This window comes from Schistocerca piceifrons, chromosome 7 (assembly GCF_021461385.2).
Source record: "Schistocerca piceifrons isolate TAMUIC-IGC-003096 chromosome 7, iqSchPice1.1, whole genome shotgun sequence".
Lineage (NCBI taxonomy): Eukaryota > Metazoa > Arthropoda > Insecta > Orthoptera > Acrididae > Schistocerca > Schistocerca piceifrons.
Window position 1 is genome coordinate 505,002,926 of NC_060144.1, and position 144,179 is coordinate 505,147,104.

At 39.3% G+C, this 144,179-nt stretch overlaps 2 protein-coding genes across 11 annotated transcripts; one reads left to right on the forward strand and one right to left on the reverse strand.

The window, feature by feature from the left end:
- Positions 1-12,044: 12,044 nt before the first annotated feature.
- LOC124805348 (phosphomevalonate kinase) lies at positions 12,045-90,850 on the reverse strand. 8 transcript variants are annotated; one of them, XR_007017446.1, is made up of 5 exons: positions 89,125-89,394; positions 57,959-58,164; positions 45,335-45,490; positions 27,800-27,943; positions 12,549-12,678 (listed from the first exon to the last, which is right to left on the reverse strand). XR_007017446.1 is itself a non-coding variant. In XM_047265877.1 (4 exons), the coding sequence occupies exons 2-4, from the start codon at positions 58,032-58,034 to the stop codon at positions 12,239-12,241; spliced, it is 672 nt and encodes a 223-aa protein (XP_047121833.1). In that variant the 5' UTR covers positions 58,035-58,164; positions 90,738-90,850; the 3' UTR covers positions 12,045-12,238. The 8 variants fall into 8 exon arrangements, 7 of the variants coding, with proteins under 7 accessions (XP_047121833.1, XP_047121830.1, XP_047121832.1 ...); XM_047265877.1 differs by lacking the exons at positions 27,800-27,943; positions 89,125-89,394 and adding an exon at positions 90,738-90,850 and having other exon boundaries at positions 12,045-12,678; XM_047265874.1 differs by lacking the exon at positions 27,800-27,943 and having other exon boundaries at positions 12,045-12,678; positions 89,125-89,401.
- Positions 89,180-108,976, forward strand: LOC124805350 (vacuolar protein-sorting-associated protein 25). Of its 3 annotated transcripts, none has more exons than XM_047265883.1 (3): positions 89,180-89,385; positions 100,913-101,035; positions 108,009-108,976. In XM_047265883.1, exons 2-3 carry the CDS (start codon positions 100,926-100,928, stop codon positions 108,439-108,441), a joined length of 543 nt encoding a protein of 180 aa, XP_047121839.1. In that variant the 5' UTR covers positions 89,180-89,385; positions 100,913-100,925; the 3' UTR covers positions 108,442-108,976. The 3 variants fall into 3 exon arrangements, with proteins under 3 accessions (XP_047121839.1, XP_047121840.1, XP_047121837.1); XM_047265884.1 differs by lacking the exon at positions 89,180-89,385 and adding an exon at positions 90,427-90,687; XM_047265881.1 differs by lacking the exon at positions 89,180-89,385 and adding an exon at positions 90,755-91,190.
- The last annotated feature ends 35,203 nt before the right edge of the window (positions 108,977-144,179 follow it).

The following is a 144,179-nucleotide window of genomic DNA, read 5'->3' on the forward strand; positions in this document are numbered from 1 at the left end:
AGCTCCAGAGCGACATGGTGTTTTTCACTCAAGTGCTCAACAAACTTAATGAAAGCTAACCTCTAAATAAACTGAAGACACGATAGTTTGCGATAGCGGTGAAAAAAGTTTTCCTTCAATTGTTGAGTTCAGATACAATGTGGACTACAAGTTCTTTGTGACACAGTAAGCACATCATAGGTAACTTATTGGTAGTGTAATCCACTCATGAATTAACAACAATAATCAGATCGAATAATGAAACTTCCTCAGTTATGCTCCAACAGAAATGTTGCAGACAATATCAGATGTAAACTACAACATAGCTGTCACAAAATGTTATTACAACACGAAAAAGAAAATACTTTTCGATTCCACTTCCTGTCAGGCTGCCTGTCAGACTTTGATGCCATTTGGCAAATGACCAAAGGTTTTTGTGCCAACATAGTTCACACTTTTCTATGCCAAAATCATATTTAACCCAGAATAGAGAAGATCATTACAGGTTATTGGATCACATGTTGACATAAGATTCAAAACCAGAAGGAAGTAAGTAATTCATTATCACATACACATCAATGGAAAGTTTTGTATGTAACTACAACGTGGCGGCAATACAGACAACAGGAATCTGCAGGCAGACACCTTCTGTACTCAGAAATCAGAGTTCCGCAGCCATATTACATTACATTACATTAATACTTTTTCTATAGACCAAGGATTCAACATTTCATAATGATGTGGAACGTGTCAGTTTAACAGAACTTTTCTTTATATGATACACTTTTTTAAATTTTTTTAATCATTACTACTTCATAGCTATTAATTCATCTATCGAGAAGAAGGAGTTGTCATTTAGAAATTCTTTTAATTTGTTTTTAAATGCTGATTGGCTACCTATCAGACTTTTGATGCCATTTGGCAAATGACCAAAGATTTTTGTGGCAGCATAGTTCATGACTTTCTGTGCCAAAGTCAGATTTAACAAAGACTAGAGAAGATCATCCTTTCTTCTAGTGTTACAGTATGGACTTTGCTATTATTTTTGGACTGGGATGGTTTATTAATAATGAAATTCATAAGTGAATATATGTATTTTGAAGGTACTATGAATATCATGAGTTCCTTAAATAAATGTCTCTAAAGTGATCTTGGGTGGGCTCCAGCTATTATTCAGATTACACACTTTTGTGCAATGAATACTTTAACTCTTGGTAATTAATTACGCCAAAATATGATGCTATATGAAAGCAGTGAATGAAAACAGGAATAGTAGACAAATTTTCTGATATATTTATCACCAAAATTTGCAATAATCCTAATACCATAAATAGCTGAACCTAATCGTTTCAGCAGATCATCTACATGTTTCTTCCACTCCAATTTATCATCAATGCATACTTTCAGAAACTTTTAATATTGTATCAGTGTGCTGGTTCCCTATCAAAACAGAGTAAAAAACCTACAATTACACCATATTGAAAGAATCAAGCGACACTTCAGGGCCAAGTTTTCTATCAGACTCTTTCAGAAAATCTACACTAAAATCCCCCAAAACAATAATTTGTTTCCCTATGTCTAACAGATAGCACAACAAAGAATCCATACACTATGAAGATCGCTGGTTCCACCACAACAATCAAAGGTACTACTAATATACACAACTAGGCATCACAAGGATGAAATTGATATAGGGACTTCCAATAACGAATGCTGCAACTATATCAATCCTAGAGAACCTAATCAGTCCTTCATCATCTCCTTTTCTTTATTACTGGATGATTTAAAATCTTCCATATTGGTTTTTGTTTCGTAGTAAAAAGAAACTGATTTCATTGGATCATTGGATGGTTGATTTGGAGGAGGGAACCAAACAGTCAGGTCAACAGTCCCCCAGACTGGGGAAGGGAATTGGCCATTCCCTTTCAAAGGAACCATCCCAACATTTGCCTGAAGCGTTTAAAAGAAATCACAAGAGCACAAATCAAGATGGGCAGATGTGGGTTTGAACCATCATCCTCCCGAATGCGAGTCCAGTGTGTTAACCACTGCACCATCCCTCACAGTCATCATATTGTGTTTCTGATTGTAATGACTTGTTTATAATGATTAGTAAATATGATGTGAGTGTTCAGCTTGCTTTCTGCACTCATCTGTAATATTGTCCAGAGTAAATAATTCCATGTTTGCTCTTGTTTTGTATAAAACTGAAACTGGTTTTGTCATATGTCTTCTGTGGACTTGTGTACATGTGTTACCCATACATCTGTGAACTCTTCGATTTAAATGTATATTCAACTTTATTTTTTGTTTGTGTCCATTTCTGTAGTTTCTCGCATTTAATGGAGAACTTCATGTTAGCAGTTGTTGAAAGAATTGGTAACTATTCAGCTTTATTAGTATGTCTTGACACAGAATGAATATGGTATGAAATTCTGTTTTGATTAGTACTGCTTCTTGCCGCTGGGTGCCAAGCATATCACAGTCATTTCCAGAGTAAGGACAAAGATGTAGGTGAATATGCTTTGTATTTTTAGTGACTAGAGCAGTCTTCCCCACAAATGCGCAAATGTTACACTAGTTAAGCAAATGTGTTCACAAGCTGTTAACATTTACTATATACAACGCATTTTTGGCAAAAATCAATGTACCATAATCATCCTCTTACTCCAATGGAAATTTTGGAAGCCTCAATTAAATGCAATGAGTATAAGAAACAGATGCAAACAAAAATAATGTGGAATACAAGAAATATACTTACAATGCATATAAATCGAGCAGTTCATACACGTAGCTATAAGCAGCAACAAATAGACATGTGCCCACAGAAAACCATACAATGAAACTAAATTCCAATTTAACTATACTGCTATATAAAGACATGTCGTTTTTTAACATTGTTACCAAAAATCCTCGGGAAGTACTTGAGCATTTTACTTCATATTTTTATATGATGCACTAATAAACGTTCAGACAGACGTGTGATAAATATTTTTTAAATACACATTGAACATACACTGAAGGACCAAAGAAACTAGTACACCTGCCTAATATCATGTAGGACTCCCACAAGCACGCATAAGTTCCGCAACACAACATCGCATGGACTCGATTAATATCTGAAGTACTGCTGGAGGGAATTGACACCATGAATCCCGCAGGGCTGTCCATAAATCCGTAAGAGTATGAGGTGGTGGAGACCTCTTCTGAACAGCACGTTGCAAGGCATCCCAGATATGCTCAATAATGTTTGGTGTGGGAAGTTTGGTGGCCAGTGGAAATGTTTAAACTCAGAAGTGTGTTCCCGGAGCTACTCTGTAGCAATTCCGCACGTGTGGGGTGTCGCATTGTCCTGATGGAATTGCCCAAGTGCGTCGAAATGCACGATGAACGTGAACAGATGCAGGTGATCAGACACAATGCTTACGTACATGTCACCTATCACAGTATCATGGGTCACATATCACTTCAGCTGCACATGCCCCACACCATTACAGAGCCTCCACCAGCTAGAACAGCTCAATGCAGACATGCAGGGTCCATGGATTCATGAGGTCGTCTCCATAACTGTACAGGACCATCAGCACAATACAATTTGAAATGAGACTCATTCCATTCATCAACAGTCCATTCTCGGTGCGACCACAGCGTCGTATTCTGCCTGTTTACATATCGCTGTATTTGAATACACATGCTTATACAAGTTTCTTTGGCGCTTCAATGTAGATATATACTTACTGTAGCAATTGGGAAAGTTGTTAACCAAAATCTCGACAAGTTCTTGACGGATTTACGGATTTACTCCAAATATTATACAATGGTCTCTTAAACCTTCGGGAGGACATAGCCCACAGTTTTTTTTTTTTAATATGAGTCGTAGTCAGATACGTATTTAAAATCTGTACCACTATACAAAGACAAGTTAATGTCTAACGATGTTACCAAAAGTCTTGAAACATTCTTTACCAATTTACTCCAGATTTATGCTTGATAACCTAATAAACGTTCAGGCAGACATACATAACATGTTTTTAAATATATATGGTATACAAAGACGTATACAGGGTGTTACAAAAAGGTATGGCCAAACTTTCAGGAAACATTCCTCACACACAAAGAAAGAAAATATGTTATGTGGACATGTGTCCAGAAACGCTTACTTTCCATGTTAGAGCTCATTTTATTACTTCTCTTCAAATCACATTAATCATGGAATGGAAACACACAGCAACAGAACGTACCAGCGTGACTTCAAACACTTTGTTACAGGAAATGTTCAAAATGTCCTCCGTTAGCGAGGATACATGCATCCACCCTCTGTCGCATGGAATCCCTGACGCGCTGATGCAGCCCTGGAGAATGGCGTATTGTATCACAGCCGTCCACAATACGAGCACGAGGAGTCTCTACATTTGGTACCGGGGCTGCGTAGACAAGAGCTTTCAAATGCCCCCATAAATGAAAGCCAAGAGGGTTGAGGTCAGAAGAGCGTGGAGGCCATGGAATTGGTCTGCCTCTACCAATCCATCGGTCACCGAATGTGTTGTTGAGAAGTGTACGAACACTTCGACTGAAATGTGCAGGAGCTCCATTGTGTGTGAACCACATGTTGTGTCGTACTTGTAAAGGCACATGTTCTAGCAGCACAGGTAGAGTATCCCGTATGAAATCATGATAACGTGCTCCATTGAGCGTAGGTGGAAGAACATGGGCCCAACCAAGACATCACCAACAATGCCTGCCCAAACATTCACAGAAAATCTGTGTTGATGACGTGATTGCACAATTGCGTGCGGATTCTCGTCAGCCCACACATGTTGATTGTGAAAATTTACAGTTTGATCACGTTGGAATGAAGCCTCGTCCGTAAAGAGAACATTTGCACTGAAATGAGGATTGACACATTGTTGGATGAACCATTCGCAGAAGTGTACCCGTGGAGGCCAATCAGCTGCTGATAATGCCTGCACACGCTGTACATGGTACGGAAACAACTGGTTCTCCCGTAGCACTCTCCATACAGTGACGTGGTCAACCTTACCTTGTACAGCAGCAACTTCTCTGACGCTGACATTAGGGTTATCGTCAACTGCACGAAGAATTGCCTCGTCCATTGCAGGTGTCCTCGTCGTTCTAGGTCTTCCCCAGTCGCGAGTCATAGGCTGGAATGTTACGTGCTCCCTAAGACGCCGATCTATTGCTTCGAACGTCTTCCTGTCGGGACAACTTCGTTCTGGAAATATGTCTCGATACAAACGTACCCCGCCACGGCTATTGCCTCGTGCTAATCCATACATCAAATGGGCATCTGCCAACTCCGCATTTGTAAACATTGTACTGACTGCAAAACCACGTTCGTGATGAACACTAACCTGTTGATGCTACGTACTGATATGCAGGTGTCCTCGTCGTTCTAGGTCTTCCCCAGTCGCGAGTCATAGGCTGGAATAGAGCAATGAGACGCATGTCAACACAAGCACCGAAGTCAACATTACCTTCCTTCAATTGGGCCAACTGGCGGTGAATCGAGGAAGTACAGTACATACTGACGAAACTAAAATGAGCTCTAACATGGAAATTAAGCGTTTCCGGACACATGTCCACATAACGTATTTTCTTTATTTGTGTTTGAGGAATGTTTCCTGAAAGTTTGGCCGTACCTTTTTGTAACACCCTGTATATAACATATCATGAGGAAACGTTGCCAGCAAATTTCTCGAAAAGTTCTAGGCCGATTTCAATCAAATTTTTACATGGTACTCCAATAAATGTTTGGACGGACATAGGCTACATATTTTAATTTCTGTATTCGGTTCGAGTACATTTTAGAAGTATCCACAAATGTCAAGAATCATTGTATTGAAATATTCTGTAACTGTATGTATAAGGTATGTGTTCTGGCCGGAGGCAGTTCGCTCCGCGCTCTTGTATGTGGAAGTGCTGAATAAACCTTCGTTAAGAGAAGTTAGTGTTGGTTATTCATCTAATTGCACCTTCTTCTACGTGACAATATTCTGGTGGGGACGCTGGGTAACAGAAGTAGTGATAGCACACATTATCGAAAACACAGTGGCTCCCATCAGGGCACGACAGAAGCACCGTTTCAACAGATCGCAATCTATCGGAGACAGAAGAAGAAGAGGACATTTCGGTGACAGTAATCATGTGCCACCACATGAGACATCCTGCCAGGTTCTCTGGTGACGATGGCCACTATCCAAACAAGTGGCTGAAGGTATATGAGCGTATAGCTAAATTTAACAAATGGGATGACACCATGTGTTTGGCTAACGTATTTTTCTACTTGGAAGGCACTGCCAAGCAATGGTATGAGAACAACAAGGAGGAGCTGGGAAGTATTCCAGGTGGAATTGCGCAAGTATTTCGGCGACACTCAACGACAGAAGTACAATGCTGAAGATAAATTAAAGTGCAGGGCACAGAGTCCAGGAGAAACTACAGCATCCTACATTCAAGATGTCTTGGAGCTGTATAAAATAGTGGATCCTAGAATGAAGGAGGAAGATAAGATTGCACATCTCTTGAAGGGTGTTGCTGAGGACATGTATCAACCCCAACTCCTGAAGGAGGTTTCGACAGCAGACGATTTCATAAAATGGTGCCAGTATATCAAGACAATGCATCAGAAAATTATTACAAGCAAGAAGTTCAAACGGCTTCCAAACGTCGTACCGACGTCTGTGATGGAGGAAGGAACTGATTTCACAAGTGTTCTTCGTCAGATAGTGAGAGAGGAAGTTCAGAAGACACTTGGATCACATAGCGAGCAAAAACCCAAGACGCTTCAAGAGGTCATAAGGGAGGAAGTGGGACAGACATTGAACCCAATCTCTCGTCCCTCATTTCCCTTTAAAATGGCGAAAAAGTCGAGACCTAGCCGAAGTTACATTCCTACAATGCCGCATGGGGAACCTGTTTGGGCACCAAGGAAGACTGAAGTCTGGAGGACCCAGGACAACCAACCACTATGGTTCCACTGCGGACGACCGGGACGTGTGGTGCGCTATTGTCGAAAAAGGCGGCGAATACTTGATGACGCCCGTGCCAGAAGACAGCAGACCGATCTTAGCCGACGCCAGCTCCGGGACGACGAAGATGAACAAGAAGATGTGGGTGCAGGACGACGTAGGTCACCATCGCCGCAAGCCATCCGCTGGAGAGGACCCTCCCCAACACGTCAATCGAGGTCTCCATCGCCGTTTAGAAGCTCCAGCCGATCATCTAACCGCCGCAAACTGGAAAACTAAAGGGTGCGACCTTCCTTGGAGGTGAGACCGCCGAAGAGAAAAATCCTCCACCGTCGATCACCACAAAAATGATAGGAAACGACGTCGATATTCTCGTGGATGGCCGACCAGCACAAGCTCTTGTGGACTCTGGAGCATCATATTCAGTCATTTCAGAGAAGTACTGTCGCCAGTTGCAGAAAACAGTATTCGTCGACAGCAAACCATCTCTACTGAAGGTGGCTAATGGGAAATATGTAAAACCTAAAGGAAGATGTGTCATTCGTGTGGGTATAAGTGGCCATACACAGCCCTTAGAATTCATCATCTTACAAGAGTGTAGTCATGATGTCATTCTCGGATGGGACTTTTTGAAAGCTTCTCGGGCTAGACGAGATGAGATACTGTGGACAGGAAGATGCACATCCGAGTGTGTGGGGACTGTGTGCATGGTGAAACGATCAATCCTGCAGTCAGAGCTAGAAAGGTAACTGTCATGTGTCATGCCATGCATCAACCCATGGATCTTGTAGTGGACTGTAAGAGAAGCATACCACTGAAGAATAACTTAGTTATCCCAGCTTCTGTCGTCTCGTTTAAGAACGGATTCAGTGATTTGTGGATAGTTAACTGTCGCCGAGAACCGCAGATCCTTCTCAGACACATGTGAGTAGCAAACGCTGAGCCGTTAATTAAAGAACAGCTGAGCATCACAGAGGCCTTTGTATAACGCTTCTCAAAACACATTCGAAACATTTTACCGCGACCTATTAAAGAAATGTTCTGTGACTGTATATATATCATGTGTGTTCTGGCCGGAGGCAGTTCACTCCGCGCTCTTGTATGTGCAGGTGCTGAATAAAGCTTCGTTAAGTGAAGTTAGTGTTCGTCATTCATCTAATTACGTGACAATATGAATTACGCTAAACGCAGCATGATAGATTCTACAGCCCTGAAATTGAGACTGCCCAGCACAATGCACTTTTGTGAGCCAGTCACAGCCCATGTCACACGATCTTTCCAGCCAATGACAGCAGATATTCAGAGCATAGGACACGTGATGTAGACAGCCAACAGCAACATCGCTGTTCAGCAGTGTGAGCACGCAAATAGGAAAAGTCTTCGGTTTAAATTAATATATATGCAGTATAGCTACAAGAAAAGCTAAGCTTTTACATTTAACACTTGTTGTCAAAATTTTTTTTATTGTTTTTTTCCAAGGGTATGGTTAGGCAGGAGCCAGAGCACAGCTTAAATTGCAGCAGCTGAATATTTCCGACAAGCTCGATCATAAACTTCACTGTTGTACATCGAACATTTCGTATGTCACCTGGCTGAACAAATGTCCCGTCAAGCACTTTGATATTTCAATAGAAAAGCCATTTGCGTGTGGAATTGCTCAAGAAGTCACTTTTTTTTTTGTTAAGCATGATTTTACTTTTTGCCAACTTTATTGAATAATTTGCTATCTATGAAAGAGCTAAAATAAATATGAAAAACGAAACATGAAGCTTGGTCTTCTTTTTTTAGAGCGTGCTATCCTTTAAGATATATCAAACTCAAATGTGCCAATAAAATTTTAAATAATGGCATAATTGGCTGGTCTCCTGGGCGCATAATTTTTCGAAATGGCTGGTCCTCTAAGTGTCAAGTTTTGAATGAAAGTCAATCGCTCCATGATTTCAAAAATTCATCGCAGTTTCTCACACATAATTCGTTTTTGCATAGAAAGAAAGTAACGCTTCTCAAACCACATTCGTAACATTTTCCCGCGACCTGTTGGAAATTTATACAGTATCGACGTCACACTCATGAAACGCAGTTTGTTGTATTGCATAGTCTTCGTCCTTAGACTTCGACACATTTTGCTGTCGGCAGGCGCTTGTGTGTGTATTGTTTTTTTTTAATTGTAAATGGCGCATTTTCTTTGCAATTAAAGTTTTATTTTGGTGTTATTCTCTCGTTTATGTTTTATTACTGCAGTATTATTCTGCAGTAGAGGAGTTACAGTAAAATTCTTTGTTAGAGTACCAGTTCTTACTAATCTAAATTACAAAACTTAATTGAAAACGAAAACAATGAAAAATTCCAAGAATTCTATAAAGTTCGTGGGGTTCTCCCAGATGAAAAGACTCCCGCGTTTTTCCAGTTGTCCCAGGGCATATACACTCAGTTTAAATAACGGCACCCATCTGATGCTCCAAGATGACAACATCTGTGCTGTTCTCCAACAACCTTATTCTGGCCCCCGTAAAGTACTCCAAAATGGAGAACAAACGTTTTCTATCTTTCTACATGGTAAACCGTCAACAATCTCTGACCAGTGCTTCCAGCTAGCTTGGGTGAGGGGGACCAGGAAGAGGTAAACAACCTGCGATCGCTATCTGAGCATCCTTCATCCGTTTCCACTACAAACGACATGGTTCTTCAGTCAGACCATCCTACCCTCAGGGAGGAATTTGACATCTGACTACCATATCCAAGTATCATTCCTGGTGATCCACCCCACTCTCACTGTGGCAGGTCCCTGCACCCTTCTGATTTTCTGAAAGATTACATTCAGGAGATGGATCCCCCTCCTATGCTGTGAGGTACTATCCAAAATTTTCGGAACTGGTGCTGCCACCTGTTGAAAACCATACCTTTAGACTAATGGTTACCATCACCCTCAAAGTAGTTCCCATCCACATGTAAACATCGGTCCCAGTGCTTCTGCCACTGGTCAAACGTTTTCTTTGAGGGTGTTCATAACGACCAGCAATGCTTCTTGAATCCTCTCTAGAGTGTCGAACCAACGGCCTTTCAACTTGAGTTTCAGTTTTGGGAATAGTGAAAAGTCGAAAGGTGCCAAATCGGGTGAGTACGGTGGGTGGGGTACAACCGCCATGTTGTTTTTTTTTGCCAAAAAGGTCCTGGTGAGCAAGGGCGTCTGACAGGGCGCATTGTCGTGATGCCGCAGGCAGTTCCCTTGACGCCAAAGTTCGGCCCGCCGTCGCCGTACGTTTTCACGGAGCTGTCGCAAAATGTCACAGTAGTACACGGAATTCACTGTTTGCTTGGGTGGGACGAATTCTTTGTGCACAATTCCCTTGGTATCAAAGAAAACGATGATCATGCTCTTCACTTTACTCTTCACCTGTCTCGCTTTTTTGGGTCTTGGACAGCCCAGGCTCTTCCCACAGCTCTCGTCACCAATGATAACCAATGACAAGAAGGTTGGATCATCAGATGCGGTCTGACGAAGCTCCATGCACACTTCAACATGCGCTCTTCTGTTCGTAGATCCATTGTAAAATCACCACACACCAAACACGGAGTATTACGGAAATCACTCTGGACATGCAACACGTCCTCCCAGCTGAATGCCTCTCCGCACACTGACTCATCATGGTGCAAAGATCTACTACTCCTACTTTCCAGATGGCAGCACCAGTCCAGAAAATTTTGGATTCCACTTCATGTTCTCTGTACTCGGCACTGGAGGTGCAGATACATACAGAATCAATATGAAGAATTATATGAATTTATGTCTTTGAATATTATAATGTATTTGTTCTTCTCTCTTGTTATTGTCTTGCCATGTCATTGTGTATTAAAGTGAGTGTATCTTATTGTGAACTGATTCATGTGAATAAATTGGTTCAATTCATAGCAACGGTAGCCGCACATTTTTCCACATACTCACCATTATGAAACTCCCACAATAATTTTCCATGCAGCTTGCCACTTATTGGTATAGTTCCCATTACTACTAAGACTGCATGGTTTTTTGGCTTCCACAGTGGCTTTTTTATGCTCATTCTTACATTTAACATAGGTTAGTCTGGCATGGCAAGTCTTCAGAGTATTGTATATACTGAACAACAGCATAATTTGGTTTTTACAATTTGTTATTCGCTTAGCATACCAGGGATCTTGTCTGCATGGAATTTTGGTTGTGAACCCTTCATCAATTATTCTCTATGTCTTTATGGGAACACTGCCTGCATTGTATCTAAAATGCTTTAACAGTGTAGCAGATATTATTTTTGCTGACATATCATTATGTAAAATAGATTGTGTGTCATAACATGAATCAAACCAGTCTCTGTCATCAAGGGACTTACAAAACCTGACAATTTTATCGTCAGTGACAAGTTTGATGATCTCAACTTTTATGGCATGTCAAGTTACATTACTCTTATCAAGAGGGAACCTATTTGTGTTGCAGAATTATAGTCTGAGAATTGAAACACTATCACATCATACGATTTTTCTGTGGTTTTAAAACCGACAAAAATATTGTCAATACATATTTGATTTCTTATGGGCCTATTGTTAATGGAGTGTAAATTGCACTGACTTAATAGATTGTTCAATTCAGTGACACTACATTTATGTGTTGTCATACCAAAATCTACATTAAGATCTCCACCTATTACGATGTCATAATGTATGAATCCAGTTTCTCTAAATATGTCTATCAGAATGCCAAATTTTCCTAAAAATACATTAATGATACTCTTAGGTGATCTACACAATCCAATAAAACAGCCCCTTGGGCATCTTTTGTCACCCTCTAAAGAGACTGCTTTTATTTTATGATCAATTAGTTGTTTAATGTACAATGCTACAGCACACCTATGTTAGTAAATACCCTCTTTAACGCAACTTATGTAAAATCTGAGTTTGCTGTTTTAGTCTGTGGACAGTAACAAGTTTGTGAATATGCTAGGTTTCTCTCATCTCCTTGCCACTGTAGGTTTATACCATAGGAAGCAAGGAGAGGATGCTGTTTGGTGGCCGGTATCCTCATTCTATAACACAACAGCACACATGTATTAACCGAGTTCTTTATTCATAAGACTATTAAACTACTTGCCTTTAACCTAGTTGTTGTGGTACTGGCTCATCTGTAATAGTCCAAGTTAGCCTCACTGCTTGTGAAGTACAAGTCCTGCTGTACATGGTGATCGAGAGGGCATTGGCGGTGGTTGTTTGTGAGTCTGTCATTGCCCTCTCTCCTGATAGTCTCACTTGCTCCGCTGCCTACTATCCATCTTGTCACAGCCTCTTTGCCAACTGGAGTGCTGGCAACAGCCTATGCCGGCAAATCCCCCCCCCCCCCCCCCCCAGAAATGCTGTACCATTGTCATGTAGTGAGGCTGTGAACGACAAAAGGGAGAGAGGCAGGACTCTAGATGTAGAGATGAGCCTGGAGCCGTAGCTGTGGAGGATGGCATTCTCTCAACTATACCCCACCATCTGGCAAAAGGAGCATCCTCCGAAAAACTGCTGCCATGGCAAATGTCCAGGTCTGAGGGCATGTCCTGGGGTGACGGTGGCGATGGAGACGGCATTGATGGGTCCAGATCCATAGGGTCGGCGAATGGGGACGACTGCTCCTCCTGGGGTGCCCTGGTGGCACCATCGGGCGGCGGCAAAGGCCGTGCAGTACCATGAGACCGTGAACCTGGGAGAAGAAAAGCAGCAAAATCACGGGGCAAATGCTGTGTGCGAATTTGGTTCTGGTGGCGTCACTGCAAACCATCGGAACCTGCAACAAAGTACACAAAAGAGCCAATGTGTTCCTGGATCACGCCTCTTTCCCAGTGCCCACAGTTGCCATAAACCCTGAAAATAACAAGATCATGAGTCGGAAAGCGAAATTTGCTAACCATTGGCGGCACTGGATGCTGCAGTGAGTGTAGCAAGTGGAGCAGGGTCCAATGGTGGTGGCCATGCAGAAGTTCCGCCGATGATGGTTCATCTGGAGGGTAGGAGGCGAGTAAGAGTAGCAGCGCTTGTTCCCATGTGTGGGTGGTGCAAAGCTTGGACATCTGTTGTCTGAACGTGTGTACGAAGCATTCTGCTTCTCCGTTGGACTGTGGGTGAAACGGAGTACTTGTTAGATGACGAACGCCATTTCGTTCACAAAACTGTTCAAAATCACCTGAAGTAAACTGTGGTCCCTTGTCCAACACAAGTATTTCTGGCAAATCTTGTATGCAAAATATGGAAGACAAAGCTTGAATGGTGCTGTGTGATATGGTAAAAGCCACAGGCAACACAAATGGGAACTTGCTAAAAGAGTCTATCACTATGAGCCAACGAGTGTTCTAAAATGGTCCTGCAAAGTCAATGTGCACTCGTTGCCATGGGGATCGAGTCTTAGGGCAAGTTGAGAATGTCTGTGGCGGAGCGCGTTGGTTCTCCGCGCATGCGCGACACAGTGACCTAATCTGTCCAATGTGGGCGTCCATGCCCTGCCAAGTATAGTGCCGGCACGCTAACTGTTTAGTGCGAACAATTCCCCAATGTCCTTGGTGGAGCAACGGCAACACATCCTTTTGCAACACTTTTGAAGTAAGCACACGCGATTGTCCACTGTCATTTTGAACTAGAATCACATCTTGCTGTGAAATGAAATGAAATGATCGTATAGCATTGTTCGTCGGGAAGTTCGGCCGCCGTATTGCAAGTCCTTTTTAGTTGACGCCACTTCGGCAACTTGCGAGTCAATGATGATGAAATGATGATGAAAGACACACAACACTCACTCATCACGAAGCAGAGAAAATCCCCGCCGGGAATCGAACCCGGGACCTCATGCGCGGGAAGCGAGAATGCTACCGCAAGACCACAAGCTGCGGACACATCTTGTTGTACCAAAAGGTTATGCTGATGAGCAAAGCGTCAGTGCAAAACTAAGTTCTGGTTTACTGTTCAATGAGCGAGACCAAGACATGCGATCGTAATGCAACAAAATCTTGAGATATGGGTCTACTTCCATGGCCTGTGCAAATTTTCTGTAGGGCAAGGGAAAAGATTCCAGCAATTCACAGACCTGCGCATCGATTTGGCAACAAGATGCGGCAGATGCATCAAAATCCGGGTCTGGGCCGATCGGAAGGCGAGATAGAGCATCTGCATTGCCAAACTTTGCCGTAGGTCTGTAAACAATTTCATACCGATACTGTGAAACCAACAAAGCCCATCGTTGCAATTTTTAATTACTGCGAGTAGGAACCAGATTTGAAGGATGAAACAAGGACTGCAAAGGTTTGTGATCTGTCACTAAATAAAACCTGCGACCATACAAATAGTGATGGAATTTTGTCACACCATTTTCCAATTTGAGAGTAATTACACTGAGTTCGAGTTAACAACTTTGAGCCAAAAGCAATAGGTCTATCTTGTGCACCAATTCTGTGTGATTCTGTAGGAATAAGCGCTGACTTGCAAGACTGACGGCTTGTCAGGGTCAAAATGCACTAAATATCTGCCATCAAGCAAAGAATTTTTGAGTTTCCGAAATGCATCTTGACACTCTCCTGTCCACACAAAATGTACATTTTTGTGACACAAGCGATACAATTGAGCCGCGATCTGAGCGGCATTCGGTATGAACTGAATGTAGTATTTCATCTTGCCAAGTACTGGCTGCAGTTCAGACACATTGCGAGGAACAGGCAGGTCATGGATTGCAAGCAAATGAGATTGGAGGCACTGCACCCCCTAACTGTTTATCACATGACCTAAGTGCTATAGCTTAGTTTGAAAAAAGGCACACTTTTTGGGACGACACTTGAGTCCTGCTTCTGACAACACTCGAAAAAGAGTATGGAGTATGCAAATTGGCAATGTGTCCCTCTGGCGTATGACCTGAGACGACAATATCATCAAGATAGTTTGAAATAAATGGAACTTTTGCAGTCAGCTGTTCCAAGTAAGGTTGAAAAATGGTGGGTGTGGAAGCGCTGCTGAAAAGCAAACGCAAATACTTGAACAGTCCAAAGTGTGTATTTATAACAAACACTTTCTATGATTCTTCATCCAATGGAATTTGCAAGTAGGCATCACACAAACCTATTTTAGAAAAGTAGCGTTCTGCACCAAGTCTGTCCATGGGTTTCTCAGGGTGAGGTAATGTACAAGTGTCAACAACTAGACTTTAAGTTAACACAAATGGCCGGGCAGATTGGCCGCACGTTTAGAGGCGTCATGTCACGGACTGCACGGCCCCTCCCGCCGGAGGTTTGAGTCCATCCCCGGGTATGGGTGTGTGTGTAGTTTTTGGCATAAGTCAGTTTAAGTTAGTTTAAGTAGTGTGTATGTCTAGGGACCGATGATCTGAGCAGTTTCATCCCTAAAGAATTCACACACATTTGAATATTTTTGAACACAAATGCGAATGCGACCAGAAGGCTTAGGCAACAAAATGAGAGGACTTGCCCATTGATTAGCTTGAATGGGAGCAATTAGACCACTATCTTGCAAATCTTTCAATTGAGTGGCCGCTTTGTCTCTTAAAGTATTTGGGACAGGGTGGGTCCCAGAACAACTTAGGCTTTCAATGTGACATGCACTACAAAGTTATTAGCTTTTCCCATTCCTTATGAAAGTAGTTTAGGAAATTCTTTAAGCAAGCTAGCGACACTGTTCTTTTGGTGCAAATGCTGATATGGAAAGTACATTCTCATGGATGATAAGTCCAAACAAATCAAAGGCATCTAAACCGAGAATGTTCCCAGTGTCTCTCGATTTCAACACAGTGAAATTCGCTGTCCTAGTGTGAGATTTGTAAGTGACATGCAAACTACACTGTCCACACACTGGAATTTCCTGTCCGTTGTAAGCAATGAGGTGCTTGCTAGATTTAGCCTAACTGTTCATACGTGGCATCATTAAGCAAAGTTACTGCAGTGCCTGGGTCTAACTGAAAGTTCACATGATGCCCAGCAATTGGTAGTGAGACAAATAGTTTGTTAGAACGTCATTGCGCAGCACTAGGGCGAGAAGGAGGCACAAGTTTAATCTTACTTTTGTCAGAACTTGTTTTCGGTTTGGAAAACACAACGTTCACTGCGGGTGCATGAGCCTCTTTTTTCTGAGAATGGGCAAAATTGGCGTTTTCATACCGTTGCAGTCAAACTGCTGGGACGTGGCCTTTTTTCCCTCACGTGCAACACGCTGCATTACGTGATGGGCAACCCTGTCTTTTATGGCGAACAAAACATTTAGAGCAAGATTTCACTAAGTTCACAGGTCTGCTTATCTGTCTATGTGGCTGTCAGCGGTATATGCTCTAGTTGTTGTGGCTGCTGGGGGCAGTCACAAACAAGGAGCGACTCGATCCGACAAGTCGGGTCCTGATCAAACTTATCGGCCGTTATGGCATGCAAATCATATTGCTCTAAGATTTGCAACTTTTCTGGAAGTGAAGGATCAGAGTACTTCAGAATCTGTTCCTGATTCTACTATCTGGGACACAGAATGTTACTGCATACCTAATCATTAAATAACTGTAGAAATTGCCACAACTACAATTAAATTTACACTTCCTAGCCATGCCAGTTAATTCTGTACATCACTGATGGTACATCTGTTCCGGCTTTTCCTGCAAGCGAAAAAACTGATATCTGGCTGCAGCTACTTGGATTACTTGGTCATAGCTGAGCCTTCAGGAGACGCAGCTGGGAATAATTTTTGTATAAACCTGAACACTGGGGACCCCATGATCGAATGAAAGTATTGTAGCTTTACAGTACCACAAACTCGATTAACTTCACAATATGCTTGGAATTGTGTCAGGCATTCACTCCATTCCTCTTCTATGTCATTAAATTGCCAGAATGTTGGTATGCTGGTCAGCGGCACTTGTTGGGCTGGTCGGTTGGGCGATGCAGCTTGTGCAGTGAGCAGTTGTTGTACTGTTGTCAGCAAGGTAGCAATTTGTTAGTTCTGAAACTGAAAAGCTTGTGATAGATCTATCATATTGACCATCTGCAGCTGTGGCGTGGGGGCAGAGGGTGGAGGGGGTGTGGTAGCCATGGTTTACACAAATATGTTATAGCAAAAAGCAAGCAAAGCCTCTGAAAAGAGAAATTTGATTAGGTCTGCGGACCCACTCCTGGAATACATACAAGAACATAAAATCACATTATCAAATAGAAGCAAGCTAAAACACAAGAGAAGCAAGCAAAATCTGTACTGAATTATACTCATCACCAGTTCTGTCATTTCGTTGTCACTGGAGGCTCGTACCATGGGAAGCAAGGAAAAAATGTTTGGTGGATGGTATCCACATTCTATAAAATAACAGCACACAGGTATCGACAGGGTTCTTTATTCATAAGAATAAGAGATTACATATCTTTGAGCTAGTTGTTGTGGTACAAGTTTTTTGTAATAGTCCACGTTAGCCTCACTGCTGGTGAAGTACAAGTCCTGCTGTACACATAACTCTGGTCGCTATGTGCTGCCTGAGACTGAGACTGTACTTACACCTGCGACTGTCTGCGACTGCAAATGACTGGGCTGTGACTGATGACTTGACACGATGACTCACTGTATAACTGATTGGGCTCTCCGGTCTGCGGCGGCGATCTAAATACTGGCGGTCGAGACGGCGTTGGTGGCGGGTTGTTAATGAGTCTGTTGTTGCCCTCTCTCCTGATAGGCTCACTTGCTATAGCGCCTACTGTCGATCTTGTCACAGCCTCTTTGCCAATCGGAGTGCTGGCGACAGCTTTCGCTAGCACACTAGGAATATTTTGTTTCAAATTATTACTAACTTATTGATCTAAACTTGCAACTACACTGAGTCTGTTAATTGATATTTATCAAAACCCGAATATACCTACATAAACAAAGTGTATCTTGCAGTTTACAAATTTATACTTGGCAAATTGGCCAGCTATTTTTGATAAACACATTAATTGGAATTCATACACATGGTAAGAATACTTTTTGTTCTTTATTTTGACTGTGATTAACTGATATGTAATATATACTATTGTTTTATGGAAATTTGCAAATTACTTCGGAATTCTTAATGAAATTATATCCATGACAACATAAAATTTTAAAGCATTATTTTCGTTATTTTTCTATGTATGTGAGTTAATTTTGTTACAGACTTTTAATTGCTGTTTCTTAAAATTTGTAAATTCTGATTGAAAATGATTTTGCAAATCATATAAATACTACCAGTTTTCATACAACAGAGAGTCAGTTTGTTACCAATTATCAGCAGCACAGCATGTAGAACTTTGCTTGCAAATTTTTCTCTGCCAAATATCTAGCGTGTGACTAAAGCAATTTTGTGGAAAATCTGTACCTGGAATTTATTTTGTAAATTACATGATTAGTTTTGCATACACAGCAACACAGCTCAAGAACTCAGGAGTATTTGCAGGGAAGCTACATCTCAAGAATAAAGATCTACAAGTTATGTATATGTCACAAACATTTTGGTGACAATATTTCATCTCTAAATTAATGAACAGTTCTGCATTTTTCAGTTCAGTCAATTTGTTGAGACAGTTGCATCTCAGCTGGTGGAGGCCCATTCTTTAAATTCTTGTGGTTCACTTTGTCATTGTGGCTGTGAAACTTGATATAACGTTTGGCATAAACTTTCAACTTTTACAAGACTGCAAATATTTCATTTATTAGCAATCCGTATTACACACATCCAAAACCACACTAACTTCCTCATTGTCAGCAGTTCCATTTAAATATTTTAATGTGGTGGAGGAGATCAGATGTGTATAAGTGTGTACACGTGTTAATTCATGTTGAGTTCCGGGTACAATAATTGGTTGCAAAAAGTGCTGTGCCTGACTTTGGATATGGACAGACCCAGCTGGCAAAAAGTGTACACAGAAAAGAGTGAACCATCGCCAGACCATGAATTTTTGTCATGTGAGTACATTTATAAATTGTCTTTCCTTTCTCTGGTTTCAGTGATTAAAGAATTTGATAGTAGGAAGTGATTTCACTGTCCATACCTTATAGTTAGTTAGAGAATACTGCGTGTGACATTTCTGAAGAAATTTATTAGTGAAAGAGTTTTTGCGTGATTTTTTTTTTATAACGAGTTTCGCCAATATGTCTGAAAGTAATTTAGACCAAATACGCGTGATGACCGTATCTGTATGTCAGCTACACACATCGCCTCCAACATTAAATTTTCCAGATCAGAATCAGGGATATACATCCAGCAGTTTACCATCACTATTTCAAAGTTTTCAGCAGATAGGATAGCCAGTTAATCTAATTGAACAGTTGGTTCAAATGGCTCTGAGGACTATGGGACTTAACTTCTGAGGTCATCAGTCTCCTAGAACTTAGAACTACTTAAACCTAACTAACCTAAGGACATCACACACATCCATGCCAGAGATAGGATTCGAACCTGCAACCGTGGCGGTCGCGCGGTTCCAGACTGTAGCGCCTAGAACCGCTCGGCCACCTCGGCCACCAATTGTACAGCTCTCTCAGCTACTAGATATATCAGAATAAAATAGAAAAATGTATAATAATTTTAAAAATGTTTGTAAAAATATGGACCAAAAATTTAAAACAGTAGATGTAATGTGCAAAAAATAAAATAATAGCCTAAAGTGAATTAAGTAGGTTACTGTTGCAGCAAATAAAATATTAGATGCTACTAATGAACTAGTACATGTTGTAGAGTTGGAGTTTGATTGTCTGAAGAAATTCATACATGTTGAATTAAAATTGGTTAATGATCGAAAATACTGTCATTGACGAGTTAAGTAGGAGAAAATCCGATTTCAAAACAATTCAAAACTATACTGTAGTAATTATACTCAGGAAAAATTAAATTCAGTGCTTGTTACAGACAAACTGCTTCCATTAACAATAGAGTTTACACAGTTGCTCAAAATCTTCAAACAGTCAACGCCAGTGTAGGCGGGTTGGAAACAAATATGTTTAGTAGCACTTATGGTAGCGGCAGCATGTTTGTAAGTAATTGTAATAGTGTTACACTGAGTATTTTCTCACGAGATTTTAAATTGCATCCCATGGATTTTATATACCAGTGCAAGAACAGCTTCACATCTAGTATGCCAGAAACGCTTAAAATTAGATCAGTGAAGTGTTTTCTGGATGGAGAAGCTTTCCATTGGGCTAAAAAGCATGTCATCTCAGAAATTACTTTTGCCAATTTTTAAAGATTATTTTTAACAAATTTTGGTCAGTAAATAAACAGGTCAGACTTTAGATACAATTTCTAAATGGTAGGAGATGTCGTGAAAGAAATATGATGATGTGCGAATTTTGTGGAAGACAGCTTAGGACATTAGTGCACCTTGAAAGGCCATTAGATTAGCTCATACATACTGACGCACTGAAATGGAGCTTGCCTTACTGTGTACAATGGGGTCTGGTCTGTGGGCCAGACGATTTGGTAGAAGAATTTCTTAAATATTTTGACAAACTGGATCGTTCCTGGAAAAATGATGACAGATGACAGGTCAAATAACAGCCACAGTCATAGAGTGCACCAATTTCAACGTGTGTGTGTGTGTGTGTGTGTGTGTGTGTGTGTGTGTGTGTGTGTGTGTGTGTGGAGGGGGGGGGTCCTGTCAACATCATAAAAACAATAGGCACAATAATAATAATAATAATAATAATAATAATAGAGGAAATAACAGTTATAATAACTATTACACTCAGAATGGGAATAATGACAATATTAGTAATAAACACAAAAATAACGAGAGTAATAATAGGGAGAGGAGAAATGACAACAGATCAAGCAAGAATAGTAATAACAGTCAGGAAAACAGACAACCACCTCACTGGATGCCTGTCAGTTTGAGGTGAGAAGAACTGCTAGAAACTGGGCTAAGAGGAGAAGAGGTAGATGTAGTTCAGATTACAGATACTGCAGCAGACACAATAGTGATTACTGGGTAAACACAGTCAATTCAGGGAATGAATTTTGGGACTGCACGCTACAAGAGATGAGCAAAGATGACAGAATAGTAGGAAATCAGTTTGAACTGACTAGTCTTCTTGATGATCAGTGTGTCTTTAAAAATGATGTTGTATGTAATGATTTTGATAAATATTGTTTAGCCAGTTTGTTGTGTGATGATGTAGTGTCAGTCTTATCTGAGGTAGATGTGGCAGAAGCTGATAATCTTGTACCTAAAGAGAATGATAACTTGATAACTGATTCTGCCTGTATGTCTGCCGGCACAAACACAAGTGATATTGATGATGATTTAGCTGTAAAGAGTTTCGAAGTAGAATCAGATGTTCATATTGATGATAGTAATAATATTGATTATTTTGATGATGATTTTAGTAGATGTGATAATACTACTTATGTTGTTGCTGATCCATTCCTCTGTGGTGAATTAGACGGTATGATTTTTGTAGGAATGTTGGATGATGAAGTAAATTGAAAGATTATATAACTTGATGATGATACTTTGATGTTAGTAGAGAAGGTGCCTGAGAGTCAACTAATCCCCATTAATGTCAGTGAGACCTTACACAGCTGCAGTAATAAAAATGAGAAAATTAGGCAGACCAGTGACAACATGCTTGAAGTTTTGAACAGATCAAATTATGCTGAAGTTAATTGTAATACTGTTTGTGATACATATTTTAATTTCGCTACTAATGTTAAACACACACAAACATCTTCTAATACTTTAGATACAGGCAGTCAGATTCTTCCACTTAGTCAACTCACATACACATTTGAGAGTGATTTGTCAGTTTTAGAAGATACACAATTAAGTTGTAAGTTGTCACTGAGAGTGATACAACCTACAGCAGCTAGTGAACTACAGCTGAACACTGATTTAAATTTTAAGGAGATTGAAGATGATTTACTAGCAGAAGATGAAAATATTGATAAACATAAGATACCTGGTAGCCCATACATTGAGACTTCTATTGTTACTTGGAAAAGCATTTGTTTAGTAGATACTGGTAGTCCTGTTCGTGTTTTTTTATTTCTGTTAAGTTCAGAGATAGATGGAACAACACTGAATGTTATACAGGCTTTCCTATCACCAATATTAGAATTAAAGGAGCCACAGGAAAATTTAGTAAACTGATTAGTAGACAGGCTTTAATTTCATTCAGTTGATAATTTTACTTTTGAACAAGGTCGTCTAGTGGTAGCTGGTCTGAATGAACACATTTTGTTAGTGAAGGACTGGATAGTTAAAGCCAGTTTCAGTTTTGACTGGGAAAATTATGAATCAATTAAGTGGTGTTGAAGTTTTTGATGATAGAAATTACATTGAGCAGGATGATGAGTTTTATAACAACCATTTGTTTTATGACAGCTTTTCACATTTAGTTCCAGATAAAATAAACACAGCAGATAATTTGAGTATCACAAAAAAGAGATGATTTAGATAAAGATTTGTGGAATTACTGTGAAATCTTTAGTGAGAAGTCAGGTAGAGTGACAGACTATATGTGTAGACTGAAACTGACACAACATGATCCTTTTTTCATCAAATCCTGTGATGTTCCCATTTGAAAAAGAAAAATAGTCAAAGAGAATTACAGAAATGGAGGATAGTAGAAACGCGCTGTGGACAGTGTAACAATCCACTGGTTATAGCTGCAAAAGTCACTACAGAACTGAAAGTCGCACCCATCAACTCTCAGCACCAAATTGTGCAGCAATTTAAGAAAGTCATTGGCTTGGATGAGTCTTGTTTCACACTGTTTCCAACTTCTGGCTCAGTTTACGTCCAAGTAGTGAAACATGGTAGGCGTTCAGTGATGATTTAGGCAGCAACATTGTGGAACTCCATGAGACTCATAGTTACTTTGCAAAGTCGCATAACTGCCAAGGACTGTGTGACCATTTTGATTGATCAGGTCAGTCCCATGGTACATTTGTTTGTCCCCAAACAGTGATGCCATGTACTGAGACGACAGAACCCCTGTTTGATATACAGGATTGGTTTTGTGATCACGAGCAGGAATTGTAGCATCTCCCCTGACTACCATAGTTACCAGGTGTAATTGATATTGAGTCGTCGTGGTCTGCTTTGGAGAGGAGGGTGCGTAATCGCTATCCACCTCCATCATTGTTACCCGAACGTGCAACTATTTTGCAGGTTTGGTATAAGATTCCTTTGAAAACTATACAGCACCCGTGTCTATAGATTCCAAGGTATCTGGAATCTGTTTTGAATGCCAGCTGCTTTCCTACCACCTGTCAGGCATGGTAATATGTTGTGTTTTTATTGTTTTCATATTTTTGTCCTCCCACTGTATATAAGGCCGAATATGGATCGACTGACAGGGTTAGCTTCGCTTTAGATTCACAGAAATGTTAGTGTTAAGACGGACCCTGTAACTGAGAGGTGCGCCATAGTGAGAAATTAATGCGCCGCATTAACATATAAGACAATCTTTCGATCGCTGTTGTTCTTTAATTTAAGTATGATAAATTTCTGAAGTTTATGTTCAGCACTTTGTATTCAGATATTAAAGATAGACTGTTGATGCACTTTTTTCGATTTACACAACAGCCGTAAATTTCATAATCTGGTTATTGGTAACGCAAAGCATCATTAGCAGTTTAGTTAAGTAGTAATATACAACAACTTCAGATCACTGGAAAATTTTTTCACCTCTCTCCACTGGAGTCCGTCCTGGACCAGCCCCTGAACTCACTCAAGGGGCTTCATCAAAATATCAGCTAACTGACTCTTTTCATTTCATGTTGCAACATAATTCCGCAACTCAGAAATCTTTCATGAACTCTACTGTTATTAAATTCTGTGCCTCCATCACATCTAAATTTTTTAACAGACTGTCCTTTGGTTTGAATTTCATTTAAAAATGGTTTACGCACATTGCACACTCTGTTTTTGTGCTTCAGAAAGAAAATTCGAAGAAATTTACTGAAATCATCTTTAAAACATACATAATATCGAACACCAATATTCTGTGCCCTTTGATCCACTGGCATCTGCGTGGATTAATACGCTAGTAGCGATGGAGTGGTTTGCTCGTTGTTTGAATGGCATTCTATGCACCTTTCCTAGTGCACGACCATCACAGAATTCACCCTTACATGGTTCTACATTGATCACGAGTTTCTTCAAGATGTTCTTCACATGTTGGTTCTTTTGAAGTCCATATCTTTCGTGGCACAATGTAATATTTCGTGAAGATGCCACACGATTACTCTTTTCTGGGATAACAACACACATACTCAACACATACAGCTAATTTTGAACACAGCCTGTAATGACGATGTCGTCACTGGTTTTTTCCTAAATCCTAACACTTTTTTGGTCGAACTTCATACACTGAGGTGGTAAAAGTCACGGGTATCTCTGAGCAGCTCGATGGGGTGTGGACTCAATAAGTGGTTGAAAATCCCCTGCAGAAATATTGGGCCAATGCTGACTCTATTGCTATCCCTAATTGTGAAAGTGTTGCTGGTGCAGGATTTTGTGCACGATCTGAGAATGTTCTTCAAATGAGTTGCGAACAGTTGTGTCCCTGTGACATTGCACATTGTAGCACCCAGTTCATTTCGCGTAAACACAGCCTGCATCATTATAGAGCCACCACCAGCTTACACAGTGCCTTGTTGACAACAAGGGTCCATGGCTTCATGGCGTCTGTGCCACATTCGAACCCTACCATCAGCTATTACCAGCTGAAATCGAGACTCATCTTACCAGACCACGGTTTTCCAGTCGTCTAGGGTCCAACCGATATGGTCACGAGACCAGGAGAGGCAAAAAAATGTTCAAATATGTGTGAAATCTTATGGGACTTGACTGCTAAGGTCATCAGTCCCTAAGCTTACACACTACTTAACCTAAATTATCCTAAGGACAAACACACACACACCCATGCCCGAGCGAGGACTCGAACCTCTGCCGGGACCAGCCGCACAGTCCATTACTGCAATGTAACATTTATTTCTTGTGTTGTGTGAATGTATCTCCCCCCTTACTGTGAAGTTACTCTGGTTTTCTTTGATGTCTATCAGACAGTGGTATATGAATATTTCAGAGAGAGTCATTATTTTCAGCTCCCTGAATACTGGTCTGCATGATTCATTGTCGGGTAAGTCATTTATACCCCTAACTGCCATCTTCTGCCACTTAAAAACTGAGCCCCTGAAGAGTTCCCCCAAAGTATTATGCCATAGACCAGGTGCGAGTGGGAAAAAGCATAGTATGCCTGTAACATTTGGCTCTTACTGAGACAAGTCCTAAGTTTGCGCAGTAAAAAAATTACTCTGGACAGTTTCTTGCACAGTTGTTGGGTATGTTCGCCCCAGTTCAAATTCGGCTCTAAATAAATTTCTAGCAGTCTGACAGATGTGTTTACCGTCCCTTCTGGTTTCAACTTACTCAAATGAAAATATATTGCCTCTGTTTTATTGTCATTTAAGAGCAATTTATTGCTTTGCAACCATGTGGTGTTTTCTACCATGTCTGTATTTTTGTCCTGTAAAGTTTCCACATTTCCATCTGATGTTATTAAGGTGATGTCGTCAGCACATAGAATTGATTTGTCTGGCAACTTATGTGGGAGGTCATTGGTATACACTAGAAAGAGAAATGGACGAATTACTGATCCTTGAATAACTCCGGTTTCAATTTTGAGTATGTCTGATAGTTGGTTCTCAATTATGACCATTTGTTGTCTGTTATCAAGGTACGATTCTATTAGTGATAACTGTGAGCCCTTTATTTCGTATAGTTTTAACTTAGGAAATAAGATCTCATGGGAAATAGTGTCGAAAGCCTTACTGAGGTCTAAGAGTGTAATACAAGTAATTAAATGTAGCTCGAAATTGGTAACAATCTTGTTGATGATATTGTCTACGGCTTTAATGGTTGATTTACCTGTCCTAAATCCAAACGGAGCATTGTTAAATAAATTGTTCATTTCAAAGTACTTCAATAGTTGTGTTTTCATGCAATATTCAATGACTTTGATAAAATAGGGGCAATCGAAACTGGTCTGTAGTTACTTGGACAGTTTCTGTCTCCTTTCTTGTGGATTGGAACCGTGACAGTCATTTTTAAACAATCTGGAAACATTCCCTCCTCAAGGATGCAATTTATGAGATAAGTTAACGTTAACAATATTGTGTCTGGGATTTGTTTCAATATAGCATAAGAGAAACCGTAATAATCCTCGGTTTTGGAGTTACTCAATTTTGCAATTATTTTAGACACTTCCCTATGGGTGACTTGTTTCCAACTAAAATTTAATCCCCTAGTTCTATCTGCTATATAGTTGCTCACTCCATGTTTATGTGTTAACTCGAGATTGTCAGTGGGAGTAACGCCAAATCTCACCGCACTGTCCTAACGGACACGTTCATCGTACGTCCTACATTGATTTCTGCGGTTATTTCACGCACTGTTGCTTGTCTGTTCGCACTGACAACTCTACAGAAATACTGCTGCTCTATCATTAAGTGAAGGCAGTTGGCCACTGCGTTGTCCGTAATGATAGGTGAAGCCTGAATTTTGGTATTCTCGGCACACTCTTGACACTCTGCATCGCGGAATATTGAATTCCCAAACGATTTCTGAAACTGAATGTCCCATTTGTCTAGTTCCAAGTTGCGTTCTGCATTCAAAGTCTGTTAATTCCTGTCGTGCAGCTGTAATCACGTCGAAAACCTTTTCACATTCACCTGAGTACAAACAACAGCTCTGCCAAAGCACTACCTTGTACCTTGTGTACACGATACTACTGCCAGCTGTATAAGTCACCTCAGTGTATTGTAGCTGTTCTGGCTGAGGCCAAATTGGCACTTGCATGGGGCCCATATAAAACATTTTCCATTATAGCACTGTACCATTAACTGATCAGTTAAGACGAAACATTTCGTCTATTTCGATGTTCAATGTTCTTTGACTAAATGCATCTCTCTCTCTCACACACACACACACACACACACACATATACAACCTTCCACATAGGTTTAATTAATGTTGAACTCAATGACAACATTCCTAATCGCATAAAATATCGAGATAAATAATTTCTCTACATTAAGTTCTATGTGGTTGAAGACGACAGACTCTGAAAGTAAAACAGCTATAATGAAAACATAAAAAACAGGAAAATCACTGCATGTGGTAACAAGGTATACATGCAAAACTTTATGCTGTTTGTAAAAACTTTTTTAAAAACTCTAATTTATGTAAGTAATAACGAATATTTTTCTTGTTGTATAACAGAATGCTAATGAAAGCCCAGTAATGCTGCTGAAACCTCAACGATACGTCTCTGGGTGATAGCACAAAAACAAACAATTGTGTTTTGCGCAATGAGGACCCCTTCCAAAAGACCAATTTATTTATAAATCAAACACAGACGGAAGAGTCTCAACCTCAATACACACACTATTTTGTCAATCGTGATGTAGCTTCATTCTTTCTTTAAATGATGTCAATGTCTAATGTTCCTGTCTTATGAACTACAACGATTTGTTTCATTAATCAAACAAATTTTTGCATTGCTTACATTAGGCAACCACAGTGATCGAACAATCTAAAGCATTTTCAAGTTTTAGTAATTTGTGACCATAAGGATATCAGATGTGTTACTACAAGCTAATTTTCTTTCATTGTTCAACCTGCTACTGCATTATAGTATGTGTTCTTAACTGAACGAAATACGTCTTATGAAGAAAATGGCATTGTTACGAGGTCAAAGATGAAACTTGAGCCACTAATAATTTTTTTATGTTGCTGCAGGCACAGTCACACATATAGTCATAAGTAGCAGTAACTGGTACTTACATACTTCACAGCAAGAAATCAACACCATCTTCTTTGCTGTCTGGCGTAGATGAATCAGATTCAGCAAGATTTATCATGAATGGTTCCGTAACGGTGTCCCTGTTGAGATGCCGTCTATTGCCTCATGTGTAAGTCTCTCAACATCTGCAATTTTGAATGTATTATTCTTTTCTGCAATATATGCTTTCACCTGAGCTCGATTGGGTTGTACTTTCGCAGCTCAACACAAGTTTAACTGATTTAGGGCACTTGTTACCAAACCTGTAGCGTCTGCATCATTTTTTTGCAATTCTGCATATGCTGCCTTCTATTCACTTAATTCCTAAGGCAAGAGCACAGATTACCAATAATAACAATAATAATGTTTCAAGTTCATATGAACAGCATCAGAGATACGCCATTCCCATTTCCCACAATTATCAGGCCCTTCAAATTTATCAATATTCACTTTATGATTTCCATTTCTAGCCATGTTTTTACTATATAACTCATTTGAGAAATTCTCTAGCATCTTTAGTGATTACCTTGAAATTGCATTCCCTCTTAAAACACAAGTAATAAAAGGCACAACTCGGAAAGCAAAGACATGGATAACAATAGGTATGAAAATATCAACAGCAAGGAAAAGAGAATTACTCTGATAAAGGAGAAAAAAATAACATACCCCCACTTCTGAATAGCTACCTTCAGAAATACATTCACACCTACAAAGAGTGATATGCCAGGCACAAAAGAAGCCAATGATAAGTTCGTAACAGTGTCAGCAAATAAAATCCAAGCAGTATGGAAGTTAATAAAAAGGAAGCAAATAAAGTGTTCCTTAAAATGGAAAATATCACTCTGAACCATGAGGACAAGGGTGTAATTGATCCCAAACACAACCCAAATCTTTTCAGGTGTTACTACGCAGATATCACATATAATTTAATGGTCAGTGGCAAAACAGATACTGGAAAGAAAAAGAAAAACAAAGTGCACTCATGTTCCTCTTTCAACTATGTTTGTGGAACAACTCCAGGTGAAACCATATGTGCTGCATCAACTCTTAAGAAAATGTCATCAGGAAATGATAGTGTTCCTGATTGTGTCGTAAAGCATTGTATTACCAACACTTCACTGCCTCTTGCAGATATAGTCAATTCATCTTTTCTGATGGGCACATTTCCAGACTGTTTAAAAATTGCTAAAGTGGTCCCTATTCATAAAAAAGGAGACAAATCAAATGTAGAAAACTATAGACCACTTTCCTTATTATCAGGTTTTAGTAAAATCATAGAAAAAGTAATGTATATACAGACAAGACATGAACTAAAGAAAAATACTAGGATATGTTTCTCAGATGCAGAAATTTGAAGAAAAAGAGAGAGGCCCTCAGGGATCCAGTCTTGGACCAATCCTCTTTCTCCCGTATATAAAGAATTTGGACCTAAACACTGAGTCACAAACAAATACTTTTTTTGCAGATGACACAAGCATCCTTATTACAGGGAACACCCCAAGTCAGTTACAAGTAGCTTTAAATAAACCTACAGCACAGCTAAACAGATGGTTTGAGGGGAATTAACTACTGATAAACACCCCTAAATTTCTGTTTAAAAGGTGATGCATGTCAATAAACTCCAACCAACTTTCATCTTCTCTGGAAACAAAGCTTTCCAGCATATGGCTTCAAAATAACTTCAAATGGCATACACATACAAACAAAATAAATGAAACACCAAAAAAATATGTTATAGTCTATGATTAATCTCCACTAAAGTGATTTTTAGCACTGTCCAAATCGCCTACTTTGCTCAGTTCCATAGCATCCTACTGTATGAAATTAAATTCTGGGGTAATACACCACCTAGTTCACTTATTTTCCTAATCCAGAAAAAAACTGTAAAAGCAATGCAACATGCTGAACAAACATTCTTGCAAACCCTCTTTCAAAAGTTGTCAATCCTCCCACTTCCAGCCTACATCACTTCCACAATAAACAGTGGTATACAAATTTACAATAGTCTTCCACATAAGATAAAACTCATATCATCATACACATACTTTTGTAAAACCCTAAGGGAATTCATACTAGATCATTGCTATTGCTTCTATTCAGTAGCAGAATTTTTAGAATGTTTGAGATACAAGAGACTTGAAAGAAGAACTTTTGTGGATAAAGCTAAAATTTATGTATCTGCTGGAATAATATTGTATTTTCACTGTGCTGTGTTACTGTTTTGTTTTGTGTTTGTTCTGTGTTCCACAATCTGGAAAAATCCATTACTTTTTTATTTATTTTACATCCTGATATCTTTGAGGTACATACATTACACCATAGAGGTTGGACAAAAGTTCATTAATTTAAACATTGTTATATTTAGTATTATTATTTGCTAGAATCATTTGTATGATATTCATGTAAGCATATTTACAACAGAGAAAATTCTTAAAATATGCATTTTACATAATTTTCTTTTGTTAAGTGTTATATGTTTAACATATAATGCAAAGCAGTTCAATATACCTCATGCAACTTGGCACTTTTGCACTGTCATTTTTCAGTACTTGTATGTACATATTTATCAGGAGACAGCTTCTTGGCATCAGCTGTGCAGTATATTTACAAATTCAGTTTCCAAGATACTGTGATACTGAGTAAAATTAGTTTTCCAGAGAATATAAAGTTACAGATTTTTAAAGATATGGTTTGTTAATGGCCTTGAAGTAACTTGCCACCCTCTTACACAGCTGTGATCATGAGTGACATACATCTTTCTTGTACAGGGTGTTATACCAATGATTGCTATGTTCATCATTATTTTACTTTGTATGGTATTCATGTACAGTTTTATTTTGTATAAATACATTTTCCTTTTTCAGTATGCTCCTTTTTTACATACATGAGAACCTCAAATATATAGAAACATAGTAGGACTAGGATACCAAGTACTTTCAAGAACGGTTTACACGATTTTCAGCTGTTTGCATTTTTCATTATCCTCATAATGATTTTTATTTTGCGGCATACGGAAGTGTGTGGCGACTGTTTTTTGAAGGTTTACCACTAGCTTATTCCTCACAAACTACTCTGAAATCTTTTCCATTTGCGTCTTTGGCATACAGATTACGAGCCCTTTCATTTTCACCTTCAACAAATATACTGGTATCGTCTGCAAATAGGACTGGTTCAGAGTGTTGAACATGTAGGGGCAAGTCATTTATGAAAACTAAGAAGAGAGAGGGACATAAAACTGAGACTTGGGGTACACCAAGGGTTAATGTGGAAGGTTTCCAGTGATAAGCTTGGAGTTTCTTTTTTTCTTTCTTTTTTTTTTTTTTTCCTTCTTCAAATGTTTGACCTCTCTTATCTGAGAGCGATTTTCTAAGTAGGATTTCAGTCACGTGCTTGGAAGATCTCTTATACTAGAACACTCTAACTTTCTCAGAATAATTTCATGATCTATTAGATCAAAGGCTTTGGTTAAATCAAGGAGAACCCCTGAACATTTCTGCGATTATCCCCTGCATATAAAATACAATTTGCGAGGGTGAAAGTGGCTGTTTCAGTACTGCGCTGTGGCCTGAAGCCATGTTGACATCCTGTTGTTAAAAAAGTTGATTGACTGTGACAGAACTAATTTTTCAATGCTTTTTAAAAAGCCTGACGACACAGATCTATAGTTGACCATCTGCTACTGAGGACCGTTTTGTAACTTTTCCAGTTTTTAAGTGCTGCAGGAAGATACCACTTGATAGTGGATAATTGCAGATGTCTAGCAGGGATGCGTGTGTACATTCTGCCGATATTTTTATGATATAGTCTGGCATATTATCAACTCGAGCTGAATATTTATTTTTTAATGACCTAATAGTGTGTAACAGTTCTTCCCTGCTTATTGGTCAAAGGAACACTGGAGTAACGAAATCTTCACAAAAAATTAAAAAAAAAAATTATATTTTGTTCATTTAGATGTGGCCTGTTATTAAGTCTAAAGAAAACAGTTACATTTACAAACAGCATAATTTCTCACAATACAGCTTCATTTAGCAACTAAAAACTAGCTTCGGAGGTACTATATGTGAAACAATCATATTTTTAAAAAAATATCAAGTAATAACACTTTAAAACAATGATTTGTAAGCATCCAAAATTCTCAAAAATACCCTACTTCTCACGTAATCACACAATGAAATTACAGAATGATTGTTTGCAACAATGATAGACCTACTGTGCTCAACAATTTTAAAAGAGCACAAATAAGTTAAAGCCTACAACTGACAATAACATTAAGAGTTTTTCGCGACACTTGCGAATGTTAGAATTTTCGCAATACATCACAATTCAAATGTGTTTTGATACAATCAGTGGAAGATTATGCAGAACTGATGAGAACAGTAAAATATGTATTTCAAATCGTCACACAGATCTTGCACACGCTGTCTCACACAAAAGTAAATTCAGAAGTTGGCTTTTATATATAAATAAATGTGCAAATTGCACAGATTTTTCATTTATTAGTCTCTGTGCCAACGTCCACAATGGCATGCCAAAGTAGAACATTGCAGCTTGAATTTAACAAACTCCCTAAAATGTGCAGCACCAACAAAGCATGTTTCTGCCTGTTGCAGCCAACAATACACAAAAACTATGTATGTACGGGTGATCAAAAAGTCAGTATAAATCTGAAAACTGAATAAATCACAGAATAATGTAGCTAGAGAGGTACAAATCGACACACATGCTTGGAATGACATGGGGTTTTATTAGAACCAAAAAAATACAAAAGTTCAAAAAATTTCTGACAGATGGCACTTCATCTGATCAGAATAGCAATAATTAGCATAACAAAGTAAGACAAAGCAAAGATGATGTTCTTTACAGGAAATGCCCAATATGTCCACCATCATTCCTCAACAATAGCTGTAGTCGAGGAAAATGTTGTGAACAGCACTGTAAAGCATGTCCGGAGTTATGGTGAGGCATTGGCGTCGGATGTTGTCTTTCAGTATCCCTATAGATGTCGGTCGATCACGATACACTTGCGACTTCAGATAATCCCCAAAGCCAATAATCGCACGGACTGAGGTCTGGGGACATGGGAGGCCAAGCATGACGAAAGTGGCGGCTGAGCACACGATCACCACCAAACAACACGTGCAAGAGATCTTTCATGCGTCTAGCAATATGGGGTGGAGCGCCATCCTGCATAAACATCGTACATTCCAGCAGGTGTTTATCAGCCAGGCTCCGGACGATGCGATTCTGTAACATATTGGCGTACCTCTCACCCATCACGGTAGTAGTTACAAAACCAGAATCACGCATTTCCTCGAAGAATAAAGGCCGTATAAGAGTAGATGTGGTAAATCCAACCCATACCGTGACTTTCTCGTCGTGCAATGGACTTTCCACGACAGTTTTAGGATTTTCGGTAGCCCAAATTCTGCAGTTGTGGGCGTTGACAGACCCTTGGAGCGTGAAATGAGCTTCGTTGGTCCACAACACGTTACTCAACCAATCATCATCTTCCGCCATCTTTTGAAATGCCCACACAGCAAATGACCTCCACTTCACTAAATCGCCAGGTAACATTTCATGATGCCGATGGATTTTGTACGAATAGCATCGGAGGGTACACCTCAGTGCCAACAAAACTGTGGTGTATGGAATGCCGGTGTGATGTGCAACTGCACGAGCTCTGACTTCCCCGTGCATAGACGAACCCGCTACAGTCTCCATTTCTTCCTGAACTGTCTCAGCAGCATTACACCTTGTGCTCGGTCAGCCACTATGGGGTCTATCGTCTAAACAACCCGTGACTTCAAACTTCGAAATCATACTCGCCACAGCTGCATTTGTCAACGGACCTTTACCCGTTCGAATCCCCTTCCTATGGCAATAGGATTGTAACGCTGAACTAGCACATTCCCCATTCTGATAATACAGCTTCACTAAAAGCATATTACTTTGTGTCTTGGTGCTCAAAACTAGAACAACCAACTGTCCACCACATAAAATAACATTCAGAATTTTCTAATTATGATAGGACAGACTATTTGACAACCGAAAACATCAAAATCACCAAAAAAAATTTTGAAACATTTTATTAAAATCTTTTTTGCACAGTTCAAACAGTACATTTTAACACTATACACTTTATTACAAAGAGTCTTTTTCCAGTGCCCTGCATAAATACTACCAAGAATTTATGGAATTTCTGCCTAAAAAACCTAAAATTTCAAATGTACTGCAATCTTATACCTGCACAATGCTACCGCTGATGCATCAAATGATCAAACGAATTTACAACCAGTATCTTTAACAATGGTCACACTACATCATTTTAATGCCTGACATGCTCTAATGAATCATCTGATACACTGGACTGATGGAGGTTTTAGGCAAAAGACAAGATGAATGGCTGAACACTTATTCTATAATTTGCGCCAGAAGGTTGTCATCGAGTCACTGAAGTTGCAGAGTTCACCCACTGCACGATGTTCTGTAAAATAGCTTCTATTTCTTCTGTGCCTTTACCATTATTGGAAATTGTCCAGTTCCAATCAGTAATGGAATCAAGGCCACACTCAGACACAGCATCATCAATACCTGTCACATGAAATGAAGCACATCACTTATAGTTAATCTGCATGGATAATGGGATAAAATCTGTAGTATTTAATGATTTTAATCTTTAATGTCATGGGAATTTTACAACAGAACTTTCACATTGTACATATAAAATGAGAACAAACGACCACTCACCTGCACCGGTACTCTGAAAAACGGTAACTTCACTATCTAAACAGGACAAAAGCTTGAAAGATAGTGCAATTATTAGTTATTCAATTGAGTCCATGTGCCATTTATTATTCCACTGGAGGGAACTAGTTGCCTGCCGCTTTTGTATGCTAACAATCACTCATTTATATAAGCACAAACTAGATGTTTTTGTCTAATGGCTTGTAGAGTTATAAACAGAAGATAAGGAGTAAACACTAAAATAAATAAATAAAAAAATAACAATAACTTACAGTTTAAATCCAATGACAAAATAATATATATTACAGAACATTAAAGCAAATTGTTGTATGTTATAAAACAAGAAAGTGGAAAAGGTAGCCAAGTATAACAACATACAAATCAAAGATGGAGGTAGAATAATAGCAAGTCCTCATGAATTAGCAAGTTTTGTACATGATTATTTCTCTGGTATTTCAGAGAAGCTGCAGCAACATCTTCTTAAAACACATGTAGCACCCACAATGATTTACACATCACAATGATTTGTTTCCCTCAAATGAGGAAGACAGTACAATGATCAAAAAAGTTAGGAGTCAGCAGGCATAGATAAGGCTCCCGTCTCTGTTCCGAAGGCATGCGTACTTGTACACAGCATACAAGCACCATCAATTAACACAATGAATGAGTCCCTTAATTCAGGTGTTTTCCCAGAGTACCAAATGCATTCATGATTGGTGCCCTTACTGAAGTAAGGTAACATGGAAAGTACAGAAAACTACAGGCCAATTTCACTGCAGCCTTCATTTTCAAAAGTAACTTAAGCTATCATCAAAGAGAGATTACTAAGGTACATGAGTAAATACAGCCTCTTCAGTGAAGCAAAATTTGATTCCCGAAATGGGAGAGGTACAATATTGGTCATTGCAGAGTTCACAAAAGTGTTACTTGAAGCTTCTGATAGGGATGATTGTGTTACAGGCATTTTCTTAGACTTGTTCGTGACTTCTGACACTGTTGTCCATAAAATATTATCGAGCAAGCCATAGGCACTACGTCCATAAAATATTATCGAGCAAGCCATAGGCACTACGTATAAGAGGAATGCATATGTCTGGTTTCAGTCTTACCTGGAAAACAGGGTGCAAATGGTGGACATAATTCACTTGTCTGATGATGATAAATTTTTAGTAAAACAATTGTTAGACAAATGAAACTATACGGTTCCAGAGGCGTTTTCAAGTCTCAAACATCTATGGTGTACACATGCAGACTGAAGTGAAGAATGAAAATTTCTACCGAGGTCAGGATTTGAACCTGCGTCTCCTGCTCCTTTCAGTTGTGCACAACCAGTGTGCCAGGGTGGCGGAGTGTTAGCACATCTGCATAGTGAGCAGGAGACCTGGGTTCGATTCCTGGCCTTGGTACAAAATTTTATTTGTCGCTTCAGTCTGCATATATGAGATGCCTCTTGTAAGAGTTGTTATGTGCATTTTCTCTGGTGTTTCAGTAGATATTTTCAATTTTGTTTTTGTATTGTGTAGCTGGAGTCAGCACTGGACATTCCATTTCAGAAACTGTTAGGAAATTCCATATTCCTAGATCCACAGTGTCAAGAGTGTGCTGAGAATACCAAATTTCAAGCATTAGCTCTCACCACGGACAACACAGAGGATGACAACAATAATTTAACAACTGAGAGCAGCAGCATTTGTGTAGAGTTGTAAGTGCTAATGGACAAGCAACATTGAGTAAATAAATGCAGATATCAATTTGAGACATACTATGAATGTATGTGCAGTGAAATTTGGCATTAATGGACTATGGCAGCAGACAACCGATGTGAGTGCCTTCGTTCTTGCAGTGCCTCTCCTCGGCTTGTGACCATACTGGCTGAACCTTAGACGACTGGAAGACTGTGGCCTGTTTAAATGTGTTGTGCAGACTCCATGAGCCATGGATCCAAGTTGTCAACAAGGCACTGTGCAAGCTGGTGGTAGATCCATAATGGTGTGGGCTGTGTTTACATGGAATAGATGGATCCTCCAATGGATCCAACTGAACCAATCATTGACTGGAAATGGTTATATTAGACTACTTGGAGACCATTTGAAGCTATTCATGGACTTCATTTTCCTAAACAACAATGTAATTTTTATGTATAACAACGCACCATGTCACCGGGGCACAACTGTTCATGATTGGTTTGAAGAACATTTTAGACAATTCGAGTGAATGATTTCACCACCCAGATCACCCAACAAGAATCCCACTGTACATTTATGGACATTATTGAGAGGTCAGTTCGTGCACAAATTCCTACACTGGCAACATTTTCACAATTATGGACAACTATAGACGCAGGATGGCTCAATATCTCTGCTGGGGATTTCCAACAACTTGTTGAGTCCATGCCATGTCACGTTGCTGGACTACGCTGGGCAAAAGGTGGTCTGACACAATATCTGGAGGTAGCCCAAGACTTTTGTCACCTCTGTGTATACAGGGTGTTACAAAAAGGTATGGCCAAACTTTTAGGAAACATTCCTCACACACAAATAAAGAAAAGATGTTATGTGGACATGTGTCCGGAAACGCTTAATTTCCATGTTAGAGCTCATTTTAGTTTCGTCAGTATGTACTGTACTTCCTCGATTCACCGCGAGTTGGCACCAATTGAAGGAAGGTAATGTTGACTTCGGTGCTTGTGTTGACATGCGACTCATTGCTCTACAGTACTAGCATCAACAGGTTAGTGTTCATCACGAACGTGGTTTTGCAGTCAGTGCAATGTTTACAAATGCGGAGTTGGCAGATGCCCATTAGATGTATGGATTAGCACAGGGCAATAGCCGTGGCGTGGTACGTTTGTATCGAGACATATTTCCAGAACGAAGGTGTCCCGACAGGAAGACATTCGAAGCAATTGATAGGCGTCTTAGGGAGCACAGAACATTCCAGCCTATGACTCGCGACTGGGGAAGACCTAGAACGACGAGGACAACTGCAATGGACGAAGTAATTCTTCATGCAGTTGATGATAACCCTAATGTCAGCGTCAGAGAAGTTGCTGCTGTACAAGGTAAGGTTGACCACGTCGCTGTATGGAGAGTGCTACGGGAGAACCAGTTGTTTCCGTACCGTGCACAGTGTGTGCAGGCACTATCAGCAGCTGATTGGCCCCCACGGGTACACTTCTGCGAATGGTTCATCCAACAATGTGTCAATCCTCATTTCAGTGCAAATGTTCTCTTTACGGATGAGGCTTCATTCCAACGTGATCAAATTGTAAATTTTCACAATCAACATGTGTGGGCTGACGAGAATCTGCACGCAATTGTGTAATCACGTCATCAACACAGATTTTCTATGAACGTTTGGGCAGGCATTGTTGGTGATGTCTTTATTGGACCCCATGTTCTTCCACCTACGCTCAATGGAGCACGTTATCATGATTTCCTATGGGATACTCTACATGTGCCTTTACAAGTATGACACAACATGTGGTTCATGCACGATGGAGCTCCTGCACATTTCAGTCGACGTGTTCGTACGCTTCTCAACAACACATTCGGTGACCGATGGATTGGTAGAGGCGGGCCAATTCCATGGCCTCCACGCTCTCCTGACCTCAACCCTCTTGACTTTCATTTATGGGGGCATTTGAAAGTTCTTGTCTACGCAACCCCGGTACCAAATGTACAGACCCTTCGTGCTCGTATTGTGGACGGCTGTGATACAATACGCCATTCTCCAGGGCTGCATAGCGCATCAGGGATTCCATGCGACGGAGGGTGGATGCATGTATCCTCGCTAACGGAGGACATTTTGAACATTTCCTGTAACAAAGTGTTTGAAGTCACGCTGGTACGTTCTGTTGCTGTGTGTTTCCATTCCATGATTAATGTGATTTGAAGAGAAGTAATAAAATGAGCTCTAACATGGAAAGTAAGCGTTTCTGGACACATGTCCACATAACATATTTTCTTTCTGTGTGTGTGAGGAATGTTTCCTGAAAGTTTGGCCGTACCTTTTTGTAACACCCTGTATAAATGACTTTCCAGGTAAGGTAAGACATGGACCAAAAGTTCTCTTTGTCAATGACACCAGCATCATAGCCACTCATAAAACATCAGAACTTGTATTACAAAGAGCAAATGAAATCCTCAAGTATGTTTATTATTGGGCAGTATGTAATAAATTAGTGTTGAACATATACAAAGCAAACAGTATGTACTTCATCACAAAGAAGGGAAGAAACTCTGTCACTTTAAGCAAAGATGATAAATCTAAATATCGTGTAGCAAACCCGAAGTTTTTAGGAATGAACATACAAAGATATACAAACAATATACAAACATACAAAGGGAATGTCAGCAGATGTTATGGTCTTAGGGTGTTAGCATCAGTTTGTAACAACCACTGTATTGTGGTGACATACTATGCCTGCATACACTCAAGTCTTCTCTTTGGGATTCTTTTCTGGCGATCAAAGGCAGCTACATGGCCTCAGTTTTCAACAGCAGAAAGGGGCCATAAGAATAATAAGTGAAGTAGCAATCTGACTCACTCTAAAGAGCTATTTAAAAAGTTGGGCATCCTTACTGCATGGCCGAACTGTTCTAGGCGCTACAGTCTGGAACCGCGCAACTGCTACGGTCGCAGGTTCGAATCCTGCATTTCCTCTTGCAGCGCCTCTCCTAGGCTTATGACCATACTGGCCGGACCTTAGACGATGTGTGTGATGTCCTTAGGTTAGTTAGGTTTAAGTAGTTCTAAGTTCTAGGGGACTGATGACCTTAGAAGCTAAGTCCCATGGTGCTCAGAGCCATTTGAACCATTTTGTGGCTCATATCAGGGAAAATATTACTCAATACTGCACTAACAGTTTTATACATAATCATGGAACAAGAGCCAGTTTGGAATTACATTTACTGAGAAAAAAAACCTCAAAACAGCATATTATATTGGTGATAAATTGTAAAATAAATTATCAATGGAAATGAAAAAAATTACTAAACTACATCTGTTTAAAAAGATAGCTAAAACATTCTTCATAAGTAATGCATATCAAACAATCGAAGATTACTTAGATGACAGAGTAGTGGATAGTAATGGAAGGGTAAACAACAGCACCTTACTGCATTTCAACACATATCCTGTTGTAGAGCATGCTCTGCAGGTGGGAACTACCACTACATGTCCTTTGTTCTCACCACCCAACTGGCCTTGATCTACGTTAACTCCTTCTGTCTCAGCATTTCTTCACTATAACTACTCTTTGCTTCACTCCATTTTAGTTTTCTACATCTTTAATTGTCTTTCCCATCTATTTTTCATTCCCCCCCCCCCCTCCCACCTCTGTTGCATACAATGCACTTAGCTCTTCAATCTTATTAATTAATGCATGATGTAAGCAGTAATCTCTGTCTGCATATTATCCTGTCTTCTACCTTTAAGCTCTCAGGTTTCCAAATCTCGACCAATGCAGCTGACAATCAGTCTTTCCTTCTCATCCCATACAGTAAGTGTCCCCTGGCCTGCGGTTCTGGGTGACTTTCCTGAAATCTACTCCCTTTCCTAGACCTCTCCAGTCCTTTTCCTTCACCCTTCTTCCTTACCCTTCAACCCTTCTGCCTAAAGAAGGAGCCATTGGCTCTGAAAGTTTGCCAATGTGCGTGTTCTGCCGCCACTTGGTGAGTAGATTTTTTTATCTATCCAATTAAATAATTTATATCTAAAAAGAAAGATGATGAAACTTACCAAACAAAAGCGCTGGCAGGTCGATAGACACACAAACAAACACAAACATACACACAAAATTCTAGCTTTCGCAACCAATGGTTGCCTCGTCAGGAAAGAGGGAAGGAGAAGGAAAGACAAAAGGATATGGGTTTTAAGGGAGAGGGTAAGGAGTCATTCCAATCCCGGGAGCGGAAAGACTTACCTTAGGGGGAAAAAAGGACAGGTATACACTCGTACACACACACATATCCATCCACACATACACAGACACAAGCAGACTCCCGGGATTGGAATGACTCCTTACCCTCTCCCTTAAAACCCATATCCTTTTGTCTTTCCTTCTCCTTCCCTCTTTCCTGACGAGGCAACCATTGGTTGCGAAAGCTAGAATTTTGTGTGTATGTTTGTGTTTGTTTGTGTGTCTATCGACCTGCCAGCGCTTTTGTTTGGTAAGTTTCATCATCTTTCTTTTTAGATATATTTTTCCCACGTGGAATGTTTCCCTCTATTATATTCATACAATTAAATAATTTTATGATTATGGTTTACTGCTTTCACAAGGAAATCATGTGTCAAGATGGAAAATGCATGATAGTAATGTCTGTTGGTTTAGTTTTTCAGGTGGGAAGTGACACATAGTTGGTTACGGACGGAATGGAGTCTGGAATTGATGTAAGAAACACAGCAGGATCTTCACTGAGCTTGTCCGCTATTGATATTCAATGATACCGAGACCGTGTCTAATGGCAACACATTCCCTGGCATCCTGCTAAGAGGCAGTGGGGTCATGCGATGAGGCTTTAAAGTGCTGTACATGGACTGGCTCATTGTCTTGTCGTTTACAGTGCATGCAAGAGATAGCAAGTCTTGTGTGACAGCAGAGGAGCTGTTTCCCTGTGAAACTGATGCCGTGGGTTTGGCACAGTGTTACCATGGACAGAAGTTTGGAGGCAGCATTTATAGCAGATGTTCACAAGATCACCTGCAGGTGGAGTGGAGTTCAAATTATGTCTGGAATTTAATCTGCACACTGACATGAAAGTGTTATGCTTGCTGCAGAAGCTAATTCTCCACCAAGATTATGAGTTGTGTCTGCACTGTTGAATTGATAATTTCATTGGATTTCACTGTATTGCTTATGGATTTTCATCACAGCAAAAGAAAGAAGAATACAAATGAATAAACAGTCACATTTACAGTTTGATATGCAAACGCTTGACGGTTGGTGTTAATGTATGCCACCAATTAATGTTGATTAATAATCTGACGATGTTTGAAAGCACTGTGTTCAAGTCTATTTTGTGAGTCGTATATTGTGTGGTCAGGTATTACCCTGATTCCACTTAACTCTTATGTTTGTATTAAACATATCTTTGATGTTGTCAATATACCGACAGCTGATAATTTGTTATGCAAAGATACATAAATTTTATGTTTGAAGTATAAAAACAGAAGTTGATCTTTTTCACAACAGGAGCAGTTGCCTTTTTAAAGGTAGATGTTTTTCTCCTAACAATCATATATTAAGTGATCTAGAAGCAATTACCACAATTGTCAGTGTGAGTACATTAGTTCCAGTTATAATTTGTTGTTATTACATGTTACAGAAGTAAACTTGTAGTGACTGCTTCTCTTTGTTTATATGTTGACTCAGTCCATACCACTGGATGTTCTCCTTCATGATGGGATTTACAGAACATGATGTGTGAGTGAGTGACTTTTAGAATGCTCTGAATTTCATTCTGAACTGTGAATTACTAAAACAGAATACATTCTTAGGAAAAAAATAAAGAGCAGGTATGGAATCCTGATGAACATCTTTTGGCAAAACGAACTTCACATATAGTCACAACAAGCAGACTTCACCAGAATTGAAAGTAACATATTTGAAGCAGGGAAATGTGCTATGACCATTATTATTCACAAAATATATTAAGGAACCAATAGCTCTATGTTACAGATAATTCAATTCTGTATCATAAAACTACATCATTAGTATCCTGTTCTGAAATGGACAACCTGGATATGAACAAAACTAAAAGGTGACCCTCAAAACAAGGAAATGTAGTGTAATGTGTGAAAAGACTTTATACTGTCTGGTTAAAGAATGTGAAAAGACTTTATACCATCTGATTATAGAATAGTTAAAAATAAGTAATACTAGTCATATCCATCAAACAGTTAGGAGTAATCACCCAGAGCAATTTAAGATGAGTCAATCATACACATATAGTTGTGAAGGCAGGCCCCAGTATAAGATTCACTGGAGAATCCTGTAACATGTCAATAAAAGAAATTGCTTAAAAAATATAAATCTTTGTGAGTCTTGATTATTACTCATTTGTCTAAGTCACTTATCGAGTTGAAGATCCAGAAGACTCAAAGAAGAGCTGTGTATTTTATCACAAGTTTCTTTATCAAGTGAGAGAGCACTGCAGAAATGTGCAAAGTATTGCATTAGGAGATGCTACAAGAATAATGTTACATTACATTACATTAATACTTGTACCACAGATCATGAATATGACATTTTGTAATGATGTGGAATGTGTCAGTTTAACATATGGTAAGTTTTCTTTACACTTTTTTATCAGTTACTACACCATATCTAAAAATTTATCTATTGAGTAGAAGGAGTTTTCATTCAACAATTCTTTTAATTTGTTTTTAAAAGCTGGTTGGATATCTGTCAGACTTTTAATGCTATTTGACAAATGACCAAAGATTTTTGTGGCAGCATAATTCACCCCTTTCTGTGCCAAAGGCAGGTTTCATCCAGAACAGTGAAGAGCATCCTTTTCTGTAATGTTGCTATGCACTTTGCCATTATTTTTGAACTGGGATAGAGTATTAATAATAAATTTCATAACTGGATACACATATTGTGAAGGTGTCATGAATATCAAAAGTTCCTTAAAGAAATATCTGCAAGGCGATCTTGGGTGGGCTCCAGCTATTATTCTGATTACATGCTTTTGTGCAATGAATACTTTTTCTCTTAATATGATTCCATATGAAAGCAATGAATGAAAATGGGCATAGGAGGCCAACTTACTAATATGTTTACCACCAAAATTTGCAATAACACTAATAGCATAAGTAGCTAAACCTAAACATTTCAGCAGACCATCAATGTGTTTCTTCCACTTAAATTTCCCATCAGTGCACACACCCAGAAATTTTGAATATCCTGCCTTAGCAACATACTTCTGTCCAAAGTCTATATTTATCAATGGTGGTGTGCCATTTACCATATAGAACTGTATGTACCGTGTTTTCTCAAAATTTAGCGAGAGTCCATTTGCAGAGAACCACTTAATAATTTTCTGAAAGAGGTTATTTACAATTTCCTCAGCTAATTCTTGTTTGTTGGGTGTGATTACTATACTTGTATCATCGGCAAATAGAACTAGACTGCATCTTCATGAATACAAAATGACAAGTCATTAATATATATTTAGAACAATAAGGGACCCGAGACTGGACCATGTGGGATACCTCTCCAGTTAGAGGACTCTGCCGATTTTTGCAGACTATCTGTACTGCTAATTTCAACCTTCTTCCAGTTAAAGATGAACTGAACCATTTGTGCATTGTCCATTTCATATCACAATACTTCAGCTTATCTAGAAGAATTTCATGATCCACACAGTCAAAAGCCTTGTGCATTAAGAGAAAGGCTTGTCCCGAAACTTAAGTACTACACTGAAACGTAACCGTTAGGACTTTACTGCTTCTTTAAAGTTAGTTACCAGCAGTTTCTCACTCGTACAACTGAAAAGCTGGTATCATGTCAACAACACTCCTAAGCAAAGCCAAATATCGGCAATACCAGTAACACTATACTTTGGGAACTGCAATCATGAAATAAATGTACACAATGTATTCTTTCTACCTCAAGTAGACACTGTAACTGGGAGGAATGTTTAAAAATATTCTATTCTCTTAATATTACTAAAATTCTAGTACCACCATTGTTGATAATACATTTAAATCAGAGGTAATTGGAAAGTATTAAAATCAGTAAAATTTAGTTATAATTGCTACTGATGATACATAATTTAAAACTAATGTAATTCAAAAAGACGAAGAACAAAATCCAATCAATATACGAGTGTAACTGTGTAATTACAAACCATTATCCTGTCTGGCACACTTACTTTTGAAAAGATTGTTTTACTGAAATGAAGTACATTTATATTAAACTTAGGAAACATGATAGGAAGAATTTATATTCTATTTTTATGAAGAAATCCACTAAAATATAACATGTATTGTTGTATTTACACATTATTTTCATTGCGAATGAGACTGCTTTGTAACAAAATTCAAACATTATGTAATATCATTTTATTGTTTGACTTATGCAATGGTATTTAATGTACTGTTATCTCTCAAAATTTTCTGTTTTTTGTAATCAAGTCACTGTAGCAAAATGTACATAAGACCAATGTGGAACTACTGTTGTTAGCCCAGTTTTGTTTGAAGTATCAACACGGCACCTGTGTCAATCAGTTTTGTAAACATTTAATCGATTCTTAAAGGCCCACGCTGTGGCAGCTTTTCACAGACATACCTTGAAATAAAGAAGATAGCAACTCAATACTATGTGTGGCATGAATTAATGTCAGCATTACTACCCACTTGGTCGGTGTTTGTAAGAACAGGACTTCTGTTTATTCTTCTTTTATACAGCAACAGCAGCAAGATCAACTCCTTGAAGCAGATAACACAGGTTAAGTATTTGAGCCCAGCTGAAAAAATTTTTATGGGAAATTTCCCAACTCAAAAAACATATTACTTCTTCCTATAAACATCTTGCGCTAATGACCACACAATCTGAATTTCTCTTGTTTTAATAATGGACATTCAGATTTGTGCCTGGATATGTTGCTGTATGTATTCTGGGTGTACACTGTCTGATGGCTTGTGAAGTGCAGATGTTCTGATACAAATGAAGCATTGGGAATTTCTAATTTATTTTAAAAGTACTGGATCCTTGCTGATTTTCTAGTTTTACTGACTGATGAAACAGCAGAAATAACATAAAAAGAGCATTCTGATACCTGGCGTGTACATCCACCCACGCTGTTTCCGGACTGCATCATCAGCAACAACTCTTACAGTGTGAACCACAGAGGGCCCACCACAGTTATCCAAGAACCATTTCAAATCGGACAGTCTCCTGGTATCACTCACAATCCACACACTGAATTGGGTGCCTGAAAAGTAAGAGCATTTACTGTTATGAAAGTAAAGATTCTTGTGAACAAACAGAAGTATACTTTTTACTCGAAAGATCTTTATGCCAGTTGAAGATAGAACCTCAAAGAAGATGTTGAATTTCATATGCTATTTACATAAAAAAAAATTAGCAGATGTTTGTTTTATTATTTCCTCTGTACTACGTATATCAACATTGGAAGTTACATTTGGACATGTCTGAGAGCCACTATTTTGGGGCATGGCAACAATATTACATTCCAAAATTATTTATAAATATTAATGAAAGATAAAAATCAAACAATGGAAAATCTAGGTTGGAATGTAACAATATTATGAAAAGGAAAGTTGCTACTCACCATATAGTGGTGATGCTGAGTCGCAGATAGCCACAACAAAAAGACTATAACAAATAAAGCTTTTGAACAGTAAGGCCTTTCTCAAAAATAGATGACACACACACACACACACACACAAAACTGCCTGTTGTGTGTGTAAGTAGCATTTACGTGTGTGTGTGTGTGTGTGTGTGTGTGTGTGACAGAGAGAGAGAGAGAGAGAGAGAGAGAGAGAGAGAGAGAGAGAGAGAGAGAGAGAGAGAGAGAGAGGGGGGGGGGGGGGGGAGGGGGAGTCTATTTTTGATGAAGGCCTTACTGGCTGAAAGCTTTATTTGTGACAGTCTTTTTGTTGTGCCTATCTGCAACTCAGCATCTCCGCTATATGGTGAGTAGCAACTTTCCTTTTCATAACATTGTTAGTAAAAGGTAATACAGTTGAAAGCTCCAAATACATATGTGAATAAGATTAAGGAGCTCCTGCTGGTAGCAGGTATACAAATCATATTGGCACATTTCTATGAAATATTTAATTACAGTTCTATACATTTCACGTATCTGAAATGTACAATAAGCAATATCTTCTTGGCTGCTAAAAGTCTCCAGCCCTGATACAGTCTCCACTTTACCACCACGAACTAGAGCCACAGTAACACAACCATTACCATGTGCACTAGCATCAGCATTAGTAAGTGTAAAATTCAGCATGCATCCACAAAACGTTGAAAGACCATGAAGAATAACTTGCACACCTACTCCGCTCTTCGTAGTAACAGATATATTATCAATAGCTTAATACACGGTAAGGTGCGAATGATTTCTCCTCCTAAAATAAAGTGGCATAACTAGTCTGTGTAAATGCTGCTGCACGTGCGGCTGCTCAACAACTGACGCCGTCTTACGAAAAATGTCACTTATATAGCTGCCAGTTATCAAACCGCAACCTCCGGCCGCCAGTAGTGAGCCGAGTCCCTTATCTAACGTTCTATATGGTGAGTAGCAACTTTCCTTTTCATAACATTGTTAATAAAAGGTAATACAGCTAAAAGCTCCAAACACAGATGTGAATAAGAGTAAGGAGCTCCTGCTGATAGCAGGTATACAAATCAGATTGGGACATTTCTATGAAATATTTAACCACGGTTCTTTGCAGGTATGTTCAATGGTGCAAATATTTAGGAAGTCACACAGTATGAAGCAAAGTGTCATGTATCCAAATAAGTAAAAAAACCTGCAGATTACACTGCAGTGCTCTCCTTGGCTCATGATCATATTGGTTGGACCCCAGATGACGAAAACTCTGGTCTGGTCCATCTCAACTGATAACTGACTGGAAATGGTTCTGTTCAGTCACAGCCATTCACGGACTTCACGTTCCCAAACAATGATGGAATTTATATGGATGAAAATGTGCCATGTCATCATGCCACTATTGTTAACATTTGATCTGAAGAACATTCTAGACAATTCGAGTGATTGTATGTCCATCCTTCTGACTGGTGGTTTGAGGGATTTCAGCCGTTCACTTATTAATAAAATGGAACATCTAAAGCTGTCCTTGTGGTGTCATTTATTATATGGCTACTAGTTTCAGTGCTTCAGTGCTCTATTTTCAGCCTGTAACTGACACCAAGGGGGTTAACTCCAATTGTATACATGATTCATTAGTGGCCAACATCTATGAACAGGTTTCTGCAGATTACCTGTAACAATGATGTTGTGTCTCCAATATCAATTACCAACTACTGAGTTGGTAGCTGATGGTTAGGAGACACAACATCGTTGTTACAGTAGTCTGTGAAAACCAGTTCATAGTTAACCCCCTCGGTGTCAGTTATGGAATGAAGATAGTACAGTGAAGCACCAAAACTGGTAGTCATATAATAAATAACATCATAAGGACAGCTGTAGGTGTTCCATTGTATTACATCTGAGAGAATGCTTTGGCCACTGTGAAGTAATGGGTGAGTTCTGGCACTCTGAAAATATTCTAAGTTTGGAATTGTTGTGGTCGAACCGCCTCTCAGCAAGCCAGGGCTCGTCAGCAACCACGTGGTGCCGAACGGTAGCCGGACCAAAAGGGGTAGCCCCAGCGCTTAGTCCAGGCCGACCCCGTGGCTGGGAATTCCATGTTGACGCTGTGTCAAGGACTGTGCTTTGTGTCAATGAAGGAGATTTGTATGCCAGGAGTGCCAAAGATGGCAGACTTTGTGAAACCATGATGGCAGACATTTAACAGTTCATGTAGAAATTAATAATAGCCAGAGGAATCATGATACCTTAAAAAGAAACATGTACATTACCAATTTTTGCACAGCGATTCTGACAATATCTTTAGTAGTTTAAAGTTGAGTATCTGATTGTAAATTATACAAGTAACACCCAGCAACGAGTTTACAAAATCTAAATCGTTAATCCGATTTTGTCGATCAACATGTCTTTAGAAAGCCATTAGTGTAAACCTAAATTGGTATGAATTACAGGCATGTAACTTGAATAGTACATGAGTTGTTGGAGGTCAAAGTAGCCAAATACTATTGATCACGTCAGCCATAAGTACTCCACGGTTACACGAAAAAACAGTAGCAGCATGCTTATAAATATATTTATTTGTCTATGTCTTTGTTTATATCTGATATATACTATTCAGGAAGAAATTGGTCACATATTTACTGTGGTTTAGAAAGCACAGAGACATTAGGCTACTGGCCTACTTTTGTTGGTATTTCTTTGATATATGTTTACTTAATTTGTTTATGTATTTAATACTGTGTATTACAGTGTGGTCCAGCTGTAGGAATATTTATTTAATTTCAAGTTATTTAAATGTAAATCCAGTAGTTTGTATGTGTTTCAATATGTATGTGAGTGTGCGTTGGCTTGGAGACATGGCGGGAGCGCTCTAGCCAATCACAGCGCTCGTTACTATGGTAGGTGACTACCGAAGTCAATGGAAAGACTGTATGGAAGTGGGGGAGGAGTATCGGATGAGAGGACATGGGAGAGTGCTGGACGGGAAGGCGTGACGGACTGTTGCAGGAAATACTTGGAGAGTGTTGAGCAGTTTGCGCACGGTCGCGGGAGAGAGAGAGAAACAGAGAAATATTTCGTAGTGCCGACTTGTGCACGTGTAAGATTTCCATGGCTTCTGCAGTGAAGACGTAGTATGCATTTAGAAGTGAATATCTTGTGAGCTATGTTGTTGCTCATTACTAATCATGTGAAGTAGGAATCTATTGTTTCCCTTTATTCAACTTATATTTTATTTAATTGCTGGACCATCAACGCCAATAAGTGTTTTACAGTAATAAATGGCATTCTTAAAGGTACTTCTGCTATCGTACTCATCATTTAAAGTTGCTAAAATAGTACCTGCAGATTTTATTTAATTGCAGTCTTTCATTTATAAATTTCTATGTTACATTCAAAATTTGCAATCCGAGGGATAAGAACCTTCAACCATTCGATCCATGTGTGTATTCATATTGTATGCTTTGGACTCGGCAGTATTTGGCTTGTAATGCGGCAACTATGTATCCCAGCCCCTAGGAAATGAAACCAGCCAAAGCTTTTAATATTTCAACTCTGAGTCTGAGAGTACATAGTTGAGGGCCACCGTTATTTTTTTTTGAAAGCCCGCACCACACAGATCACCTACATGAATCCCATCAAACTTTTATGAGACATAATCGGATGGTCAGTTTGTGCACAAAATCATGCACCGGCAACACTTTCACAATTATAGGTGGCTACAGAGGCCACATGGTTCAATATTTTTGCAGGGTACTTCAATGACTTGAGCCTATGCCACCTTGAGCTGCTGCACTATGCCAGGTCCAACATGATATTAGGAGGTACCCTATGATGTTTGTCACCTCAGTTCAGTAAATAATGAATGTGAGAAGAGGGAATATCTAGGATGCAGTAATACAGTACTAAAAGAAAATGGAATGTTCATCAGTGACTCAAAGACAGTATGTACTGCTCTCATAGAACAATTTAATAAGGCATACAGGGAAGAAATGGATCATTCAAGACAAGGAATAAACTCAACTAAAACAGGAGGAGTGTAAAAGAATATGAGGTTCTGAAAATTATCTCACAGCTAAAATCAGAATTAGTGCTTGTGACAAGGACCATACTGGAAGTTTTAAAAATCATCGAGATACTACTAGTGTATAAAAAGGGAGCAACCACTGACAAAAGACTACAAGCCAATTTCATTCATCTCACTGCTTCACAAGTTACTCGAAAGGAATAGTTCTTGACCAAATGAAATCTTTCATTTCGAAATATAATCTAGTAAACAATTCACAGCATGGACTACAAAAAGGGTGATCCACAATAACAACAGTCGAAACTTTTTTCTATGGAGCACCGAATACACGGTGTAAGGGAACCAAGGTGACTACAGCTTTTTTAAATTTGTCTAACGTCTTTGTTTACGTGAACCATTCAGAGATTTTATGCAAACTAGAAACTTATGGAATAAGAGTAGTAGCATTAGATTTCTTAAATTTATTATCTCTGGAATAGAAGACAATGTGCCAAAATATGTTATAAAAATGAAAGCAAGACCCTAACAGTGAAATCATAGCACAAAATTCTCAGTTGTGGAGTCCCACAGGTATATAGTCTTGGATTATTTCTGTTTCATATATGATAATATACAGTCACAAAACTCTTAAGTGAACTATGCTGATGATATGTGCTTCATTAGGTAGTGCTGTAATGAGTCAAAAGCAATGCGAAACAATAAAGAGAACTTTGGTTCAATCACAGAATATATCATGAATAAATTTTCACTGAATAAAAATAAACTGAAGTTTTTGTTAAATTACAATAAATTTGAACTGGAATACGTGATGAATAATTGTACTTAGATGAAACATTTGATAAGCATAAATTTCTTGACAATGTGATGGATGAGCATCTTACACAAAAGGAGCATATCAGCTACACCTGCAAAATGACTAGCTACTATGTTTACATATCGAAATATCCCACATTTTCAAGAACTACTCCTGTCTTATAACGAAGCTATGCACATGAATAGGGTAATCTGGCTTTAGAAGAGAGCAGATGCAATGCCTGTTAATCCAAGAAACATCAATCCTATGGTGACTCTTTGTATGTTCTTACGCAATTATATTCTTAAAAGAGAATGTAGAAAATAGCATAATGAATAAAAACATTCATATAGAAGAATGGAAAGACTGGTAGAAGCTGACCTCAGGGAACATGAGTCTGGGTTCTGGAAAAATGTAGAAACATGTCAGGCAATACTGAGCTTACAACATATCTAACAAGACACATTTAAAAAAGAAAAAAAAAACCTATGTTTATAGGATTTGTACATTTAGAGGAAGTTTTTGACTATGTTGACTGGAGTACAGTCTTTGAAATTCTGAAGGTAGCAAGGATAAAATACAAGGAGTTTAAGGTTACCTACAACTTGTACAAAAACAAGACTGCTCCCGCAGGAGTCCAAGGAAGTGAAAGAGAGCGAGGCAGGGTTATCCCAAGTGTTATTCAAACTCCACATTGAGCAAGGTGCGAAGGAAACCAAGAAGAACTCCAGAGAGAAATTAAAAGTTCAGGGAGAAGAAACAGAAACTATGAGGCTTGCTGATAACACTGTACTTCTGTCTGAGATGGTTAAGGGCTCTGAAGAGAAGTTTTATAGAGTGGGCAGTGTCTTGAAAAGATATTATAAAGTGAACATCAACAAATGTAAAACACTGGTACTGGAATGTAGTCTAATTAAATCAGGTGATACTGGGGGAATTGCATTACGAAACGAGACACTAAAAGAAGTATATGTGTTTTGCTGCTATAACAGAAAAATAACTGATGATGGCTCTAGTGGATAGGATATACGATACAGACACGGTAGCAAGAAATGCATTTCTATAAAAGAGAAATATGTTAACATCAAATACGAATTTAAATTTTAGGGAGTCTTTTCCTGAAAGGTATTTATCTGGAGAAAGGTCTTTTATGAAAATGAAAATTAATGTGAATAAAACAGCTCAGACAAGAAGAGAACAGAAAAAGAATTCTTATGTTTAGATGAGCAGATCAGGTAACTAATTAAGAGCTACTGAATCGAACTGTGGAGAAGAGAGATTTATGGCAGAAATTGATTAAAAGAAGCGGTCAGTCAATAGGATATGCCACAAGGAACGAACAATTTGGTAATGTAGGGAAGTGTGGAGGATAAAACTTACGTAGGGAGACTCATGCTGGCCTAAAATAAACAGGTTCATATGGACGAAAACTGCAGTAGTTATGCAAAGATGAAGAGGCTTGCACAGGATAGCATGGAGAGCTAAATCAAACCAGTCTTCACAGTGAAGACCACAACAATAACAATTACACATACATTACATCTAATTACATTTAATACTTCAGCATCAGGAAACTATACTATCTAACACAAAATAAATAAGGGAGCTCACATTCTGCCATCACATTTCATTAAAACTGATCAATGTAGGAGTTGTTGTTGTTGTTGTTGTTGTTGTTGTGGTCTTCAGTCCTGAGACTGGTTTGATGCAGCTCTCCATGCTATTCTATCCTGTGCAAGCTCCTTCATCTCCCAGTACCTACTGCAACCTACATCCCTCTGAATCTGGTTAGTGTATTCACCTCTTGGTCTCCCTCTACGATTTTTACCCTCCACGCTGCCCTCCAATGCTAAAGTTGTGATCCCTTGATGCCTCAGGACATGTCCTACCAACCGATCCCTTCTTCTAGTCAAGTTGTGCCACAAACTTCTCTTCTCCCCAATCCTATTCAGTACCTCCTCATTAGTTACGTGATCTACCCATCTAATCTTCAACATTCTTCTGTAGCACCACATTTCGAAAGCTTCTATTCTCTTCTTGTCCAAACTATTTATCGTCCATGTTTCACTTCCATACATGGCTACACTCCATACAAATACTTTCAGAAACGACTTCCTGACACTTAAATCTATACTTGTTATTAACAAATTTCTCTTCTTCAGAAACGCTTTCCTTGCCATTGCCAGTCTACATTTTATATCCTCTCTACTTCGACCATCATCAGTTATTTTGCTCCCCAAATAGCAAAACTCCTTTACTACTTTAAGCGTCTCATTGCCTAATCTAATTCTCTCAGCATCACCTGACTTAATTCGACTACATTCCATGATCCTTGTTTTGCTTTTGTTGATGTTCATCTTATATCCTCCTTTCAAGACACTGTCCATTCCATTCAGCTGCTCATCCAAGTCCTTTGCTGTTTCTGACAGAATTACAATGTCATCGGCGAACCTCAAAGTTTTTATTTCTTCTCCCTGGATTTTAAAACCTACTCCAAATTTTTATTTTGTTTCCTTTACTGCTTGCTCAATATACAGATTGAAAAACATCGGGGCTGCTTCCCTTTCATGCCCCTCGACTCTTATAACTGCCATCTGGTTTCTATACAAATTGTAAATAGCGTTTCGCTCCCTGTATTTTACCCCTGCCACCTTTAGAATTTGAAAGAGAGTATTCCAGTCAACAATGTCAAAAGCTTTCTCTAAGTCTACAAATGCTAGAAATGTAGGTTTGCCTTTCCTTAATCTTTCTTCTAAGATAAGTCGTAAGGTCAGTATTGCCTCACGTGTTCCAGCATTTCTACGGAATCCAAACTGATCTTCCCCAAGGTAGGCTTCTACCAGTTTTTCCATTCGTCTGTAAATAATTCGTGTTAGTATTTTGCAGCTGTAACTTATTAAACTGATAGTTCGGCAATTTTCACATCTGTCCACACCTGCTTTCTTTGGGATTGGAATTATTATATTCTTCTTGACGTCTGAGGGTATTGCGCCTGTCTCGTACATCTTGCTCACCAGATGGTAGAGTTTTGTCAGGACTGGCTCTCCCAAGGCCGTCAGTAGTTCTGATGGAATGTTGTCTACTCCCGGGGCCTTGTTTCGACTCAGGTCTTTCAGTGCTCTGTCAAACTCTTTACGCAGTATCGTATCTCCTGTTTCATCTTCACCTACATCCTCTTCCATTTCCATAATATTGTCCTCAAGTACATTGCCCTTGTATAGACCCTCTATATACTCCTTCCACCTTTCTGCTTTCCCCTCTTTGCTTAGAACTGGGTTTCCATCTGAGCTCTTGATATTCATACAAGTGGTTCTCTTTCCTCCAAAGGTCTCTCTAATTTTCCTGCAGGCTGTATCTATCTTACCCCTAGTGAGATGAGCCTCCACATCCTTACATTTGTCCTCTAGCCATGCCTGCTTAGCCATTTTGCACTTCCTGTCTATCTCATTTTTGATACGTTTGTATTCCTTTTTGCCTGCTTCATTTACTGCATATTTATATTTTCTCCTTTCATCAATTAAATTCAATATTTCTTCTGTTACCCAAGGATTTCTACTAGCCCTAGTCTTTTTACCTGCTTGATCCTCTGCTGCCTTCACTACTTCATCCCTCAGAGCTACCCATTTGTCTTCTACTGTATTTCTTTCCCCCATTCCTGTCAATTGTTTCCTTATGCTCTCCCTGAAACTCTGTACAACCTCTGGTTTAGTCAGTTTATCCAGGTCCTATCTCCTTAAATTCCCACCTTTTTGCAATTTCTTCAGTTTTAATCTACAGTTCATAACCAATAGATTGTGGTCAGAGTCCACATCTGCCCCTGGAAATGTCCTACAATTTAAAACCTGGTTCCTAAATCTCTGTCTTACCATTATGTAAACTATCTGATACCTTCTAGTATCTCCAGGCTTCTTCCATGTATACAGCCTTCTTTCATGATTCTTGAACCAAGTGTTCGCTATGATTAAGTTATGCTCTGCGCAAAATTCTACCAGGCGGCTTCCTCTTTTATTTCTTCCCCCCAATCCATATCCACCTACTATGTTTCCTTCTCTCTCTTTTCCTACTCTTGAATTCCAATCACCCATGACTATTAATTTTCATCTCCCTTCACTACCTGAATAATTTCTTTTATCTCCTCACACATTTCATCAATTTCTTCGTCATCTGCAGAGCTATTTGGCATATAAACTTGTACTACTGTAGTAGGCGTGGACTTCGTGTCTATCTTGGCCACAATAATGCGTTCACTATGCTGTTTGTAGTAGCTTACCCGCACTTCTATTTTTTTATTCATTATTAAACCTACTCCTGCACTACCCATTTTTGATTTTGTATTTATAATCCTGTATTCACCTGACCAGAAGTCTTGTTCCTCCTGCCACCGAACTTCACTAATTCCCGCTATATCTAACTTTAACCTATCCATTTCCCTTTTTAAATTTTCTAACCTACCTGCCTGATTAAGGGATCTGACATTCCATGCTCCGATCCGTAGAATGTCAGTTTTCTTTCTCCTGATAACGACGCCCTCTTGAGTAGTCCCCGCCCGGAGATCCGAATGGGGAATTATTTTACCTCCGGAATATTTTACCTAAGAGGACGCCATCATCATTTAATCATACAGTAAAGCTGCATGCCCTCGGGAAAAACTACGGCCGTAGTTTCCCCTTGCTTTCAGCTGTTCGCAGTACCAGCACAGCAAGGCCATTTTGGTTAGTGTTGCAAGGCCAGATCAGTCAGTCATCCAGACTGTTGCCCCTGCAACTACTGAAAAGGCTGCTGCCCCTCTTCAGAAACCACACGTTTGTCTGGCCTCTCAACAGATACCCGTCCGTTGTGGTTGCACCTACGGCACGGCTATCTGTATCGTTGAGGCACGCAAGCCTCCCCACCAACAGCAAGGTCCATGGCTCATGGGGGCAGGAATGTAATTCTGTAGGAGAAGTGGCGAAGAACAGTGGAAATAATTGAGGCAGATGTGTTGGCTCTTATCATTTCTGCCATGAAGGCATCTACCACTAAGTGAATATGCTTTGTACATGCACAAATCAGTCTTGTTTCTATTGTTTCCAACCTTGTACGACATATTTTGGCAGAGTGCACATATGCAGGTGTAGTAAGGAGCTTATCTACAATAACTGAGTTCACTGATCTGATAAAACTTGTCTCAGCCTCAGGGCACATTCCAACATAAAAACCAACTGTAAACAAATAAGCCACAATGAATAGTTCCTGAGTAACATATACATAGCATATTCATCTGCCAACTTCACAATATGCGACACTTCATAACCAATCACACACACATTTTGAAGAGATACTAAATGTAGTGCATGTTAGTCTTGCTGTTTGCTTAGTGTTTTCTCAGTTTTAATTCTAAACCGGAGACATTACCATATTCTATTGCACTCTAGCAAGACATTTGCAAACTGAGCCCTACATTAGATAGTCTTGCCAATGTCAGGAACAAAGTCTATTCAAAACACTTTCAAAAAATTACTACCAAACATTAATTTAGTAGAGCCTTCGAGAGATCCATAGAAGCTGTACTTTGTAGGAGCGCCCCCAAACCCCTATTACAAAGAGCTAAGCAGCATTTCTAGGTGCAGCCTTAAGACTAGCTACTACCTGTTTGAAAAACATCACTCAATATCAACAGTCCCAAAAAAACGTTTACTGCCATTATTCATGTGGGAAATAAGGATATAACAAGATGGTTAAACATCCAGTTTTACTACCTGCCGATAGTAGAGTGTTTCTGCATATAATATTATCTTGAAAAAATTGTCTACTCAGAAGAACTATTGCTATCATTTGTTAATACAATATCTGTATTCACTTCACATCACCCATGCTGTATGATGACCTAGTCTCACCACACCTACATTAACATGAAAATCAACGTAAAACGTTCCATGCGCATCCTGAACAGTGCACCACAGGTAGATGTGGCAGAACAACATTGTTGTCTGATGTGTCACATGATATATTGCGTATTGCTACTGTGGGAAAAAAGGGGGGGGGGGGGGGCTTCAAATGGCTCTAAGTACTATGGGACTTAACATCTGAGGTCATCAATCCCCTAGACTTAGAACAACTTAAACCTAACTAACCTAAGGACATCACACACACCCATGCCCGAGACAGGATTTGAACCTGTGATCTTTGCTGCAGCACGGTTCCGGACTGAAGCGCCTAGAACCGCTCGGCCACAGCGGCCGGAACTATTGTGCAGTGACCAATCAGCCGCCTCATGTGCATGTGAGTCTAACCCTACATTTGACACTGCTTAAAGCACATAAGGTAGTTCCTCAGGGAATTTAATAATCAAATATTTCTAGTGTTAACTGCCTGAATTTTTCACTCTGCAGTGGAATGTATGTTCCTATAAAACTTTTCCATACATTAAAACTGAGTGTTTTATCGAAACTTCAACTAAGATCCTTGCTGGGCCCAGTTTTTAGTACTGATCCAGCACACAGTTTATATCTGATGTGAAGTTTCATTTCTGGTGGGTTGTCACCATATATTGTGACAAAATATGGAATTAAAAATGATGCAGTTTTTTTAAATGATTTCTTCCATAATAAGTACAAATGATATTTTGTGAGAATTATGTACTTATTTTCATTACAGAGAAAGTGAAATGTAAATTTAGTTAAACACTGATTTTATACTGATTCAGGCAGCACACTTAGAGATATTACTTGGTAAATTCTTTTTCATTAAATTATAATGATAGCTTTGGAAAATAATGCAAATAGTTTTGGACAATAATGCCCACATCTTTATACAAAATATCCAGTTTGAGCAACTCATGCAGTATTTAAAAACCAAGAACCAATGCCACACAGACATATCTGAACAACTGGAAGAAGTTTTGAGTGTTTACCCAGGGATAACACACAAGCCTGATTTAACATAGAATTCAGATGAACAGCTCACACCTATGAGCTAATTTTATTTAGTTTATTTACAATTTCTGCCAACAACATATTTGTTAACCCCATACTATTAATTGCACTGGAAACAACTACTGAGAGTATGGAGGTCTTTTTCTAAAAATCATCTGACAACCATTGTTATTTGACTGGTAGGTGTTGCTCATGCAACTTCTCACATGGCTACAGCCAAAGTAGTAATGCAGTCTTTATATGGGGAAAAGAAATAAAAATAACATAGAAGATGTTTCTCATACAGCCTTAACCAGGAAGACAGTGTGACAGAAGAGCCCATGACAATAGGTATTATATATACTTATTTTTACAACAGAATTTCTTACCGTTGGACATTTCTATTGCACGCTGACAGAAGTAGCCTGGGTCTCTGGCCCTGACTGACTCTCCCCAACGTATCATTTCTAGCCGATAATTTTCTTTGTATGCACCTGTACCAAGCAGCTGATCAAAATCGAGACCCTTACTTTCAGCCCAATATTTTTTGATTGGTGCTGACAACCGCAGTACCACAGCATCATTAGGCTTCAGCCTAAAAAGAAAAGTTGTTTAAATTTAATCCTTACTACTATAGCATTCTGTAACTAAGAAGGTGGTAGTGTCGGGGAGGGGGGGGGGGGGGGGGGGAGAAGAAGAAGAAGAAAAACATAGTATTATATTTCAGTGTCACATTTTTTCTTTCACCTTTTCATTTCAGTTTTAAAAAATCTTAATGTATCTGCATCTCTCAATATTTTATTTTAAATATGGAGCAGCACATTCCTTTTACAGCTGCATTCCATTATTTCAGTGTGAATGCACTGCCTTTTTTTTGTCACCTCTTTAAGCACGTACAGAACTATTATAGAAGTACCGTCAGTTGACATACTGATGATTTCCTTTAGGCCACTGCTGGTAACCAGTGCAAGCACCGTTTATAACATACGCAGCAGCTAGAAAAGTTTGAAGCGAGTCACTCAGTGCTGGTTAAGTGTCAAAAGTTCTTTGGAATCATGCTATCTTCGTGCTTCCCACAACAGCTGGAGGATGTTTGACAGATAAGACACACTGTGAACATAATGAATGAGGTGGTTGCAAATGTGCTCACTGGGTTAAACTCTGTGCAGTCTGTAGTTATTCATGTATCTTGACTTTACAGATAAGAAGTTAAAAGCATTACTTCACTGAAGGAGCCCAACCAACAGAAAAGATATTAATCATTTATTGGCCCAGTCAACTTTGGCAATTATTTTTGTATTTGAGAAGTGTCAGGCGGCATAATCGTTGGAGCCCATGTTACACTGTAGGTCCTCTTCTAAATGGTTGGGTAAGTTGATTCAACCATCAGAGGGAGGCGAGGGCATACCAGCTCCAATAGCACTGCTGTGTTTACACCAACCTTCAGGTTAAGGTTGCACCTATTTACTTCACTATGGAAGAACATAGTATGCAGGTGGAATCAAATGGAAATAGACCAAAACTGCCTTTCATGTGGATTAATGGTATCTAGAGGATGTCACAATAACAATCCTTCAAGTGTAATGCAGCCCCTGCCACACTGATCTTCCAGTAGTAGTTTCACACTGAGAATAACATGTTTAATCAAGATTTTTTATAGGTTAAATAAGAGCAGTGCACACATAAATTTAAGTTTTATTCTAGCGAATAATTATAGCTAACATAGCATAATTTAAACACTCCAATCATGTTTCCTTACAAAGTAAATTATTGTTTTTTTCTGCATTTTTTATATGAATATATGCTACTTATTATAATATGTAGTAAATGTACAAATCACTTTTGTTGAAATCTTTTGTTGCTAGGTCTAGATAGTTACTACTACTGTTCCTGATGGAGAACTATTGGAGACAGGGAGAGGTACATTTTCCTTTATTCAGTTTTTAATTGGCTCTTCTTGAATTCTTGACACAGAGAGAGAATAACTTCTCATTTCTGCAATCACAGTACACTGTCTCACAAATTCCAAAGCATTACAGGTGTCTAGGAAAATCACAATAGCTTAAAATAACGTTCATTAAACTGGAATGCTTCTTTGGCTGCATTTGGTTTTGTGGAACCAAGGTTTCAGTGGCACCCTGTCTTGAGTTTCTGCATGTTAACTGCCTTTTAATTCATTTACCGTGTAGATTTCTATTTGCCAAAAGAGTTGAATGTGGGATTTAATGAAGTTATTAAATTCTGAGTAGGGTAATATTATCTTTAAAAACATTGTTCCCTACACAAGTGTATCAAATTCTTCATTGTATCTGATTCCATAATGTGCTTTCAGACAAGTTATTTCTATGATTTTCCCTTTTCGATTACAGTGAACGCACTGCTCTATTATTTTGATGATGTAATAACGTACATATTCTGCAGTACTTTGTCATTATATGCTTTAATATAGACATACAATCAGTGATCAAAATTTTATTTGGATCCATGTCCATACTGCACTTCTGTGCTTCTAGAATTGTGATGCATTGTGAGATAAAAAGTAAGATCCCTTTTGGTAACCTTCTAATCGTAAGCAGAAAAAGGTAACCTTATACAATTGCTTAGAGTTCACTTAGACTATTGGCGCAGACAAAATTATAAACCGGCTCTGTATTGTACATCTGCCCATACTTTCTTGAATGAATACTGACAAGTCCCCTGTTTGCAGCAACAATTAAATCTGCGGATAGAGAGTATGTAATGATGGAACATGCATTCACATATATGAGCCAATTTTATGATAAAAATTTTCATTTTGACAGTCCATGACTTGCGACTATCGTCACTAGTTTTTTTTCCTGTTATGGGGTGGGATAGAGACATGTATTTCCAACCTCCTGGAAGGTAAGCTGCAATGGTGGCTTCAGTACTGACAAAAATGTAAAAGGCAACTGCCAAATGAAACAGCAGCTGCATAGGTGAAGGAAAGTTTCGTTTTTCGCCACAGTGGCACAAGTAATATTCAGTGCGGCACTTATGACATGATAATTAAGCAGCATTCATAATCTATATTACTAAACAGTAGACCCAGTTCACAGCACCCAGACCCAGTTGCAGGTTGCCTATGTACAACTTACAGGGGCAACAAAATTTTGATTTTCGATATTTATATAATTATTGGCTGAATTAAACATTTAAAATGCTGTCAGGAACTACTCATTACAAGGCATTATTTTATGTTAAAGGTTTAATGCAATAACATAAGTATTACAGTTGGATCTGCTTATGTCTTATGGCAGAATGACTTACTGAATGCAAATACGCAGACTATACTCACTCAGTATTTGAGAATGAGAGCACTTCATGACTTGCAAAAGAGTTTACACATAATTTAAACCTCTACAAAACCTTTTCATGCCAACAACCTTAAAAAGTTATGAAAGGTGGAATATTTATTGCTTACTATGAGAGGGAGTCAACTGAAGACCTTAAATATTTTTCTATGAACGAAACTGGAACACAAAATCAAACAATGAAAAGTTCATGTTGGAATATCAATAATATTACGATAAGGATAAATTGCTACTCACTTTACAGTGACACATTAAATTACATATGTGCACAACGAAAAGTCAGTTACACATTTAGCTTTTGGCCCAGTCTTCTTCCGAAAAGAAAAAAACACATTCACACAAGCAAGTAGACCTCACGCACACAAGACCACTATCTCCAGCCACAATACAATTGTGTTGCGTCGCAAAGCTGCAATATGGAATGGAAAGGGGGAGGATAGCAGGGTACAGATGGTGGGAAAGAAGTCAGCACAGCCTGACGGAGTGTCGAGGGGGCTAGATGGTAGTGGAACAAGGCCAGGTGCAGTGTCGTGGGGTTGTGGGGAGGGAGGGAGGAGGGGGGGGGGGGGAATGGGAACCAGAATGAAAGAGGAGCAGAGAAGATGAAAAGGCAGGTGGTGCATTGGCAGAGGGAGGTGCACAATAAGGGTGAGGGACTATGAACTGGTAGGAGGTGATATGACAGAGAGAATGTAAACTTTTGGGTGGAGGGTGTGGGAACATTAGCTTGCCATAGGCTGAAGCCAGAACGACTTTTGGAGCAGAGAAAGTGTTGCTAGTATAATTCCCATCTGCATAGTTCAGAAAAGCAGGTTGTGGAGGGGAGGATCTGGATGACCGGGTTGTGAAGCACCCATTAAAATCAAGCGTGTTATGTTCCACTGCATGTTGTGTGCCACCGGGGGACCACTTTGCTGTTGGCCATTCGTCCTGGTGAACAGCTGGTTGGTAGTCATACCAACACAAAAAAGCTGTGCAATGATTGCAGCAGAGCTGGTATATGACATGGCTGCTTTCACAGGTGGCCTGATCTCTGATGTCGCAGGATAAGCCTATGACAAGACTGGAATTGGAAGTGTTGGGTGGGTGAATTGTGCAGGGCTTGCACATGATTCTTCCATGGGGATATGCTCCATGTGGCAAATGGTTGGTAATGGGAGTGGCATAGGGATGGACTAGGATGTTTTGGAGGTTGGGTGGGCAATGGAACACCACTTTAGTGGGGTGGGAAGGCTCTTGGTTAGGATGTCCCTCATTTCAGGTAATGATGATAGACAATCAAAGCTGCTGGTGGGAGGATTGGGGGTGTGTAGGGATATTGCACAGGAAACTGTTTGTGGACTAGGTCTGAGGAATAGCGCCTGCCTGTGAAGGATTTTGAGGCTTTCAGTATACTGGTCAAGAGAGTTCTTGTCACTGCAGAGAAGCTGTCCCCAGGTGTCCAGGCTGTGTGGGAGGGATATTTTGGTGTGGAATGGGTGGCAGCTGTCAAAATGCTAGTACTGTTGCTGGTTGATGCGTTTAATATGGAAAAAGATGGGAGGTGGTCCATGTTCACGAAGGGTTGAAGAGGACCAGGTGAAGCAGTTGGGTGAGAAGGTATTAAGGTTGTGAAAGAATAAGGATAGGGTGTCTCGGTCCTGAGTCAATGCCTCATCCGACCCAGAAGCATCAGCAAAATCTTCCCTGCAGATAGCTGTGTCCAGAATTTCTTGTGTTTTGGTGATAAGGGATTGTGTCAATCCTTGCCAGCTATCTTTGTTTTAGGTTGGTGGTAATGTACTCAGCTTTTGTCTCCTGTTATGATTTTCACAAAAAACAAACATCTTCTGTTACAAAGCACTGCAAAACTTCTTTACAGACATCAATGTATCACTCTTTCAGTTCTGGAGTGAGCTGCCATTGCAAAGAATTTGCAGAAACTTTGCAAAACTTAAGTGCTTAATGAATGATGTGAAGTGCTGAGCCTTTACTAACATTCAGATCTGCAGTTATTTCATCCATCGACGTATGGTGATTTTCCATCACAATGGCTTCAACTGCTGCAGTAGACTCTGGCGTCACAATGTAATATGCCTGACACGAACAATGAGCACCTGTCATAGAAGTCACGCAATTTTCAAGATTTCTACTCTACCCATACACTTGCTGCAGTGATAGACATACATCACCATACTGGACCTTCACTCACCAATGAATTTCAATAGGTTTCGTACCTTCACAAGTCAGAAAAGAGATATGACGCAACTCTGTTCTTTCTTGGTGCTCCTCAGAAGCGAGGCAGGCATTTTGAACTGGTATTATAGCAGTGTTCTGCTTGTCTGTAGTAAGCTGCCCGTTGTAGGGTTTTTCTTACATCCTTGGGTACACTACTGCCGACTTACAGAACAATGGCACAAGATGTCAATTTTTAATTACACTTTTAAGGTTTTCATTTGACTCCCCCTCATAAATTTTTGCTGTTTACACAGTAAAACTGCCACATCAGGCATGATGTTTTAATTTATTACTTATTTACTACTAACTCTATTTGCAACACAATTTGCAGACAGTATCCACATATACCACTGAATGTACCTGCAAAATTATATTAGTGTATGACACATAGTTCAGGGGACATGGCATCATTAACACATATGCATGAAAAACTAGCTTTTGCTTAAAACAAAGCACAAATTACTCACACAATACTCAGCCAGTGAATGATAGCACATAGAGATTTTCAATAAACTTTAAACACTGTTTCAAGCCCTTTCGAAACATTTTCTCACTTACATACTTAATGTCAAATGTTTGACACATTAACTTATTTGTGAAGTAATGGGAAGTCTGAAGCTGTTTTATACATGGGAGTTTTATTTTTTAAAGAACTGGGGGTTTACTGGTGAACACTAGAGAAGCAATGAGTGACATCCACACCCCAGGCTCTCACCAGCTGAACATGATGTACCAAGTATGGTGCTGGCATACGCAGCTCATTACGTTTTTCTGAGTGGTTAATCATGATGATGTCATTAATAAAATTACAGTACATTTTCACTGCAAACGCATGCAAACTGTTTCCAACTTCACTGTAGAATGCAACTCCCTTTGACCCAAAAGCAGCACTTCAAATCACAGTGATGCTCTGGATCATCATGGTTCCCTCAAAGCACAGTCAACAGTGAAGTATGATAAATTTGCACTGAGAGCACATTTCTTATGAATACCAACATACAGGCAGAGGCTAAACTGAGTTCCTAAGCAGAGAGTGCTGAGTATTCCAGAATATGCAAACATCACAAATGTAAGAAATTTCAAGTTCCTTTCAGAAATGATAAATACTAAATAACATATAATTATATCAAAGCTTCACAATCATCATGCAAGTCTTCAGTTTCCTTGTATGAGAAGCCCCTACGTTGAGCTGTACCTAAGGACTGCAACAGGGTTTCATACACAAAACATGGATGATATCTCTACATTTTTAGCTTCTTGATGAAAGGTCATAATCCTCGACTTCGTATGTGATTGTCCAGCAAGTATCGAAGGCTACGAGGAGGCCCAAAGTAGTGATTTAGTAACTTTTCAGGCAGTCTCAATTTCTGCAACTGTAAAAAATCCTTAGCAACTCTCCTGGGCTTTATCTCACTGGCTGGTGCTCAGTATTACAGCACTCTTGGTCCTTCCGCTGGGCATCCAGGGTCTGTATGCGAGCCAGCTGTCTTGCTTCTTTGGTCCTGGTGTTTCACATAGTCATCCTGAGCATCATCCCAGTGAAATGGGAATAGCATATCTACTGTCGTTTCAGCATCACAACTATAGAACAGAACGAACAGTGTGTATCCTGTAGTGTCTCACTTCACTGTGTTATATGCATGTCACAATGCACAGCACTGTACTACACTCTCTCAATTCAAAATTAATGTACATTGAAAGCATATCTGCCAACATCTTATCAAAGCGTTCTGTGAGGCCATTCATTTGTGGATGGTAGGCAGTTGCCATCCTGTGAGTGATGTTACAACCTGAGATTGCCTCTGATACCAGTCCCAACTGCAAAACTTTTCCACAATCAGATACCACCACACAGAATGCTTCATGCTTCCAAATGATGTCTTCCACAAGGAGCCTTTACAGTTCATAGAACTTCGACAGTCGGCACAGCTTAGTGACAGTAGAAAGCACGAAGTAGTCAGTGCAGACTATGATCCATCAATTCCAACTTTTGGAACCTCTGCAAGAGAATTATGCCAATTCAGTAGAATGGTGCTGCTGCAAAGCAAATTGGTACCAGATGCTTCTTCTATGGTTCTACAGTTCATTGTGAACCTTGGCCTCTTCAACAATTGTCCATCAGCTTATCACAATTCACCACTTGAGCTTTCCTTCCCCTACAGCCGTTTTTCTACATGTCCTACATTGCTCCATCCAGCCATCTGGTTCAAGGTCAACCTCATCCTCTTTAACCCTCCTGGATTTCTATCACATGTTCTTTTAAACAATGGAAAGTCCAGGATGGAATAATGGAAATTTTGATATCCTTTTAGTTACTTCCACAGCACTCACCCTTGCCACTTGCCCCACCCATCTCAATCTGGATGATTTCACCATTCTTCTAATTGGTGGAGCTTCATATATAGTGTATAGCTCATGATTGCATTTCCTCCTGCTTTTCTTCCTTCACAGTTTGGGCCAATGATTCTTCAAAGTACCTTTCTCTCAAAGGCTTCTAGCATTCCAATATCTCTTGTCGTTAACAACTAAGTTTCCCCGGCATACGTAAACAATGGTCTTTCAAGTGTTTCATATATTGTTAATTTAGTGATACATGTGAAGAGTCTTCAGAAAATAATTTTAATCTCTGTTTAACTTCATAAGAGGTGCCATTTGAGTGAGTGATTCTTGATCCCATCCATTTAAACTGCTCTACTCTCTCAAATGTATAATTACCCAATGGTACTGAGGGAGCATGATTTTGCTACACGATTTCCCACACCCACATATTAAGTTTTCTGTTTGTTGATATTCAGTTCCATATTCCCATTGGCATGCTCAAGTGTGATGACTGTCTTTCCACTGTCTTCCTAGTTCTTGAAACTGCAATTGTTACCTATGTAACTGGTATAAACTAGTATCTGCACTGGTTTATAAAAGACCATTGCACTGCATATAAGGTTTGTATCACACATGACATTCTCCAAGGTATCATGCCAAAAAATTTACTTGCCTTATACCATTGAGTATGACTAATGGATTAGACCCCATTCTTTCCATTCTTATACTAGTCTGTACCTCATTCATTGACATTCTCATAAACCTTAACAATTTTCCACAGTTCCTAGTTCAGCTGGCATGGTACAGTACACTGATTCGTAGTTGATGAAAGGATGATGCAGGCCAATCTTGAACTTAATTTTCTTTTCTAGAATTTCCCATACAGTGAAGATCTGCTGCACTGTTTATTTCTCTGGGAGAAATCCTCATTGGTATGAGCCACTCTCTCTAAACAATTGGGAGGAGATGGTGAGACAGTATGTTGGAGAATATTTTGTAATCCAAGTTTAGCAGTGTAATTCGTCGATAGTTGTCACACAGTCCAATATATCTCCTTTCTTGTAAATAGGGCATATAATCCTTCTCTCCCTTGCTGGGATATTTTCTCCTCAATCTATACTGAAATGACCACTTTCAGGACAATCTGGTTCAAATTCATTGTCACCTTGTTTGAACAGTTCTGCTGGAATATTATCTGCACCTGGTAACCTATTGATCTTCAGTTTCTTGAAAGCAATTCTTATCTCCTCCAGAGGCTGTGGGCCAGTATTTTTGTTCAAGTCATCTATTCCTTGTACCTCTATTGGCTTCTATCCTGTTGTTCAACAACCAGTCTGGTATGACACTAGAAGATAGCACAACAAAAGCTGAAGTCTTAAATTTCGCATTTATGTCACGGTTCATTCAAAAAGATCATACAGACATACCACTGTTTGACCACTGGTCAGACTTTAGTATGGAGGACATAGAAATAGGCATTCCTGGCACTAAGAAGCAATTGAAAAAGATGGAAGCAAATAAGTCTCCAAGTCTGGATGGTACTCCAATTTGGTTTTAACAGAGTACTCTGCTGCACTGGCCCCTTACCTAGCTTGTATTTATTGAGAGTCTCTCACCCAGCACAAAGTCCCAAGCAACTGGGAAAAAAACCATGGTGACTCCAGTACATAAGAAAGGCAAAAGAACAGATCCACAAAATTAGAGACCCATATCCTTAACATTAGTAGGCTGCAGAACTCTTGAACATATGCTAAGTTTGAATACAATAAATTTCTTTAAGACAGAAAAACTCCTGTCAACAAATCAGCACAGATTTAGAAAGCATCATTTTTGTAAACTCAGTTTGCCCTTTTCTTCAACAAAATCCTGTGAACCATGGATAAAGGGGAATAGGCAAATTCCATGTTCATAAATTTCCAGAAAGTGCTTGACACGGTGCCCCACTGCAGACTGTTAATGAAAGTCCAAGCAGACAGAATAGGTCCCATATATATGAGTGGTTTGAAGACTTCTTCAATAATAGAATCAGGATTGCTCTTCTTCTCTATACAGGGTGTTACAAAAACATACGGCCAAACTTTTAGGAAACATTCCTCACACTCAAAGAAAGAAAATATGTTATGTGTCCGGAAACACTTACTTTCCATGTTAGAGCTCATTTTATTACTTCTCTTCAAATCACATTAATCATGGAATGGAAACACACAGCAACAGAACGTACCAGAGTGACTTCAAACACTTTGTTACAGGAAATGTTCAAAATGTCCTCCGTTAGCGAGGATACATGCATCCACCTTCCGTCGCATGGAAACCCTGATGCGCTGATGCAGCCCTGGAGAATGGCGTATTGTATCACAGCCGTTCACAATATGAGCACGAAGAGTCTCTACATTTGGTACCGGGGTTGGGTAGACAAGAGCTTTCAAATGCCCCTATAAATGAAAGTCAAGAGGGTTGAGGTCAGGAGAGCGTGGAGGCCATAGAATTGGTCCGCCTCTACCAATCCATCGGTCACCGAATCTGTTGTTGAGAAGCATACGAATACTTCGTCTGAAATGTGCAGGAGCTTCATCGTGCATGAACCACATGTTGTGTCGTACTTGTAAAGGCACATATTCTAGCAGCACAGGTAGAGTATCCCGTAGGAAATCATGATAACATGCTCTATTGAGCGTAGGTGGAAGAAACTAAAATGAGCTCTAACATGGAAATTAAGCGTTTCCGGACACATTTCCACATAACATCTTTTCTTTATTTGTGTGTGAGGAATGTTTCCTGAAAGTTTGGCCGTACCTTTTTGTAACACCCTGTATACATAAATGGATCTAACAGGCAGATTGAACAGCAAACTGCAAATGTTTGCTGATGATGATGATGTAGTATACAGCAAAATACTGCTGTTTAGTAATTACAGAAGGATATAGGATGACTTAGATAGAATTTCTATTTGGTGTGATGAACAGCAGCTTGCTCTAAATGTAGAAAAATGTAAGTTAATGCAGAGGAGTAAAGAAAACAATACTGTAATGTTCAAATACAGTGTGAGTTGTGTGCGTGATGAGGTCACATTGATTAAATATCTAGGCGTAGTGTTGCAAAGCAATATGCATGAAGCCTTCAGTGACTACCATAGCAGAATATTATCAAATGATCTTTCACAAAACCCAAAGAAATTCTGGTCATATGCAAACACTATTAGTGGCATCAAAGTTACTGTCCAGTCTTCCAGTGAATGAGACAAGGACTGAAATTGACAGCAGCAATGCAAAAGCTGAAATGCTTCACTCTGTTTTCGAATGTTCTTTTACAAAGGAAAATCTAGGAAATTTGCCCCAATTTAATCGTTGTAGCACTGAAAAGATGAGTGAAATTGGTATTAGTGTCGATGGTGTTCAGAAACAGCTGAAATTGTTAAAATAGAACAAAGCTGCAGACACAAATGGAGTCCCTATCAGATCCTATATTGAATTTGCAGCTGAGTTAGCCCCTCTTCTAACTATAATCTATTGTAGATCCTTTGAACAAAAACTGTGCCCAGCAGTTGGAAGAAAGCACAGGTAACACCTGCCTACAAGAAGGGTAGTAGAAGTGATCCACAAAACTACTGTCCAATATCCTTGACATCGATTTGTTGTAGAATCTTAAAACATATTCTGAGTTCAAACATAATGAGGGATCTTGAATAGGATGGCCTCCTCCATGCCAACCAGCATGGATTCCAAAAACATCGATCACGTGAAACCCAATTTGCACTTTTCTCACATGACAAACTGGAATCTTCGTATCCAGGTAGTCGGGTAGATAGGGTATTACTTGATTTCTGAAAAGCATTTGACTCACTAGCAAATTTACACTTATAATCAAAAGTTTGATCGTATGGGGTATCAAGTGAAATTTGTGACTGGATTAATGACTTTTGATAGACACTGTCAGACATAAAAGTATCTTCGGGTGAGCCCCAGGGAAATGTAGTGAGACACTTGCTGTTGAAGCAGTATGTTAATGACCTTTTGGACAATATTAATAGTAACCTCAGACCTTCTACTGATGATGCAGTTATCTATAATGAAGTACTGCCTGAAAGAAGCTGCATAAATATTCACTCAGATCTTGATAAGATTTCAAAGTGTTGCAAATACTGGCTACTGGCTTTAAATGTTCAGAAATGTAAAATTCTGCACTTCACAAAATGAAAAAAAAAAACAAAACAAAACAAAACAAAAACATAGCATTCTATGACTACAATATCAATGAGTCACTGTTGGAATTGGCCAACTCCTACAAATACCTGGGCATAAAACTTTGTATGGATATGAAATGGAATGATCACACAGGCTTTATTCTGGGTAATGCAGATGATAGATTTCAGCTTGTTGGTAGAATACTGGGGAAGTGCGATCAGTCTATAAATGAGATTGCTTACAAATAACTTGTGCGACCCATTCTAGAACACTGCTGAAGTGTGTGGGACCCTTACCACATGGGACTAATATGGGATATTAAACACTGACAGAGAAGGGCAGCACAAAAATTAATGGATTTGTTTGCCCTGTGGGAGAGTGTTTCAGTGATGCTGAAGAAACTGAAATGGTAGACTCTTGAAGATAGAGATAAACTATCCCAAGAAAGTCTACTAATAAAGTTTCAAGAAACAGTTTTAAATGGTGATTCTAGGAATATATTACAACCACTTATATATGGCTCGCATAGGGTTTGTGAAGACAAGATTAGAATAACTACAGTGTGCACAGCGAAGTTCAATCATGCTTCCTGCTCTCTATATGTGAATGGAACGGGAAGAAACCCTAATAACTGATACAATAGGATGTACCCTGTGCAATGCATGTCAAAGTGGTTTACAGAGCATGGGCGTAAATGAAGTGGAACAAGCACATATGGATGGTATGGAAAGCGAATGGTCAACTTCCGTTCACTGGGAGACTTTAAGGAAAAGTGTAGCTCATCTAAACAGCAGACCATGTACAGAACAGTTGTGTGACCCATTCTTGAGTACTGAAAGTGCTTGGGATTCCCAACAGGTTGGATTAAACAAAGATGTCAAAACAATTCAGAAGCATGCTGCTAGATCTGATCAACACGCAAGTGTTATGGAAATGCTTTGTCAATTCAAATGGGAAACCCTGGAGCAAAGAAGACATTCTTTTTGTGAAACGTTATTGAGAAAATTTAGAGAACAGGCAATTGCAGATCTCTTGGTATTATTCTGGAGTTGAGGAGTTTATCAAACGTTGGTGCCACCTCACACAGATCTCTTCCCCTAACTTATGATTTGTCCTCTTTCACCCTTTACAAAGCTTGTTTTTCCACTGAACTGTTTCCAAGCAGCTTTTACCTTCCTACACAATTCCCTTGCCTCATTCAATTACTCAGAAACTATAATACTCTAATGTTTGCTTTCATCTACTCTCTTTTTTTCACTGATGGATCCTTTTAGTCCTCCTTTTCCTTTACAAACTCTCATTCACGCTCTTCTGCAATTTGACTGTAACATTTTTCTGTTACCACATTCTTTTCTTCTGATGCAATCTCATAATCAGTATCACACTATGGACATTTTATGTGCCTTGGTTCGTTGCTGACATCTCCGCTGTATTCTTTATCTTTTTTGTGAGATCTTCTCCTCATACTGCTTTGTAACTACAGATGATTCTAGAGCTCTCACATTATATTTCTGTTTTTTGGTTTGAGTTCCTTTAGATGCACTGGAGAGTCTAACTCTCACTTGTGCCCATACCAAAAAATGGTCAATGTCTCCATTTGTGCCTCTGAGGCTCCTTAAGTCCAGGAGTTCTAACTTGTGCTTTGCATTAATCAACACATGATCAATCAGGTTAGCAATGTTCCCATTTGGTGACTTGTGTTGGTTCAAATATCTGTGCTCTTCACACTTGAGGATTTAGATCACCAGTGACTATTTTTACATTGTAGACTGGGCAGTAATCATGTGTTCCTTCCTTGAGTTCATAAAACAAGTCCTTTTCTTTTTTCCTCAGTTGGAGCATGGGCATTGATTATTAAATAATTGAAAATTTTCACTTTCATCCAGTGTTGAGAGGCTAGCACTGGTACAAGTGAACCCAATCACAAGGTGCTTAAGCCCATACCGAGCTCATACTTATCCACGCTAAAACTGGAGGAGGAGGAGGAGATTAGTGTTTACTGTCCCGTCGACAATGATGTCATTAGAGATGAAGCACAAGCTCAGATTAGGGAAGGCTGGAGAAGGAAAGCGGCCATGCCCTTTTGAAGCAACCATCTTGGCATTTGAATCAAACGATTTAGGGAAAGCACGGAAAACCAAAATCAGGATAATTGGACATGGATTTGAACCATCATCCTCCAAAATGTGAGTCCAGTGTGCTAACTACTGTGCTACCCCACTTGGTTGCACTAAAACTATAGAACATACTAGCTCCTCGCTTTCCTAGGATTCCACTTTTGTTTCACCTTACTTCCTGTAGAGCTATGATACTCCATTTCAGTTTCATTATTTCACCTAGTTGCTCTGTCAGGCTCCCTGGGCGATACAGAGGCTTCACATTCCAGATTACATTAGATAAATCTGATTTGCACTTTATATTTCTACTCTTTCTCCCATGACTGTTTGTCCATTATCACTAACCTTTCACTGTCATTTTTGTCACAACTGATTGGTTCACCTTCAATTTGTTGAAGTTCTGTGACATGAGTTCTTTCTATGGAGCAGGTTGTTAGGCATATGTCCAACTCCTTCCAGAGGATGGGTAATTTTTAATCAGGGTTTTCTTTCCTTTGTCTTTGGGAAGCCAACCAGACATACTACAAGCCACCACATCTTCACCAGAGTCCCGATAATCCTCACTTTTCAGGGTTCCTGCTGGATCTTCACAGCTACCAGAATGGTCCTGGGGTACACATAGTCTCCACCGTACATCACCCCATCAGTCACATTCCTACTTTGGGTTGCTGCCCATTTACCATGATGTGGGCGAGGGTTTGGACTTATGGGAGACCCCAGATGTAATTTCAGTAAGTGCTTCTGTCACTGCCATAGCTTACAGTGGCTAACATAATGCCTAATGTATCAGTACAGACCTGGACAATAATGCCTTTGTCTGATTCTATCTAGTGTCTTCACAAATTCCATGAGACAAGATGTCAGAGTATCATGGGAATATTTCAGAATATCTGGCTGTAGATGAGGTGGGATGACGAACAACCATTTATGAACCATTGGATTATAGTTCCTCATATACAATGTTCACTTTATTAATTGGAATTCTTCTTTTGTTGGTTCCTCATCCTTAAAGGCTTCTATGGTTTTCAGCAATGCTGGATCTGTTCAGTAGCAATGTGATTTAATGAAGTAATGACTGAGATTTTGTCCACACTGCTGTCTTCTGCCACAGGATGCCTTGAAAGGCAGTCTGCAACCTGTTTTTGTGTATCACTGTGACCTTGCATTCCTGAAGCCTAAGTGCCATTGTCGGCAGTCAACCTGATGGATCCTTCAGACTAGTCAGTAAGCATAGAGAATGTTGGTCTGTCAGAATGGTGAGAGGGTTAACCAAGTTTCATCCCATTGGATAACAATAAATGAAGCCGGAACATGTTGATGGCCCAAACAACTGCAAGCCACTCATTTTAGGTAGTACTGTAGTTCATCTTGGACTTGGACAGTACTCTACAAATATAAGTTAGCACCTTTTCAGCACCTTCCTGAATTTGTAATAGAACTACACCCATCCCATAACCACTAGTGTTGGTACGAAGTTCTGTCTTGGCATCCTTGTCTCGCAACACTAAAGACTGGAGATGGTGTTAGGACCTTCTTAAGAGCAAAAAAAAGTCTCTCTTTGCACCTGGTTCCAGGAAAACTTGGCATCTCCCTGTAGTAGTTCTTGCAAGGGACCATGCCTTGGTACAGAAGTCCTTTATGAATCACTGATAATATTAGCACATTCCAAGAAAACTTCCCACATCACAAATGTGCTGAGAGTCAGAAAATCTCCGACTGCTCTTATTTTCACTGGATTGTGATGGACACAACTGCCAGTCACTAGGTGCACAAACATTTTTATTTCTCTGGCAACAAAGTGGTTCTTTTTCGAATTGAAGTTGAGATAGCCAGGCAGAACACACGTCAACATGGTTATAAGGTGGCTTAGATGTTCTCCAAATGTTTTTGAAAAATGACAATGTCATCAAGACCTCCATTTAAGGTGTCGAAACAAGTTGTTCACTGTACATTCAATGGCGGCTTGAGCATTACATAGTCCAAATTGAATAACTCTGAACTCATACGTAGCTTTCCTGAAGGAGCTCTATAAGCAGTTATCACATAAATAGGCAGTGTATTAAAAAGGATTTCAGTGCAATGTTCTCACAACACTGTTCTGCTGTAAATTGCAGTCAGAGTTTGTAGGGAGAGTACTAGCAGTTCTTTGAGTTAGGTTAGTCCTGGAAATAAGGCTGGGTACCAAAAATCAAGCAGAGTTGTGTGTTTCCCGCTTCTTGTGCTGCTTCTGCTTGCCTCTGATACTGCTGATGATGTACACACACCAGGTAGTGAAAGGTCTTAAACTGCTAAAGACTGTGGAGGGACCAATATTGACGAAGGGTCTTGGGTGACAGTACTGATGAAAGGTCAGCAGCTGATGAAGTTTCTGAAATTGCTGTTGATGAAGGCACGAAGATAGTTGTATGTTTAATTGTTGCTTTTTGAGACGGAAAAATCACTGTTGCTGCACCTAAAGTTTGTGACAATGTTTCTATCAGTTCTTCCACTGTTTGCACAGGTATAGTTGGGCCCTCTACATTTGCCATTGCAGGCAGGAGAATTGGAATTCTGGTGACTTTAAATGCTGATAAAATGGCTTTTATTATTTTGGCACATACGATTTCTTTACCTCTGTTACTCCTATGCACACCATGCTTTGTAAAGTGTTCTCTTACACAGCTGTCAACAGGTATGAACATTGCATTAGGAAATGATTTACAAAATTTTTGTAAGCATCTGCATTTATTAGTCACCTGGACATTAACTTTCAGGAATAATTTCCATTGCCAAAAAACTAGATATACAGTGCAAGATTACATTCAGTTTGTAAAAATGAACCAAAACCAAGAATTCCAACTGGTACTGGGCAGAAGTGTGTTGTAAAGAGTATGATGTACAAAACTTTTAAGAAAGTATGTTGATCAAGACAGACTGAAAGATCATGTAACAAATCTCTCTCAGAGACTCAGTTTGAGAGCTTTTCTCTGAAATACACTCCTCAGAAGGTGCTAGAATGGCTCACTTTGGTTACTTCTAATCCCTTATAGCTTATAAAATAGTTTTCTGAGGTGAAACTAAGAGTCTTTTAAATGAAATTTTTACATTACAGAAAAAAGGTATTTGAATCTTATCACATAGGGCTATTTAAAAAGTTGTGTATGACTACAGTACACTCCCCATACACATACAAATGTGAGTTGATGACAAGGGCTTATCTTAAAGGCCTGCAAACTAAAAGCGATCACCATAGTTATAACACTCGCAACTGTGGGTCCCTCCATCTACAGCAAGCAACAACAACTCATCTTCAGAGACAAGTGAGCCACTTTTGTGCTATTGTTTATCATGCATGGCCAACACATATAAAGAGGATGGAGAAGGAAATGACTTTTAGAGCAGAGCTAAAAACATTTGTCGTTGAGTGTTTCTAGAGTGTAAGTGAATATGTTACCTTACAGAAATACCAGGTCCTCATTTATTGTTGAGCACTTTTTAATTTGTTAATAGATGTAGCACCTATGCCGTGTGTGTCTTTGCAAAAGAATGTTGCTGCTGTTGGTATCCTGTTTTCTCTATTTCAGACTCCTCAGAAATAGGAATCTGTTATAAGAACAGTTGTAATGGGTATAGTATTGGCAGGTGTGTGTGTGTGTGTGTGTGTGTGTGTGTGTGTGTGTGTGTGTGTAATTTTATGAAGTGGTTCATGTTTTAGTTACATCACTGATTATACTTCTTGTGCATGACATACACTTCTTGTAAGCTAGATACATATCTTTTCTTTGCAAGTCATGTACTGAGCGAGGTGGCTAAGCTAGTTTTAATGTATTGGATTCACATACGGGAGGAGTGGGGTTAGTGCCCCATCTGGCCATCCTGACTTGGGTTTTCATGGTTTTCCCAGGTTGCTATACTCTTACTGAAATGACCTTGTGATTGATGTTTCAGTGAGCCGATTGGTAGAGACCAGCTGCCACCCAGTGGTAGTTCTTTCTTGAGTGCCACATGCTTGCTGTGTTCTTTGTTATGTAGGTACATGCAGCACCTTGCGAAGTGTGGCTGTCTACAAGTTGGCAACACTGCTGCCCCGCCTCCCCACACCATTGCTCTGTCAGTTACCACAGGGTAATTTTAATTCATCACAAGGTGAATGCTACACAATTTTCAGAATTTTAGTTCTTTTCTTGTTTTCTATATAATTAAATAGTTAATTAAAAAAGAAAAACAAAACAAAAAACAGAAGATATACTTAATATGTATGTTTATGCACATTTTTATAAAGTTCATATTTTACAGTTTGCCTCTTATACATTTCACAAATTACACATTTACATGTTTGAAAATAATGACCTAAAGGACCAAATAATTATTTGTTTTACTTGTACAAACAGGAAAATTCATTGTTTTATTTCTATTACCTACTTATTTCTAAATTCCATGGTTGTGTTACTTGTAGTATTGTTGTTATTCTGTCATATGCTACTATGACTGTTGATATTTTTAAAAATATCAGAAATCTGATATATTGATATTTTAAAAAAAATATCATTATCAACTCTAAAAAAAAAAAAAAAAAAAAAAAAAAAAAAAAAAAAAAAAAAAAAAGTATTGATATATCGACGGAAGAAATATTGACATACTACCCTATAAAAGTAAATATACTGCTGGTTTTAGAGCTGCATATTTAAGTATTGACTTATTATTAGATATTCTGTACATCAACAAGCTAACAGTCTGCTTATCCCCCTTAGAGCAAGAATTGAAAGGAAAATGATGCACCCTCACGCTTGGCAATAACCACTTTGCTCACAATGGTAACTCCTTGTAAGTGGCACAATGAAAGGTGTCCCATGGGTCCGTCTTTTGCTTTTGTCACATATCAGATTTGTCCAGAACACTTCATGTCGACTTCCCTGTTTTTACATTTCTGCCAACACCAGTGACCTAGCAGTTGTAGTATCCAAACTACATGGTGAAGCTAAACGTTGCAGTTTCTGTTGGTATCACCGAGCACTGATCACGTCAGCATTCCCTCTCACACGTCTCTGCGCACTGCAAAGACCAATCTTCAGTCTATGGCAATATCCCAGAAAACTGGCACACAGACTGAGCCTTATGGGTATCCTTTTGTGTTCCTGCTACCCACTGCATCAACCTATCTTTGCAGTAGTTGAGTAAGCTATTGTTAAGACTGTTGGTGTCTGCATATATAGATTCGTGAAGAAGGCAGGCCACCAGAGATTATTGCAGGCATGTGCTATACCTATTGCTACTGCTTATTTTTCATGTATGTCCTGTATTATTTCCAGTACCTGGTTAAATACATTGCCTATTGAGATTTTTGGTCTAACACCATAATCATGCGGACTAAGGTCAGATAGCGTCATGTGTGACCATAGACGGTTGCACAGGAGACACTCCTGCACCTTAGCCAAAGTGTTCGAGAGCCAGATGGGCCTGCAATTCTTTGGGTCTGCTGGACCCTGATCCTCTGATTTTTTTATGATTACTGCATTCACTGTTCTCCACTTGGCAGTGCTTCATTCAGTGCTCTGTTACAAAGGGGCTGACATGTGCAACAGTATTTTTAGTGTTTTCTGGATGTATGCCATCTGGACTGCGAGTCGTCTTATTCTTTGTTTTATTGGTAACACTACCTCTTCCTGGGCAAATGGGACAGTAATGGAGCCATTTGTGTAGGTGTCCTCCATTTGTCATCATAAGTCTGTGTGATGTTGCTGGTCATTCGCTTTTTCATCATCAGGAATTGTATTCAGCAAGTTCTCTGCTGAACACCTCCAGCACCTTGAAGTAGTGCCATCTATGTGCCTAAAAGTTGACTGTACTGTCAGCATCTTTACCTTACCTATTAGAAGTGTAAACGGTTTTGTAGCTGAAATTTGAAAAAATTGTTCCAGTGATCCTGTCTGGTCTTGCATAATTTGTTTTTTCTTTTTGCTTCGCATCACGGTATAGTTCCAATCTTACACCCCCCTCTCTTGTGCCTGTTTTTGCTTTTTGGAAATGTTTCCTTTTGTCTCTAGCGTCTGCCCTTCGTTTTGTTAACTTAGTGAACCAGGGGAGTTTCTGTTTCAGTGCATGGTCGGTCTTTGGGATAGTTAATTGTTGTGCTTTTTGAAGCAGATCCATCAGAATATCAGCTTTATAGTCCATGCCACCACTGACAGTATGGAGGGAAAATTCTTCAACCACATCCCTAACTTTTGCCAGTCAGCCTTGCTTAGAATAAAATGTTGTTTTTGTGGATGTGAAGTTTGTGTGTTCGTGTTTGTGTATGTTTGGTTTGGTTTTCTTTTGCTTTAAGGCGCAAAAACAACTGGGGTCACTTGCGCCCAAGTCAAAACTATAGAACATGAAGACAGAGAGGAGTTAAAAAACGACTACACATCAGTTTTAATTGACATAAGAGAAGACAGCTAAAAACAGGGACATGGAGAAAGGGCTAAAAAAGACACCATACAGAAACAGAGGTCCAAAACTAAAAATTAAATGGCCTTCGCCGTATTGCTTTGCTGGATAAAAAGTAAAACGTGGTCGACAGCCTGCACATCATTTGTGAAAACTCAGACAGCAAACCGAAGCGAGAATGTAAACAGTTAAAAAATGGGCATTCCATCAGCAAGTGGCGGACAGTTAAAACTTGGGTGCAATGTGTATGAAGTGGTGGAATAGCGCCACTTATCAAATGACAATGGCTGCAAAAGGCTCTATGTCATATGAATACTGTGCACACATGGATATGATAATCCAAAATTCTCATCCATGCATAGCTTCAGCTGTGGTTACATGTCCAGAACAAACCTGTGTTACTTTTCTGACTGTGTAATTTATGCTCACTATTACAATTTCAGCCTTCGCATTTTAGGACCTGGTAACTGTTATGAGATGTTTGGGAAGGCCTGGAAGTCCCGTGCAATGCATGTATGGCTCTTGGAGACAGATTGTATCTGCCTGTGCTTCATTCACAAGTCTGCGCAGTTCCACTCCAACCAAAGTGCTCCTATTGCATTTTAGTTGTAAGATCTTCACAGTGGGGGGTTTCTAGTACAGGCATAGCACTTACGTGTTGTCTCTTTAGCATCATAATAAATGTGCACATTTGCCCTGATAAAGACCTTATAAACTTTGTCTATGTTCAAACCTTCACCTCTTTATGCACACGCTTGTCCTAAGAGTCTGCAGAGCTGGCAGATTCTCCGTCCTAAGTATCATTTTGTTGGTATGCGCTGTCGTAGGGAAACAGCTGGCAGGTTCTCGGTCCTAAGTACAATTCCATGGTACATTTCCCTTATCCTCCAAATAATCTGTTTTGCTCCTCCTCTGTTCACCAGAGCTTTCCACACTTTACTTCTACGTACACTATCATACACTTTTTCATTGTCCAGGAAGATCTATTCCATATTCATAGTGCTGTTCCTGCAGCTGTCTTACAGCAAAAATTAGATCCACCGTGGACCTTCCTGTTCCGAAGCCATGTTGCTCTTCTCTCTTTCTTCCTTCTAATTTTGTCCAAATTCGTGCTTCCAAAATTTTCTCAAAAGTCTTTGCACAATGACTCATCAATGTAATCCCCCAATAGTTCTTGCGTTCTTTTTTATTTCCCTTCTTAAAGACTGGGACAATTATTCCGTTCTTCCAGTCTTCTGGGATCATCTTCTGTCTTCACACAATTTTCATTACTTGATATAGCCATTGTATCTCTACCTCTCCTGCTGCTCTCACCATCTCTACACTTAGCTCATCCAGAACTGGTGACTTCCCTCCCTTCATCTTCCTCAATGCCTCTTCCACTGTAACTGTTAATTAGTGGGAAAAAAAATTAAGGAGACAGATGGCAAAACAAGAGGGGAATTATGTGAGCTTCGTTCATCACATCACCCCCTCATTGGATTGACCAGATAAGATATTGCTAATAACTAAATGGGCAGTTCAGTGACCACAATCGGGTTTAACAATGTACACACAAAAAAATTATTACATAAGAAATCTTATAAAAACTACAGTACGTATGTTTTTTTCAAATTTACACTTATGTGAACTGGCCATATAAAAACCTCCATACAAAATAATTACATACAGATCACAACAACTGAAGTTACGAAACAATTACCGATTTTGCCCTACAATGAAAGGTACTAACTAATAACAGTCAAAATAAATTAGAAAATCAATTACATACATAAAACTAAGAACAAAATTAGATCTGGTGTTATATTCTTCAAAACTGAGGGCCAACCTTTCTCTTTTTTGAAAATTTGGATTATATTCACGTATGTTAATGGTAAATAGTTAAAAGTGAAAAAATGAATTTAAGGAGGCAGATGGCAAAACAAGGGGGGAATTCAAATTATCCCAGTTTGCTTCATCAAAAGCAGTCTGGAAAATTTCCCTATTTTCTAACCTACTTATGCATAATCTACCCACCAATCGGCAGCACAAAACAGACACACACACACACACACACACACACACACACACACAAAAGACTGTTGTGATTGGCAAGCTTTCGGAGCCAGTGGCTCCTCCTTCAGGCAGAAGGGTTGAAGTGTTCTGCCACCACTTGGGGAGTAGATTTTTTATCCATCTAATTAAATAATTTTATCAATAATTGATTGTTTTCGCTGTTATCTACTTATGCATAAGTTACTCTCAAAATTGCTGTAATCAATTCATTATGATTGTGTTGTTTGGGGTTTCTGGGTGTGTCCTGTGAAACATCCTGAGATTTGTCTTCCTCTATTGTTTGTGTACACTGGGAATTGCATATGGATGAAGTATTTTTAACTGTATTATTAGGTAGATTGTTTGTATTTAACATTCTACTTCCACTATCTCTGTTTTTTGTATACTGTTTGCCTATTTCAAAGTTATTTGGCAATTGAGTCTTTTCTTTGTGGCTATTTTCACTGTGCGTCCATGCCGTGTGTGCTGCTACCATATGTAAAACGTATGGGCTTTATGTAAGGCCTGCATTTACTAGAATCATGTTCTGAATGTAATTTTAATGCTGTGTTTTGACCTAGTGAACTGTCAATAGGTGTCGTATCTTTTCATGTTTCTTGTACTGGTGTGTCAATATGTATAACTGTTCCTTATTTTTCAGTGCTGTGAAATGAATATGTATTGGTCTCAGTGAGGTGCCCTATGTATCCCTTTGTGTTTGTTTTCTGACTGTTTTGTTACATTGCCCACTACATTGGTAGAAAATGTCCTCTTCCAGCTCTTCCTCTTGTAGCAGAAGTTTGGTCTGGAAGATTGTCCACTGGATCATTTTGTGTTTTATCTGCCTTCCTATGAGGTACTCAACGGCTCCCTGCACACACCTCATCTATGTAATCAGTGATGTTAAAATATCTTTGCCATAATTATGTCAGTTTGCAGTAATGTAAGTGTGTTTGTTTTTAGCTCTGTTAATTGTGCAATACCCACATGTTGTTGCTAAGGGCACACCACCAATCTCTCATTTTAGTTGATGGTTTCTTATGTTTTCACTTGCATGTATTGTTTCTTTGCACATCTACATCCACCTGTAAGGAGGGCTTCAGTGGCTGACTATTGTAGTTGTGCTCCTTGTTAGTGAATGTTGTCAATAATGTCATATTCGATGTGCTCTAATTGCCTGTCGTACAATTTCTTGTAGATAGGGCAGTCAGGTCCCCCTGCCATATCACAGGTCCTGTTCCTGTAATTTCATGGTATACATCCAACTGTGGCTTCCTCTCAGCATTCTAACTTCTTGTGGCTGGCTTTGCACATTTTTCACATACAGGTTCTTTATTGCAACATTTTGGTGAGTGACCTAGTGCCCAGCAACTGAAACATTTCTGAACTGCCACACAATCTTTGATGTGTAAAGAGTAGAACTCAACATTAACTTTTTCTCTTTGCAGCAGAAAAAACGAACCCTTGAAGTGACTTCCAGGATGTTATTAACCGCTCATTTACACTCTGAGCCCGTTTTGAACTTCATTTTGACTTCCTTGTAGAACTCCTCCTTAAAGATGTGCTCACTTAAACTGATGTCATATAGTTACTCCAGGAAGTCCTGATCAGTTCCTGAGTAGTTCCAACTTGATACACTGCGAGGGGAGGTCAGAATTTCCTCGGCTCTTCACATCTAATATCTTTTAGTTGGGCTGTCTTTTCTATGATTTTCCTTTTATCTGCTTGTGTTTCTGTTTCTAAGATGACTGTGTTTGTTGTGGATCTGACTGCTTTTATTTTTACTTTGTCTTGTGTGGGATTGATTGGCGTCGTGATTGTTTTCCAATTTGAAGAAGAGAACACTCAACTGTTTTGATTCAGATTGCTGTATGCGTTCTTCTACCTTGCTCTTCAGCTTTGAAGCTGAGCCAGTGGCTGCAACTGTGGCAAAGGACAGTGGAGTTGACTTACTTTCTGTTCTTAATCTTTGTCTTTCTGATTTGAGATCAGTTATTTCTGATTCCAGATGGTGCATTCGTTCTAGCGCATCTGGTGCTTTGCCATTAGTTAATTCTTTATGTAACTGATATTTATTTATTTTATTTTATTTTTTTTTCCTCATTCTGCTCTTCTAATTTTGCTCGAGTGATGACAAGTGTCCAAATTTTGTTTCTCCCTGTTGCTGGTATAACTGTTAAGGTTCTTTTATGCCTCAGTTCATTTTGAAGCTCCATAAGAATATCGTCAAGTATGGTGATCTTTTCCACAGTCGATGCAGCCGAAGATGTTACCAACGATGCCGTTTCACAAAGGTACTTCATTTTATAGCCCGTTTTTCTACCGCTTAGTGTGCTGTCATTTTGTTTTCCTTCTGAAATGACGTTGATTACTATTTTTGGTGATCACTGTTGCTACATGGACTCGTGGTGGCTGCCACCAGCAGAGAGCGAGTAGTTTTCTCCAGTACCCATGATTTCACATGGATATGGAGACAGCGCAATCAGATAGGCACAAAGAGCGCATCCCAAATTCTTCACAGCATGAGGTATTCGGAGCAAAAATCACTTCTATTTTTCTAAAATATAGTCAGTTTCTGGTCTCTTTGGCTGTAGGGTAAAAACAGAAAAAACAGGGCAAAAATGTCACATGCCGGTTGAATGATGTTCCTCAGTCCTGATTCTACTTTGCTTGGTGCTACTCACATACAGACGCCGTTGTTGCTGACGCGTCTGCTGTTTCTGCTATCGCTGATGTCACATGCCACCTCCACTGCTGAAGCTGATGTCTCAGGTAGCCGGTGGTGTGTCAGCTGATACCGTTGCTGCCGCTGCTGCTGATGTAAGCCACGCTGACATTTTGCAAACCGACACTGTGCATCACAACCCAGGCAACTGAGTAACAACTGTTACACACATATAAAATCATGAAGAGTATTTACACACCTTTAACAATCACAGTATCAACTGCATAGACTGCACTCACTGACAGTGGCATCAATGGCACTATGTGCATTCGCAAACAAAGCACAGAGCGGACATCAATGCACCACTGACATGGTGGCCATTGTGTGTGTGTGTGTGTGTGTGTGTGTGTGTGTGTGTGTGTGTGTGTGTGTGTGTGTAAGCTTCTAGTATGTCCTATAGGCCTATGTTGTGCCGAATGGTCAAAGGGTGAATAAATAAATAAATAAACATTTGAAACTATCTAAATGCTATCTCTGGTGGTATACTTTTCAGTTACGAATTAATGGCTTAAAACAGCACCAATACTCGTTAATATTGAAATCAATATGTCACTGAATAAGTGAGTCTACATGAAAATTCAAGGAAAATTTGTCATGCACAGCAAAATCAGTGTGAAGAATGTCAGAGTTGTACCATGCAGAAAACTATACAACATCTTTTTTAAAAAAGTTATACATTTTATGCTTGGAGGTATGGTGACTGCTATTACCACTACACAGTTACGGAAAGTGGTTAATAATTTTGAAATTTCAAACTTGTCCAGTGACAGGTTGAATAAAACTATATTGAATGAAACCTATAGCCTGCAGCAGCAACTTGCAATTTCAGAATGACTGAAAGGTCTTATTGAGACCAAAATGAACTTAAAAATACGCAGGTGGGCTTGACCACATCACTAGATTAAAATCAAACGTTCAGTATAAGCCAAACATCCAAAATAGCACAGCACTCCATACACAACAAACCAGACTGCCCGTTTACATCAGAAGTTAGGAGATGAAAAAAATTTAAATTAGAAAATATAAAACATGAACAATGTTTTTTATTCTATAAGTGACTACAATGCCCATTCACTTTTTGATGTTATGTATATATTAAGCCAAAACTGAAAATACCCTCTTTCACTCATAATCATTTTCATTATGTTTATGTATTTAACAGCTGTTGTCTGATGATCATCTAATAGTTTATTCACCTTGGAACATTTTACATGTCATTCGTGTAAATATTTACATATAATGCTATCAAAACATGAGGTGCATAAAATGTTATGATATTTACATCAATGACACATCATTACATATAGCATGAAAATTATATATGCAGGAACCTTTTACCCAACAATTTGTTTCAACTTAGTATGACAGTAATTTGTCAGAACTTTTACGTCACTAAGTCTGATTCCTCATACCCTTTTATGGAGTAGTATGCTTTCGCCCTAAACCACTCCTCTAAACCAATTTCAAATATACTGTAGTAAACAGAATGGGCATCTTTTGGAAGTCTATTGAAAAATCTGGTACCTAGATATTTGTAGCTGTTGTAGCTTAGCTAGCCTACTGTTAGGCATAGCAATTAATTATCCGGTTCTTGGGTTGTGTTCATGTACAGACATCTTAAGGTTAAAATTATTTAAATTCTCTCTGATACTTAGAAGGCAGCTTTACATATAGAGTCCAGGGACTGTCATAATACTGAACTCTTTCTTGTTATCTTCAGAAGATTCTCTCTTACTTCTTTCTTTTTTTTCTGAGCACAATTTTTCTGTGTAGTTCGCCCAACTGAGTTTCTGATTTAAGTAGAAACCTAACAGTTTAATTATTTTGTAATCTTCATTGGAGACACTTAAAGTGAAAACAATATCTTTACTATTACTATTAATTTGCAAACAATTTGCCTGTTATCAATTATTGCATCAACCTGTATGATTAGTGTTATCTCATCTGCATACAACATGGGAAGAATGATGGTAAATCATTGTGTGTACATTGAACAAGAATGAAGCCAGTACCCAGCCCTGTGGAATGCCTTTTGTAACAGGTAATGAGCCTGATCTTTGATTGTTTATACCTGCCATCTGCCCTCTGTTGCTTAGGTATGACTCAATAAGGTGAAGAGCATACTCTCAAACTCTGTACTACTGGAGCTTTTTGATAAGTATACTATGAGTAGGTATTAAAATCCATGGAGAAGAAATAAAAACTTCGAGGTTCGCTGATGACATTGTAATTCTGTCAGAGACAGCAAAGGACTTGGAAGAACAGTTGAACGGAATGGACAGTGTCTTGAAAGGAGGATATAAGATGAACTTCAACAAAAGGAAAACGAGGATAATGGAATGTAGTCGAATTAAGTTAGGCGATGCTGAGGGAATTAGATTAGGAAATGAGACACTTAAAGTAGTAGAGGAGTTCTGCTATTTGGGGAAGTAGAGAGGATATAAAATGTAGACTGGCAATGGCAAGGAAAGCATTTCTGATGAAGAGAAATTTATTAACATCGAGTATAGATGTAAGTGTTAGGAAGTTGTTTCTGAAAGTATTTGTATGGAGTGTAGCCATGTATGGAAGTGAAACATGGACGATAAACAGTTTGGACAAGAAGAGAATAGAAGCTTTCAAAATGTGGTTCTACAGAAGAATGCTGAAGATTAGATGGGTAGATCACATAACTAATGAGGTGGTATTGAATAGAATTGGGGAGAAGAGGAGTTTGTGGCACAACTTGACAAGAAGAAGGGACCGGTTGGTAGGAAATGTTCTGAGGCATCAAGGGATCACAAATTTAGCATTGGAGGGCAGCGAGGAGGGTAAAAATCGTAGAGGGAGACCAAGAGATGAATACAATGAGCAGATTCAGAAGGATGTAGGTTGCTGTAAGTACTGGGAGACGAAGAAGCTTGCACAGTGTAGAGTAGCATGGAGAGCTGCATCAAACCAGTCTCAGGACTGAAGACCACAACAACAACAACAACAACAACAACAACAACAACTATGAGAGACAGTATCAAAAGCTTCTGGCAAATCCAGAAGAGTTGCACCGGTTGTTTTCTTACTCTCAAAGGAATCATACACTTTTGTGATGATGGTCTCAACAGCTTTGACAGTGCAGAAAAAGTCTGAAACCATCCTGAAACTTCCTGGCAGATTAAAACTGTGTGCCCGACCGAGACTCGAACTCGGGACCTTTGCCTTTCGCGGGCAAGTGCTCTACCATCTGAGCTACCGAAGCACGACTCACGTCCGGTACTCACAGCTTTACTTCTGCCAGTACCTCGTCTCCTACCTTCCAAACTTTACAGAAGCTCTCCTGTTCGCAGGAGAGCTTCTGTAAAGTTTGGAAGGTAGGAGACGAGGTACTGGCAGAAGTAAAGCTGTGAGTACCGGGCGTGAGTCGTGCTTCGGTAGCTCAGATGGTAGAGCACTTGCCCGCGAAAGGCAAAGGTCCCGAGTTCGAATCTCGGTCGGGCACACAGTTTTAATCTGCCAGGAAGTTTCATATCAGCGCACACTCCGCTGCAGAGTGAAAATCTCATTCTGAAACCATCCTGTGCGGAGCTATGCACATTATTTTGCTCGAAGTGCAGGTTCATCTGTTGGTGCATACAATATTCTATAATTTTTTACATGAGTCGTATGAACGAGATCGGACAATAATTATCAGGGGATGTTGATAACAATTTGCTGATTACAGAATACAAGAGTACAGGCATATGAGGAACAGACTATGAATATGTAATAATACAGGCATGTGCACAACACTTATCAATTTCTATATTAAGTTTATTTAGTTTCACGTTCCATGGATCATTTGCATTATTTATTGTAATAATGTGTAACGAGTCATTTTACATTCACATTATACATTCATAGCAAAACTTAAACCACTGCCAAAAAAGGAAATCTGGAAGGCATTTCAAATTATGGGCCAAAAGCCCTACTGTCGGTATTTTCAAAAATTTTAGAAAATGTTTTTATATGAGATTGTCTGCTTTCCTAAATAAACATAAAACTCTCTCTTGCTCACAGCGTGGTTTCAGGAAAGGATATACAACTGAGAGTGCAATACTTGAATTTCTTAAAGAAATCTATGCTAAACTGGATAAGAGAAATTTTGTGACAGGCATATGTCCTGATTTATCCAAAGCTTTCGACATCATTGACCATAATAATCTAATGCAAAAGCTGGACCACTTAGGAATTAGAGGTATATCCAATGAGTGACTCAGGACATACCTATGTGGACGCAAGCAGGTGGTTGAAGTGCAATATACTGACTGTAACAAAATCAGCTACTACTACTTAGGTTATGAAAACGTGAAATATAGCGTCCCTCAAGGATCAGTATTAGAATCCATTCTGCTTCTCCTCTATATCAATGACCTTATATACAGCAAGTACTGCTAAACTACCCTCCAACCCTTATTACTGGGAAAATAAGAAAAACTAAGAGACTCTGCTATCCAAACAATGAACAGCATAGAACAGAAGTTCAGCTATAACAAGCTTATTATAAACAAAGAAAAGACAGTAGGCCTAACACTGAACTTCTACAATCCAAAAAGAAGGCACCAGCCAAATATACAAACAGAACTAAGGGGCAGAGTTCTTGAAAGTACTGACAGCACAAAATTTCTGGGTCTCTGGTTCCACAACAACACAAAATGGGAGATACACACTGAATATTAGCAAAGAAAACTAAGAAAAACCTGATACATAATGGGTATCTTAAAAAGTTATTGCAGCAAAGGCAGCCTGTTAAATGTATACTACTTTTATGTACAGTCTGTAATTAAGTATGGCATAATCTTCTGGGTAATGCAACAACAAAGGAAATCATGCAGAGCCATATTAAAAAAAAAAAAAAAAAAAAAAAAAAAAAAAAAAAAAAAAAAAAAAAAAAAAAGTCAATTCTTCCTCTTCCTTGCATTTTTATCTACGAAATGTCAGTTTTTGTAAAACAATATATTGATAGACACCCAGATATCTTATTAAAAATGAAGATAAACATGCATACAATAAAGACAAAAATCTGATCTTCATATGAAGCAGATGAGAACATCACTGTGCCAAGAAGGCACTCTACATACTAGTACAAAAATTTACAACGATCCACCAGACCAATAAGTAAACTCAGTAGTTTTAAGGCTGAACTAAAGGCATATTTAATTGATCATTGCTTTTAAGTCTGACAGAGTACCGTGCTTAGAAACCAAACAACCAAAATAAATATGCATTATGAATGTTCTAATTTGTGTGTTGCCTCTAATGTTTATTGGATATATGATTCTTTGCTAAATTACTTAAATATCTAGACCCTAGGAATGCAATACAAACAATATTTTATGTTGTAAAGTCTTAACCATGTCCAATATCCTTGTACATGTTCTATACATGTAGTATTAGAATGACTAAATAAATAAATAAATATATCTGGATCACTTTCTTTTTTATCTTACATGTGCTATTTTATGTGTGTACTTGTATCTTCTATTTTCATTGTACCGAATTCACATAGAATTTACTTGTACATTTGGACAACAACAAAGCAAATATGATATTGAAAAGACAAGGCACATTTTCTATATAGCTGTCCAGGTTAACAACCTTTGAACCACTTTGGAATCTTACCGAGATCTGACTGAACGGTTGTGCAGCTTTTTTCCAACATTCGTTCATTACTGAAAAGTGCAACATATGCAAAACGTTAAGATTGTTGACTCCATTTTACCCTTTTATCCCTTTAGACTCCTAGTATTTTACACAAGGTTTTTCGTGTAGTTTGTGACCATTAAATTCCACTTCTGTTGTTACCGTCGTAAGATCGCAACAAATCGTGGTCTATTGTGATTTCATTTCTAAAATGCGCAAATGAATTTTCCATTCCAGAGCGCGGTTTGCCGTTCTATAAGAATACCTGAATTATTCATAACCCGAGGCATAGAGTCTAAAACAGTGATCATCATAGCTGTTAAAGGCGTTTTTCAGTCATTGACAGGCGATTTCAGAATTATACAAAAGCAGCAGCAAGTTTGCATTGTCGAAGTGTGTTTATTTTGTTCGTTACACTGACGGTGATTCTTGCAGTTACACATAAACATTATACACGATACGGATCAAGTCGTAAGCAAATGTCACCACAAATACCAGACAGCTTTCTTTTATTGCCACCCGGCGACTTACGTCAGTATAAAAACTTCTCAATTACAGTATTTATCTTACCTTCGTAGTAGATTTTCGACTATGTAGTCTTTACCAGACTTCCGTTTTCCGCTAAACAGCAATACACATCGGGGATTTGACATACTGTCGGCCATGGTACACGCTGTGTTGTCTTGTGGGTGTTGTCATTCACAAGTGTTGAACGTGTCGACCGGGACCCGTCGGTGAATCATTCTCGAAGTGTAGAAGTGAAAGATAGATGGGCGACGTTTGGCGGTGAAATTCATACGGGTGCTATAGACAACTGAACATAATATTTTTGTAAGTCCTATAATATGGATTTGTCAGCTAAATGAAGTTAACAAAATATAATCTGCGTGTACTGTATTTTAAGATGGAGACATAACGTACAAATGAGGTTAAAACTTATTAGAATAGAGTGCTGTCACATATTTGAGTAATTATTAGTGTAGTCGCGTACATTGTTTTGGCGTAGAGAAGTAACTCGGGACTAGTGCAGCAGGGGATACAACCCGTCGGCTTTGAACAATGACGTCACAAGTCGCCAGAGAGCATATATTACAGAGATGAAAGAGCTGAGGAGAATGTTGAGAAACAAAGGAATGCGAGAGAGATAAACATTGATCTTGTCAAAAGCATAAGCGTTTTTTGACTTTAAAAAAAAAAAAATCTCACAAGATAGAATAAACTGATCCTACGTTATTAAGCAGCTCCCTTCAGTACCTAATAAGTGTTTTTTGGCTTTTAAAAAAAAATCTCACGAGATAGAATAAACTGATCCAACTTTATTAAGCAATATCTTGTCAAAAACCGAGAAGCGATTCTTCTTAGTGTTGTAGCTCCCTTCAGTAGCTAATAAGTGTTTTTTGGCTTTAAAAAAAAAATCTCACGAGATAGAATAAACTGATCCTACTTTATTAAGCAATATCTTGTCAAAAGCCGAGAAGCGATTCTTCGTAGTGTTGTAGCTGCCTTCAGTAGCTGATAAGTGTTTCTTGGCTTTTAAAAAAAAAAATTTCACGAGATAGAATAAACTGATCCTACTTTATTAAGTAATAGTGTTTTTTTGGCTTTTTAAAAAAAAGATCTCACGACATAGAATAAACTGATCCTAATTTATTAAGCAATCAGTCAAAAAAACGAAATTGAAACATAACAGCAAAAGCTTATTAGAACACAGAACTGCTTTATTATCTATGCCTCGAAGTGAAGACATTACGATCTATGACTAAGGAATGACGTCATTGTTCAAAGCCGACGGGTTGTATCCCCTGCTGCACTAGACCCAGTAACTCCAACGGTAGGCCTACTGACGGATTACCTCATTCCATGTAGCTTTATTTTATAATAAAAAGTCTTTCGGACAGGTTGCCCTCTGATTTCGCCCGCTATTGTACTGCGTATACAATGTCACAAAAATAATTGCTCGAGGTTTTCTGTGGCTGCAGTCGGTATGGAACAGCACTTATTTTCGACTGTTTATTATTATTGACACTGATCGTAGAAATTCCGTAACAGGGAAATGGCGATATGATTGGTGTCGCGAGGGATTTTGAGCAAGAACCTAGCCTTCATCGAGAAATAATTGGGAACGACATAAGGGTATGCTCATTATTGGAATCATTGTATAGCAGTTTACTATTAGTTCTTACTGTAAACTGTTAGAAAACGCTGCTGCTGGTAATCTTCAGAATCATCCAAGGCCAACCGAGGTAGTTTCTCAGCTACTGTGAAGTATGCAATAAGTAACCATTATTCAGAGGAGCAAAAGAACATATGGGAAACTATCGCAAAATCTCTCGTCTTCCATCACTTTCAAAAATATTTGAAAAGGTTGTGATAATGCAAATTCAAAATTCCATACAAAAATAAAAAAAAAAATCAGTATGGGTTTCAAAAAGGCAAAAGCATAGTATCTGCTGTGAGCCAGTTTGTAGACAAAATTAGCTCCACTCCAGCCAACTCCCTGCATGACACAACATCTTTTGCATGACTAATTGAAGGTCTGTGATATTGTGAATACTGCTTGCTATGTACAACTTCTGAGGGAGGAAAGTAACCTTCAGAATGGAAAACCATTACATAAGGAGTAGGCTAAAGTTAGGGTAACTGAACCAGTTTTTACATTTTGACTTATTGTATTTTAATATTTAACAAGAATTACATGTTTAGCACATAACTGCTTTGGTTTCTATTCAAGGAATGTTTGGAAAAAAATAATATGAGTATAATCTAAATATCATCAAAAGCAGAGGCCAAAATGTAACATACTTGCAAGTGGCCCACTTAACCCTCTGCTGGAGGTTAACTGACACACGTAGCAGTCTTAACGGAATCACAGATGACACAAGTATAGTTACAGCCAGCAAAACTTCCACTGACGTAGAGTTAAATGCCAGCGAAGCACTTGCAAATGTTCTGAACTGGTTCACAGCAAATTCTCTAGCAATAAACCTCAGTAAAACAAATTACATGCACTTCCAATTCAGATACATAAGCCCAGAAGGGATTGACATTGCACACGAGAGCCAACAGTTACAGAGCGTTCAGTGCACAAAGTTCCTAGGCGTTCACATAGATAACCGGCTCAACTGGGAATTCCACATACAGCAAACACCAATAAAGGTTAACTCAGGAGAAATTTGCCATCTGAATAATCTCCAAAACTGGAGACATCAGCATATCAAAGTCTGCATATTTTGACTACTTTCATTCAGTGATGTGCTATGGAATAATCTTTTGGGGCTACTCACCACTTTCAAAAAAAATTTTTGTAAGCCAGAAAAAAGTAGTCCGTATTAGGCCTGTTTGTAGTGTTCCTCCAAGAACCTGATGTCGCAATCTTTTTAAACAGTTAGGTATATTAAACGCTACCTCACAACATCTCCTCTCACTCATGGCTTTCACACTTCTCAATTCCTCTGAATAGGAAACAAATGATGCATATCATCATTATAACACAAGACGGAAAGGTGATATGCACTGTGAATAGAGAACTCTCTCTCTGGTACAAAAAGGGGTAAAGTACGCAAGTACAAAAACCTTTAACGCACTCCCGTGTAATATAAAGTGTCTAAAATAAATAAAACGCTATTTAAATAAAGAAAAAGACAAAAGAAAAGCTTAAGGAATACCTACTGGAAAAATGTGTCTACTCTTTAGATGAATTCTTCAGCAGAGATACATAATTTGAGTAGTAATTCAGATTACTTTATTTGTCATTGTATCTGTATTGTTTTTTATCACTATTGTATTTTTGTATTGCATTTTTTATTATCTCTGTTTATTATTGTATTGTACCAGTTTTGAATCATTCATCTACCATGTGTAATATACCAGTATGTATTGTATTGTATGGTATCCATATTGTATCTTCTTTGACTCGTTCCACATCCATGTGTAATCACGCCATACTGGATATATGGAATATGTATCTCAAATAAATAAAATAAACTGTCATTAAAATGTATACATTCAGAAATGAAATACACATCCAAATAGCCAATGACTACAACCTATGTAATGAATTGTAATGACACAAAAAATAAATTGTAGAATCACAACAGCCTACAAATTGATTATAAATACATGAAATCACTCAAATCACAATTAAAAGACCACATATTTGCATGCCAAGCTGATCATAATTGAAACAGATTAGGTAATTTCAATATAGCAATGTCTTGCACAAAACTTCTTTCATGTGTTTGCCTAAATTTCATTGCTCAAGTCATATGTATGTAAAATGATACTTACTGGATCTCCACTTTTATGACTTGCAAAACCTTGGCAAAGTAATGTCTAAAATTGTAGACTATTTGCCATAGACTTTCACTGTCACAAAATTTGGTGAACAAAACACCATGGTTTCTTCACCCGAAGAAAGATATACTGATGAAGATTAGTGGCTATAGGTAACAGACCCTTCAGGCTCTTCAGAATCTTACACAAGTCAAATATCTTCCCATTTAAATTTTATTGCTTTATTTTATATATCATTTTCGTATGGGTCTACTAGATTTCTTCATTTTCTTTCCTTCTTTTAGTCTAAAACCTCCTCCAAAATTGTGTTTTGATGGGAGTATATATCAGAATCATTTATTTAGTTTTCTTTGTGGAAAAGGGCCCTGGGGATGAGGCTGAATGTCATCTGGAGATATTGTTCATTCCTTTTTCTTTTGGCCATCATGTCTTCAGAAGGGTGAGAAATGCTCAGATATTTGCAGTTATGATTTTGTCAGAAACATCAATAGTGGATGTACATGGTAAATCAATTCTTTACCTGAACTAAGTTGGCAAATGTTGATTAGTCGAATAAGCTGGCTGATAGTTTTCAGGTCCAAAAAAATTTTGTGTTCAGGGGCTCCATACAACATGCCTTAAACAGCTGCATCTGTTTCTGTTAGTGGTGGCAAGGGGGAATCCCCTGCCAAGTAACCCACTGGTACCATAGATTGTGACTGATACCTTTGTACTTTGCCCTAAGATCACAGTGTGCTCCATTATGGAATTTCTTGAAAGAAGCAAGACTCCCAAATCAAGAGGATGTAGCTTATGTAAGGTGTAAGAGTAAACAAAATAGTACTGTTATCTTATGCATATGATACTGTTGCCAAGCATGTGTGGCTTTTATGATTGTCCAGAATGATGAGTTTAGGATGTTCTTTTGTAGAACTTTAATTTTTGGCAAAGTGCTGTAGAATTTGTAACAATTATTCACTGTTCATTCAACCTGAGACTGGTTACATCCCCAGAGCCAGGTGGGACATGTGACATTTAAAGCACACCTAAGGAAACATGAGCAATTTGTGACCAGTACTAATTATTGCAACCGTTTACACAATTGAAAGAGTTCTCCAACTGCTCTGCAGACGGACTGAGCGAGTACTTTCAGTGGCTTCTGTAGAGTAGTTGGTGTTGTCTCATCCCGATTGTATATGTCTTGCAATTAAAACTTGCATTTTTCTGTAAGGAAAACCAGATTGTTAAATAACAGTTCCACAGTTAACTCTGTAAAGTTAGTGGCCCTTGATATACTTGTCTGTTCTAGTGCAGATTCTGAAAATCTGTTTACCTTAATGATGTCCTGAGCCATTCCAGTCTTGCTATGTTTATTCTTTCCCATTTCTTTGGTTAGGTTTAACATTACCCTTAGAAAATCCATATGACAAAATTCTTGCAGTTTTTGCAGTTAAGCCATAATGAATATTGCATACAAAAGTAATACTTGTAGCTGTCTGTTGCGCGTGGCCAAGACGGTTGAACAGTATGGCTCATAAGTAGTGTGTGCAGTGTGGTTTGTAAGGCTACAAGAGAAACACAGGAAAGAAGAGAAAGGACAGACAGACATTGGGTATAGTGATGCATTAGAAAATAGTAACAAAGGAAAACAGCACTGGGTTAGGATCGAAGAAAAGCTGACCAGCAAACATCAAACAATGGAAAATCCAGGATGGAATGTAACAATATTATGAAAAGGAAAGATGCTACTCACCATATAGGGGAGATGCAGAGTCGCAGATAGGCACAACAAAAAGACTTTCACAAATACAGCTTTCAGCCAGTAATGCCTTCATCAAAATTAGAACACACACAACTGCAGTCTCAGGCAGCTGAGGCCTCAGTTGCCTGTGACTGCAGAGTTGTGTGTGTCAGTTGCATTTGTGTGAGTGTGTATGTTTGTGTCTGTCTTCTAATTTTTATGAAGGCCTTACTGGCTGAAAGCTGTATTTGTGACAGTCTTTTTGTTGTGCCTATCTGCAACTCAGCATCTCCAGTATATGGTGATTAACAACTTACCTTTTCATAATATTGTTACATTCCACCCTGGATTTCCCAATGTTTGATTTTTGCATGCAGAAGTAATATAGCCAGAAACTGTTCTCTTCCACTTTTGTGAAAATTTTTAAACATTCATTTGAGGGCCTAAAATTGATGTCAGTTTTATTATTAAGTATTTTCTATGTATCATTTCATCTTTCATGGTATTTGGTGTATAGAAACAACCCTCATTCGCCAGGTTATTCATACATCAACTATGTAACTTCTGATTGATTTCTATTAGTGTCATTAAACTTAATGTATTTTTTTCTTCAAAGTATTTCTTAGATTTGCTTTTTTAGTGGTTCTAAACACATGTACTAATTAACTGCTGATGTTTACCAGACATCACAAGCAGAAATGAATAGCCGTAAAGGTCAGCATATTATTTAGTTGAATGACTGAAAAAATGTAACTGAGACAAGAACTGCTATAGATAAATAATGAGGCAAAAGATCTGATGTATGTCAAATAATGAGCTGTGAGTGGAGTTGATGGTTTGGTATTTTTCAGAAGTACATAGAACCTCCAAAGTAAAAACACTTTCACCAGGTTTTTGATCTTTTGAATTGTTCAGTTTATTTTTAGAAGTTATAATAATCATAGAAGTGACATGTGCAGACTGCCTCAGCCACAGAGGGACTAGTGTAGTGTGTGTGCGCCATGTTGTAATATGGTAAATATGGATTCAGGGGGTTGTAAAAATGATTAATCATACTGAGTTAAGGGGGTTTGAAAAGGTGAAAGGTTGGTTGCTGAGAAAAGAGACAATTTAAGGTGTAGCAAACTTTCATTCTTTTGCCTCTCTATCTTTTCTTCATAACTTTCTACTACTATTCTTGTCTTTCAACCTACAACATGGGTGCCTAGTAAAAAGTGATCACTTGTTTTTCACTCACACATTTCAACAGAAAATATTTCATATTGTCTCTGGAAAAAATCATTGTTTGGCAGGGGCAGGAAAAACTGTTATACAAGCAGCGCAATGTGCAGTAAATCTTATTACTGTAATTTCATTTAAGTTGTGAAATTCATGAAAATGAGAAGTGTTCATTTGTATCTGCTGTGGAAATTGTCACATGCAGTGAAATCATTTTCACCGAAATTTTATTTTCATTTAAAGGATCTGATTTTTTAAATCTCACTCCAGTGATAGTCCAACTTTAAAAAAAGTTTGGTGGCCAAAAACTTTCAAGCACAGCAGATCAGGAGTGCCAGCCACTGTTCTAAGGCATGAAAACATGACCACTAATCCTCTTATTGTGTGATAAATGGTACTTAAGGCATACTCAGAAGCAGTGAACAAAACTTTTAGTAGCTTCTCACATGGAAAAAAGGATCACATATCCAAGTACTGTGTAGTAGTTATTAAAAATAGTATTTTTTCATCAATATATATTGACATGGTGATACAGCTTGCAATATAAATTCTTAATATTGACTTACTTGACTTATTTTCTGTTGTTCCTGTCGGATCACAGGGTAGCATCTTCCATCTGGTTCTGTTGGCAGCCAAACATTTCACTTCATTCCATGTTTTACCAGCTTTCAGAGCTTCTTCTTCCAACGTTCTTTTCCATGTCTTTTTCGGGCGGCCACGCCTACATGTTCCTAGTGGATTCCAATCCAGTGCTGCCTTTTCAACAGCTCCTTGTTGTTTGTGTATTGTGTAACCAATCCACCTCCATTTTCTTTCCTTTATTTGTTTACGGATTGGTCGCTGGTTTGTCATCTCCGACAATTCATCATTTGATATAACATCTGGCCGCCTCTCATTTATACAGGGCTATTACAAATGATTGAAGCGATTTCATAAATTCACTGTAGCTCCATTCATTGACATATGGTCACGACACACTACAGATACGTAGAAAAACTCATAAAGTTTTGTTCGGCTGAAGCCACACTTCAGGTTTCTGCCGCCAGAGCGCTCGAGAGCGCAGTGAGACAAAATGGCGACAGGAGCCGAGAAAGCGTATGTCGTGCTTGAAATGCGCTCACATCAGTCAGTCATAACAGTGCAACGACACTTCAGGATGAAGTTCAACAAAGATCCACCAACTGCTAACTCCATTCGGCGATGGTATGTGCAGTTTAAAGCTTATGGATGCCTCTGTAAGGGGAAATCAACGGGTCGGCCTGCAGTGAGCGAAGAAACGGTTGAACGCGTGCGGGCAAATTTCACGCTTAGCCCGCGGAAGTCGACGAATGAAGCAAGCAGGGAGCTAAACGTACCACAGCTGACGGTTTGGAAAATCTTACAGAAAAGGCTAAAGCAGAAGCCTTACCATTTACAATTGCTACAAGCCCTGACACCCGATGATAAAGTCAAACGCTTTGAATTTTCGGCGCGGTTGCAACAGCTCATGGATGAGGATGCGTTCAGTGCGAAACTTGTTTTCAGTGATGAAGCAACATTTTTTCTTAGTGGTGAAGTGAACAGACACAATGTGCGAATCTGGGCGGTAGAGAATCCTCACGCATTCTTGCAGCAAATTCCCAATTCGCTAAAAGTTAACGTGTTTTGTGCAATCTCACGGTTTAAAGTTTACGGCCCCTTTTTCTTCTGAGAAAAAAACGTTATAGGACACGTGTATGTGGACATGCTGGAAAATTGGCTCATGCCCCAACTGGAGACCGACAGCGCTGACTTCATCTTTCAACAGGATGGTGCTCCACCGCACTTCCATCATGATGTTCAGCATTTCTTTTACAGGAGATTGGAAAACCGATGGATCGGTCGTGGTGGAGATCATGATCAGCAATTCGTGTCATGGCCTCCACACTCTCCCGACTTAACCCCATGTGATTTCTTTCTGTGGGGTTATGTGAAAGATGCAGTGTTTAAACCTCCTCTACCAAGAAACTTGCCAGAACTGCGAGCTCGCATCAACGATGCGTTCGAACTCATTGATGGGGACATGCTGCGCCGAGTGTGGGAGGAACTTGATTATCGGCTTGATGTCTGCCAAATCACTAAAGGGGCACATATCGAACATTTGTGAATGCCTAAAAAAACTTTTTGAGTTTTTGTATGTGTGTGCAAAGCATTGTGAAAATATCTCAAATAATAAAGTTATTGTAGAGCTGTGAAATCACTTCAATCATTTGTAATAACCCTGTAATTTGCCGAAGACACCGGTTTATGAAGACTTTCAGGTGGTTTACATTCATGTTTGTTACCTTCCATGTTTTGCAACTATACAGGAGGACTGATTTTTACGTTGCTACTGAACAAGTGCAGATTGGTTCGTCTTGAGATGTTCTTATTACGCCAGACAGGGTACAGCTGTACAAAGGCTCCATTTGCCTTTCATATCTGACTCTTTACATCCTCCTCGGCTCCTCCATCTTTACAGATAGTACTTCCTAGATATACAAAGGAGTCTACTTGTTCCAATTCCTTTCCATACACTGTTAGCTTTGCTTGTTTTTCAGATCGCATTCTCATTTCCTTAGTTTTCTGAACATTTATTTTAAGTCCTGCAATTTCTACTTCCTCTTTCAGTCTTTCCAACTTTTCTTCCATGTCACGCAATCTTTGTGAGAGCAGACAGATATTGTCAGCAAAGTCAAGGTCTTCAAGCCAGTCTTGCATTCACCACTGAATACCTCTTCTCCTACCATTTACAACACTTTTCATTACGCTGACCAGTACCAACAAGAACAAGGTAGGTAATGGAATGCATCCCTGCCTCACCCCAGCATTTGCTTGGATAGATCAGTAAGTTTCATATCCATCATACGTGGCTTTAATAATATTTATTATCTTTGATGGTATTCCATATTCTTCCAAGGTATGCCACATAACTCTCCTATTAAGAGAGTCAGATGCCTTTTCAAAATCAATAAATGTAAGGTAGAGTGTGTTCTGCACTCTGCTCAAGTATTATACGCAGTGTGTTGATGAGATTGACACAACTTCTGTGCTCTCTAAACCCAGCTTGCTCTTTTCTCAATCGTGCCTCGACTGAGTCCTTGGTGCGATTTAGCATCAATCTACAGAGTACTTTACTTGGTTCAGATAGGAGGGTGATGTCTCACCAGTTATTACAGTTGGTAGTAACCCCTTTCTTTGGCAACTTAATAATCACCCCTTCTTTCCAATCCTTTGGTATTTTCTCTTCTGACCATATCTTCTCAAACAATGGATACAGTATGGCGGTGTCAATGTCTGATTTTAGCACCTCAGGTGCAATATTATCCATTCCTGGAGCCTTCCCGTCCTTTATCTGTTTGAGAGGTATTTTAATTTCAGTCTTAGATGGTGTGTTTACATTGATTCTATCACTGGCATCTGGAAAATTTCATTGCCTCTCCCTGTCTTCAGGTTACTCTCTGTTTAAGACTTCAGAAAAATGTTCTCTCCATCTTCTAAGTTGGTCTTCTTCTGTTGTCAACAGACGGCCCTCCTTGATTTTCGCAGGTCTGTTCTTGTTGAAACTTTTTTTGGACAACATTCTAGTGATGCAGTACAGTTCTTTTGCATCACCCCTTGCTGCTGCTGTCTTTGCTCTCAGAGCTTGCTCATCCATCCACTTTCTCTTATCATTCCTCATACTCCTCTTTGGGAGTCAGTAGCGGCATACTCAGCTTGCATTCGAGTTTTCTGCTGTCTTGTTTTACTCATATTTAATTTTGCCTTAATCTCCTTGCTACAGCCGATCAAATTCCATGTACGCTCAGACATCCAATCTTTCTTCAAATGGTTTTTAAAGCCCAGGGCCTGTTTGCTCACATTGCAGTAGACGTCCTTAATCTGCATCCATGTATCATCAACACTATTTTCATCATTTTCCTGTGTTTCTTGGAGTGCCTCTTAGCAGTTCCTTAGCTCAATACAGAAAGCTTCTTGTTTTGCTGTTATTCTAAGTTTTCCTGCATCATATTTTTTGTTCCATTGTTCAAACTTTCTATTTGTAGCCATGATTTTTAGTCTAAAATTTGCAACAATAAAGTGGTGATCACTACCAATATCAGCCCTACATTTATTTCTCACGTTCATCAGTGACCTAAATTTTTTGCTTAGCGCTATATGATCAATTTGGTTTTCTGTTCTGTGATCAGGGAATACCCATGTAACCTTATGGTAATTCTTGTGTGGGAATAATGTACCTCCAATCACCAAATCGTGACTGGCACATAAATTTGAAGTTTCAGACAAACATTCGAAATACCACAGTCATCCAGTGTTATGCTTCTACAGAAACCTCAGATACTGAACAGAAAAAGTGTTTTACCTCTCCTTAAGTGACACCATTAAAAGTATCAGTAAGAGAGACATCTTGATTGTCATGGGAAACCTAAATGCAAAAGTTAGAAAGAACAATGAGGGCCTAGAGCATGTAAAGAGTCCATGGTATCAGAGAAATCAATGAAAATAAGGATATGTTTTCAAATTCTTAATATAGTAAGAAATTAAGCTGCTGATAGGTATCTGGTTGTGCAATGGTTGCTGTATTTCCAGAACAACACAGGGATAAAAAAAATTTTCCTTCCAAAAATGTGGTTGATAATTCAGTAATTTACAGATTTATTTTTGGGAAATCTGTAGGCCTTTATGTCTGTTTAGCATTGACGAGAAATTGCTGAGTAAGTAGAATAAAGATATGAGATACTGAGAAATCCATTTCATTGTAACTAAATAACATAAAAATATGCTCTCCAAATGGGAATCACATAATGGCATTGACTGTCATTTTTCTCCTGGACTGAGGCAATGTGTTCTTCCCCATCTTAATTTTTGATTTGAATTAATTAACTTTCAAGGTGCAGAACTTCAGTATTTTCTGTGCGTCTCATTATTTTGTTTCCCTCTGCAAAGAGGTAGATTCTGAAGCAGAAAATTTTATTCAAAGTGCTTGAAAATGCTTAAGATCCTTTGTAGTCCAGTCCTACAGAATTTTGCAGTGTATAAGTTCATTTCTACCTGGATTTAGTAATTTCCAGCTTCTGCTTCTGCCTATTATAATTACAATTTTAACTGATTTTATTTCTGTACTTTTAGGAGGGTTGCTGAGATGTCAATTGAAAATCCCAATATTGAGTTTCCATGGCAGTTTCACTTCCCACCATTCTTCACATTGCAACCACATGCAGAGACAAGAGCAAAGCAGATAGCAGCATGGAGGTTTGAAGATACTGATATGTATTCCTGCATTGTAAAAATGTTGACTTAGAGAATAAATTATCTATTTTTAATATATTCGTCATGTGCAAGACGGGGAATAGCTGACGCTGTCATTGCCTAAAGGCAATGTGTGAAATTTGAAATATGTCTCATCCAATTTTTACATTGTTGAGTATTTTAAGGCGTACCTGTAAGTTATTCTTTGTTCACTTCTCTCTTCCTTTGAATACCAATAGAATAAAGAAATAATCTTAGAAAATAGGTAATGGAAAAGAAATCCAGTTCCATCACATGAAGCTGGAAATTTGAATTTAATGTTGGAGGAGTCCTGTGAATAATGAATTGACAGGTGTAAAGAATTAAGATGTGAAAGGAAAGCTCTGTGTCTTGAAGCCTTTTGTGGCGACGTACTCATATAAAAACATCACAGTAGTCAAGCTGTATTAAATTCAGTATAATTCTTAAGCTTCCACCACCACCAACACCACCACCACCACAAAAACAACATCAATAACACCTTCATCGTTAGGAATAAAACTACCCTAGCATCTGGGTCCAGAAATTTACAGAGGTGGACTGAATTTTGACACATACAAGGGAAATATCACCATGAATCACCTTGACCCAGTGGGGTGTGCACAGCAACAACACAAAAATTGTTGAGGGAGACTGAAGTTTGACCACAGTAAGAAACTTGAAAAGGATGTAGGTTGCAGTAGAAATGCAGACAACCTGGGGGGGATGAGTGGGGGTGGGGGGTGCAGGTTCCTGCAAAATGCAAGAAAATCTTGTTTCATCCTGTAGTACTGGATTTAGTTGCTTGGTTGTGACTTTTGCTTTCCATATTTTATTTTGCATATCTTGAACGCCCTTACATCTGGTGGTAGAGTAAGGTCCAACTACTTGTATAAGATTGTATTTAAGGGGAAAAAAGCCTTTTCAGTTCGTAAGTTGCCTACAGCTTCTATGGATATAAACTGCAGTTTTCAAGTGTACTCCACTCTTTATATTCCTCTACTAATTTTCTAAACAAGTTAGTTATGTTTTTTTCATGTTTGATGTGAATTGCTTGAAAACAATAGACTTCAAATACTCCCATTCCATTTTTGTGGAAACACACTTTGATATTTTCTCCTCTTGTGTCTTAGAGTCTTTTCAGTATGTATTTTGATCAATGTAGCAGTGATGGAATAACACTGTCTCAGTCTCTTGTTAATTGTAAACTTTTCAGTTAGGTAGTTACGTGTTTTGATTATACTTTTATTATCCTTGCACAGCTCTGTCACTGACTTGGTACAAACTGCGGAAAGATTTTTTTTTTTCCTCTTCCCATATGTTTTTAATTGACACACTGTCATAAACCTTTTTAAATGAATTAATATTATGTGCAGCTCCTTTTTGCATGCTATTACTTTTCTGCTAGTTGTTCTGTAAGAATATATTGCCTGTGCATTGTTTATTAGTCCTAAACCCACTTGTTCTTCCACATCTTCTACCTGTGGTCTAGTCTTTCTTTTATGGTTTGTTTGAGCATCATACCAGATGAGGGCATATCACTTATTCTCCTATAATTATTACAGTCTTCTTAGTTATTGGAATCCCATTGAAATCTTAGTTGCAGTGAGACTGATATGTAGTGCAACCGGACGTCTTCTTGGATGTCTTCTTGGTTAGGTATAGGCGCTGCACTGCACAGAATACTTAACGATTTGACTGCTGTGTTATAGGGGCTTAATTTGATGTTCAACAACAGGTGGTTGAAGGTGTAAATTTTTCTAGAGGCATGGTATGCCCTCTGTAGTTTGATTTTCCTTTGTTCAAGAGCTACTGTTTCAGTGAGATCATTTGAGATCCATTTCAAAGGTACTTTACAGTTTTGGCTGTCTTGATATCCTTGGTGTAATTGACTCTCACCATTCTAGGAGCATCTTTACAATTTGTAATGAATTCAGTCTATGTGATGATCAATAAAGCTGTTTCACTGTTGTTAAATGTCATACTTGGATTTGCATAGAAGCCTGTTGCAGGTCCTTTGCCAGGTAAGGTCAGGTCATCAGCAAACGCCTGTGGCACACAATCTTTAGATTTTCTGCTTTGTTTCCCATCGTTAGTACATGATTTGTTGGTAAAGATATGGTCTATTCTGTGCTGGTTTTTCTTTTTTTTCCCAGGATACTGTTACATAATATACATGAAATACCCTCTCCTTGCCTGACCTTTGTATTAATTGGGAAACTCTTGGAGAGTTGTCCAATGTACTTTACTTTGAATTTGGTGTTGGACAGGGTAGAGTGCACCAATCTACTGAGGTTTTCATTGAGTCCTAGTTCTCTTAGCATTCCGAAAGGAGTGGTTCTATCTGTGCAGTCATATGCCTTTTTGAATTCTAATATAGCTACCCCACTGTCTCGTTCGTTTCTTGCTGTATTGGAGGATGATCTTGAGATTTTCTATTTGTTCAATAAATGATATTGATGCTCTGAAACCTGCCTGATGTTTCCCTAACTCACTGTCCAGCTGTTGCGCTACTGTCTTTTAAGGATCATGGAAAAGAACTGTATGTGATTGCAAGGAGTGAATACCTCTGTAACCTTACTTTTTATTTTCATGGTGACCAACTTGGACCATGTAATGACTTCACTTCCTCTTCTTTCTCTGTTGTCATTTTTTATTTTTCCAGTATGCCCTCATGTTCTGTAAGATCATTATTTATTTATTTACCATGGGTTCCAAATAATTTGCCCATCAGGTGTCACATCCTTTTTTTGTTTTGGTTATATAGTTTTTTATGAATGATGATGATGATGATGATGATGATGATTGGCTTGTGGGGCACTCAAGTGCACGGTCATCAGCACCTGCACGACGTCCCAATCTGTACACAGTCCAATTTTAGCCACGTTCACAAATGATGATGATACTTATGAAGGAGAATAATTTAATAATTGTTCCACTTTTTGGGACTTTTTTCTGTTGCAAATAATTTTTAAATAATTTTGTTGTTTTTCAATAAAGTGATTAAAGAAGTGGAAAAGTTATGCAAAAGGTGCACACTTTAAATTGTTGTGAATGTGCATATATGGAGGAGGGAGAGGAAGGGGTTGTATTCACTGTGTATTACATGTTGGTGCCTCTGTGATTACCTGTGTCATCAGTATATAGATGTTCGGATAAATAAACTGGAAAGGTAATGTTAGTTACATTCAACACTTGGAACTGATAACAGTTGTTCGACAGAACGATGATAATATGCTTGCACATACACATCATTGCTGGAGTTTGTTTGTCACTGTGCTGACACATCTGTGTGTGCATTGTGTTATCAGTATATCTGCTGTGTTTTGGTATTTTCTGATCTACAGTCATGTCAGACCTTACAGACCCCCACTGGAGATAAAACCAATGCCAGTTTAGTTGGTGTAACTGTGTTAAATCATAAGTTTATTATGTGTATGTGCAATTGCTGTCTCTAGTACCACGATGGCATACAGAAGCTGTGGGGATACTTAACTGCTAATGCTCTTGCTGTTGTTGAGAGTGGCAGTAGGGAATAAATGAAAGTGTTACATTTAAGGACACTTCCATGGCAGTTATTGCTAAACTTAATACACGGATGCGAAATGTAGTGTCAGTATATACTTTTACAATTGTATCAGAGGAAAATTAAACCAAATAAACTAATAAACTGACAAATTGTAAGACAGAATTGCTGACTAGTCAAAAAGTGTATCACTCTTGAGAGATACATATAAAAGTGATAAACTTCCTACCTTGCACTACTAACATTTCCTTCCTTTGGGAGGGGAGAGGAATAAGTTGGAGAAGGTGAAAAGAAAGGGCCATTCAGTAAGCCACAGGATGAGAGGGACTGACCTGTAGTGTGGATGAGAGTAGACAAAGATGAGTGGGGAGGCATCAGTGAGAGGTGGTCAGGGAGGGTACATTGGCAGGTAATGTGGCAGCTACAGTCCAGAAAATGTGATGACAGTGTGGGGAGTAAAGGTAGATTAGGGAGAAGAGTGATGAATAGTATAAATAGAAATGAGAACAAATAAAAATAAAATTTCAGCAGACACTTGTCTCATTACTTGTAGATCCCTTTCATTCTGAGGTCTGAGTGACCCCTTCCTTTTTAACCTTCCCCGAACTATCATTCTCCCCTCCCTGAGGAAGTAATTATTAGTTCTGGAAGTTTGAAAGTGTCTTATCAGCAGTACCACACATTTGACCTCTTTAAAGGTGGCTGCAATTCTATCTCATAATGTACTCCTTTTACACTATTACAGAGCTGGTGGAAGGGGAAAGTGAAGTGCTAGTAACACAACGAGAGGAGAAAAGGAAAGGATGAAAAGAGTACTTTGACAAACTGCTAAACATGAAAAATAGTGATAGTAGGGAATAGGAGTGCAATGGGGGGACCTGGACTTGAAAAGAGAAATATATTAATGTTAGAAGTGGAACTAGCAGTTTAAGAATGAAAATATGAGACGCAGTTGGATAGATCAAATACACGTAAAAGTGATAAAAGCATGTGGATCTACTGGGCTACAGTGGTTACATAGATTGCTGAGGTGCATATGGACTCAAGAGATGTGTGCCTGAAGAAAGGGAAAAGGGAATTATAGTTCCAGTGTTCAAGAAGGGAGACAGATAATGAAGACATGCAATAGTGACCACAGAGAAAGTTTGGGGACCTTGGGAAGAGGGGGGGGGGGGGGGGTTGGAAAACAAACAATTGGAATTCTTCAAGCAATGTATGACAAAATCTTCAAATGTGTTCAGATCCAGGTTGGATCAGGATTGAGTCAAGGAAGTATGTTGTCGCCATTATTATTTGTAATGGTGATAGATGAACTCATGACAGAGAGCAACAAAGCTCATAGAGGAAGGGAGATGAAATTATAATTATCTGCCAATGGCACATTTGTGGGAGAACCAATAGTGGAATTGTACCAGAGCAACTAGACATCTTAAATGAAAAAAATTGAGAAATGTGGGATGAAATGCAGTGTGGAGAAAAATAACATTATGGTGGTAACCAGAGCAGCTAGAGAAAGTAAAGGACAAATTAATATGAAAGGATAGGGTATTGAAATTGCGGACAGCATTAAATATTTAAGTAGTGTGATAATGCAGAATGCAAAGATGGACACAGAAATCAACAAAAGAGGACAACCAAGCAATACATTTTGCTAGTGTGTGAGGGGCTTAATCTGGGGAAGGGAGATGCCAATGAAGTGTAAGGAAATGCTGTGCAAGAAGCACCTTACATCCCATTGACATATGAGTTAAAGACATGGACAGTGCAACAAGAGAGAAGAGTAGCATCCAAGACAGTGAAATGAAATTCCTAAGAAATATGGTATGGAAAATGAGGAGAGACAGTGTGAGAAGTGTAGATGTTAGGAAGGAAATAGAGAAGAAGAATTGAATGATAGAAGAGAAAGAAAGATGGAAGAATACCAAAACGAATGATATAAAGTCCAAGTTTGAGGGCAAGAGGGATAAGTGGAGCAAGAGGTATTGACTCAATCAAGACCATGTTAAGAAGAAGGAATCTGGACTGGAAGAAAACAGTTATAGAAGAAGAATGATGGAAAGGTGGGGGAAGTGGAGAAGCACCATAAATGCCCCAATGTGGCTTGATGATGAAGAAATGAAGACAAAGAATTTTTCTAATTTTACAGTCGGTACATATGGGCAGAAAAAGAAGTTAAGTGTACTATCCAGTTTTCTCCCACTTGTAATGCATGGTAAAGTTTTTATAATGGTTTTGATTGCTGTTTTGTTGTTTTCGGTGGGTTATATAATCACACTGAAAGGAAAAGTAACTAATTAATGTGATATGTGAAACAGGAGGTGGTCATATTTGTTCAACAACATTGCTAATTCACCATTAGGGATTGTATCGTCAAAGATGATAATGGTGTCACTGTAAGTTTCCATGATTGGTTTGATAAATGTAGGATGTGGAATAATGTATTTCCCAGAACTCTATAAGCATTTATTTCTAAAATTGTGGATGCACAGAATGGCTGGCCAGTATGTACATAACTCCAGTACTGCCAATAGACATATTTTTTTAAAAAAAAAAAAAAAAAAAAAAAAACCTATTCGTAGTTTTTGGAACTGTCAATTCCTTTTCTTGAGAAAAAGGTATAGATTGAAATGGTTGAGATGGAGTGAGTTGCTTCAATGTCAGGTTGAGTGGACCTCACCTGTTGCACGGATGAGGAGAGATGGAGATGCTAGCCTCAGGATGTATTAGATTAGGTACTCTTTCAGCCAATAAGATATGTATTTTATGGCCAAAATCCTGGTTTAGCTTTCAGATTTCTGAATATTAGTATTTCTAATTAAACATACTAAATTTTGTTAACTGGTGAGTTAGTGCCTTATTTTGCACAATGAGACAAACTTCTAAGAGAAGAACAAGCTAAATTGAGTGTCTTAATAAGTTTTTTGTGTTCAACTCCATTTTAATTCATTGTGTTGGATCATGAGGAATTTTAGGCTCAGTGTTTAAGTTAAGAGTATTTCCTGTAATATGAGTCCTTGTGAGCGTAAAATTAAAACTGCTAGCCTGTTCAGAATACATCTGAATAGTGTTTAATACTATGGCCTTTGATTAATATACTACTACTATCAGCGAGCATTATAGTTTTTGATATCGCCTTGTAAGTCATTGTCAGCACATTTGTGTAGGTTAAGAATAATAGTGGACACAATACTGATCTTCACAGGTCTCACATACCATGTTCCTGCAGTCGGAGGTTAGTTTCATTCTTGTGACATCGTCTAGCAAAATTATTCACTGTTTTCTTTTATGCAGTCAAGCTACTTTTCATAATTTACGTGACTTCTCCTAAAATTAACATAAAAAGATTAATGGGATTGAAGTTGATATAAAGTGTGTTGTTTTTTCATTTAATACTTTGTCAGAGAACTGAAAAGAAATATTTCTTTACACCAGGTCACTTGTACTTGAATGGTACGGAGCGACGCGGCAAAGTAAAGTAGACGTGCGTGAAGCAGGGCGGGGTCCACCATTTGCCAATGCCACCATCAACCGACGGTTTCCCGAAGAGGGCATAACAGCTGTAATGGAAGAACTGGCTCGCACTGGTCATGCGGAACGTCTCGACAAGCAGGGCTATACCTGGGCTGTGCATTGTGGCCGCACTATAGATGAGTGGGCAGACTGCCTTCTGTCTTGGGCACGTGATAACGGCATGAGTGGTACAGTATGTACGTTATACGAACTAACACATGGAGATGATACTGTCAGTTGTGATTTCCATGGTTTGGATGAAGACACACTGGTCCGCTCAGTTCTTCGCCTTCAGCAACGTGGTAATGCTGAATTTATGGATTTTGATGATAACAGAGGAGTGAAATTTTTCTGATTGAAATTTTTAGGGTGATATTTTGTGATTAAGCAATGTTTTATTATTTATGCAGATTTTAATTTCTAATTTTGAAAGAAAGTTTGTTTCACAAATAATGTTAATAGATTTCTGTAACAGATGAGCTTTAATGTGGCAATGATTGCTTTATGCAGAACAAGGCAATGTATTGTTCTCTATTTTTCCCATATTTGCAGGACTATTGAAGGTTTTGTGCTTTATGAAAAAGTTACCAGTATGTTGTGCCTTTTTGCTGAGCCTCTATAAATAAAGTGAAATATATGAATGTACAAGCATCATCTGTGTAACTTTTCTGGTTGCTGTGCTTGAAACTGGTATTTATGTTTCTAGCCATTGCGAGCATTACATATCTTAACAATAACATTGGTATGGGTAGCATTTTAGTATTCATTAAAGTTAGTACCAGTTGTCTTGTTGAGCTTCTTTGTTTGAGAATGAATAATTAATTGTTTACTCAACACTGGAGCCATATGTGACTTGCAGAATGTCTGTTAGAATAAACTATGTCACTGAATGCTGCTTCTGAGCACTGATACAGTATTCGTACTAATAAATACCACAACTGAAAACAAACTTGTCAACAAGGCACTTATGTATATTATGTAATGAATTCTTGACTGTTTCGGATCTGCTTTGACTTGGTATGAAACATATAGCGCACACATAGTAGGTCCCCTTCCCTTCCTGTTGTTCAACTTGTCCTCCTCCTTCAGTTTTTGTTGGCCAGAACTAATACCTCCACTTGTTGCATTCCCCTCTGGAGCAATCAGTAGTAGCTTGACAAATAATAGTGTGCACTGTAATGGTTATGAGATTGTATTTTTATAAATTCATTTCTCTCTCGACCCCCCCCCCCCCCTCTCTCTCTCTCTCTCTCTCTCTCTCTCTCTCTCTCTCTCTCTCTCTCTCTCTCTCTCTCTCTGTGTGTGTGTGTGTGTGTGTGTGTGTGTGTGTGTGTGTGTGTTTTCCATTCATGCATCAATTTTATATTACTATGTTTCCATGTTTTCCTCTTAGTCCATCTATTATATATCAGATGCAAAGATACAGGTGTCCATTTTTAGCACAGGCTCCCTAACCAAAAGCTCCAATTAAGTAATCAGGCCCATCTAAGAACAGTACTTACTAAACATACATATAGCTCACAGCAAACAGATTAAATCAGAATCATTCAACAAATAAGATTGTGTACTTTGCAGTAGCCTTAATTTTTCCCTGAGGTATCTATGAACAATTATGAATTTTGATTGTCAGTTATGGTGGAATCATATCCTGTTCACTAAACTAATTACAATATTTATATGAATATTTATATTTATCCTATGTTGACATGAAAGTGACATTATTCTAATTCTTTGCATATATTGTTTTCCTTATGTTCCATGGAGTAATTTACTACATACTGATATTAGGGAATTTATCTTCAGAGCACACTGGACTCGCAGTCGGGAGGACGATGGTTCAATCCCGTCTCCAGCCATCCTGATTTAGGTTTTCCGTGATTTCACTAAATCGTTTCAGGCAAATGCCGGGACGGTTCCTTTGAAAGGGCACGGCCGATTTCCTTCCCCATCCTTCCCTAACCCGAGCTTGCTCTCCGTCTCTAATGACCTCGTTGTCGACGGGACGTTAAACAACACTAACCTAACCTAACCTATCTTCAGAGCTGGGGACTGCAAGTCTTGTGGGCAGATCATTTCACAGGCAAATGATCTGCGAACTGCACTATCAAAGCACAACTCATGACCAACTGTAAAAGCTTTACTTCTGTCAGCATCCCTGTTCTACTTTGCAAGCTTCACAGAAGTTCCCCTGTGTAAACCATTAAATTTCAGGCATGCAGCTACATAAATTCTATCTCTTCTGATATTTCAGTTGTGTATCTTTGTCATCTTCAGGGTGAGCCGACATTGTAGAGAAGAAATAGAATTTGTGTGTCTATATACCCAATATTTAATGGATCAGTCATTGCCCTGCAAACATGAAGATTCTCCTGCACACCTCACAGTGCTTACTCTCCCAGAAGAAAGAATATTGTGATGAAATGGTTAGTCACAGCAAAAGGCAGGCTGTTCCAATTCGGCTCTGTGGAGTGCCCATCAGCTCACTTGTGGGCAGACACATGTAGTATAGGATACCTGCCTGGCAGACTTAGTGCACTATGCCCACACTTTGTACTGCACATGCATGAAGCATTTGGTCCCCCTGTCAGAGGGCACTCGACCATGCTACTTGCTCACATAGGCAACACTCTGGCAGCCTAACTGCCCTGGTCTCAGCTATTTGCTCACCCCTGCCTCCAGGCCAATGTTCTGCTTGCAAATCCCAGTCCATACGGAGTTTTAAACTGCCAGGAAGTTACACGCTAGTTAGTTTGTTAACAAATGGTGAATGACCTGAGGGTGCATATTTGTTGAATTTTGAGGTGTGCAAATTTGTACAGTACTGGGAAGAACGTCACCCCAAACATAGCTGTGGAAGTGCTGACAGTACTTGAAGATTAGTTGTTTGATTGCATGCATATAAACCTGATGTGAACCCATAGATAATCCTGTTGGGATTTCAGAAGCAACATTCTGTGCCACACAGTTACATGCAAGAAAAGCTGAAAAAAAAGTTAAGCCAGTGGACACGTCATGGGATGAAACTGATGTAAATTATCACCACCATGGCTTGGAATTATCTGGGTGGAAGTTTCATCAGAAATAAACATTTGAAAAAAGTGTCCATTGCAATAACATTACTAAGTGTAAATATTAACAGGACTGGTTTGAGTTTTATAACAAAGCATTGTAGTATAGGTTCATTATCGAACCTAGTACTGCCAAAGCTATTTGCAGCTGGTTGTCTTAGGCAGATACCAATTTAAACATCTTCTGTAGGTGTGCCATCCACAGACTCATTGTATAACACTGATAAGCTGTAGTTGATGGTTATCCTTTTAGAACTCTGAATTTTTTATGTTAATTTCATTCAGTGTTGTCACTGGTTCCAATTTAGTCCATAATTATAAATGTTGAAGGAAGACAACTTTTGAGTGAGTGTTTCTAACACCAAATGGGTTGTGATCTCGAATCCATAATTATTATACCCAGGTGTTCTGCCTGAATACACTCCCCATGTGCTCAGCCTCGTTACGCTCGATCATTTTTATACAGCCTAAGCATTTCTCTCAGTCCTCAATTTGTTGTTCTGAGAACAAAAAATTGCTTGCTGAGGAACAACACGTCTTGGTATGAATTTCCTGTGATTTTATAGAAATGCGCTACATGAGCAGTTGTCAACTAAATTTAAATTGTACTGCTATTCTATATCGAACGAGGAGTTGAATTTGTTCTAATCAGTGGTTTCACATGACTAATGTAACTGGAGGGCCACACATGAATTCAAAATATCTACGCATAGTAAAATTACTTAAAAATTTGTATGGAACCCAAACAATTTTAATACAGAATATAACTACAAATGTAATAAAATAGTTTAAAATAACATTAGTACACCTATATATGACAGACAACATTATTGATGCAGTCAACCTTGTGTGTTACTCATTGTGCTGCTTAAAAGCATCCAAAATCTTTTACACAGTTAAGAAGCATCTGCCAGCCTCAGCACTAATCATAGTCATTGTTGAGACAATTATATGTGATTGTAGGCTTTCCTGCATATTCCATGATAAAATCTTCTCAGGTGATCAGCCGAGTGGTGACATTGTATTGTTGCAATGTTTCAATGAGTTTTGTACCCATCATCTTCAGGTGAATTGTCAGGATGCCTTGTTCTGCAGATCTATACAACTGCTGACGTCTTCTGTGGGCAGGCCAATCGTGTGCCTCTGGAAGAGGATGGTGCACCAGTGGTGAGGGAAATCAGCTTGGCCCTGGTACTGGCATCGAGTCCCAATGTTTGTCCATTCTGTCTGTGGATGCTGCTGCCTTCAGAGTGGGGCATTCCTGTCATATTTTTGCAATTGCGGAATCCCACATTGTGCTGAGTTGTAATCTATCCTGCTTTATTATGTTGTTGTGTAGACCTATTTCGTACACCTCTGTGATGTTTGAGTCCCAAAACTTGTTGGCACTGTTTAGCTTTTTCGTTTGTTCAGAATCATAGGTGTATTCCTCATTCATTCTATGCTTTGCCACCATGAAGTTCCTTACGTGTTCTGCATGGTACTGTGATAAGCATTGTTGTGTCTGTCGGATGTACTGCATCTCACATTTGCACTCAATATTTTAAGTGCCCAGTGCCTAAAGTCCTAGCTGGTCTTTGCTCAAACTCAGCACGTCCTTAATTTCCTGTGTTATGTGGAAAGGTCTTTATTTGATGCTTTTCAATTATTCTCATGAACTTGGCTGTCGGTGAGCCCCGATGCAGAAGAATGCATCACATTTGGCTTCTTCTTCTACTTCTTCTTCTTCTTCTTCTTCTTCTTGGTTGTCCACCCTTCTCTTATCAGTTTATAAGGCACATCTAATTTGTTTCTTATAACCATTTTTATAGAAAGTTTCCCTCAGATGCTACAACTGATCCAGCAGGTTCTGCCTGTCGCAGATGGACCTGACACTATGTACCAAGTTGCATTGCACTGGATGGTGGCAATGATGAGCATTAAGGTAAAGGTCCACGTGCATCTCCTTCATAAAGACTGAGTGTCCCAATGTGCGGACCAGACTGCTCTTGATCAAAATGTCCAAGAAAGATAGGCATCCATTCTCTTCTATCTCCATGATGAATCTGATGCAGTCATGTATACCACTGAGATGATGTAGGAACTCGTGTAGGTTTTCTCTGCCATGTGGCCACATCAAGAAGGTATCATCTACATGTCTACAGAATGCCTTTGATTTTAGGTGGGCAGTATTCAGTGCTACAGCCTCGAAGTGCTCCATGAATAAATTGGCCATACCCAGAGCTAATGGAGAAACCTTGGCAACTGCATTTATTTTCTCATAGGATTCTCTACCACATTTGAAATAGTTGATGGTTAGTACATGTTGAAAGAGTTTTCTGTGTCCTTGTCAAAGAGTCCCTCGAGTAGAAGGAAGGATCGTCAAGTGATACCCAGATGAAAAGCGATGTGACTTCAAAGCTGACTAGTAGGCTTGTCCAAGATTAATCCTTGGAGTGTTTCCACAAATTCAATGGAGTTCTTGATGTAGTGTTAGCAGTGACTGACGAGAGGTTTTAGCAACTGTGATAAATGTTTGGCTACCCTGTTTGTTGGCGAGTTTATGGTGTTCAATACAGGCTGCAAGAGTACTCCCTCCTTTTGTATTTTCAGGAGGCTATATAGTCGTGGTGGTGCCAGTGTCCTAGGGTAAAGCCTTCTGATGATGTCTGTGCCCATTCCTAAACTACAGAGTAGGTTGATGGTCTTAACATGTCATAGATGTTGTTGCATCATTAAGGACATGCTTGGCTCAACCAAAGACCAGCTTGGACAACAGACGTTGAGTGTTTACAGTATTGAGTGTGAATATGGGATGAAGTATACTGACAGATGCAGTGAGGCATCTCAAGCACTGTACAAAACATATCAGAAATGTTCGACTAGGGCAGAAAGACAAGTGCACAGTGGTAGAGCTTAGCATGAATGAAGAACACATCTTCAATTTTGAACAAATGAAGAAGCTATGCAGTGTCAATGAATTCTGGGACACAGTTGTCAGAGACAGTAGAAATAAGTCTGCACAATAGCCTAATAAACTGGGATAGGGGATTTCAACTCGGCAGAGCGTGGCAAACTCAGCAGAGCGTGGCATGTTGCAATAGTGAAAATGTGACAGGGTGCTCCATTCTGAAGTAGCTGGTCCGCAGACAGAACAGACAAACATCAGGACTCAGTGTCTCTCCAGGGCTAAACCATGCTCCCCCACCACCAGCACAGCACCTTCTTCCAGAGGCGCCTACGGAAGAGCTCAGCTGTCCAGCGGCTATATAAATATACAGAACACGGCAGCGCAACACTTTGTCTGAAGAAGATGGGTACAAGACTCACTGAAATGTTCTGACAAGTCAATGCAACCACCCAGATGATAACTTGAGAAGATTTTATCAGTGGTGACTATTGTCAAAATTTTGTGTTCTCTCAAAATGTTGATTCCAGGTCATTTCACTTGTGAACTAAAAATGTTAGTGTTATTCATGGAACAAAAGTCCTACTTCAGTTTTTAGACTTTGTTTCTCTGAAAATTAATATAATGCTATTGGCTGTGCGATCATTTCAACAGGGAATCATTTTTCATATTTCTCAAAGCCCTCAGCATGAAAAAATGATAGTATAGTTGAAAATTACAAATGGAAAAAATCTTTCCTATATTTGATATGCTATTGCATAACATGCATCTGTTACTGTGACAGTTCTGTTTATATAATCCTTTTGACTTCTTCATTTCAAAGTCTGCTCTGGCAATGTTTATCCAATATCCTGTACTTCGCATACATTTTTTATCTTTCTGTTTGAGTACATGTGTGATAATTATTGATACATATTTTAGTTTTTGCAGCATCATTGCTCTTTATCTGCAGCTGAAGTATAGTTCATCCATAGTTCTATGAAATACTGTGTGCCAAAATACAAATATAGGATCACCAAACCTTAGCTAAATGGCTTGGTTAATTGTTGACTGTTCGTGTGACAACTCAGTTCTTTGAAACAATGGAAAATCCAGGATGAAGTGTTGTTGTTGTCATCGTCTTCAGTCCAGAGACTGATTTGGTGCAGCTCTCCATGCTACTCTATCCTGTGCAAGCCTCCATCTCCAAATAATGCTGCAACCTGCATCCTTCCGAATCTGCTTAGTGTATTCATCTCTTGGTCTCCTACAATTTTTATCCCTCCACACTTCCCTCCAGTACTAAATTGGTGTTCCCTTGATGCATGAGAACGTGTCCTCCTTCTAGTCAAGTTGTGCCACAAATTCCTCTTCTATACCTAATTCTATTAAGTATCTCCTCATTAGTTACATGATGTACCCTCCTGATCTTCAGCATTCTTCTGTAGCACCACATTTTGAAAGCTTCTATTCTCTTCTTGTCTAAACTATTTATTGTCCCTGTGTCGCTTCCATACGTAGCTACACTCCATACAAATACCTTCAGAAAAGACTTCCTGACACTGAAATCTTTACTCGATGTTAACAGATTTCTCTTCTTCAGAAACACTTTCCTCGCCATAGCCAGTCTACATTTTACATCCTGTCTACTTTGACCATCATCAGTTATTTTGCTTCCCAAATAGCAAAACTTGTTTACTACTTTAAATTTCTCATTTCTTAATCTAATTACCTCAGCATCACCTGATTTAATTCTACTACATTACATTATCCTCATTTTGCTTTTGTCGGTGTTCATCTTACATCCTCCCTACAAGACACTGGCTATTCCGTTCAGCTGCTCTTCCAGGTCCTTTGCTGTCTCTGACAGAATTACAATGTTGTCAGCAAACCTCAAAGTTTTTATTTCTTCTCCATGAATTTTAATTCCTACTCCAAATTTTTCTTTCATTTTCTTTACTACATTGAATAATATTGGGGATGGGCTACAACCCTGTCTCATTCCCTTCCCAACCACTGCTTCCCTTTCATGCCCCTCGACTCTTATAACTGCCATCTGGTTTCTGTACAAATTGTAAATAGCCTTTCGCTCCCTGTATTTTACACCTGCCACCTTCAGAATTTGAAAGAGAGTATTTGTCAACATTGCCAAAAGCTTTCTCTAAGTCTACAAATGATGGAAATGTAGGTTTGTCTTTCCTTAACCTATCTTGTAAGGTGAGCCATAGGGTCAGTACTGACTCTCGTGTTCTGACATTTCTACAGAATTCAAACTGATCTCCCAGATTTTGGCTTCTACCGGTTATTCCATTCGTCTGTAAAGAATTCATGGTAGTATTTTGCAACTGTGACTTACTAAACTGATAATTCGGTAATTTTCACACCTGTCAGCACCTGCTTTCTTTGGAATTGGCATTATTGTATTCTTCTTGAAGTCTGCTGGTATTTCACCTGTCTCGTACATCTTGCGCACCAGCTGGAAGAGTTTTGTCATGGGTGGCTCTCCCAAGGCTATCAGTAGCTCTGACAAATTGTTGTCTACTCCTGGGACCTTGTTTTGACTTACGTCTTTCACTGCTCTGTCAAATTCTTGCTGTGGTATCATATCTCCCAGTTCATCTTCACCTATGTTGTCTTCCATTTCCATAATATTGCCGTCAAGTATGCCTCCCTTGTAAGACCTTCTACATATACTCCTTCCACCTTTCTGCTTTCCCTTCTTTGCTGAGGACTGGTTTTCCATCTGAACTCTTTATATTCATACAGGTGGTTCTCTTTTCTCCCAAGATCTGTTTGATTTTCCTGTAGGCAGTATCTACGTTACCCCTAGTGATATATGCTTCTACATCCTTAAGTTTGTCCTCTTGCCATCCCTGCTTAGCCATTTTGCGCTTCCTGTCGATCTCATTTTTGAGATGTTTGTATTCTGTTTTGCCTACTTCATTTACTGCATTTTTATATTTTCTCCTTTCATCAATTAAATTCAATATATCTTCTGTTACCCAAGGATTTCTACCAGTCCTTGTCTTTTTACCTATTGATCCTCTGCTGCTTTCACTATTTCATCTCTCAAGGCTATCCATTTTTCTTCTAATATATTTCTTTCCCCTGTTCTTGTCAGTTGTTCCCTAATGCTCTCTCTGAATGTCTCTACAACTTCTGGTTCTTTCGGTTTACTCAGGTCCCATCTCTTTAAATTCCTACGTTTTTGCAGTTTCTTCAGTTTTGATCTACAGTTCATAACCAATAAATTGTGGTCAGAGTCCACATCTGCCCCTGGTAATGTCTTACAGTTTAAAACTTGGTCCCTAAATCTCTGTCATACCATTATACAATCTATCTAAAACCTTCCAGTGTCTGTAGGGCTCTTCCATGTATACAACCTTCTTTTGTGGTTCTTAAACCAAGTGTTCGCTATGATTAAGTTATGCTCTGTGCAAAATTCTACCAGGCGGCCTCCTCTTTCATTCCCCAGTCCACATTCACCTACTACTTTTCCTTCTCTTCCTTTTCCTACTATGGAATTCCAGTCCCCCATAAATATTAAATTTTCAACCCCTTAATATCTGAATAATTTCTTTTGTTGCACAACATGTTTCTTCAATCTCTCTATCATCTGCAGAGCTAGTTGGCATATAAACTTGTACTACTGCGGTAGGCGTGGGCTTCATGCCTATCTTGGCTACAATAATGTGTTCACTGTGCTGTTCATAGTAGCTTATCCACATTCTTATTTTTTTTATTTATTATTAAACCTACTCCCGCATTACCGATATTTAATTTTGTATTTATAACCCTCTATTCATGTGACCAGAAGTGTTGTACCTCTTGCCACCAGACTTCACTAATTCCACAGGATGAAATAATGACAATATTGTTAAAAGGATGGAGTGTTATTCACCATACAGCAGATATCCTGGTTTGCAGACAGACACAACAAAACGACTGTCCAACAAGTAAACCTTCATCAGAAACACACACACACACGCAAATGCAATTCTCGCACTCATGACTAAAGTGTCTGACTGTTGTGCCAGGCTGCAAGCAGCAGCGCATGATGAGGAAAGCAGTCTGGGTGGTGGGGGTAAGGAGGAGGCTGAGGCAGCGTGGGAGAGGGATAGTGGGGTAGGGGTGGTGGACAGAAAAGTGCTGCTTGTGGAAGCATACATGGATGAGGTGGAGAGAGAGGGTAGGGAAGCTAGGTGCAGTCTGGAGGTTGGACAGAGAACGGGGGGGGGGGGGGGGGGGCAGCGGAAAAGGAGAGAAGTAGAAAGACTGTGGGCGCATTGGTGGAATAGTGGGTTGTACAGTGCTGGAGTAGGAACAGGATAATGGATACGTGTCTAAAGGACAATGAGTAACGAATGTTGTGGGCTGGAGGGTTATGGGAACATAGGATATATTGCAGGGAGAGTTCCCACCTGCACATTTCAGAAAAGCTGATGTTGGTAGGTAGGATCCAGATGGGACAGGCTGTGAAGCAGTAATTGATACGAAGAATGTCATACTGGGCAGCGTGTTAAGCAACTGGGTGGTCCAGCTGTTTCTTGGCCACAGTTTGTCAGTGGCCGTTCATGTGGACAGACAGCGTGTTGGTTGTTGTGCCCATATAGAACACAGCACAGTATTTGCAGCTTAGCTTGTAGATTAAATAACTGATTTCACAAGTAGCCCTGCCTTTGATGAGATAGACAATGCTTGTGACTGGACTCTGTGACAAAGCAAGCTGGGATATTTTTACTTTCCCTCTTGTTTCGCCATCTGCCTGCTTAAAATTCATTTTTTTCATTTTTGAACTGATTACCATTAACATATGTGAGTATAATCTGCATTTTCGTATACAAGAAAGGTTGGCCCTCAGTTTTAAAGAATATAACACCAGATCTAATTTTGTGCTCAGTTTTATGTATGCAATTGATTTTATAAATTATTTTGACTATTCCTAGTCAGTGTCTTTTATTATAGGGTGAATCAGTAATTGTTTCATAACTTAAATTCTATTGTTGGGTGTATAAACAAAAATAAGTTCGGTAGTAATTATAAACATTTGGGTGAACAACTAACAGTATTTGTAAAGGATCTATTTGGCTCTATTCAAAAACATGTTAGGAAAGCCAGCCCTTAATTAATTGCAAAGTAATTCCCAGTTTTGTCAATAGTATTGTTTGTATAAATATATCTGTTAATTTCATCATTTAAACAAATAATTTGGCTTAACCCTTTTAGTAGGAGAAATTGTTAAAAAGAAGGAAGTTTTCGATGTATTCAGTTAATTTAATGAGTTAAGTTTTAACTGTGATTTCCGTAAATTAAACATCAAACAATGTGTAGTTTCAGTGTGTATTATTGTGAGGATATATAAGGGCCTGATTGTTGGTCCTGAGACAGTCAGTCCGCGGCTGAGTTTGACACAGAACCTGTATCGGTTAGATCAACAGCAATGCATCAACTTAACTGTGAAATAAGTGTTACACCAATAGGTCATATGTTAAAGCAATGACAGTGTCTGTTCAATTTATTTGAAAGACTGTGAAATGTGTGGTTAGGTTTTTACTGCTCGTAAATGTTCTACAGTAAACTATTGTAGCAATACGTGGATGTTTGCCTGCAACATATTAATGAGGCTTATCGAAAGTTAACCAATATTGCACTGGCCATATAACTGTATAATAAGGGGGGGGTGGGGGGGGGGGGGTTGTGAACAGTAAAAGTAAAGAACTGTGAAACGCAACTGTGCACCTGTCGACTACATCATTTACTTTACACTAATCAGTACTGCACTTCCACCCCCCCCCCCCCACCCCCCTATTTTTTCAGCCAGTGTCACAATGCAGTATGTCGACACCGAGGACCATCAACGAAGAAATAAAGCAGTCTAACATCACAACTGGAGTGGGTGGTGGTGGTAGGAGTATGTATGGGACAGGCCTTGCATCTAGATATATTACAGGGGTATAAGCCATGAGACAAGGGTTTGGGAGCAGCAGTTCCAGGGAGGTCATAAGAGATGGTCTGTGGCAAAGGGCTTCAGACAGCTGATGACAAATCTGAGAATGATATCAGCTTGCAGAGTTGCACCAGATAAGGAGGTATATTCATTAGTGGAATATCACACTGCCAGTGCTATTGTTTTTTACTAAAGGTGGTTTAGCACCCCAGTGTTAGTCTACAGTGTTCTAGATGGTATTGTTTTTGCTACTTTCATTTCGGAGTTTGCACAATGTTGTACATTTTTAACTAGAACCCTCATGATTCCTGCCTGTTACATAGATGAAAGGTGCAAACCCTATTTTTTGTGGTGTTATGTGCAAGTTGATTCTGCTGAAAATACTCTTTTTTTCTGTTTTAAGATTACTTGTCAGTTGTTTCAAATTGAAAAACAGTCTGTGTTGCAGTGTTACGTAATTTCAATAATGCATTTCACCCATTTGGGGCCTCATCAGATTCTCTATAAAACAAGAAAACAATCTATTAAGAACAAATTGGGGGGGAGGGGGGTTCGTGTCTTGTACAACTACGTGAATAAAACACGAAAACATATAGTGAACCAAAAGTAACTAGATGTGAAACCCATCTGTACCAGTCACAAAGAATGAGAGTTGAACCTAATTAAAAGAAGGAAATTACGACGATAAGCCATCCTGTGTATGAAGGAGACGGAAAAGTTTCAGAAGTTTCAAATACCCATTTGTTACCTTAACCACATTAGCAGGCACCAACATAGCAGCACAGCATAGGCCCACACTTACAAAATTATAAAAACGGTATCAACCATGCACTGTGCAACAGATCTGTTAAACCCTTACACAGATACAACTATGACAAACTAGAAAGCACACTCACCACTAGTGTGGCAAAAGATAGCCACAAGGCATTTACATGGATATAAAACTGTGTAAAACAAATACTGATAAGCCAAAACATTATGACCACTGCCCACTGCGACGTTGGATGCCACCTGGTGGTGTTGTAGGTAAGTGATGCCATAACAAAAGTATGTAAGTGGAGCAGACACGGGCGGGGATCACCCTAGCAAAGGTGTGGGCTGCAAAATTGGGAACTCCTTTGAGATAAGCACTTTGACAAGGGGAAATTATTATTACGCTGAGCCAGTGAAAAAAGCATCTCAAAAACGGCAAAGCATGTCGAATGTGCATGGGCTACTGTCATGAGCATCTATGGAAAGAGGTAGGACAGTGAAACTACAACTAGACGCAAAATGGATGAATGTCCATGACTCTTCACATTGGATGATTGTCTAATCTGTGAAGTGGGATAGGTGGTTATCTGTGGCATCTCTGCGGAAACAGCACAATGCTGTTGCATGAAACAAGTGTTTCAGAGCACACCATTCATTGCACATTGTTGAACATGGAGGTCCACAGTAGACCACACCTACATGTTCACATGTTGACCCACCGACATCGTTAATTTCGATTGCAGTGGGCACGGGATCATCAGAATCTGACCGTCAATCGCTGGAAAAGTGTTGGCTCTTCAGGTGAATCACATTTTTGCTACACTAGGTCAATGGTTATTTCCACAAATGCCATGATCCAGGCGAATGGCATCTCGAAACGTGCAGTGCATGACGGACGCAGGCTAGCAGGATCAGTATTACGCTATAGGAGACAGTCTCCTGCGCTTGCATTTGACGTGCGGTGGTAATCAAAGGCATGCTGACAGCTGCAAACCACCTGCATCCCTTCATGCTTTATGTCTTCCCCAACGATGATATCATCTTTCAGCTGTATAATTGTCAGTGTCTTAGAGCCAGAATCATGCTACAGTGGTCTGAGGAACATTATAGTGAACTCACGTTGATGCCTTGGTGACTAAATTCAAATGATGTTAATCCTAGGGAATCCATTTGGGTCGCTATCTGATGCAATCACCGCATATGCATATCATCAGCCTGCTATTTCCACAAATTACATGAACTGTGCATAGACATTTAGTGCCTCATACCTCCCCCCATGAGCCATGGACCTTGCTGTTGGTGGGGAGGCTTGCATGCCTCAGCGATACAGATAGCCGTACCATAGGTGCAACCACAACGGAGGGGTATCTGTTGAGAGGCCAGACAAACGTGTGGTTCTTGAAGAGGGGCAGCAGCCTTCTCAGTAGTTGCAGGGGCAACAGCTGGATGATTGACTGATCTGGCCTTGTAACAGTAACCAAAACGGCCTTGCTGTTCTGGTACTGCGAACGGCTGAAAGCAAGGGGAAACTACGGCCGTAATTTTTCCCGAGGGCATGCGGCTTTACTGTATGGTTAAATGATGATGGCGTCCTCTTGGGTAAAATATTCCGGAGGTAAAATAGTCCCCCATTCGGATCTCCGGGCGGGGACTACTCAGGAGGACGTCGTTATCAGGAGAAAGAAAACTGGTGTTCAATGGATCGGAGTGTGGAATGTCAGATCCCTTAATCGGGCAGGTAGGTTAGAAAATTTAAAAAGGGGAATGGATAGGTTAAAGTTATATATAGTGGGAATTACTGAAGTTCGGTGGCAGGAGGAACAAGACTTTTGGTCAAGCGAATACAGGGTTATAAATACAAAATCAAATAGGGGTAATGCAGGAGTAGGTTTAATAATGAATAAAATAATAGGAGTGCGGGTTAGCTACTACAAACAGCACAGTGAACGCATTATTGTGGCCAAGATAGACACGAAGCCCATGCGTACCACAGCAGTAAAAGTTTATATGCCAACTAGCTCTGCAGATGATGAAGAAATGTATGATAAAATAAAGGAAATTATTCAGATAGTGAAGGGAGACAAAAATTTAATAGTCATGAGTGACTGGAATTCGGTAGTAGGAAAAGGGTGAGAAGGAAACATAGTAGGTGAATATGGAATGGGAGTAAGGAATGAAAGAGGAAGCCACCTGGTAGAATTTTGCACAGAGCACAACTTAATCATAGCTAACACTTGGTTCAAGAATCATAAAAGAAGGTTGTATACATGGAAGAATCCTGGAGATACTAGAAGGTATCAGATAGATTATATAATGGTAAGACAGAGATTTAGGAACCAGGTTTTAAATTGTAAGACATTTCCAGGGGCAGATGTGTAGATTAAAACTGAAGAAACTGCAAAAAGGTGGGAATTTAAGGAGATGGGACCTGGATAAACTGACTAAACCAGAGGTTGTACAGAGTTTCAGGGAGAGCATAAGGGAACAATTGACAGGAATGGGGGAAAGAAATACAGTAGAAGACGAATGGGTAGCTTTGAGGGATGAAGTAGTTGAAGGCAGCAGAGGATAAAGTAGGTAAAAAGACGAGGGCTGCTAGAAATCCTTGGGTAACAGAAGAAATATTGAACTTAATTGATGAAAGGAGAAAATATAAAAATGCAGTAAATGAAGCAGGCAAAAAGGAATACAAATGTCTCAAAAATGAGATTGACAGGAAGTGCAAAATGGCTAAGCAGGGATGGCTAGTGGACAAATGTAAGGATGTAGAGGCTTGTCTCACGAGGGGTAAGATAGATACTGCCTACAGGAAAATTAAAGAGACCTTCGGAGAAAAGAGAACCACTTTTATGAATATCAAGAGCTCAGATGGAAACCCAGTTCTAAGCAAAGAAGGGAAAGCAGAAAGGTGGAAGGAGTATATAGAGGGTCTATACAAGGACGATGTACTTGAGGACAATATTATGGAAATGGAAGAGGATGCAGAGGAAGATGAAATGGGAGATATGATACTGCATGAAGAGGTTTGCCGATGACATTGTAATTCTGTCAGAGACAGCAAAGGACTTGGAAGAGCAGTTGATCGGAATGGATAGTGTCTTGACAGGAGGTTATAAGATGAACATCAACAAAAGCAAAACGAGGATAATGGAATGTAGTCGAATTAAGTCAGGTGATGCTGAGGGAATTAGATTAGGAAATGAGACACTGAAAGTAGTAAAGGAGTCTTGCTATTTGGGGAGCAAAATAACTGATGATGGTCGAAGTAGAGAGGATATAAAATGTAGACTGGCAATGGCAAGGAAAGTGTTTCTGAAGAAGAGAAATTTGTTAACATCGAGTATAGATTTAAGTGTTAGGAAGTTGTTTCTGAAAGTATTTGTATGGAGTGTATCCATGTACAGAAGTGAAACATGGACGATAAATAGTTTGGACAAGAAGAGAATAGAAGCTTTCAAAATGTGGTGCTACAGAAGAATGCTGAAGATTAAATGGATATATCACATAACTAATGAGGAGGTATTGAATAGGATTGGGGAGAAGAGAAATTTGTGGCACAACTTGACCAGAAGAAGGGATCGGTTGGTAGGACATGTTCTGAGGCATCGAGGGATCACCAATTTAGTATTGGAGGGCAGAGTGGAGGTTAAAAATCATAGAGGGAGACCAAGAGATGAATACACTAAGCAGATCCAGAAGGATGTAGGTCGCAGTAGTTACCGGTAGATGAAGAAGCTTGCACAGGATAGAGTAGCATGGAGAGCTGCATCAAATCAGTCTCAGGACTGAAGACCACAACAATAACAACCTCCACAAACTGTCAGATCCCTGATATGCAGACTCAGTGGTGTATTTCATTCAGAAGATGGACAATTAAGCTATTAAGCAAATGGTCACAATGTTTTGGCTCTTCAGTGTAGATTAAAATGCATATATGGAAAACAGAAGTAGTCATATGAAGTATGTAAAACCAAATATATATTAATGTGCCCATATATGAGCAAAAGAAGAAGGTAAAATGATGGTAGAATGATAAATAGCAAAACAAGATGTAATAAAGGCACAGTAATGTTCAGTAAATGGGCTAATAGTGTGTGTGATTTTTAATCTGTCGTAGTCATATTTTTGTAAGTACTAAATGGACCTATTGTGCCATGCACAGCTGATACTGTGTTTATACTTTTGTATTATGGTCCTGTGCTGTGCTGCTATTGCACTGTTTGCTGTTACGCTTAAGGTAACATACAGTTTTTGAAATTTTCCTGTGTCCTTCACACAGCGGGTGGCTTATTCTCATTTTCTTTCTTTTTTATTGTGTCCATGCCTCATTCTTTATAACTCTGTGACTCTTACTTTTGTGCAAGTTTCTATGTATGTTTCAGTGTTTTTTGTTTTTTAGACATTCTGATGATGCTCTAAAAGGGTGAAAGTTATCATTGAGATTAAATGACTTCGTAAGACAGGCTGTTTTTCAATTTGAAACTATTCAAAATTTTACTTCTCAGTTCTATTCCTGTAGCTTGTACTTTATTTATTTTTCCTTTTAATTTGTAACTTGATGCTTTGGACAGAAAGTAAACTTAAAAATAAAGTATGTCAGACATTTTATATCAGTGGGTAAGTGATCTAAAAGTTCGGTTGCAGTGTAGTTCATGCCTTTTTGTAGTAAAGGCTACCTTAATGTGAAGTAGTGAATGTCATCATTTCTTACACCACATATCATTCTTACTACACAATTTTGAACAATGAAGACTTAATTTAAGATGAGTTACTCCTGAACATTATTCCATATGATATTATTGATTGAAAATATGCAAAATATCGTGACTTACTGATTTGTCTGTCGCCAACTTTTGCAATGATTTAACTGCAATTGTGGCTGAACTAAGCTGTTTTAGGAGTTGTAAAGTAGCATGCTGGAACTATTCCATCTGTTGTGACTTCAACTTTTGTGAACAACTAAATTTTTCCTCTTTGTTTGTTTCTCAACTCGGTGCAGTTTCTAACTAGTGTTAATGTGGAAAGTGTCCGAATATTTCAAAGTGTCAACTAAACTGGTTCCTCAGTTAGATCCATTATTCTGCCATGTTGCATAACAAGAAAAATTATTGTGATCTAGTAAGTATTTCTGGGCATGGTGAATCCGCTGGATATGAAGATTAGTAGGTAGGTTCAACTTTAAAATAACATAATCCAAGTTCTATTAAACTAATTAATTTATGAGATAATTAACATTAAAGTCCGACAGTTATGAAAAGGATAGATTGCTAACCAACGCAAAGATGATACACTGAACTGCAAATAGACACACACACGCGCACACACACACACACACACACACACACACACACACAGTGTCTGGAGGTAGTGGTTTTTTGTTTTGCGTGTGTGTGTGTGTGTGTGTGTGTGTGTGTGTGTGTGTGTGTGTGTGTTTTCCTTTCTTTTCTGAAGAAGACTTTGGCCGAAAGTTCAGTGTGTAATAGTCTTATTGTTGTGTCTATCTGTAAGATAGTGTGTCATCTTTACTGTGAGTAGCAATCTGTCTTCTTCATAGGTGTTCATATGCCAACCTGGACTTCCCATTCTTTAACATTAAAGTTCATAGGTAGCTAAACTTCATATTACCCAATTTGTCATAGTATTGTTAAGTTTTGACCTATTCCATTGTACTTCGTTTAGCCCAAGTTTTATACACAAAGTGACATAATTAATTAATTGATTGAATCATTAATAAAGAATTTTGTATAATTTACGTAATTTTCAATACGATGCTCGCTCTCGTAAGTAAAGTACTCCCAATGCACATGCATAAAGTGATTCCATAAACTTTTCAAAATTCCTAGAATACCACATTTTTCTTAAACCAAAATTTTATCAGTCGGCCTACTTATAGTCCATTCTGAATAGAAAAATTTAACATAGCCGTTTATCAAATGACATGTAGTTTCTCATATAACAGTTTCTTCATATGCCAATCTTTAAATAGTCAGACGCCACTCAGCGGTCTGTGCCCAATCCCTGTTGAACGAAGAAGCACACAACACATATGCTCCCAGTGTTTGCTCATGTTCTGGTTATGTGCTGTTTGTTTGCAGAAATACACCTGTACTACAAAAACTAAGTAATATCGATACCCACAAGTTGCAACATACTTAGTTGCAGTAAGGTTCTCCAGCAATTCAGAATTATGTATTTTTTTGGTAAATTGAGTCATGAACCACAAATGTTTATTAATCAGGTAGTTGATTTCAGTCAATGATTACTGTCTTCAGACTTGAGTAAATGGAATAATCTACACAGTTCATGTCATTGTTTATTTTTATGGTGCAGACACATTAATTAGTCATACAATTGATGAGTGACAGGTACCAAATGTGTTTAATACTAATTTCTTAAATACAACAGAAAGCATACGGACAAACAGGCGAAGAGAAAAATTACAGCAGTATATTGAAAAATCAAATCTCATAAAATTCAGTCATATGACTGTGTCACCAACTTCTCCTAAAGAGAATTGTACATTCTCTCAAAAATAAAAACTCATCTGGCTTTGATGGTATTTGCAATAGCATACCAAAGATTTGATATCATATGATGAGCCCAGTTTCATTGAAAACATGTAATGCATCGCTGACTCAAAGCGTTTTTCCAGAGAGACTGAAATATGCTGTTATTAAATCCCTCTTTAAGAAACATGGTAAGACAGATGTCAATAAATACTGACCTGTTTCACTGCTGACATCACTTTCAAAAAATTTGATAAGGTGATGTAGTTTGGAACAATAATACCGTCAGAAAATGACAGTTTGCATTTCAGGAGAGTTGCTCTACTAAGAATGCATTTTCATGTTCACTCACCAGATTTTACAAGCATTAGATAATATAAGGGGCATTCAAAAAGAAACAAGCTGGAGGCATAATTACAGAAACCAGTACCTGCGTGCTAGAAGACCCCAACTGTTGAGACACTTGTCCAAGTGTGACACAAGACAGTGAATGGCTGTCTCATAAAATTCCCGGGGCTACGATGTTAACCAGTTCCGCATGTACAGCTGGACATTGTCGTCCGAGGTGAATCGTTTGGCCCTCAGAGCCTTTTTAAACGGACCACAAATGGCATAATCACAGGGGGAGTGGTCTGGACTGTATGGAGGGTGGCCTAGAACCTCCCATTTGAACTTCTGCAGGAGTTCCGCGATGGTATTGGCCGTATGAGGCTCTGCATTGTCGTGGAGGAGAATGACCCCATGGGTGAGATTGCCTGGTCATTTTGATTTGATCACTTGGCGAAGGGTCATCAAGGTTTGCGAGTAACACTGGGCATTCACTGTTGTCCCATGCTGCAGGAAGTGAATCAGAAGGGGTCCATCGTGGTCAAAGAAGAACATCACACATAACATGTGGATGGCCTTGGCTTTTTTTGGTGCTGGTGACCCTGGATGCTTCCACTGGAGTCTTTGTCATTTTGATTCTGGTTTGAAGTGATAACACCATGACTCCTCTCCGGGCAACACTCGTGCCAGGAACGCATTCCCTTTCTGAGCATAGCGCTGCAGATGAGCAAGACAGTGGACCATTTCACATGCTTCCTGATGTGGTTAAAGACTGTGGGGCACCCATTGGGCACACACTTTGTGCATGTGCAGTCATTCATTCATGATGGGTTGAACACTTCTGACACTCAATCTGACCATGGCAACTGCGGCTTTCACTGTCACTCGGTGCTCCTGGGCAATGAGTGCATCCACTAGCTGGATGATGTCATTGGTAATGCAGTGTGGTGCTCCAGACTGTGCATCATCAGCTAACTACACCTGTCCTTCCCTGAAGCGCTTGTGCCACGCCTTGACCCCTGCAAGGGACATGCAGTGTTCGCCGTACACTTGTGACAGTCGTCGATGAATCTCCGTTCCTCCTACTCCTTCCACTGTCAGAAAACGAACAACATTTCTTTCCTCTTCTGTTGACGCCTCCATGTCACTGTTTGCAATGCGACTGGCAGCGTTGGACAATTGATGCATGCTGCAGCTAGCTCTGTATAGTCACATGATGTACACGTGTGCCCTCTAGCAACTGGCTGTGAACTTCCACGCTCTGGCCGGAACCACACCTCCTTACACACGCCACGATATTACCCTCCTGTCATTGCTTGGCACATTCCAAACTCTGGATCGTTTCTTTTTGAATGCCCCTTATAAAATTGCACTAGTTGGTATTTTCTGTGACCTATTTAAGGCATCTGACTGTGAGTCACAGTATTCTCCTAGATAAATTGAAGATTTATGGGATTGGTTGTAAAGCCACTCAATGGATAGTGTAATACCTAACCAAAAGAATGCAGAAAACTGGACTTTGTAATTCAACAAATATAGGCCAGGGGCATAATTCTGACTGGGGAGAAATTCTGTATGGGATCCTCCCAAGGTTCAGTCTTAAGTCCACTATTGTTCCTCATATACGTAAACGATCTTCCATCCAATATGCAAGAATCACAGAATTACTTATTTTTGCTGATGACACTAGCATTGTAATCAATCCAAGCATACATACAGAAACAGAAGAAATTGTAAACAACGTTCCTAAAGGTATCATTGACTGATTTTCTGTGAATGGTCTCAACCTCAATTTTAAAAAGATACAATGTATTCAGTGCTTTACATCCAGGAGTACTACACCAACGATAAATTTAACACATGGTGAGGTAATAATAAAACTTCAAAATTCTTAGGGGTCCATGTTGATGGGAATTGAAATTGGAAAAGAAACATTTTGGAACTCCTAAAAACAGCCTCGTTCAGACACATTTGTGCTCAGAATCATAACAAATCTTGGGGAGAGACAAATCAGTAAGTTGATGTATTTTGCATATTTTCATTCTGTAATGTCATATAGAATAATGTTCTACATGTACAGTCTTAGACATAAAAACTGACCGCCGGCCGGCCGCCACAGAGTCGTTCACTTAAGGTGGCCAATAAAACTGACCGCACAATCTGGCAATACTGTAAGATGCGGAAGTATTACGAGGAAGTGTTGGCTACTTCATGGATGTTTTTTTTTTACCACATTTCGGCCCTCGTGTAAAGTTATGAATCTTATTCAACATCGAAGATAATTCGCTTCACATTCTACCCACCAGAAATAACAAGTACATCCAGAAACAATTCCGCAGGACAGCTCGTGGCTGTGTCGCGATCATTAACAGCTTTCACTCGAGCTGCAGCGGCCACCGGCCAGACGTCACCCGCCGCCTGAAATCCGGCACCGCCCATGTGAACGCAGCGCGACGCTGTCAGTGTATGTATCAACTGTCATTTTCGAATTTGAAGTTCTAGTGACCATCTTGCAGTTAAGCATTGGATTTTGCATACTTGAAAATCATGAACTACAATTAAGCATTGTAAAATTTAGTCGCGAGTGGAAAAAAGGTGTAACATCTGCAACACAATATTTACTTTTGGTATAACAGAGGGCTACATGCAGAGGAGGCAGCTAAAAAGAATTGAACTGTGCGTGGAGCGAGTGCTTTTGGGAAAAATACGCCAGAAAAAGATATTCTTGTTTCAACAAAGATTGTTCTGGCATGAATGATTTTCCACTTTAAGGAAGTCTCGACTACTGATACATGTGATGGATTCTACCATTTAACCATCATGCGACATTTGCATTCAACAGGCAAAGTTCAGAAGTTTGGTGTAGGAGTACTGCATGCTCTAATTCGAAACAACAAAAATCAACGGAGTAACTATTATTGGACGTCATCAGGTCGCTCATTGGGCATTCCTATGCAGTACTGTTACTGGTGACGTGTTTTGATACCTTTATCGTTAACTTCCTAAGAAGAAATGAAAGGCTGAGCCCCACCAAAAGACGTAAGCTCGAGCAAAGAGTAGTGTAAACATAATATTTTACGTCTGATAGCTCCAAAAGTGTGTTTTGGGCTACTAATTCTGCCCCAAGGGGTGTGTGCATCACAACTGGAATTTGTTGCCAACAGCTGAGACACCTTTTGGTCGCAGTGTAAGAAAATCGAGCAACAAAACTATATCACCTGTGCTACTGCAGGATAGCACACTGTTGATTTGAGAAACAGAACTATCCAGGAGATTGATAGGAAAGTCGTCTCTCAGGCACTTGTTTTGATAGGGAAGTCCTCTCAAACACTTGTCCCTCTCGTCATATACCCGTAAAATTTTACATTTCCCCTCTTGATCGATCAACCGTCAAGGCAATTCATTTCTAGATGAAAATACTCTTCAAACTATACTGATTTAATGACATCGTTAGAACCAGTAGGTTTCTACGGGCGTAGAATTTATAAACTACTTTAGCATTGTCAGATTGTTTTAGATATCGTGAAAGAAAATTCTATTGCTGATTACTTTCTCTTTGATGATTACTGTTGCGTTTAGTAAACTAATGGAAAACGCAATTACAATATTGACTGTACTAATACAAATTAAATTCAGCTTACTACAGAAACATCACGACGGCAGTCCATCTTAATAAAGCATTAAGTGTCTGTAAGACGATTGAGCCTATTTTAACACGAATTAGTAGGATATTCCCGACTTCTGACTTCGAAAAGATCTGTGTTTACGTAATTTCCTGTATCATTCGCAAGTATTATGAAAATGTGGCAGTTGCTAGATAAAATTGTGTATTCAGAACAACAAAAAATATGTCGGCAGAAAATAAAAGTTGCATTATGAATTAGGCAGTACCGTAAGGTTTTCGCTTTGACACTAAGAGTTACTAAAAGTAGCAAGACGAATTTTGCTCGAGCGTTGTCTTACGATTACCTCATTGAATTTGTATCTGCCTGCTTGTAGCTATGCTACAAAAGAATTAAAAATCTGGCTTTCAGCGAGTCTCGAAAGGCGAAGGAAAGAAGCTTGCACCTGGTAGCCAAGCATATTACCTGGGGACTGGTTTTTTCCTAAAGTGGGTAGAAATCCTTTTGAAGTTGAATTGTTGGCAAATGTCAGTCAGACGTGTTCCGTTGGTGTAAGTGTTTCGCTGTGTTGAATTTGTACCAATGTTTTTTCTGTAGGTTTTTTTGTGTCCCTAATAGAGAGTTGAAGTTTCCCATTAGTATTTTCACGTCATCTAGGTGAATTTTGCTCATAGTTTTTTCAAGTGTGTTCCAGAATTTTTCGATATTTTCGGTGTTTTTCTTATTTTCGACTTTGGTGGGGGCATGTGCATTGATGAGTGTATATGTTTTACTGGGGCTCTGAATGAGCATAGTCATAAGTCGATTGTTGATGGGTGTGATTTCTTTGACAGAGTTGATGATGTTCGAGATATTTGATACCGAAGATTGGTGCGCCTTTCGCTACCTTTTGTTGTATTTTGACCTTGAAGATGCAATGGTTTCCGTAATGCAAGGTTTCATTGTCAGGTAGTCGTGGTTCTTGAAGAGCAAGGATGAGAATTTTTTGTCGGTCAGTTTCTTACGTGAGATTATTTAGTTTTCGTGTTTGGATCAATGTATCGATGTTTAGTTTTCAAATGCATGTCTTCTGCTTGTAGGGAAATTTACCAGGGAACTTCGATATTCTCTGCCGTGCTAGCCTGGACTCCCCAGAATCCGAAAATCCAACTGCCGTCCGTCGACGGGCGGGTTATGTACCACGTGGGATAAAGTTGACTTTGCTTGCACACTTCATGTTTTCTTGAGTTTCATTGGTTTGGCCTGGGTGATACCAGGACCGGACCGGACCAGAGGGTGTTGAAGCCTTTGGAAGCATATATTTTCAGCCGAGCTCATTGAGCTAACAGACGGTGACCAGAGTAGTGGTGATTTTCACCCAGACGTGTCTGGATTTTGGGCTCAACGGATTGAGTAGCCGTTCAGGATTGTGTTAGTATTTGGTTCAGCCCAAATATTTGATTTCCTCGGTATCACCAATATGGGGGAGACTTTCCTCTATCTGCCACATGGGATTTTAGTATTATTATTATTATCATTATGTCATCAGCAAATCCGATATGGTGTATCTTTCCACCACTGAAACAGATGTGTATTGTTCGATTCAATATTTCCATCACATAAATGTGGGTGATAATTACGTTACATTGCTGCTAGTAGACATATTTCTCACGTTTTCTTAGACAGTTGCTACTTGTTACTCCATCAAAGGAATTTATGTGCGCAGTATTGTTGCAATACAGACGTTCAAATTATCCATTTCTGTAATTTTATTTCGATACTAGATCGTTCTAATCGGATTCAGCCAGTCAGTCTTAATGTGGATATCCGACTACGACTCTCATCGTATGATAGACTGGGTAAACCACATTCTTAATCGGACTGTTGAATCTAGATCACATATCTATGACAGGGCCTGAATTGTTAAACACTATGGAAAATAATAATACAATGTGCTTATTACAAATACATATTTAAATATAAACATATGAAGTAACGAGATAGAAGTTTATTTACAGGAGCAGAGCTCCATCCATCATAGCAGAGCAGTTCAAGATTGATTTCAGGGCCAAGAGAGGATAAAGCTGTTGCCGTTTGTGCTACGATCACTGAACATCAGCCACATAGAGAATATGTGGGCAGCGGTAACAAGGTCATTGCCATGTGGACCTACAAATGCAAGCAACCTTTGGACGAATATAGAGAACGTATGGTGGGAAGTAAACCATCACGCTACACTATCGACCACTTAATGAAATCAGTGCCCCTACGCCTTCGAGAAATCTTACATAATGATGGTGGGTGGGTTGGTTACTAAAAGTATACTCGTCCACAAAAGCAATGTGGACAATTATCTGATAATCGGTCAAGCTTTGCTTTGTCGCAGCTCTTCAGCATACAAGTCCATTTACTTCCAGTCTCCTCCTTACAATTCTTGCAATGCAAGGTAATTGAAAAATCTCATCAACTCGACGCCAACTGAGGACTTGACTGGTGCATGTGTTGTTCAACACACAGTAGTTGTCACCCTCACTGGAATCAATGACTGTTTGTGTGTGCGTGTTTTCGTGTTCACGCACAATCTGAATCAATACTATTAACATTAGAGAGAAAAACCAACAATAAATATTGCACCAAATATGACTATAAAGTATTTTAATGCGATGGGAAGTTACAAACTGAATTTTTACCCAACCCACGACCTGCATATTACGTTACGTTAAGTAAGATGTATTAACTCCATAGTGTCGTTAGCAGAGACAGTGCGCTCTTGTTGTCGAGGCTCGCAAGTGCAGCGATTAGCAGTGCCCAATGCCGCCGCGATTTGTTTATGTTGGCTGAGCGTGGACACTGCAGCAGACGCTTCGCCACAAACAGAAAGAAATGACCTTGGCTCTGACTGCAGTGAGCGGATATCACTGCCTGCGTGTTCTTATAGTAACCAACGTGAGACTCTGCTCACAGGTGCCATGGAGCAATTGCAACGGGTATCATGTCATTAGTCATCAGAATATTAACCAGTGATAAAATGTCCACTCTATTTGAATTCCAAGGAAATAGGAACCTTCTCAGAAAGGAGTGTGAGGTGATATCAAAATTTATCCAACATACAAAAATTAACTACAGGGCTTTCATGCACGCAATGGCAGCACACAAGGAAATCTTATGTCTTGGAAGCGTATATTTCATTTCCTCTTCTCATATTAACGCCCTTGTTTTAGTATGAAGTGAGAAAATAAACACGAAAAACTAAAGTTCCTGAGAATCATATAAGTCATTTCCTCTTCTCATATCATAACTTTTATTTTAGTATGAAGTAAAAAAATAAACAGTTTAGGGTTCTGAAGCATAATATGACACCAGATTCTTATCGTAGTTGCTATCGGAAACGCAAAAAGCAGGGAGCTGTCCATTCTTTTGTCCGACAGTCTGTTTCCTTTCATGCATTACTCCCGCTAGGAGATTCTTATTTAAGGACTTGTGAGCATCGAGTTCTTCAGCAGAATAAGCCTTATGTTATTGTGCTAATTATGGTATGGAAGAAATGCAACAAAGACGAGTTCCGCTAGAGCAGTGAGGATATTTGCACATGTCTGTATTCAGCAATGACTGCCAGCTGCCACAAAACTTCACAGAATCCATGCGGCAGGCAACACAACTGTGCGTGCACTTCAAACTTCATTCAGTAAGACTTCAGGAGATGGACGGGAACGTCAAATTAACGTCGCTTTCCGAGTCGTATTCAATCCAGAATGAGGTGTTATTAAGGTAGTTGAGCGTTCTACCAATTACACTTTGATAATTCCCATATGAGTATTCCGATAGCCAAAAGAATCCGTTAGTGTGAAACCATCGGGAACTGCATTAACATCAAACTGCAAGAACTTGAGACAATACGTGGACTCTTCGCTAGGTGACCTATTACTGTTATTTAGGATTCTCTCCGTCCTAGGCGTAATAGGACCTACAAATGGAGCTTCAGAGGCGCTTTCCGCTATTCTTGACAAACATCAGCAACTTGTAATCACTGCGAGTTACAACTGTGTGATGATAATGGTACAGGTTGTCAGTAGTTGTGGTGTTGTTGTCAAATGGTTAATGGTGGCGCACATAATTTAACGCGTCGCTTCTCTTTATTTGGCATCAGCTTGAGTAATCCGATTTAACGATGTAGTACTCCATTCGCGAGCTGCTAATGATACAGTATGACTACAGAGATCATCGTGCGGGTATTACATTAATTCTGCAGTGAATTGCTTAACCAATATTACCCTCAGCTATGCAGCTGGAATGACTCATTACACAGGTACTCTATGTTGCACTTGGTTAAGGGATCAGTTCACTGCAATCCTGCTTCTACTCTTCGTAAATACTTCACTGACCATTCGTTATTTGACTAAATATGCACTACAATCTGATCAGTCCGATTCGCATGTATATGACATGGGTTACCGCCGTCACAAAGCAATCACTAAGGGTTGGATATCGTTGAAGTCCCTTACATTGATGGCAAGGCAAATGTTCGCAAATCACCTCTATTGTCTCAAAAAACAATTGCATCTTAAATATCGAAGGATCGACGTCCACACTGTCACAGCGCGTTGAAATACAGCAACGACGGCAGATGAAAATTTGTGACCAACTGGGCTTCGAACCTGGACCTCCTGATTACTAGACAGACGTGCTGACCACTGCACTATTTTTTTTTTAAGTTTGAGAAGACTTTCAGCACCAGGTAGACGGAGGCAAAGAGGGCAGGGGTCGAAGATCCGAGGCCTGGCCACAATGCCTCCCCGATATCTGTCACTGAGTAGCTGCACTTTTTCCATGTACGCCACGTTTGTTCCCATGTATGCCTTAAATTGTAGAACAAAATTGAAGTAGTAATTAAGGTAAAATAAATTACAGATCACCGCCTCCAATGGCGTGCGTTCCTTGTAGAACATAACTTATAACAGTGAAATGGGTGACAGAAAAATACATAACATACATTCATTCAGAAATATATTCACAATTTAAGTTATTATGCACTGGATGCATATGAGGTCTGTAAGGAAGCCATATATTAGACAACAAATGAAAGAAATTTCTGAGCCGGAGGGGTTTTACCAAATTAGAACAGTTCTGATTTTAGAACCAACGTAAAAGAAGATTCCAGGAATAAAAAAGTGAAAGAATAGTATTCTGCTTCTAATCAATAAAACTGTCCACCTCTTTGTAGCCCACATAAAGCAATAGATAAAAAATTTTGAAACCATTCCTTATACTTGTTATTCTTCTTCAGCTTAAAATGTTCTTCTGTAATATAAAACATGTACTCTTCTAAGTTCGAAGTTTTGTTAGTTATGACGTAAAACACAAACTGTCCCGGAAGCCAGGAAGAACTGTTATTCTTTGCGGACGGGTAACATTTCCATTCGGGCTGTAAAGCTTCAGTTATCGGTATATGACTTTCTGCGGTTCTGTTGATAGTGCTAATTTCTTCCTTGCCCAGTTCCAAATTCTGATTCTACTTTCACATAAGAAGATGTGCGCTACAGTTTTTACAAGCTGACATTTGTCGCAGTGTGGAGATGGTTTCAATTTGATTTTCCTCATCGTTCCACTGTGAGTATGGTTTGTTTACAACGTCGTACCATACGGCACTGATTCTAGTTGGCAGGATTTTATTGTTGATATTTTTCCAGACGTTCATCCAGTTTTTAGTAGATCAATTTACCGGAGTTGTGCTGTGAAGACGATGTCTGGTAATATAATCATAGACGGTTCTAGTGTTGGTTTGTGCTGGTGGAAGTCTTATACAGCTCCAGTCGCCATAGTACTTTCGGACGTAATCTAGACTGGCATCTATACGTGCTACATTAACAGGAGCGTTCCTATCCCCGGAATCTAATGAGAGGAACAGAAGTTTCGTGATGCCTGTCTTAGTGGCATGTATTAGTTTAAAAACACGTGTTTAATCCCAAGTCCTCCGTTTTGCCTCTGCAAAGTCGCCTTGTGGAAGGATACTTTGAAGATACACTCCTGGAAATGGAAAAAAGAACACATTGACACCGATGTGTCAGACCCACCATACTTGCTCCGGACACTGCGAGAGGGCTGTACAAGCAATGATCACACGCAAGGCACAGCGGACACACCAGGAACCGCGGTGTTGGCCGTCGAATGGCGCTAGCTGCGCAGCATTTGTGGACCGCCGCCGTCAGTGTCAGCCAGTTTGCCGTGGCATACGGAGCTCCATCGCAGTGTTTAACACTGGTAGCATGCCGCGACAGCGTGGACGTGAGCCGTATGTGCAGTTGACGGACTTTGAGCGAGGGCGTATAGTGGGCATGCGGGAGGCCGGGTGGACGTACCGCCGAATTGCTCAACACGTGGGGCGTGAGGTCTCCACAGTACATCGATGTTGTCGCCAGTGGTCGGTGGAAGGTGCACGTGCCCGTCGACCTGGGACCGGACCGCAGCGACGCACAGATGCACGCCAAGACCGTAGGATCCTATGCAGTGCCGTAGGGGACCGCACCGCCACTTCCCAGCAAATTAGGGACACTGTTGCTCCTGGGGTATCGGCGAGGACCATTCGCAACCGTCTCCATGAAGCTGGGCTACGGTCCCGCACACCGTTAGGCCGTCTTCCGCTCACGCCCCAACATCGTGCAGCCCGCCTCCAGTGGTGTCGCGACAGGCGTGAATGGAGGGACGAATGGAGATGTGTCGTCTTCAGCGATGAGAGTCGCTTCTGCCTTGGTGCCAATGATGGTCGTATGCGTGTTTGGCACCGTGCACGTGAGCGCCACAATCAGGACTGCATACGACCGAGGCACACAGGGCCAACACCCGGCATCATGGTGTGGGGAGCGATCTCCTACACTGGCCGTACACCACTGGTGATCGTCGAGGGGACACTGAATAGTGCACGGTACATCCAAACCGTCATCGAACCCATCGTTCTACCACTCCTAGACCGGCAAGGGAACTTGCTGTTCCAACAGGACAATGCACGTCCGCATGTATCCCGTGCCACCCAACGTGCTCTAGAAGGTGTAAGTCAACTACCCTGGCCAGCAAGATCTCCGGATCTGTCCCCCATTGAGCATGTTTGGGACTGGATGAAGCGTCGTCTCACGCGGTCTGCACGTCCAGCACGAACGCTGGTCCAACTGAGGCGCCAGGTGGAAATGGCATGGCAAGCCGTTCCACAGGACTACATCCAGCATCTCTATGATCGTCTCCATGGGAGAATAGCAGCCTGCATTGCTGCGAAAGGTGGATATACACTGTACTAGTGCCGACATTGTGCATGCTCTGTTGCCTGTGTCTATGTGCCTGTGGTTCTGTCAGTGTGATCATGTGATGTATCTGACCCCAGGAATGTGTCAATAAAGTTTCCCCTTCCTGGGACAATGAATTCACGGTGTTCTTATTTCAATTTCCAGGAGGGTATTTTGTTTCCACACATACCAAGACGCTACAGCTAATATTTTATGTGCGGTGACCTGCGGTATCGGTAAGACTGCTGCGACATGATATACAGGGTGATTCAAAAAGAATACCACAACTTTAGGAATTTAAAACTCTGCAACGACAAAAGGCAGAGCTAAGCACTATCTGTCGGCGAATTAAGGGAGCTATAAAGTTTCATTTAGTTGTACATTTGTTCGCTTGAGGCGCTGTTGACTAGGCGTCGGCGTCAGTTGATGCTAAGATGGCGACCGCTCAACAGAAAGCTTTTTGTGTTATTGAGTACGGCAGAAGTGAACCGACGACAGTTGTTCAGCGTGCATTTCGAACGAAGTATGGTGTTAAACGTCCTGATAGGTGGTGTATTAAACGTTGGTATGAACAGTTTACAGAGAATGGGTGTTTGTGCAAAGGGAAAAGTTCTGGACGGCCTCCAAGAAGCCCTGATCTTACCCCCTGCGATTTTTTTATTATGGGGGTATGTTAAGGATATGGTGTTTCGGTCACCTCTCCCAGCCACCATTGATGATTTGAAACGAGAAATAACAGCAGCTATCCAAACCGTTACGCCTGATATGCTACAGAGAGTGTGGAACGAGTTGGAGTATCGGGTTGATATTGCTCGAGTGTCTGGCGGGGGCCATATTGAACATCTCTGAACTTGTTTTTGAGTGAAAAAAAACCCTTTTAAATACTCTTTGTAATGATGTATAACAGAAGGTTATATTATGTTTCTTTCATTAAATACACATTTTTAAAGTTGTGGTATTCTTTTTGAATCACCCTGTATTTTGCTAAGTATGTATGCATTTATAAGCTGAACTTTCTGCAATCGGTCTTAACAATCGCATGTCATGGTCCTTCAACAAGGTTCCGATGACATTAAGTTTCCGCTCCCAATTGTTCGTAGCCATGCGCTTGGGATTCGCCCTTAACCACAATCCGAGTTGGAGTCTCTCTTCAGTTACATCTAACCAGTGCGCACCTATTGCACTATTGTAAGAACCGAGATGCAATATTTTGGATTTAAAATTTTGTAAATTTGTGGTAACATCTTATGGGACCAAGCTGCTTAGGTCATCGGTCACTAAGCTTACACACTACTTAATCTAACTTAAGCTAACTTACGCTATGGACAACACACACACCCATGCCGGATTCGAACCTCCGACGGTGGGCACTGTAAGGACACAGCAGCCAACCTCTCTGCAGCACCATCTCCACACGCTCCCCGTCACACTGTATTCCCGCGAGGGTTCGGACGATGACGTGCGTCTAGCACTGATAACTTTCGATGACCCGTCGAGACCCAAATAATTATACAGGATGTTTCAGGAGAAATAGTAAATATAGTAGGAGGTGGTAGTATAGAAAAATTGCAGAAAAAATGCCATATAACATTTGTCCAATTTTTATTGAGTACATATAGCTGGGTTCAATGCATATTCCTTTCGTATGTTGGTCCTTACAGGACCCAGTTGTCTACAATTCCCTGAAAATGAGCTTCCAGCGTCATTGGAAGAGGTTCATTTGGCTACAAGAATGCGTATGTTCCTCAAGCATGACGGGGCTCGTGCACATTCTAGTCGTCAGGTGACAAATTATCCAAACCTAACATTTCCCGGAAGATGGATCAGTAGATATGGGCACTTTTCTTTGCCTTCAAGGTCCTCGGACCTTATCTCTTTGGATTTTTGCCTGCGGGGATGGTTAAAGGCGAAGTCTACAAAGGAAAAGTAAACCCAAGAGCCGATTTGATCGTTCGGATTATGAATAGTGCAGCCCTCATAAAAGAACTCAAAAACGACCTCAGAAAAGTTACACGTGGTGTTATCAAGAGAAGTCAAATGTGCATCAAAGTTGGTGGGGGAATTTTTGAAAATCAACTTTGAATGTCCCCCTTTGAGTTTGTTAGGGTTACGTACTAACAACTGTATCTCTGTACTCAATAAAAAGTGGACACATTTATATGGAATGTTTTTATGCAATTCGTCTGTACTACCACCTGCTAAAATATCTACTATTCCTCCTGAAACACCCTAAATATGGATATATGTGTGGTGTCTGCGACATGATATGAATCCGGGTTCGAACCTGGTCAGGTACAAATTTTCATCTGACGCCGTTGCTCTATTTTAACGCCCATGACAGCCTGGACATCTGTCCTTGGATATTTAATTGATTAACAAGGCTGTCTGTTTCGATTCGTAGTGTCTGTTCTTTCGGAAATGTCCGAAAGAACAGTCACACACAGACACACACATTTTTATCTTAAGTACTATCCGGAAAATGTTTGGCAACTCAGTGATAGTGCCGGACTGGAGCTGCATCAACCTACTCATTTCACTAGATGTAATTTTCTGAACAATTTCTGTTTAATAAGTGACAGCGACAGTGTCTCTCATCGTTTACTTTGTCCTAAACCTGCTTCTTTCTGCCCTAGCCGGTACTATACCAATGAGTGATTGCTCACATTCTTGGTACCTTACTGGACGTGCTACTGCAACTGTACTGAAAGATTCAAATCCTGCTGGAAAAGTATGTTTCAAGTCAGATGGTTTGGCTCTTCACCTACTGTCATTGAAAACGATCACAACGAAATTAAGTATAGGAATCCTATGAAACCCTTGAGTTCATACTGCAGTGCTGTGCAGATGAAAAAAAGTAGTTTTTCAGAATTATCAGATGACAGATGGAATTTATCAGATTCCACTAATTATGACTGCATTATTAATTGTTGGCTGACAGGCGCTTTTCTGCCTCTATTGTACCGTAATTGTTTTTTGAATGTTATAGCTGGAAGAATAGAAACATCAAATTTCCTCCATATAGAATGTCCGAATTCACCTTAAGTCTTCACGTTTCGAGCAAAGGCAAAATATCCGTAAGAAAAGCTGACAACAATAAGGCAGGCCATGCCTGTCTTCTGGCGGATGTGCCAATGACAGTGGTCTCAATAACAATATTGTACAGCAAAGATACATTGCCAACTCAACCACTGGAGAAGCTCCAAAATTGTGAATTGCGTCTGGTGAATACGCTTTCAAGGTTTCTGTCCGATTAAGATAGTAAAACACAAATAATTAGCCCCTAAACCTAGTTACAGAAATTCGAACAAGACTCATTGACATATAATGAGGATTCTGCGGCACTTGCCACCCGCAACTTTGAGACGAAGCTATAGTCACTTCCGAGCTCTTACAGCACACATCAGCTGGTATCCTTCCTGGCAGTATAACTGAAACATGGAAACAGCGCAGAATATGTTTGGCATCTCTGTGACCAACGAGTTACTTCCTTGATGGCACAGAACTATCCTGCTAAATTCACTTGATATTATCGTATCATTTCAATTGAATACTGTGAGTGATTTTCTCTTGAGATGTGACATAAGGATATCAGTTAACGCTTTTGAGTAACGAAAGTCGTTCCACACGGGCAATACAACTACTCTCGTCTCATATGTTGCGATTTTTCTGCCACAGCCCCTACTGAGCCAAAAGGAACATGAAAGACACCGGAACTCTTCGCTAGCTCCTAGGTAAAGTGCTTGGCTGTCAAATGCACGCTGTCTTTGTTTGTCTCTCGAGACTCGCTGAATGCCAGATTTTTAATTCTTTTGTAGCACAGCTACAAGCAGGCAGATACAAATTCAATGGGGTAATCGTAAGGCAACGCTCGAGCAAAATTCGTCTTGCTACTTTTAGTAACCCTTTGTGTCAAAGCGAAAACCTTACGGTACTGCCTAATTCATAATGCTACTTTTGTTTTCTGCCGACATATTTTTTGTTGTTCTGAATACATAATTTTATCTAGCAACTGCCACATTTTCATTACACTTGCGAATGATACAGGAAATGAAGTAAATATAGATCTTTTTGAAGACAGAAGTCGGGAACGTCATACTAATTCGTGTTAAAATAGGCTCAATCGTCTTACAGACACTTAATGCTTTATTAAGATGGACTGCCGTCGTGATGTTTCTGTAGTAAGCTGAATTTTTTTTGTATTAGTGCAGTGAATATTTTAATTGCGTTTTCCATTAGTTTACCAAGCGCAACAGTAATCATGAAAGAGGAAGTAATCTGCAGTAGAATTTTCTTTCACGATATCTAAAACAATCTGATAATACTAAAGTAGTTTACAAATTCTACACTTGTAGAAACCTACTGGTTCTAACAATGTCATTAAACCAGAATAGTTTGAAGAGTATTTTCATCTAGAAATGAATTGCCTTAACGGTTGATCGATCAAGAGGGGGAAAGATAAAATTTTACGGGTATTTGACGAGAGCGACAAGTGCTTGAGAGAGGACTTCCCTATCAAAAAAAAGTGCCTGAGAGACGACTTTCCTATCAATCTCCCGGATAGTTCTGTTTCTCAAATCAACAGAGTGCGTTATCATGCAGTAGCACAGGTTATATAGTTTTGTTGCTCGATTTTCTTACACTGCGACCAAAAGGTGTCTCAGCTGTTGGCAACAAATTCCTGTTGTGATGCACACACCCCTTGGGGCAGAATTCGTAGCCCAAAACACACTTTCGGAGCTATCAGACGTAAAATATTATGTTTACACTACTCTTTGCTCGAGCTTACGTCTTTTGATGGGGCTCAGCCTTTCATTTCTTCTTAGGAAGTTAACGATAAAGGTATCAAAACACGTCACCAGTAACAGTACTGCATAGGAATGCTCAATGAGCGACCTGATGACGTTCAATAATAGTCACTCCGTTGATTTTTGTTGTTCCGAATTAGAGCATGCGGTACTCCTACACCAAACTTCTGAACTTTGCCTTTTGAATGCAAATGTTGCATGATGGTTAAATGGTAGAATCCATCACGTGTATTAGTAGTCGAGACTTCCTTAAAGTGGAAAATCATTCATGCCAGAACAATCTTTGTTGAAACAAGAATATCTTTTTCTGGCGTATTTTTCCCAAAAGCACTCGCTCCACACACAGTTCAATTCTTTTTAGCTGCCTCCTCTGCATGTAGCCCTCTGTTATACCAAAAGTAAATATTGTGTTGCAGATGTTACACCTTTTTCCACTCGCGACTAAATTTTACAATGCTTAACTGTAGTTCATGATTTTCAAGTATGCAAAATCCAATTCTTAACTGCAAGATGGTAACTAGAACTTCAAATTCGAAAATGACTGTTGATACATGCACTGACAGCGTCGCGCCGCGTTCACATGGGCGGTGCCGGATTTCAGGCGGCGGGAGACGTCTGGCCGGTGGCCGGTGAAGCGAATTATCTTCGATGTTCAGTCAGACTCATAACTTTAGACGAGGGCCGAAATGTGGTACCAAAAAAAAATACAGTTGGACGCGAACAGGCGACTATAAGTTTAGAATGCACGACGATTACCACTTTTTTTCATTTTGTTCGGTATTGATCGTTGTGTTTGGTCGTTGCGGACGTCGCAAGACAGCCCGTTCAAGTTTGGTGGTTGATCGTTCCACTCAGTTTTTTATTACAGAGGCCAACCGGCTCTCTGACCGAACACGCTGAGCTACCGTGCCAGCTTTCCACTAGACCACAGGATCACACACTCCAAGA

Excerpts from the sequence above, each read along its gene's own strand:
- LOC124805348 (XM_047265874.1), bottom strand. The coding sequence starts at position 89,219 with ATGGCCGACAGTATGTCAAATCCCCGATGTGTATTGCTGTTTAGCGGA. Across the intron at positions 58,165-89,124 it reads GTCGAAAATCTACTACGAAG|GCTGAAGCCTAATGATGCTG; the intron begins GTAAGATAAATA and ends TTTTCTTTTTAG. Across the intron at positions 45,491-57,958 it reads TGCAATAGAAATGTCCAACG|GCACCCAATTCAGTGTGTGG; the intron begins GTAAGAAATTCT and ends CTTACTTTTCAG.
- LOC124805350 (XM_047265881.1), top strand. The coding sequence starts at position 91,153 with ATGGAAAACCATTACATAAGGAGTAGGCTAAAGTTAGG. Across the intron at positions 91,191-100,912 it reads AGGAGTAGGCTAAAGTTAGG|GAGGGTTGCTGAGATGTCAA; the intron begins GTAACTGAACCA and ends CTGTACTTTTAG. Across the intron at positions 101,036-108,008 it reads AAGCAGATAGCAGCATGGAG|GTCACTTGTACTTGAATGGT; the intron begins GTTTGAAGATAC and ends TCTTTACACCAG.